Source organism: Sarcophilus harrisii, chromosome 1 (genome assembly GCF_902635505.1).
Source record: "Sarcophilus harrisii chromosome 1, mSarHar1.11, whole genome shotgun sequence".
Lineage (NCBI taxonomy): Eukaryota > Metazoa > Chordata > Mammalia > Dasyuromorphia > Dasyuridae > Sarcophilus > Sarcophilus harrisii.
The window spans coordinates 510,110,216-510,254,394 of NC_045426.1; the positions used below are offsets into that span (position 1 = coordinate 510,110,216).

General features: G+C 33.9%; 1 pseudogene; it reads right to left on the minus strand.

The window, feature by feature from the left end:
* Nucleotides 1-16,200: 16,200 nt before the first annotated feature.
* LOC100915653 lies at nt 16,201-89,003 on the minus strand (annotated as a pseudogene).
* Between the last annotated feature and the right edge of the window lie 55,176 nt (nt 89,004-144,179).

A 144,179-nucleotide genomic window follows, 5' to 3' on the forward strand; every position in this document is an offset into this window, starting at 1 on the left:
TGCAAGTTATCCCATAACTTGGGTGTAACTGTGAGTAAGCTAATAATAATAGCTAGTATTTATGCAGCATTTTAAAGTTTGTGAGGCACTTCACAAATATTATTTCATTTTATTCTTATATTTACCCAGGTGATAATATCCCACAATAATACCCCATTTTATACTTGAGGAAACTAAAGAAAATAGTTTTTAATAACTTTCCTAGTCAGTAAGTCAGTAAGTGTTCAAGGCCACATTGAATTCAGGTCACACTGACTGAAGTACTCTATCCATTATACTATCTAGCTGCCTCTAATAATGACCAAGATTTGAATAATTGTTCCCCAGATGATAGAATTGGGATTAGTAGGTGATAGATAAAGGAATATATATATATATATATATATATAGATATAGATATAAATTTAAAATAAGAAAGAAGGTTGTAACAGAACTGTCCAAAATCAAACTTGGCTATCTTGAGAGATACTGTTTTCTGTGGATAGAGAGCTTTGGATATTTTGAAATGGATATTCCACAGGCTCCTTAAATTCAACACATCCAAGACTGAAATCATTTTCTTTCCCAAATCCATTATATTTTCTAAACTTTCCTTTTATTTCCAAGAGTATTACCATATTTAAATCCAACAACATTTGCAACCTGTGTTACTCTCAATTCCTCCCTTTCATCATTTATGTGTATATATATATATATATATATATATATATATATATATATATTTAAAATTTTGTTTTCAGTTCTAAAATCTCTCTCTTCCTCCCCATCTATTGAGAAAGTAAGAAAAACAAAACCTATTATAAATACGTCATACAAAATAATTTGTAAGTCCATTAGCCATTTCAAAGAAGAAAAAAAGGAAAAAGAAAGGAAAAAGGAAGAAAAAAAAAAAGAAAAAGCAGACAAGCAAACAAGAAAAAGAAAGAAAGAAAATAATATGCATCAATCTGCATTCTAAATTCCTAATTTTTTTCTGAAACAATCTCTGAAACTAAGAAATTATCTTAGTTCCTCTTTGGTTCTTATGGCACAAGAGTATTCATAATATTAATATACCATAACTTGTTTAGTCATTTCTCAATTGATGGGCCTTCTCTTGGTTTGAGATTGCCCCTTCCTCCCACCCCCCCATCATAAAAGGAACAAGTGTTTCATCTTGTTTATGTCTCAACAAAATGTCAACAACAAAGTATATGTTCTTTCCTATTTATTCACACAGCCAATACCTTAGGTCCTTATCACATAGTAAATTATTATAATACTCTCCACTTTGTTTTCAAGATTCATCTGTTTGTAATTTATACTCTACACAGCTACAAATGTAATTTTTCTAAAATGCATGTTTGATCATGTTATTCTCACCATTCAACAAACTCTCATGTTACTATTATGTGTAAGAACAAACATAAACTCCTTTGTTTGATGCTGAAAATTCCTCAAGTCAATTGAACAAGCATTTATTGAGTGCATGTTATAGTCTAATTATTCTGATAGTCACTGAGGATTCAAAACAAGGTAAAAATAGATGTTTTTCTTCAAGGAAGTCACTGACTAATGGGGAAGAAAATATACAAACAACAATACTAGGTACAAAAAAAAAGATGTATATAGGATAAATTGGAGATAATCATGGACAGGGGACATTAGCTTTAAGGAAGACTAGGGAAAGATTCCTGTACGGTGAAATCAAGGTAACCAGAAAAGTCTGGACAAGGAGATGAGGAGGAAGTAATTTCTAGGAGTGAGACATAGCTAATGAAAATTTAGTCAGCAGGTAAAAGTTTCTTGAGCAATGAATAGCAAGGAGGCCTTCACAATTGGACCCATCATCTTTCCAGTCTTTTTATACTTTGCTCTTTATTCTAGCTATTTGTTTTATTCACTATTGAGATCCAATAATGTTCCATTTCCTATACTTCTGTGTTTGAACTGGATATGCCCCTTCTTTGAAGTATAATACCCCCATACCTCTTGGAATACTTATGAATAGAATGAGGAGATCATTATACATAGCAACAAGAAGATTATACGATGACCAGTTCTGATGAACATGGCTCTCTCTTGTCAACAATGAGATGATTCAAACCAGTTCCAATTGTTTAGTGATGAAGAGAGCCACCTACACCCACAGAGAGGACCATAGGAATTAAGGGTGGACCACAACATAGCATTCTCACTCTTTCTACTGATGTTTGCTTGCATTTTGTTTTCCTTCTCAGGTTTTTTTTTTTTTTTCTTTCTAGATCCGATTTTTCTTGTGCAGCAAAATAAGTATATATATATATATATTATATATATATATATATATATATATATATATAAGAGTATAAGTTAAAATATATGTTAAATCCAATATATGTATACATATATTGGATTTAACATATATTTTAACTTATTTAACATGTATTGAACTACTTGCCATCTAGGGGAGGGGGGGGGGGAAGGAGGGAAAAATTTGCAACAAAGTTTTTGCAAGGTTCAATGTTGAAAAATTACAGATGCATATGTTTTGTAAATAAAAAGCTTTAATAAAAAAAAGATTCAGTTCAAAGGTATTTCCTAATTCCACAATTGCTTTTGTCTTTGTCTCCCAACGTTACTTTATATCTTTTTTTACATGTGTTTTATATACCACTATAAGTATATATTGTCTCCTCCATAGAATATAAGCTCTCAGAAAACAGAACTCATTTTATTCTTGCCTTTGTATTTTTCCTATCTTTCAAAATATCTGGTAGGTAGCAAGTGCTTAATAAAGCTTGTAGATTGATTTTCTTATTTGAAATTTTAGGTAATAACAAATTCCAAGTTTTTTTTTTCCCATTCCTTTAGAATCATAATCTTCTTCAGAAAGATCCTTCAATTCTTTCAAAATTGTGTCATTTACATCAAAGACATCTGTATATACTTCATCTCTAACAGCTGCTTTTCTTACTGTTTTCTTCAATATCATTTTTACTTCCTCTGTCAGAATATGTGGAGCTGTCATAGTAAAATCCAAATGGTGTGTCTTCAGTGTCCTTGAGGGTAAAATGAATTTGCTCTAAAATATGTGTGGATATTTTCTATCATTGGTCAATTTGTTGTCCTTGAATTTTTGCTCTTTAATGCTCTTAGTGTTGCTTTGTTTAGTTGCACCTCTGATCAAGTTTTCTTTAAAGTTTTTCCTTTTCTTGCTTGTCTCATCTGTGCAATAATATCTATCATTAGCTTTCATCATCCTACTTCATGAGCATTTATAAGAGAATCTATTTTCAAAACTAAAACTATTCTTGGGTGTTACAACTCTCTCCTTGACAAGAAAATAAAGGATATGTTGACTAAAATTTTAAGGCATTTTTGTTCTTGTTATCATGACAATAGATTTACATGGGCTACATATCTATACAAAATTAGTTTTCATTAATGGTCATATTCTTTCCTCTATTCATTTCCCATGTTTCTTTATTAATAACTTCTTTAAGCAGGTCGTGTCACAGTTATTTTAGTTGTACACTATATTTTTCTTCCTCCTTTTGACTTTCTGAATCAATTTTTCTTTGCTTCAATAAATTTGATCTAACTATATATCTTAAGCAAGTGACTCCTACATCATCAGTATTTTTCCTCTGATGTTAAAACCAGTTTTATTTTACATAAAGTAATTTAGTATTTGCCATGTTCCAAAACTCTAGATATTTTTACTTGATATATACAAATTATTTGGTGGGCTTTTTCCTATCTTACTCAGGATGGATATTTTTCTTCCTCCTCCTCCTTTTTCTTCTCCTTTTTCTTTTTCCTTCTTCTCCTCCTTCCTATTTTGCCTTTTTTCTTTTTCATGTGTATTTTCATTTAATTTAGTGTTTTTTTGTCAGAAGGTTCATAGAATGCTTCCAACTCTTTATGTTTTGCAAGAGATATTCTTTTTTAAAAAAGCCAACATCAAGCTGTCATCTACTCTGAAGTTTCCATTTATTGCTTCAGGTTTTATCTTTTAGTACCAAGCAGAACAAGCTCTATAACTATGTTCTTTCATGTGATTACCAAAAGGCAAGCTAGTGATCTTACTATTCTAGTTGCTCTTAACTGAATATTTTTTTGTTTGCTTGTCCATGCCTTTCCTAAAATGTGATTCCTAGAAGTGAATAAAATATTCCAAGTCAACAGACTAGAGAAGAGTATAGTAAAAGCAGTGTTTTTCTCATCCTAAATACTGAACATTTCAGAGGAAAGAACTCTTCAAGTATGATATAGTGCAGTACTAGATAATGTCAGAAGATTTCTTTTCAAGTCTGCCACTTAAAATCTATTTTTTTACCTTAGCCAAAACATGTTATTTCTGAAAGACTTTAATTTTCTCATCTTTTTTTTTTTTTTTTTTTTTTTGGTAAACTCTTTTTTATTTTTTTATTTAATTAAAGTTTTTTTTATTTTCAAAAAAATGCATAAATAATTTTTCAACACTGACCCTTTTAAAACCTTGTGTTCCAAGTTTTTCCCCCTCCTTCTGCTTCTTTCCTCTCCTAGAAGGCAAATAATTTGATATACGTTAAACATGTGCAATTCTTTTATATATAGTTCTACAATTATTTTACTGCATTGTTAAGGGACAGGTCAATTCCCCAAAAGCCTCCACAGCTGTGGATCATAGCATTTACTGACACAGGTGTTGCTGACTGGGAATGAGATAAATTGGAGGCAGAAGGAAGAGGAGATGGGTCAGAAAATGCAACGGTTTCTCAGTCGGAGAGGTCAGAGAACAGTAACTGCCTCTCAGTCTCCTTGTATCATCCTCTCACACGAGGAGATCCATTCTGCAGGACTGGATTAAATTTCCAGCAGCTATTGTCCTGTATAACAACATTGCACACACACACACACAAAATCAGATCAAAAAGGGAAAAAATGAGAAGAAAGTAAAATGCAAGCAAACAACAACAAAAAGAGTGAAAATGCTATTTTGTGATCCACATTCAATTCCCACAGTCCTCTCTCTGGGTGCAAATGGCTTTCTTCAACGCAAGACCATTGGAAATGGTCTGAATCATCTCATTGTTGAAAAGAGCCACAATCATCAGAATTGATCTATGTATAATATTGTTGTTGCCATGGATCCTGATTATTCTTATTTCATTTACCATAAGTTCATATAAGTCTCTTCAGGCCTCTCCAAAATCATCCTGCTGATATTCTGTTATAGAACAATAATATTATATAATATTTATATGCCATAACTTAGCCATTCTCCAACTGATGGGCATCCACTCAGTTTCCAGTTTCTTGCCATTACATAAAGGGCTGCCACAAAAACATTTTTGCACATGTGGGTCCCTTTCCCTCCTTTATGATCTCTTTTGGATACAAGCCTAACAGAAACACTGCTGGATCAAATGTTATGCACAATTTGATAGCCCTTAGGGCATAGTTCTACATTACTCTACAGAATGGTTGGATCAATTCATAACTCCACCAACAATGCATTAGTGTCCAGTTTTCCCACATTCCCTCCAATATTCATCTTATCTTTTCCTGTCACCTTAACCAACTGACAGGTGAGTAGTGGTACCTTAGAGTTGTCTTAATTTGCATTTCTCTGATCAATAGTGATTTAGAGCACCTGTTCATATGACTAAGATAGTTTCAATTTCTTCATCTGAAGATTGTCTGTTAATATCCTTTGACCATTTATCAATTGGAGAATGGCTTGGATTCTTATACATTTGGGATAGTTCTCTATTTATTTTAGAAATGAGGTGTTTATCAGAACCCTTGAATGTAAAAAATATTTTCCAAATTTATTGCTTCCTTTCTAATCTTGTCTGCATTGGTTGTTGACCTTAATATAATCAAAGTTATCTATTTTGTATTTCATAACAGTTCTTCTTTGGCCACAAATTCCTTCCTTCTCTTCAGATCAGAGAGGTAAACTATCCTTTGTTCTTCCAATTTGCTTATAATATCACTCTTTATGAATAAATCATGAACCCATTTTGACCTTATCTTGGTATATGGTATATTAAGTATGGGTCAATGCCTAGTTTCTGACATACTAGTTTCCAATTTTCCGAGAAGTTTTTGTCAAATAGTTCTTATCATAAAAGCTGATCTTTGGCTTTGTCAAACACAAGATTATTATGGTAATCGACTATTTTGTCCTGTGGAACTAAACTATTCCACTGATTGACTACTTTGTTTCTTAATCAGTACCAAGTGGGTTTTGATGACTGCTATATTATAATATAGCTTTAAAACTGGTACATCTAGGCCACCTTCATTTGCATTTTTTCATTAATTCCCTTGAAATTCTTGACCTTTTGTTTTTCCAGATGAACTTCTTTATGATTTTTCCCAGATCTGTAAACTAATTTCTTGGGAGTTTGACTGGTATCACACTGAATAAGTGAATTAATTTAGGTAGTATTATCATTTTTATTATATTTGCATAGCCTACCCATGAGCACTTGATATTTTTCCAGTTGATTAGATCTGATTTTATTTGTGTGGAAAGTGTTTTATAATTGCATTCATATAATTCCTTACTTTTCCTTGGTAAGTAAACTCTCAAATATTTTATATTATCTACAGTTATTTTAAGCAGAATTTCTCTTTGTGTCTCTTGCTGCTGGACTTAGTTGGTAACATATAAAAATGATGATGATTTATGTGGATTTATTTTGTATCCTGTAACTTTGATAAAGTTGTGAATTGTTTCTAGTAGTATTCTAGTTAATTTTCTAGGGTTATATAAGTGTCAGTGACAATTTGGTTTCCACATTATCTATTCTAATTCCTTTAATCTCTTTTTCTTTCCTTATTGCCAAAGCTAACATTTCTAATACAATATTGAATAGTAATGATGACAGAGGGCAACCTTGTTTCACCCCTGATATTATTGGGAATGGTTCTAGTTTGTGCCCATTACATATGATGCTTGCTGATAGTTTTAAATAGAGAAAACTCTGTTTATTACTATACCTCTGATATTTTTAATAGGAATGGGTTTTGGATTTTGTCAAATATTTTTCTGTCTCTTTTGAACAATTATATGATTTTTGTTAGTTTGGTTATTGATATTGTTAATTATGTTAATAGTTTTCCTAATATTGAACCACTCTGTATTCCTGGTATAAATCCTACTTTGTCATGGTATGTTATACTGGGGATGATTTGCTGTAATTTCTTTGCTAATATCTTATTTAAGATGATTGCATCAATATTCATTTAAAAAACTGGTGTATAATTTTCTTTTTCTGCTTTAACCCTACCTGATTCCTCTATTAGCACCATGTCTGTATCATAAAAATAATTTGGTAGGACTCCTTTCCCTATTTTCCCAAATAGCTTATATAGTATTGGAATTAATCATTCTTTAAATGTTTGGTAGAATTCACATGTAAATCTACCTGGATCTGGAGATATTTTCTTAGGGAATTGATTAACAATTTTTTTTTTCTAAAATGGAACTATTTAAGCAATTTATTTCCTCTTCTGTTAATTTGGGTAATCTATATTTTTGTAAGTATTCCTATATTTCACTTAGATTATCAGATTTATTGATGTATAGTTGGGCAAAATAACTTCTAACTATTGTTCTAATTTCCTCTTCATTGGTGGAAACTTCTTTTTCATTTTTGATTCTAATAATTTGATTTTCTTTTTTATTTTTTCTAATCAAATTAACTAAAGGTTTATCTATCTTGTTAATTCTTTCATAGAACAAACTCTTAGCTTTATTAATTCAATAGTTTTCTTTCAAATTTATTAATCTCCCCTTTTATTTTCAGAATTTCAAATTTGGTATTTAATTGGGGAGTTTTAATTTGTTCTTTTCCTATTTTTTTTAGCTGCAAGCCCAATTCATCGATCTTCTCTTTCTCTATTTCATGCAAGTAAGCATCTAGAAATATTAAATTTCCCCTAATAACTGCTTTGGTCACATTTCATAAATTTTGGTAAGTGGTCTCTTTATTGTCATTCTCTTGAATGAAATTATTGATTGTGTCTATGATTAGTTGTTTTACCCACTCATTATTTAGCATTACATTATTTAGTTTCTGATTAATTTTTGGTCTATTTCCGCCTGGCCTTTTATTGCATGTAATTTTTATTGCAAAGGGATCTGAAAAAATGCATTTTCTGCCTTCTTCCATTTGATTTTGAGGGTTTTTTTGTGCCTTAATATACATTCAGTTTTTGTATATGTCCCATGTACTGCTGGCAAAAAAGTATATTTTTTCTGTCTCCAATTAATTTTCTTTAAAGGTCTATCATACCTACCTTTTAAAAAATTCTATTATTTATTTTATGATTTGATTTATCTAGTTTTGAGAGAGTAAGATTGTGATCCCCCATTCGTATAGTTTTGTTGTCTAATTCTTCTTGAAGCTCTCTTAACTCCTCCTCTAGGAATGTGGATGCTATACCACACAATTTTTTTTTTTTTTACTTCAGCTGAAACATAATAGATTCTACTCCAACCTTTTACCTTTACTGTGAATGTATCACTCTGCTCTGATACCCACTTCCATTTTATGGGAAAGTTCATCTCATTCACATTCACAATTAAAATTACTATTTCCTGCCATCTTGTTTTTCCCCAATTATACTTTTCTCTTTGCTTTTCCCCTTTCCCTACTCTCAAGGATTTTGCTTCTGACCATTTCGTTCCCCAGACAGCTCTCCCCTTTTAAAGCCCCTTCCCCTTTCTTATACCTTTCTCCTTGTACTTCTGTTCTCTCTTCTATTACCTCTCCCTTTTCTTTCCCTTTTCCCCTCCTATTCCCCTCTAGCATGAGACAAGCTTCTTTGTGAAGCTAAATGTGCCTGATTGTCTCTTTGAGCCAAATAAGATGAGAGATAAAGGAATGTTCATCACCCTCCCATCTTTCCTCAATTGTAATAAGTCTTTTTTGCCTTTTCATGAGATGTAATTTACCCCTTTTTAGCACCATTTCCCTCTTCTTCCAGTAGAATCACCTTTCTTCCATTAGTTTCTTTTTTATATCACCATAAAATCAAATTATACCTGCACAGTCTAAGTATAGTCATAACATGGAAGCAGATCTCAGGAGTTAAACATATCATTTTCCCTTATAGGGATATGAGCTTTTTAACTTTTAGAAGTTATTTTTTCTTCCCTTTATATATTTTTATGCTTTTATTGAGTTTTGATTTTGAAGATCAAATTTTCTATCCAGCTCCAGAATAGAAATAAATGAAACTTTTCTTTTTTTCCTACTTAGGCATATGTATTTATACAATTATTTTGCTGCAGAAGAAGAATCAGATCAAAAAGGAAAAAATGACAAAAATAAAATTCAAGCAAACAACAATAAAAGAAGTGAAAATGCTAAGTTGTGACCCACACTCAGTTTCCACAGTCCTCTCTCTGGATGCAGATATTTCTCATCATAACAAGATTATTAGAACTGGCCTGAGTTGTCTCATTGTTGAGAAGATGCACATCAATCAGAATTGGTCATCATATGATCTTGCCACTGTCGTGTACAATGATCTCCTAGTTCTACTCATTTCACTTAGAATCAGTTCATATAACTATCTCCAGATTATATATATATATTTTTTGTCAAATAGTTCTTATCAATAATATTCCATAACTTTCATATACCATAACTTATTCAGCCATTCTCCAACAGATGGGCATCCACTCAATTTCCAGCTTCTTGCTGCCACAAATATTTTTGCACATGTGGGTCCCTTTTCCTTCTTTAAGATTTCTTTGCGATGAAAGCCCAGTAAAGACTGCTGGATGAAATGGTATAGACAGTTTAATAACCTTTTGAGCATAGTTCCAAATTGCTCTCCAGAATGGTTGGATGTATTCATAATTCCACCAACAATGTATCTGTGTCCCAGTTTTCCCACATCCCCTCCAACATTCATCATTATCTCTTCCTGTTGTCTTTGCCAACCTGAGAGGTTTGTAGTAGTACCTCAGAGTTGTTTTAATTTGCAATAAATGAAACTTTTCATCAGAAATAAATGAAATTCACCTGTTTCATTGGATGTCCATCTTTCTCCTAAAAGATAATGCTCAGTTTTGCTGTGTAATTGATTCTTGGCTGCAATCTAAGTTCCTTTGCCTTTCAGACTATCAGATTCCATGACTTTTGATCCTTTAAAGTAGAAGCTGCTAAGCAGCTCTTAGGGCAAAGGGGAGTTTGTCCCCATCTTCTTCTAAAGACAACAGCCACTTTAGTTTGCCCTGGGGCCAGTGCTGCTGGCTTTAAGTGCTGGATAGGCGTGGTCAAGTCCTGTAAGGTTTTTCTGGGGTTCACTATTTGTGTTGGTCTCACAGCTAATCTGGTGATCTACTGGCTTGTAGCCAGGACAGAGAAGCCTGCAAGTCTCCCAGTAGATTCCTTGATCCATACTTCAACAACCTGACTTGCTGCTCTATGTCTGCTTTTGGCCACCTGTCCTGTGCCCAACTGAATCAGACCTTTTCTGAAGTTTTTCCAAAGTATCTTCTGTTGGGAATTTGTTACACTACAAATATTTGTGGGTTCTGTCACTCCAAAACTAGTTCAAGGTCTTGATTTAGTATTGATCTGAGGGACACTAGGAGGAGGAAGATAAACATAGGTCTACTCTGTTATCTTGGCTCACATTTTTCTCCTCTATTAAACCATAGATTTGGAATAAATGATCTCTAATGTTCTATTCAGCTCTAAATGCGTAGTCTTGTGAACTTATTGCCTCTAAAAATTCTTCACAATCCACTTCCCACTCCCTTCCCCACCCAGATTCTTTCTTAGGGATTACTGAGTAGTTTGTGTACCTAGGTGAAGAATATAAGAGCAATAGTGAAAAGCCAGGATAATTCTTTTTTGGTAATCTGAAGGAAAATAGGTAAGGCTTGTGAGAAATCAGTAGGATTAAAAGGAGGGATCTGAGGGAGCTCGCAATAGATAAATCAATTCAATTATTTAGCAAGTTAGGTCATATGATATATATTTCTGGGACAGAATATAGTTGGGGCAAGAGTAGAGAGAAGAATAATGGAGAAACACTGGAATATTAAAGCGTCAAAGATAATAGTAGTCTAAGGATTGTTAAGTGGTCACCAGGTCTTTGGGAGATGTTAGAATGGGAAATATGCTAGATTTATTACCTGTGTAGTCCTCTACTTAACTTTCCTGGCTTCTATTTCCTTCTCTGTATAATTAGAATTTGGGCAAAATGAATTTAAAAAATTTTTAATATCTACATCTATTATTCTATGATCTTATGAGATTCAATACCACAAAATCATCATGATTCCCTGACTTTCTTCAAGGATATTTGATAATCTTGGAAAAAGAATTAAGATGTAGATGGGCTACATGACTTAGTAATGAAGATTAGAAGTCATCAAAACTTCTACCATTTCAATAAAGTGGGAATGTCAGGAGTTTAGGAAATCAACAGATTCTTACCTAATTAGCTTGATAGTAAAGCTACCAAGTAAAGTTGCCAATAAACTTAAGCTAGCCTCTCTTCTGATCTTAGCTTTTCTTCAGGCTAAAAATACAGTTTCAGAATCTGTAAGTTTAGGTTAATGTGCCTTTTGTGATTACTGTTTAGTTGCATTGAAAAGAAGTAGAACAAGAGAAACAAATGAGATCTCAAATTCCCTCCAGAGAATCTGTTGTTTTCTCCATCATTTTCTCTATTGTTGTTTCTCTGTGTGCTTTGTTCTTGGGAAAGTATAATATAACTGTGCTGCATGACTGTTGGCAAAAAGTACACCCAAGATCTAGATGATTTTGACTTTGTCACAAGATCTGTGGTAGCTGGATCCTTGAAAAAAGTTTTCAAGCCCTTTTCTCAGCCATTACTGGTTGTCATAGGTTGCAGAAGTCTTGCAATCAAAGGTCACAGGTCGTGTATAATTGTAATTTTGTATCATTTTGGTTCTGACTTATAAAACTGTGGACCAAGTTCAGCCTGTGGGTTCTTTTAATAATCTCTTTGTCTAACATGTTCCACTTCAGATTTCCCTGCCAATATTAGAATTTGGCTTATTTAATAGAATACATTGAACATCAGAATTTGTTTTATTTTTGAGTTATTAGCTGATGCCCAACCTATAAGAGTTCCAGGGGTCCTCAAACTACGGCCTGTCCGCCAGATGCTGCAGCTGAGGACAATTATCTCCCTCACCCAGGGCTATGAAGTTTCTTTATTTAAAGGCCCACAAAACAAAGTTTTGTTTTTACTATAGTACAGCCCTCTAACTGAGGGATAGTGAACTGGCCCCCTATTTAAAAAATTTGAGGACCCCTGGTACTAATAAGATATTAGTATGATATAGATTCCATATAACTTGGTTCATGAAAATTGTTTTTCTACACATATAACCTAGAAGAGCTTTGTGTGCCTCAAAAGATGGAACCATCATCTAAGGAACACTTTTATTTTTACCAGAGACAGAGAGACAGACACAGAGAGACAGAGACACAGAGACAGAGAAAAATACAGAGACAGAAAGGCAAAAAGAGAGACAGAGAAAGAAAGAGAGAGATAGAAAGGCAAAGAGAGAGACAGAGACAGAGAAAAATACAGAGGCAGAGAGAGAAAAAGAGAGAAAAAGGCAAAGAAATCTAGAGAGACAGAGAGACATAAGAAGGGAGACAGGGAGAGTAAGAAAAAGATAAAGAGAGACACACACACAGAGACAAAGAGAGACAGAGATGGAGGGAGAAAGTTAGAATTAAATATGCTCTCTTAAATATTATTAATTTAGGGAATATGACCAGGTTCAATTTAATGTCTGATTGCTGTATTGTTATTGAGGGAGTAAGGAGAAGGATCCCACCTTTATATCCTAGGCTTGACTCTAAATCTCAAATATCACTTCAAGATGAGCACATATAGTGAATAACAAAGACATCTCTCCAAATCATAGTAAAACAGAAATCAGAGAAGGTATAAACAGGATTATATATCAGTCCATAATAACTAAAGGAAACTCCATGAAGTCTCTAATATAGCAAGCTGGGGATGGGAACATCTTGGAAACTGTCAGCTCTTCTCATGTCTTTCAAGATTTTTTCCTGTAGTTGCTTGAAGTATGCTTGGCCCCTTCTATCTTCCCCCTAAAAACTAGAAGTCAGAAATGACTACAGAGTCCAGAAACATCTTGAAGACTGAAGAAAGCGCTAGCTCTTCTGCTTTTATTACTTCATTTCATCCTTTACGTCAGACAGGACATTTATCTCCAACAAGCAGAGTGTCCCATACAAATGGACTTTGAGACTAAAATTAAACTGACAAAATACTTAATAGGTTTATACATACATCCATAGACCCCACAGAAGCTCTCATCTCTTTTCTAAAGAATGCTTTAATGCAAACCTCTTCTTGGCAGATCTTATCTTTTTACTGAACTTACACAGTATACATAATTCATAATACCAGTGAATATATTGCCCCATATTACACCTCAGTTTATTTAGTTCTCTATTTCATTGATCATTTACAATTCTTTATATTGCATAGATGGTACAATTTATACATGCAGCTGAGAGACTAAGTATCGCTCCTTGTATTTTATATCCTTCGTAATTTTCAAATTCCTTTCCTTCCCTCCCTTTATTCCTCTCCCTTCCTTTCTCCTGTTTCCTCCCTCCCTTTCACTTTCCTTCTCCTTATCTCTGCTCCTCTTATGTTGAAGCTCCATCTCTCTCCTTATTTGTCTCCATGAAACACTACCACCTAGGTATACTGGATTTTCTGTACAGAATACATAGATGGACAAGTTTTTCTATGGGTCTTTGTGACGCCTAACATAAATATTGTGAAATTTCTACACTTTTCATTGAAATTTTAATTTGTATATGCCATCTGTGTTTTTGTATTGTGTGGGTGCCTGTTTCCTTTTTTAAAAAGTTATTTAATATTTTCCTCAGTTACATTCAAAACAATTTTTTTACATTTGTTTTTAAGACTTTTGAGTTCTAGGTTCTTTCCATTACCCCCACCCACAATTAAGAAGCAACTTGTGTTATGTTTTGAAAAATAAGCTTTAATTAAAAAATAATAAAAAAGAAACTACTTGTGAAGTTATGCAAAATATTTCCATAAAAATCATGTTGTGAAAGAAACATCGATGTCCCACTCTAATGAAAATAAAAACCCTTAAGAAAAATTTAAAAAGAGAGAGAGACAGAGAAAGAGAGAATTCTACAATCTGTATTCAGGCACAATCAGTTCTTTCTCTGGGTATGGATAGGATTTTTCATCATGAGTCTTTCAGAGTAGTAATAAATGATTATATTTCTGAGAAGAGCAAAGTCATTTACAGCTGTTCATCCCAGAACATTACTATTACTTTGTATACAATATATTTGTTCAAGGAGGACTTCCCGATTTGTTAGTTTTCTCCAGAAAGTATCCTACTCATCATTTCCCAGAGAACAATAATATTCTATCATAAACACATACCACCATTTATTGAGCCATTCCCCAATCAATGGGCATCCCTTCAATTTGTAATTATTTTTTTTGCCCTGAGAGGAGAACTGCCATGATATGTTTTTGTACATATAGGTTTTTTTCCTTTTCCAAATCTCTTTTGGTATTCATGCCCAGTAGTGGTATTCTTAGGTCAAAAGATATGCTTGAATTTATAGTCCTTTGGGCACAGATCATATCTTTTGATCACTTATTAATTGAGACATGGCTCTTATTTTATTTTATAAATTTGACTCAGTTCTTTCTATGTTTGAAAAATGAGGCCTAATCAGAGAAACTTGCTTTGAAAAAATTTTTTTTACAATTACTATTGCTAAATGTATTCCCCTCTATTTATTATCTCTCTCTTTTCACCCTGTCCCTCATGAAAAGTGTTTTGAAACTGACTACTCCCTCTTTTATCACTTCCCCCTTCCCATATCCCATTCCCCTCCTATTTTCCTGCAAGGTATAATAATTTTTTTATTAAAGCTTTTTATTTTCAAAACATATCCATGGATAAAATTTCAAATTAACCCTTACAAAACCTTGTGTTCCAATTTCCCCCTCCTTCTGCCATCTCTTCCCTAGATGGCAAGTAATCCTTCTGTCATAATAATGAGAAAGTTCTAATGAGTTATAAATATCCTCTCATGTAGGAATATAAGCAGAAAAATCTTATTAAATCCCTTACGATATCACTTTTCTGATTGCCTCTTTATGCTTCTCCAGAGTCCCATATTTGAAAATCAAACTTGCCACTCAGCTCTGGTCTTTTCATTATGAATGCTTGAAAATCCTCTGTTTCACTGAATGACCACCTTTTCCTCTGAAAAATTATATTCAGTTTTTCTGGGTAGGTGATTCTTGGTTACCATCCTAGCTCCATTGCTCTCCAGAATATCATATTCCAAGCCCTCTGGTACTTTAGTATAGAAGCTGCTAAATCTTGTGTTATCCTGACTGCAGTTCCATTTACTTGAATTGTTTCTTTCTGGATGCTTGCACTATTTTCTTTATAACATTCCTTGAAGTTGTCAGGAATTTTTAGTTTTTCATTTTACCCTCTGGTTCCAGAATAACAAGGCAGTTTTCCTTAATAATTTCTTGAAAGATGATGTTCAGACTCTTTTTTGATCATTACTTCCAAGTAGAACAATAATTTAAAATTTTTCTCTACTAGATATCCTGTATGAGATATTTCACTTAACTCCTCTATTTTTTTCATTTTTTTGGTTTTGCTTTTTTGTGTCTTGATTTTTTATGAAGTCATTAACTTCCATTTGCTCAATTCTATTTTTTTAAGGAATTATTTTCCTCAGTGAGCTTTTGCACCTCCTTTCCCAATTGTCCTATAATTCTTTTTAAGGTCTTCCCATTAGCTTTTTTTGTATTTGTTTCAATTCTTTCCCTAACTTTTTCCTCTATCTTTCTTACTTCATTTTCAAAGTCCCTTTTGAGCTTTTCCATGGCCTGAGCCCAATTTTGATTTTTCTTGGATGCTTTGGGTGTAGGAGTTTTGACTTTGTTATCATCTTCTGAGTGTATGTTCTGACCCTTCTAGTCAGCATAATAAGTTTCAATGGTCAGAAGCTTTTTCTGTTGTTTGCTCATTTCCCCATCCTATTACTCTTTGTTAGAGTAGGTCTTTGTTTCCAGGGTGGAGGGTGCACAGTTCCAAGCTTCAGGAGTTTTGTGCAGCTGTTTTTAGAAATCCTTCAACGAATCTGACCACAAGCTCTCTTTTCTGCCATGGAGCTGTTAGGAATGACCTTCCATAGTAGCTGTAAGATCTAGTGCTAAAGCAACATTGCAGGGGTTGGGGCTCAGCAAGCCTGCACCAGGCAGCATACTGGACTCTGACTCTGCTGCCACAGACCCTCTCTGCTGACCCCAAATCCTTCCTGGTGTCCCTGGGCTGAAAGATCCAGAAGCCTCCAGCACTGCAGCTGATTTAGGAGTCCTTTTTGCTGAAGTTGGGGTCTGGGCTGGGCTGGCATAAGGGATGAGATTGTGTTGGCACAGACAACCCTGGTATTGTACACTGGGCTCCCATCCTGGTTCCCCAGATCTTTTCTGATGATTTTCCAGGTGTCTCTGGACTGAGAAATCTGGAAGCCACCAGGACTGCCTTTGATTCCGAGGTCAGGTGGGATCTAGAGGGTTCATGGCTACACAGGCACAGTCTGCACTGGAACTGTATGCTGGCCTCCCACCCTGGTTTTTTGCTGATATTCTAAGTTGCCTTTGGCTGCAAAAGGGTCTACTCTGTCTTTTGGGATATTCTGATGCTCTACAATTTGTTTAGAGTCATTACTTTTTTGTGTTTTTTTGTAACTTTTTAATTGAAGTTTTTTATTTTCAAAACATATGCAATTTTTCAACATTAACCCTTGAAAAACCTTTTGTTCCAATTTTCTCCCCTTTCTCCCACCACCTCCCCTAGATAGTGAGTAATCCAATATATGTTAAACATGGTAAAATATATGTTAAATCCAATATATGTATACATATTTATACAATTATCTTGATGCACCAAGAAAAATCAGAACAAAAAGGGAAAAAATGAGAAAGAAAATAAAATTCAACTAAACCACAGCAAAAAGAGTGAAAAGGCTATGTTGCGATCCACAATCATTTCCCACAGTTCTCTCTCTGCATGTGGATGGCTCTCTTTATCACAAGATCATTGGAACTGGCCTGAATCATCTCATTGTTGAAAAGAGCCACGTTCATCAGAATTAATCATTGTATAATCTTTTTTGGCTGTGTATAATATCTGCTAATTTCACTTAGCATCACTTCATGTTAGTTTCTCCAGGCCTCTCCAAAATTATGCTGCTGATCTTTTCTTATAGAATAATAATATTCCATACCATTCATATACCATAACTTATCCAGCCATTCTTCAACAACTCATGGGCATCCACTCAATTTCCAGTTTCTTGCCACTATAAAAAAGGGCTGCCACAAACATTTTTGTACATGTTGGTCCTTTTTCCTCCTTTATGATCTCTTTGGGATACAAGGCCAGCAGAAACACTATTATTGGATCAAAGGGTATGCACAGTTTGATAGCCCTTAGGGCATAGTTCCAAATTGCTCTCCAGAATGGTTGGATCAGTTCACAACTCCACCAACAATGCTTTAGTGTCTAGTTTTCCCACATTCCCTCCAATATTCATCATTATCTTTTCCTGTCATCTTAACCAATCTGACAGGTGTGTAGTGGTATCTCAGAGTTGTCTTAATTTGCATATTTCTGATCAATAGTGATTTAGAGCACCTTTTCATATGATTAGAGATAGTTTCATTTCTTTATCTGAAAATTGTTCATATTCTTTGACCTTTTATCAATTGGAGAGTGGCTTGAATTCTTATAAATTTGAGTCATTTCTCTATATATTTTAGAAATGAGGCCTTTATCAGAACCCTTGAATATAAAAATATTTTCCCAATTTATTGCTTCCTTTCTAATCTTGTCTGCATTGGTTGTTTAATTTAATATAATCGAAGTTATCTATTTTGTATTTCTTAATGTACTCCAGTTCTTCTTTGGCCACAAATTCCTTCCTTCTCCTCAGATCAGAGAGTTAGACTATTCTTTGTTCTTCCAATTTACTTATAATATCACTCTTTATGAATAAATCATGAACCCATTTTGACCTTATCTAGGTATATGGTATTAGGTATGGGTCAATGTCTAGTTTCTACCACACTAGTTTCCAATTTTCCTGGCAGTTTTTGTCAAATAGTGAGTTTTTGTCCCAAAAACTGTGGTCTTTGGGTTAGAGTCATTATTTCAAGGATTTTGGAGAGGTAGGGTGAGTTCCTGCTTTTACTTGGCCATCTTGGCCCTACCTCCCCACCTGTTTCCAGAGTAAAGCCCTTTAAAGATAAAGCCTGGGGATCAGTTCAAGATTGTAAAGTCAATGTTCTATTGACATCAACTCAATTATAGTCACTTTTTTTTTTAACTAGGAAGATACTATTATTTTAAGTGCCAAAACAAAGACATCATAAATTCAAATCAAATAAGCAACAATTTTCTGATTTAATAACAGACACTAATTATTAGAGATATAGAAAAAAGGCCAAAAATGTTCCTGCTTTCAAGGAGCAAACAGTCTAATGGGAATGCAACATATAAACATGTTCAAATAAGCTTTATAGAAACTCAATTGGAGCTAATCAACAGAAAAGAGTAAAGAGGTCGAGGAAAGGCTTTTTGCAGTAGATAAAATTTTAGTGGAGTCTTGAAAGGATCCAGAGAACCTGGGAGGCTGAAAGGAAGAGGGAGAACAAGTTAGAGTGACTTTTGTAAGCAACAACAAAGAGAATTGTAGAGAACTATTTGTGTATTTGTAGAGATTTGTGTATTTGTAATTGTAGAGAGTGACTTGTATAAGTAACAACAAGGAGAATTGATCACAAAATATATAGAAGGGAGTTAGGAATAAGAAGATTGGAATGATATGAAAGAACTAGATTATGAATTCACAAGTCAAACAGGATTTTATATTTGATCCTGGAGGTTACAGAGGTCTACTAGTTTATTGAATAAGATAGTGACATAGTCAGACCTGTGCTTTAGGAAGATTAATTTTACAGCTGAATGGAGGGTGGACTTTAGTGCAAAGAGGCTTGGGCAAGGAGACAGAGAATTAAGTTATTGCAATTATCCTCATCATCAAAAGTAGGAAAGTCAAGATACACTCAATATGTTCAAGCAAGGAAAGAAAGTCTTGGGCCATTTTCTCCCAATCAAAGAGGTAGGCAATTAAGATTTGGAGGCCAGAAGGCAGGAATTCCTACAATGCTATTAAAATGAGACCTTAAATCTATTCTGATACTGAAGCTACTTACATATAAAAATAGGGAGATCAGGAACCTCTTGGTTTGTATCCTCTTAAAATTCTGCGTATTCTATTGGGCATATATTCTCAGGATATATTCCAGCCTGTCAAAAGCTCTTTTAAAAATGTAGTATTCAGAAGTGAACAAAATCCTCTAGATACTCTGACTTATTATTTTATTACATATATGTATATATATATAGTATATTATATTATTATAGCAAGGCTATCATTCCCCTTGCTAAGCAAACTGCCACACAGAGATAGGTACATTATTTATGCACTTACTATAAATGTTTGTTGGTTGATCTTCTGCTATGATAATAGAAATTCCCTTTTGCTTTCTTGCATTTTGGCAACAATTCCTTCCCATTCCTTTTTATATAGTCCCATGCCTGATACATACTGCAGAAGTTAATTTTTTCCTTCTTAAAGCTAAGTAGTATCAGACCAGCCAATTTCTTGTCCTTTGTTGGTTTTCACTTGTATTTTCCCATATGAATTTTCTATGGTAACATCTAGAAACATGAGAACTAAAATATTTAAAAAGAAAACACTATAATATCCAGTTGTTGAGCTTATGGTTCTCAAAAATGCCAATAACCAATTTTGCAACTGGATAAACCAATCACATTTTAAAATGCCTTGAACACTACCTCAGTATAGTAACTTAGGATCTCATAATTGTCCTAGATTTTCATAACTACCATAGCTCTCCATTTTAAAATTCAGCACAATTTATTTTCTTTCTTCTGAGTTTGTTATGGTTTCTTGATTCCTTTCTGCTCACTTTGGGGATAATTGTTTGCATTTGTAATACGTGCAAGCACAACATCTGCTTCTGAGTGAGTTCCTGTGTTCACTCTTCAATGAAGCAATGAAGCATTTGAAATGCAAGAACATTTCTCCAAACGTTGCTCGTTAATGATTCTTCATGCTCTGAATGTTGCATCCTTTGCATCCTGAGTATATTAATTTTGAAAACAACATAAGTTATATGCTTATGGTTATAATAACGAAAAAAGGCAGAAAGATTGGAAAATTATCAAAACTCTTTTATTGTGCTTTTGGGGGGGAGGTAGACAAATTCCCTGAAATTAATGAACTAATACTAAGAATACTAAATCTTAATACTTTAAAACTGATTCTATTCAACTAACCAACTTTTCTCTCAATCTGCTTCTTTAAACATAAGTTCATCTTGTTGCTTGTTGCTTGAATTTTAAACTGATCATATTATAAGCAAAGACCATTCAATTAAATAGTTTAAAGCCACACATATACATGGAAAATAAGGATTTGAAATTATTTTTTTCTTCTTTGTGCAGTATCCAAACAACTTTTTGTTTTTTCACTGTATATAAGAGAAACATTATTTTGAACAGATTGAATGACTGAGCAGATGTGGAGAGAAAGTCTGTAATAAAATCCATGTGCAGGAACCATGGAGCAAATCTATAATAGTATATTGGACAATTCAAGATCCAATTAACAGAAAATTTGCAATCTGGTCAAAACAAAGGTTCAAATAAAATGGCAATATGTCTTGTCCTGCGTAATGTGGTAAAAAACATTAACAATCTCCTTAAAAACATAATGAGAAAGAATTTTAAAAATCATACCTATACTAAGTTTCTTCCAAATCTCAGAATTTTGCAGGGCACCTATCCCAGCTATAAAATAAATCATCCTAAGTCAGTTACAAAGGTAAACTGTATTCTTATAGAAGAGGACCAAGAGGAAGTCAGTTTGGAATGAAGCATTCATTGATTCACTTATTCATTTATTCAAGTATTTGTTCAATGATTAATATATTTATACCATTGGGATAGTATCATGAGAAGTACCAAAGAAATAAAAATTACATTCTCTAGTAATTTATAACATGATTGGAAGGTAAGCTATATGTCAGTCCATCATTCATTCAGTCAACCATATTTATTATTGCTTACTAGCCAGTCAGTCAAAAAAGCATTCATTAAAGACCACTACGTGTCAGGTACTATGATAATCTCCAGGGATACAAAGGCAAAAGGCAGGCCCTGAAGAACTCACAGTGGATGATATAAATGAAATGACTCAGTAACATTTTCTGGAGTTGTGTTCACATAAGTATAGGAAGAAAAGAAGATATAGTTTAAAGATACTCTAGAAGGCCAGAAAACTCACAGAGCAGCTCAGATTTTAAAAACAAAAATAAGAAAGATGAGAGCAAGAATACAGGATAAATGCATAAAAGTGACCTGGTTCTCTTTGGACAAATGTCAAAAGATATAACATTAAGAATAAGTTAAAACCATTGAAGAATGCTAAATATAGTAAAGAGAAGATACCAATATCTATCTATCTAAACCTAAATTGAAATCTATGTCTCTATATTAATTTCTATCTCTAATCTATATCTGCATCTATATATATTTTCATATATACATCTATTCATATGTGCATATGCAGGCATGTGTAAATGCAGGTATATATGTACATACATGCTTAAACATATAAATATATGTGTACATATACATTCATTTATATATACATACTAGGCATAGAACAGGGCAACACATTTTATAGTTAGCAAAATTCTTTTCTACTATCATGAAAAATAACCAATGCAGAGTTCAAGTGGAAGATGGATTCTATATGGACGTTGATTGGTGCTTGGTCTGTTATATTTATCCTGTTTTGGCTTTTTTTTGCCATCAAAATATAGCTGATTCATTGTCTATTATTGCGTCATTTGTTTTAAATTTAGTCAATTCATTATACTCTGAAATAATTTAATTGCATGTAATAGAAAACTAATCTGAAAAAGAAATGAATAATGTTTTATTTATCAAAAAATATCATGCTATAATACCAATTGGGAAGGGAAAAAGAATAAGAGGAATAACATATGGCTAAAATGCCTAAGTACAAATACTTCCTATAAATAAGATATATGATAGTTTGCTTAACTATATTTCAAACCTAGAAGTACAGTCATTTCACTGTGATACATACAAAGAGAGCTCTACTTTTTCTAGCCCTAAAAAGAGTATAGAGAAAACAGTTCTAGAGATATAAACAGCCTCTTAGTAGTTATTAACATCACATTTCTATGAAGAGGAGAGAACTTCAACATATGACTCAGAAGCAATCTAAATGTGATTATTAGGGAAAAAATATTCTCTGCTAGAGGAAGTTCTCAGTATCAAAAATAGATTCCACTAATCAAAAATACTCCAGGATTTTAAATTTTTCTAAAGCCCAATTTAGTATCTAATGTTATTCCAGGTTTTAGGGAATCTCATAAGTCTTTGAACTTTCTAACTAACCTATAAGTGGCAACTTCAATATACAAAATAAGGAAAAATAATAAAGGAAGACTTCCAAATGATTTCCCATAATATATAGCTATAAAGCTTAAGGGAATTACTTGTATTACAGTGTATAATTGGACTTCAAAGAAAGAAAAAAAATTCTAATTAACATTGCATCATTAAAACATATCTACCCACACAAAACAACATGCTCTATTATCTTCTTATACATCTTTATAATCCTACAAAATATTTTTGGGAGAAATGTTATAGGCCCTAGCCATGTGCATCATTCATTAATTCAGCTTCCTTCCTTCCTTTCGCTGAATCTTATGTGTATTTTGATCAAGATAATTCAATAGCAAAAGTGGCACCCAAAACATGCTTAGATTCCCATCTTGTCATCCAACAGGAATGATGCTTTATATTTCTAATTGGCTGCCTAATAAGATACTTAAAAGGCTTCACTAATTAATGATATTTAGAATAAACACAAATGCCTGTCTTTCATTTTTATCAGCAAATATACTTCACAAAGACCAAAATGGCCATAAGGAAAAACAAAACAAAACAAAAAAGCTATGCAAACAAAATCACCAAACCACATGTATGACCTTAATTCTCAAACTTAATTTTTTCATTGCTGACAAGAGGGAAAGGGTAAGTAGGGTGGGGAAGGTAAGGTGCTTCAATAAGCCATAAAATTCTCATCTGACCCAATATGTCATTAAGGGACTATTCTACTATTCCAAATGAAACTTAATAAAATTAATTTCTTTCCTTCCTTTATTTCCCCACTAAAAAATGGACATATACATGCTTTTATTTTAGATACATTTGATCACTGTTATTCATCACAGAAGAAGAAAAGACTCCACAAAAGAAGCAGACATCATCTTAGATTAGCCCAACGTTGCAAATGAAAGAAAGCAAGCTGAAAATTGGTAGAAGAGTTGATTTCACTCCATGTTTATGTTAATAGGGTATTTGACTTTTGAATGCTTCATAAACCTTGTTATGCTCAGTGCTATTTGAGGTCGTAAAACAGCTGGAACATTGCCAGAAGCCTTAATTGGAATCAGCTTAGCAGGGGCTGACAAGGTTTCCTAGTGTTTAGTTTCAAACTTATTATAAAAATGCAAAATTATGTGCTATTTATTTTCTATTCCTCTTTAGTACATGCCCATAAAGGTAAGACATAGCTGTGCTAGAAAATAAAAAAATACAAAAAAACATTTTTTTCCTTGTATGCCTCAGGCCAGTGCTTTGAGTAGAGCAATATGGGTATTGTCTTTTCTAATTAGCTGTAGCCTCACTTCCAATGCAGCCGAGAATGTCAGAAGGTCTTTCCCCCATGCATCCTGATTATTGTTTATATGATTGCTCAAACAGCCAGCCCACGTTGAAGCTACTCAGCCATGGTCAAGCAGTCATCAATTCTATGAAATGCTGCTCAGATTACATATCAACGTTCTTGGTAGTTGAGTAAAATTGTTTCTCCCATCAAATGGACATGACTTGCTGCAGGTGAAATGCCACAAGCAAACTGTCAATTTTAGCTCATCAATTGCTTTGATTTGAACAGAAATTTTGCTCTTTTGCTGTTTTGAGATAGGTCTGACCAGGTCAGTCGCTCAGGAGTTAAATGGGATACTCAAAGGTCATTCAACAGTTTTTAAAAGAAGGGCTAATTAGCCATTGGAGAAGGATATTTGAAACATCAGTATTGAAGGCATTTAGAGTTGATAGTAGTACTAGTTAACAGTTATATATAACTTACTGTCAGGCACTGTGCTGAGTTTTTTACAATATTATTTCATATGATCTTTGGGAGGTTGGTGCAGTTATTATTTTAATGGTATACTTGGGAAAACTGAGACAGTGGTTAAATGACTTGCCCAAGATCACACATAATAAACATAGGAGGTTAAAATTGAACTCCTTTTCCTTATTCTACAACAAGAACCCTATCCACTGTACTACTTACCAGACTCAACTGGGGAATATTCCCATTTCCTATGATAATCAAGCATATGAGGGATCCTCCACTTCCTTGTGGTTGCTTTTTACTGAGACAACGAGAAAATGACATTAATGAAGTATCCAGGAACATAGCAATACTTTTGAAAGAAAAACTAGCCTAACCTTCATGAGGTTAGGGGTTAGATATTGCTCCTACCAGACTTCCTAACTTCCAGTAAGCTCGGGAGAAATCTATTTAACGTTTAGCTTTTCTGTCCTTGGAGTCTCAGCTTGTCTACATGATTCATTAGAATGCTGTACTTGGCAGATCCAGGTCATGAGGTAAATATAATTATGATTACCTTACTTCTCCCTTGCCCCAAAGGATTCTTTCCCATAATTAATAAGGAAAGGATCATAAGACTAAGGACAAATTTAAATTTTCTAAATGAGAAAGTTGTCTAAGTGAAAAATGTGTTTTAAAATCCCAAATTTAAAAGACCATCTTTATATTTTTATTTTGAAACATTTTTCTGTAAAACTATGACGTGACTATTTCAGTTCACATGTTTATATCTATAACACAGTATTAAACAAATAGCTACCAAATGCCTGTTATGTACGAAGCACTGTCCTAGACACTGAGGATAATGGATAGGCCTTATTCTCAAATCTAATGCATAAGAGAGTAAAGACAGGGAGAAAGTGTGTTTAAATAACTAGGATTAAAATAGAATGTGATAAATTAAAGGAAAAGTATAGTTAAAGTTATTTGAGAAATTTGAAGATATGCAAAGATGCATATATAATATAGTGTCTTATAATATACTATACCATAATAATATAGTATATATATATTAGATAATTATTATATATTATACACATTATATTTTGTTTTATTTATATATAACATTTTATTTATATTTTATAATCATTTTATCACATATTTACAAAAATATATTATATTTATGTATATAATGTATAATATTTTATTATATATATAATTATATAATATAATAACATAGTATAGACCAACAGTAATTAATATGCTATGATGTATATATTTCTGACAGAATCATTCAAAATGACAGAGCCTGATTTGGCCTGTAAAACCGTAGAGTTCAATTCCTACCTGAATAGAAAAGTTCTCTGTACCAGATGTGTCAAATATAGCTGATTGAGCTTACAACACTCACAAGTGTTACCTGAATCATATAAAAATGTGATTGGGAAATATTTAACAAAACAAATTTAAAAAATATAAAAGTAAAGTATAGCTAACATTACACTTTAAAAACCAAGTTGATATTTAGGCTGCAGGGATCCTTATATACATGAATTTGAAACCCTATTATATATTTTGGCTTGAAATTTCTGCCCTCCAATAATTCAGTTATAGTTATGTCAAAACTGTTGGTTTGTTTCTGATTTTAACAACATCTTTGTCATGCTCTGTCCAGGATAAACTCATCACCAGATATATTAATTCATCAGTAGGAAGCTCAGCATCAATTTTGCTAGTCATACGTCATCATTATTCTCACTTTCTTTTGTCTTCTCTAATTGGATTACAGAGTAGAACAAAAAAATACAAACAACAAAATCCCAAACCTCTTCTCTTAGTCTTCATTTAGAGAGGACTCAAAGTGTCAGCTATCTATTCAATAACTCCTCTGCTTAGTTTTAACTCCACCAACATTTAATCCATCAAAAATTCTTTCCCCTGCTACTTTCCATTACTCCTCCCAGGCTTCTACTTCTTTTTGGTTATTTTCTTCCTCATTAGATTGTCAGTTCCTTATGGGCAGGAACTATATTTCCTTTTAAAAAAAATCTGTATCCCAGTGCTTAGCACAACACATAGTAGTGCTGAATAAATACTATTTATAAAAGAGTAGTCCACCCTCATTAAGCAAATCTTGATTTTCCCATAGCTATTTCATTTGGAAAGGCTCACTTTTAAATTGACCATTGGGTGGAAGAGTTGGCTTTTTCTCAATTAAAAAGTAACAGAGATGACAGACATACAGGTATTCATAACCAAACTTCTACAATATCTGCTTTGTGGGGTTCCTCTTCCTTAAGCATAGAATCTCATCTCTATCACTTCCCAGTTCTTGCTTATTTCATTTTTACACATTCTAAGTGATCTGTATTGAGATGATAAAGAAGTTAGATCTTCTGAATTCCTTGGCAATGATATGAGATCTGCTGACTTCCTATATTATTAATAACACTAACCTTGGCAATCTTAAGAGAAAATACTGTTTTATATTCACTGATACTATCTTTTCCATAAAAGAAGCATAGTGTTCTTGGAAGATGATAGTGTCACTATACTTTTTTCCTGTTGTCTTCATTTGAGTACTTTTATTTATATATTCTGACCATTTATCCATTGAATGTGGTCTTTGACTTTATATTTATTTGAATCTTCTACATATGTATACACATTAATAATCAAATACTGACCAAATGCCACTGATATCAATAGTTTTTCTGCATAAATGGGCTATTTCCTTTCTCATATTAGATGTGCTATTTTTTTTTTTTAATAAAAAAGCCTTTTCAGTTACATGTAATTAAAATCATCTATTTTATCTTTTTAATTGCCTCTATCTTTTGTTTGGTTAAGAATTCATTTCCTCCCCATAGCTACAAAAACTTTTTTATCTGTGTCTTTTTAAAATTTTTTATGTTATGGTCTTTAATATTCAAGTCACTTACATTTTAAATTTATTGAGGAATACCATGCAAGATACCAGTCTAAGCTTAGTTTCTCTCAGATTGATTTCCAGTTTTCCAACAATTCTTATAAGATAATTTGTGTTTTGGGATTTAACAAACATTGATTTCTGATTCTTCCTGGATTTATTCTAATGGAAGCAGCAGTGGATAGAATACTGGGCCTGGGCTGGGAGTTAGGAAGACCTAAGTTGAAACAAGATGTCACAGACTTATCATCTGTGTGGCCTTGTATGTGTGACTTAACCTGCCTTTATTTTTCTCACTATAAAATTGAAATAGTAATACCCTTAACTTCCCAGGTTTGTACAGATCAAATGAGATATTTTTAAAGTATCTGGTAAAAAAGTTATTTAATAAATGCCTGTTTTGTTTTTTATGAAGTCTGTTTACTATATTTGTTAAAACCATCTCTAAATCAGTTTTATAATTTATCTTTTTTTTTTTTTTTTTTTATTAAAGTGAATGGTCTGGCCCCAAGTATTGAATATTTCTCCAGCTATTTATGTTGTTCTTTATTTTTTAAAGAAATATTTCATAAATAAACCTAATCACTATTTAGTATTCTTTGATAAATGGACTCCCAAATATTTTATGTATTTGATAATTATTTGGAATTTGTTTTGTTAAATATTTCCCAATCACATTTTTATATGATTCAGGTAACACTTGTGAGTGTGGTAAGCTCAATCAGCTATATTTGACACATCTGGTACAGAGAACTTTCCTATTCAGGTAGGAATTATTTTCTACTACTACTTCTTGGATATTTTTAATAATTATATAAAAATGCTATTGATTGTTGTGGTGATATCAAATCAAAAAGCTTAAGCAAAAATGTTGAATTGAGTACAGCATTTTGTTTAAAAAAAAAAAACAATTATGACCAAGTTGTAGTTCTAATAGGGATGCAAGGATGTTTTGACCTTAGGAAAATAATCAATATGATTATATTAGAAAAAAGTTCCAAATCACATAATTATCTTAATAGATGAACAGTCTTTACCAAAGTCGCATTTTTTTAGTAAAAATATATTACAGCTTATAGAACAAGATTTTCTTATGGACTTTTAATCTTTTTATCTAGGTAGATAAAAAGTATCTACCTAAAAACTTTATATATGTGTATATATATATATGTATATTGTGTGAATATGTATATATATATATTCTTATTTCTACATTTATTCTATACATTATGGATAGACTAGAAGCTTTTCCAATAAACAGCAGTAAAATCAAGAATCTGTGGATAGGGAGTATAAGTTACTTAATGGACTCCTGAAGTTTAGAAGACATATCTTTCTGAGTTCATATTTAGCCTCATACAGTTAATAGTTGTGGGAACCTGAACAAATAATTTTGACTTGATATTCATGAATGATATTGTTCTTTTTTTTTTTACTTATTGTTCCTTGTTTTGGTAATTAATATATATTTGTCTCATAAATAACAGTTTTATAGTGCATTTATTTTTTTCTTTTTTGCATAATAATTTGTGTGGTATTGGTTTCAAATGTTCTTAAAAGTTTGATAAATTCTGAAACTTTATCAAGAGTAGAAATTTTATTACCTTCATTTTGGTATTTCCCTTTTTGCTAAATCTATTTCCTTTTTTGAGATTGGATTCTTTAAGGTCTCTTTTTAGTGTTTTTAGAATATTAATACTTTGAATGTAAACCTTTTTTTTTCCTTTTGTGTTCTCAGTTCTTTTTTTCTGGTTTTGTACATGATTTAACCTAGTTCATTTAAAACATTTATATTGTTGATTTGATTCTGTTTTCTTCCTTTTAACTTAGTTGGCTGACTTCTTAATTTTGCTAATCTTTTAAAAAGAATTGGTTTTTTTTCATTGGAGATTTTACATATATAACTATATTCTGGGGATTTTGTAACATCACTAAGATAAAGGTTGGATTAAATGGCCTAGGAAGTCCCTAGTAGCTCTGAGATTTGGGGATTTTAGCTTCTGAGATCATCACTGATTGCTGTAGCTAAATTTTGAATAAATGAGCCATATATATAACATATTGATTAGATCTCTGGCAAAATGAAGAATAACTAAATCAGCATGACATGAGAAGGAGGAAAAAAATTCCCAAATCATGCCAACAAAAAACATTGAGAACAAAGAGAGAACTAACTGACCAGAAAATAGAAAACTAAGTTGGGCTCCTGCCATGCTATTCTGTTTTTTTCCCCTTTCAAATAACACAAAGGCCTTCTTACCAAGACCTCTGCCTGACTTTGCCATTAAAGAAATGGATTATAAAAAACGAGAAATCACTAGCCCTGAAGGTTCTATAAGAGCACTGGTCAGTGAAAGTAGTGATTGGAAAGCAAAGGCTGTTTAGCCTGAATTTATCTTCTCTGGGTCGAAAGCTTTTTGCCTCCATTCCACCTCAAACCCAGAAGGAGAAGCTATGAAACTTACTGATATAACTGGGCCAGTAGCTTTTTACTTCAAGTACACTGCAAGGGATACTTGAAAGCAATCATCTGTGTTCCATAATTGACTGATAAAGTTCAAAATCTTCCACAATTACAGTTGGTGTTCATTCAGAAAATCCTCCACACATCACTGAAAGCAACAAAAAATAATTGTGAAATATTATGACACTAACCAGGGCAATTCTGGTAGAACATATTGTTTTCAATTAAGGGACTAGGAATTAGAAGGCAAATGCAAATTCTGGTCAGAGAAAGCCAAGGTAATTTTATACCAAGAGGACTCTGGAAAATGCATTACAAAGCAGGGAAAAATAAGGCATGATCAGGACTTTTTGTCAATCAAATTGCTGCATTGGTCCATTTTCTTCACATAGAAAAGCTAATATTACAAGGGGAAATTCAGGGCAAATTTGAAAGATAATAAATGGGACCAATGATGTGAGATATTAACAGTAATAGGGACCTTATTGAAATGTGATTGATAATGCCACAATGACATCTGTAGAATTGATTGATTGATGAGATCTCTTGATTTTTAATCAGAACATCTGAGTCTGAGTTTTGCCTTGCCACTGATTATTTGCCTAATTGAAGAAAAAGGATTTTTACCTCTCTGACCCTCAATTTCCTCATATATGAAATGAGTTTGGAGTGTGGATATTCATTTTCTGAGAGAGGCAGGGTGTCATTATGTAAAATAAATCAGCTTTGAAAACAGGATCTGAGTTCAGATCTTATCTCTGATCTATAGTAACCATGTGGCCCTGTGCAAGTTCTTTACATCTTCAGAGATCTAAGGCTTTGACATTTTTTAAGACTACATATTGTTTTTAGAGAGGGAGTTTTCTCACTTGGAAGTTTTCTATTTAGTCATTCAATAAGCATGGATCAAGTATATCCATCCCCATGTTCTGGTCATTATGTTAAATACTGGGGATATAAAGAAAGACATAAAATAATCCCTGCTCTTAAGGAGCTCACAGTTTAATGGGAGGAACAGCAATAATGTGGAAACAGGATATATATATATATATATATGTGTAGGTTTGAATTGGAGATGATCAAAAGAGACAAGGCTATTGGGAGAGGTTTCTTATAGAACATAGCATTTTAGCTGGGAAGAAAAGAAAGGAAACCAGGAGTCAGAGAAGAGGAGGGAGAGAGTATCAGGTATGGAGCAAAGTCAGTGAAAATGTCTGAGTTATTAAACAAAGTTTTATGTGTAAAAAATAACAAGAAGTCCAGTGTCACCAGATGGCAGAGTATATGAAAGGGAATAAAGTATAAGAGACTAAAATGTGTCCATGTGTGGAGTGGTGAAGTTAGGAAGGGTTTTAAATACCAAAGAACTTTTTATTTGATGCTGGAGGTGACAGAAACCACTGTTATACGGACATGTGTATGCAATTGTACACATGTATGAGTGCACATATAATGATCTTTATTTTAGGGAGATTTTTATATCTGAGTGAAGGATGGACTTTAATAGTTAAAGATTTGAGCCACAGAGACTAACCAGTAGGCTTATTTGGCTCAACTAGTCCAGGAATGAGGTATCTGTCCATATCTGGGAAGTATCAGTATTAGAAGAGAAAATAATATATTAGAAAAGTTACAAAGATAAATTGACAGGACCTGGCAATAAATTGGATATGGGGAGGGATGAGAGTGAGGAATTTAGGATGATACCTAAGTTATAAACTTTCAAGGAAGGTGGTGGTCCTTAACAATAATTAGGGAGATAGTAAGGAGAGGTTTTGAGAGAAATTGAGTTCTGGGTAGGTCGATTTTAAGATATCTGTTTGACATCTATTTTGAGAAATCTAAAAGATAGTTGGTGATTCAAGATTGAAAGTCAGCAGAGAGATTAGCTCTGGATAAATAAGATTTGAGAATCATCAACATAGAGATAACAATGGAACCCAAAGGTACCGATGAGATTACCAAGTTAAATTATAGGAGAAAAAAAGGGAGGCTAGCACAGAGCCCTGTGGAACACTTAAGATTAAAGGGAGTAATATGTACAAATATCCAGTAAAATATGCTGAGTAGAAGCAGTCAGAAAGATAGGAAAAGAACCAAGAGAGGCCAGTGTCTTTAGATCCCAATTAAAAAAATGAGAGAGAAGATAACAAGGATAACAGGTGATTAACAGTTCCAAAAACTGAAGAAAGATCAAGAATGATGAGGTTGATAAAAGGCCACTAGATTTTGAAATCAAAGTATTATTTGCAATTTTGGAGGGATCAGTTTTACTTGAAAGATGAGGGCAGAGGCTGGTGTCGAATTAATAAGAAAGTGAAAGGAAGGGAAGTGGAGACATCTATTACAGATAACCTCAAATAGTTCAGCTACAAAATGAAGAAGAGACTTGGGATGAAAATGGGAATGAATGGATTAAGTAAGGATTTTCAGAGGATGTGAGAAACAGGGACATGTTTATAGGCAGAAGGGATACAGCCAGTAGAAACAAAGAATGAAAATAAGTAAAAGAGAGAGGATGATAGAGGGGGCAAATGAAAATAAGTGAAAGAGAGAGGATAATGGAGGGGACAATCTTCTGGACAATAAGAATAGATTACTGGTGCATGTAAAGATGTTTTCCTTGGCCAGGAAGACCATCTCTTCACATGAGACAGGTTTGTTGGCAGAGATAGTGGATGCAGGCATCTGAGTAATATGAGATTTGGGGAGGCAAAATGAATTAATAAATCCAATCCTTTCCCCTATACCCTATGTATGATATAATAATAGCTGTCATGCTTTTCAGGGTATAAGAGCCTAGTTGAAAATGTTTTATAACATATTATGGAGACAAAAGAAATGATGTAAGAAACAAGAAAGCTAATGTGGCATATTGGTTGACTTGTTGGAATTGTAGACAGAATCAGAATTCATATTCTGCTTTAGATAATTTTTAGCTCTGTGACATTCACTAATTCGCTTGACCTCTCTAAGTCTTCTATGAAATGGGTGTATTAATACTGGAAATATCTTTCTCACAGGATTAGTGGAAGGTTAAATGAAAAAAACCTGTAAAGTGCTCTGGAAACCTCAAAGTAGTACATAAATGTCCATTATTACTGTTCTGGTTGAATGGGATAATTGGACAGTAGTTATTTAAAACAGAAATATCAGATAACTAGATGAACATGAAATGATTCAAAGTACCATATAGGACAGTGTGGGCCAATTAGGTAGACACTGGCTCTTCTGGCACAGAAAGTCCATGTAGTAATGTGATCCTGGAGTTAATTTATATATTGCTACCACCTCTTTAGGATTGATTTGAGAATGCCAATTAGGAGATAATTTTAAAAATCGCAATTCTGCTGTGCATTGGCAATCTTGGCGTGTGACCCTAAAATTTCCATAAAGATGTTCATTGGAAGGAATTAAGGAGCATATATTAAGTGATTGCTATATGCCAAGAATTGTACTTAAATGCTGGCGATACAAAGGAAAGAAAATAAAACAAACAAAAAAAGAAATAACAATAGCAATAGACAGCTATTGCACCTGAGTACTTCATATCCTAAAGGGTATATACAACACATATTTCTATTCAACATGTCCAAAGATGAGTTAATTTTCTTCCTCCTAATATTTACTCCTCCTAACTTCACTATTTCAGTTAATGTTACTGTTTCATATCTTTTATATTTGAAAGGTTAGGGTTATCTCTGGCCCTTCTCTTTCCCTTATCTCATACCTATATTTGCCATGTTTCATTTTTTCCCCCCATGTCCTCCTTCTCCTCTCTATTCCCATTGGCACCACACACGTACAAAACTTCAGTTATACCATCCCAAAGAACCTGAAAAGTAATCTTGCCACCTATCTCTATGCTCAGCCCTCTCTAACCCATTCTTTCCAATGTGGTCTATCTTCTCTGGTCATGTCACTCTAACTCAGCTATCTTCAGTGGCTCACTGTTACCCACAAAGTAAAAGCAAAACTCATAAACCTTCAAGAACCTCCATAATATGGTGCTACCCCCAAAATACAACCTAGATATGACCAGAAATTCCCTTTTCAACAGTCCTTACAGATCCAACAGTCTCCATTTGAAGATATGTATATAAAACATATATATACATATGTGTATAAGTCACTTGTTCCTGGAAAAGGATGATTCCAATTCTTAGAATGTTTTTCTTTATATTAAGAAAATCTATCTTTGTTGGCAGTTTTCATTTTAGTTTTGACTTCTGGGGATCAAGCAGAAAAAAAAATAATGCTATTTAAATAGCTGATTGTACTGTGGTGATAAATAGATACAAACATGTATACATACATACATAGATGGATGAGTATCCAATAAGTACCAAGTATTTTTTTTTATTTAATAGCCTTTTATTTACAGGTTATATGCATGGGTAACTTTACAGCATTAACAATTGCTAAACCTCTTGTTCCAATTTTTCACCCCTTACCTCCCCACCCCCTCCCCAAGATGGCAGGATGACTAGTAGATGTTAAATACATTAAAATATAAATTAGATACACAATAAGTATATATGACCAAAACGTTATTTTGCTGTAAGTACCAAGTATTGTATAAAAAGTTGTTTCTATTCTTAAGGAACTTATATTTGACAAAATATAAAGGACCTGGAAAGGCAGGAGAGTGAGGAAAAAAAGACTACTCGCATAGGGGACTGAGGAATTGGTGGGTAGCAGAGCAGACCATTATGGAAGCAGAGGTGAGTAAAAAGTGGACAGTTTGTAGCATAATAGTGCCTTTGTGTAATTTGGTGATTCCAGGCAGGGACTTACCCAATTATTGAGTTGTCCTGAAGGGGGAGTAATCCCCAATAGGCCAGAAACCTGTATTGGGATAGAATCAATTCAAATAAATAACATCAGGTATTGTAAGTTCTGCTCATACCTTTCCTCTTTTCTTTATCCTATATCAAGACCTAAGGGTATATAGACATCTCTTATCCATGCGATATGTGTTTAGTTCCTTTAACTAGATCTCATATAATAAGATTTGCTTACAATTTTACGTACCTAATATAGAATTATACACATATATATAATTTTAAAAATATTTTATATATATATATATATATATATATATATATATATATATATATACTGTGTAGGTGGTGCAGTGTATAGAGCACCAGCTCTGAAGTCAGGAGGACCTAATTCAAACTGGCCTCAGACACTTAACACTTCCTGGCTGCATGACCCTGGGCAAGTGGACCCTCAGTGCTGATTTTGCAGTAGCTGTAATAGGTACACAATGGAATAGTTCCTCCCGCCTCCTCCCACCTTATTGTTGTTCAATTGTGTCGACTCTTCACGACCCCATGCACATCAGTGCTATCCATGTAATTTTCTTGGCAAAGATATTAGAATGATTTGCCATTTCCTTTTTTGGCGGATCGAGGCAAACACAAGTTAAATCACTTATTCAGTCTCTCACTTGAGCCTGAATTTGAACTTCCTCACTTGTTTCAGTTCTTTAAGCACTAAAATACCTAGCAGCCTCCATCCCCATAGCTTGTCTACACCCAGTCCCTCACATAGTCATGGTTGTTGTGGCAGGTACCACCCAAGCACAATGCTTTAAGCCCCAGGTCAATGATTGGCCATTTAACTTCCTATCATAATCTGTATAATAGACACACTTCATCCACTTGCTTTTTCTTATGTGGATGACTAGGCAACATGCTGATGAATGACTATAAATCTTGCTCAGGAGACTGCATTATTCTAGTGATTGATGCGACTGGTACAAAATCAAAATGTAAACAGAAATATATGTGATTTTCTCTGCTCCCCCAAAATAGTATCTTTCTCTCCTTCAAATACTTTGTGAATAGATCCTACAAAGCATTTTTATAATTGTCACATCTGTGACTTTCCTTACAATGAGATAATTCTTCTACTAGTTATCTAATTATAGAAATGTTTGGCATTGCATACTGCATTCCACAACTATGTTTCTCTGTTTTTTCTAAGGATGTCTTCCTATCTTGCCCTTCTTATTCACATAGTTTAATTTCTGGATTTTGTTATTCATAATGATCTAGAATTAACCTGGCAGGACTTTTATCAGCCAAAATATAAAGCAGCCAAAATATAAAGCATTATGAATGGATTTGTACAGTTCTTTGATTTTACTGAGTAGTAAATGAATTCAAACACCTTCAAAATATCATGACATTAGTCATTTTCTGATACATTATATTTCTTGCTTAGCTAAGGTATAGTAATTTACAAAGAAAAGCTAATAATTTCAATAATAATGTTTTCTTTCTCTTATTCAGTAAACTTCAGTGACTCCTTCTTAACTCTAAAACAAAATCCTCTGACATTCAAAGCCCTTCAAAATCTATGGCCTCCCTATTCCCTGTCATATTATCTTCAGTCCAGTGACACTGACCATGCTACTTTTCTCAAAAGAAGCTCTTACAATTTTTCTATCTCTGCCTCATGATTACCTTTGCCTTTTGTCTTCACTGGCTTTCTTTAAATCCCAGATAAATTCCACCTTTTATGTCTTTCCTAATCTGGCTTAATTCCAATGCTTACCCAATGATACCCATTTCCTGTTTTCCCTACATCCATCTATCTACCTACATTTATATTTATATGTGACATATAAATATGTATATATCTATATCTCATTTGTATATGTTTTTGCATATTTTGGCCCTATTAGATTATGTGCTCTTCAAAAGCAGGTATTGTTATTTTTTTTCCCTTTGTATCCTCAATATTTAACACAGTGCCTGACACAAAGCAAGCCCTTGATAGTTGTTTATTGATGGACTGACTGCCTTGACTAAATTCAACAATTTAATTAGCAAAATATTAAAGAGTTATTATATGTAGGGCAATGATTATTTGTTTTCTGTTATTCCCAGTGTTAGAATTTAAAATCTACTTGTTTTTGATGTGATGAGTGATCAGAATAGATTGGACAAGACCATTTCCACTTTGATCTAAGATTCTTTAGCAATAAATTAAAGGATTTAATTAGCTATGAATAAGAATTCCTTGCTGCTTAAAGTTTATTATCTATTTTTCTCAGTTCTTTATAAAACAGGATAGATTTTTGGATGTTTAGAAAGTTTAGATCAAATCAGACTGAAGACTGGGAGTAGGATGGAGTCATCTCTTAAATTCAATTCTAAGATGGGAGTTCTACATGATAGCTGCCCAGGAAAGTGGTATGTATTGTTCCTGCATCAGGGCAAATGGATTGCTTAAAACCCTTTATGTACAGCTGGTGGGTTAATAATAGCAGTTCTCCACAGGGGGTTTAATTTCCACAGATTCTTTCTTTTGGGAACATTCAGTACTTTTGTCCCTTTCCCCCCCTTAACTACCATCCTTTTCAGAGTCTAGACACTTCTACAGGTCCAGCTGCCCTTTTTTTCTCATATAACTGACAACCCTGGCTTTGAACATAAATATGTTATTTTTAAACTTCCTCTCTTTTGCCTTTGCAGAATTTAATAAGGTCTTGACCATTACGACATAGACAGATGCTGCCTTCCCATACTTCCATCTTAAGCTTCTATTGAAGTTTCTTCTTTTCTTAGAACCTTCTTGCCTATTTTAGACCCAGGCAACTATTTTTCCCCAATGAAATAATTAGGAAACTTTCATGCTGGCAAACCCCATAGTAAGGTACAGGAAGGGAAGGGAATACACATTTATTGTGTATACTTTGTATCAGGAACTGTGCTAAGCACTTTTTATAAATTTTATCTCATTTTTTTGTCTTATCAACTCTAAAATATAGGTGCTATAATCATCCCCATTTTACAGCTGAGATTTTTAAAGCAGACAAATATTAAGTGAATTGTCCAGAGTCATACAGCTAATAATTGTTTGAGATTGGATTTGAACTCCTTTTCCTTCCTCCAGGGCCAGCATTCTATCCATTGCAATATCTAGCTGCCTGGAAAGAGCCAAATTTGGCTCACTTTATATTTATATGAATATTTAATCAAGTCTATGATTTCTATAATCACTGCTTTCCAACTACTCCTCTGCAATGCATTTTACTATCATGCAAAATTTCCTTCTTAAAAAATCATAGAAGGAACATGATGTAGTAAAAAGATCTTTCAGTGAATTTACAGTCAAAAAGTCTAGATTTCAGGACTAGATCTAAATTTTAATGGCTTTGTGGTCGTGGGAAATGAGTGCTAAGGACAACAATACAAACATGTATGTATATACATAAGATATATATTTAATTTCTTTGCCATATTGAAGACAAGAAAAAGGATCAAAGAAGTGATAGGAAAGATGGGATGATGGTCAACAATTTGGCAGAAGTTAGAATCAATGTTTTTTGCTCTTTTATTTTTTTCTTTCAAGGACCTCATTGACCTTGAAGAAAAGTATGAAAAATAATTGCTTTTAATGACAATTGAAAAAAAAGTCAGTATAAATAAGGAAATAAGAAGAGAGCACTCACATGCCTTCAATGAATTTTAAATCATATGCATATCAACAAATTAGGACACTGTAAAGATTTGGGTACAAAATCACTACAGCAGTCAATGATCTTTGTAAGAAAGTACATACTAGGAGAGGTGCTGAAGATCTGCACAATAAAAAGGAAAGAGTTTATAAATCATAAATTTGTGAGTTTGGCATTAATTCCTATAAAATTCTAGCACATCTTCCTTTTCAGGGGAGGGTAGAAGATGGGAAGAGGAAAAATAAATGCTTGATAGAAAAAATAAATTAAGGAATAGTTTCTGAACTATTCTAGAAAGAATAATGATAATGATTAAGAGTTACAAGAGTTTCAAGAATAGGTTATCCCGAATTAATCTCATTTTAATTTTTATCAAGGTTTCTAAATTGGTTGATTCAAGAAAAATATTTCATCAGAGACATTTGATAATCTCAATCATGCTGCCTTTGAGAACAAGAAGAGATGTTACTTAAAATGGGGTACGGCTCAGCAGAATGACCAGAACCAAACAATAATGATTAATGATAAAAGTTAAACAGGAAATTAGCCTACAGTAGAGAGAGAAGCCAGGGATATGTCATAGACCTTATGCTCTTAATATTTTTATTAATGATTTAGATGAAGGTAGAGATGATATGACTATAAAATATACAGATGACACAAAGCTGGGAGAGGCAGCTAATGTATTGAGTGACAGTCAAGATCAAATAAAGATCTAGACAAGCTAGGTAGATGAGTTTATTAAAAAAAAAAAAAACCGAGTACAAAAAAACCCTTTTTATTAGGTGGTGCAATGGATAGAGTGCTGGGGTTAAAGTAAGGAAGATTTGACTTTATGATTTCAAATATGGTCTTAGATGTGGTCCTGGAAAAGTCACTAGAGCCTGTTTGCCTCATCTGTCAAATGATCAGGATAAGGAAAGGGCAAACCTTTCCAGTATCTTTGCCAAGAAAATTCCTCTTAAGTCATAAAAAGTCAGACATGATTCAACAATGACATCTCTTTACTGGTGAACTTCTAGTAAAGATTAGGTGGCCATTTGTTTGGAATATTACAGATTTTATTCTCCCTCAGGAACAAACAGGACTGTTTCATATGAAAGTCTAAAATCCCTTCCAATGAGTTTCAATGATTCTGTAATTCTTTATCCATAAAATAGGAAGATTACTACTGATACTGCCAAGCCCAAAGGATTGTTTCAAAGAAATATTTTTATAATTTAAGGGAGTTTATTACACTTAATTAAGAAGACAATAAATATTTTAATCTTCCTTTTCTCTCTTATCTTTGAAACCTACCCTTTATGCTATTAACCTATTTTTCTTAGGTAAATACTTATTTCCAATCCCTGAATTATGTTGCAGCCATTTCCTTTGGATCATAAAATATATATTATCTAGAAATATTTTCTGGCTTGCTGATCATGTGATTAAAACTACATTAGTTCGTGGATGTTCTCTCTCTCTTTCTCTTTTTCTGTTTCTTTCTCTCTCTGTCTCTGTCTCTGTCTCTGTCTCTCTGTGTCTCTCTCTTTTTTCTCTCTTCCCTCTCCCCCTGTTCTGTGTGTGTGTGTGTGTGTGTGTGTGTGTGTGTATGTGTGTGTGTATTTGTGTCTCTCTTTTTCTCTCTATTGCTACAGCTACCATACATAGCTCTTTAGTTTTTGTCACTCAGTATGGTTTTAGCCATACAACAAATCAATTTTTTGATCTAAGGTTCTGAAACCCTTAGTCAAACATGACAATCTCAATTTTTTTATTTGGTTGTTTTGTTGTTATTTTTTGCTTGCTTGATTTTTTAGTTCACAAAAATATCATCTTATTTAAGATATTTTTAAAACATTCTTAGTAGATACTAAAGTCCAGGGTTCACTGAACCTGTGTAGTCTAAGGACTAGATACTTTCTGCGTTGAATTTCTAACAGACAAATTTTGCTTGGAAAATTTTCCACCTGAGCCTGATGGTACATGGTTGTAGTTCCTGTTACCTAAAGTTACTAAGTAAAGTTGATTTTGGATCACTCACTGCTGGCTAAATACATACATACACATATACCTTTCCTGCAGAAAAAAAGAAATTTAAACAAGTTTGCTCTTCTCAACTGCTATCCATATAATCCCTCTATGTTATTTGTTGATTGTCAATGAAAGAACATTTAATAAATTCTTACTATGTACTATGTGCCAAATTTATTCATTTCAATTTTACAGAAGAAACTGCTGAAATATCCAAGCTAGACTTTTTGTAGACTAATGGCTGATCTAAATTTTGGGGCTGCTGCATATCTGAAAGTCAACTGTGGGATTAGCATGGGTAACTCCTATAAACACTAATGGGAATTTTGCATGTAAAGCCCATCAGACTAATGGATGAACAAACTGTACAGACTATTAAATAATGTAATGTCTATTAGCGATGGGTGAATTGGTTAATGTAAGGACCAGTTTCTGATTTTACCTGAATCAAATCCCTTAATGGGCTCCTTATTTTATGCAGTGTGCTAGTAGCTGGGGGTTTTTCCTCCTTCTAGGAGTATGCACTCTTGAGCAAAGCAAATTGCCTGTTAATAGTATTTGGGAAAGAATTTGAAATATTTTGTTCAATTTCAGAAAGACACTCTTTTTGTAACAATCTTAAAATAACCCCAAATGAGATTGAGAAACTTTTCTGTATTAATAGAACTGAGAAGCGATTCTGGGAGTAAACCACAATCAGATCAAGGATGTATATTTTACAACTGAGGGCAGTTTATGTAAGAAGAAATCTAGAAGCCATGTACTGGTGATGATTGCTACTCATTTCTTGTGGTTTATGAAGCTTGCTGTTAATTATTTATTTCCTATCCAGTGAAGCCCAATAATGTTCATGTAAGCTACTTTGTACAACACTTACATTGAGAGAGAAATACCTCACCTGGAAAGACTACCTTTGCCAGCAAAGTCAAATAAAACATTCTGAACTTTGAGGAGGAATAAAAGAATGAAGCAATAGCAAAAACTTTTCTTTTGCTTTCTTCTGAAGGCGTTATCATGATCTAAATAATCAGGAGTTGAGTGTAAGTGACAATACAAAGGATACCTTTAATTTCCCATTGAGATATTCCTCTATGTTCCTTAGAAAGATAAATACATAATCTCAGGGGTCATATTGTTCAACAGATGCTGAAGCATGGATGTCTTCTATAACATATCTATTAAGAAGTCCTCCTGCTTTTTGCATAAACAACTTCAATATTAAGAAATTCATACTTCATTATCACTATCTCAAAAAGTAACCCATCTCATTTAATAAAAATAGGTAATAATAGTTTACATTTATGTACCTATATATTCAAACAGTATGCTACATATACACACAGAGAAAGAAAGAGACAGAGACAGAGAGATAAAAGAGAGAGAATTTAAAGTTTGAAAAATTTTAGATGTTATCTACTTAGATACTGATAACAACCTTGAAAGTTAGATGCTAAGAAATTGGAAACTGAGTGAATGCCCATCAATTGGAAAATGGCTGAATAAATTATGGTATATGAATGTTATGGAATATTATTGTTTTGTAAGAAAGACCAGCAGAATAATTTCAGTGAGGGTTGGAGAGACCTACATAAACTGATGCTAATAGAAATGAGCAGAACCAGGAGATAATTATACACAGCAACAACAAGATTATACAATGATCAATTCTGATGGATATGGCTCTCTTCAACAATGAGATGATTCAAATCAGTTCCACTTGTTCAGTGATGAAGAGAGCCATCTACACCCAGAGAGAGAACCGTGGGAACAGTGTGTGGAACACAATAGCATTCTCACTCTGTTGTTATTTGCTTGCATTATGTTTTCTTTCTCAGTTTTTCTTTTTCTTCCTGTTTGATCTGATTTTTCTTGTGCAACAAGTTAATTGTATAAATATGTATACATCTATTGGATCTAACATGTATTTCAACATATTTAAAATGTATTGGACAACCTGCCAGCTAGGGGAGGGGATGGAGGGAAGGAGGAGAAAAACAAAAAGTTTTGCAAGGGTCAATGTTGGAAAAATTATCCATGCATATTCTTTGTAAATAAAAAGATTTAATGAAAAAAAAAAGTTAGGTGCTATCATTATCTCATTTTACAGGTAAAAATACTGAAGCTAACAGAGGCTCCATGATTTATAAAGGGTCTTACAGCCAATAACTAGCTGAGATAAAGTTTGAACTCAAACCCTCATGATGCCAAGTCCCATTCTCTATCCAATGTTGCTCCTGGCTGCCTCCAATATATAAAAAAAATTTTAAAAATTGAAAAAAAAATAGTTCTAATTATTTTTTCTTTCATCAAGTTAAAACCTGTGAGGACAAGTAGGACAAATTCAGTTTTTATTCTACTTGATAGACATTCAGATATTTAAGAGTGAATATATGCTTTATTTTTCTTTCTCTTTTCAAGGCTAAAAATCCTCATTTGCTTTAACAAATTCCATACCATCCTAACAAACTTCCTGCAGGTGAATTCTAGATGATCAGTTATCTTGCTAAAGTGTATCACAAAAACTAAACAGTACTTACCTCCTATATTCTGCCCACCATCCCCCTCTTAATGGGGCATAAAATTACTTTAGCTTTTTTTTTTTGTCTGTCATGTCAGACTGTTTAACTGTCCACTAAATTATCCAAATATTCTTCATGTGAGCTGTTCTCTAATGTAGGTCTCCTACCTTGACCTTGTGCCCAGTTAATTTTTTTAAACTTGAGTATGAATTTATACCTACACCTACCAAATTTCAACTTATATGTACCTTATAAATGAATGTACATCTATATCCATATTTCCTTCCATCTTAGAATGTAATATCTTTTTTCTTTTTTATTAGCATTTTAATATTTTTTTATTTTTCCAAATACATATAAAGATAATAATTAATATTCATCTATGCAAAACCATGTGTTCCAAATTTTTCTTCCTCCCTCCACTATCTCCCCCCACCCCAACAGCAAGCAATCCAATCCAATCCAATCTGGTTAAACATGTGCAATTCTTATAAACATATTTCCATACTTGTCATGCTGCACAAGAAAAATCAGATTAAAAGGGGAAAAAACACAAACAATAAAAAAAGAACAAGCAAATAAACAACAACAAATGTTTGAATGCTTGAATCCACATTCAGTCTCAATACTTCTCTCTCTGGATGCAGATGGCACTTTCCATCACAAGTTTATTGGAATTCCTTTGAATCATTGTTGTAAAAAGCCAAGTCCATCACAGTTGATCATCACATAGTATTGTTGCTGTGTAAAATACTCCCTTTATTCTACTCACTTCACTTAGCTTCAGTTGATGTAAGTCTTTCTAAGTTATTATGAAATCAGCTTGATCATCCTATAAAGTCCAGGCTAGCTTTCTGGAGGACCTCCAGGGACAGGCCTTGGTCTCAGCAGGATAGTCACCACAAGAATTGACAATAATAGAGTCTAAAGTCTTTATTGTCTCCATCATAGTCTGTTCACTCTGTGTCCCTGGTTCTCTCAGCCCTCAAATACCCTATTACAATTACATCATTACAGCATACTGAGTATATACCAACTAGAGTGATTATATATTTATATCAAACTAAAGTGATTATATCATTATATCATACTAGATATATGTGAATTAGAGTACCATTATCTCATCAACTCCACTGAGTAAACACCTTGTAGTAATTATCCTTGTTTCAAGTATACTTCTCCATAGTTCTGGCCCTCTATACATCATTTCTTATAGAACAATAATAGAAGGTAATATCCTTGAAAGCAAGAATTAATTCTGTTTTCTTTGTATTTGGAATGCCTGAGACTGTAATGTTGGTTGATTGACAAATTCTAGCTCATAGAAATCCTTTGAACCCTTCCTCTATTAGTTAATATTTAACTATCACAACAAAATTTATTTTTATAAACATTTCATCTATGAATTTGTCAATGTCCTAGATGAAAAATTTCAAACAGAAGACTAAGAATAGTTCCTTTGAACATCTCACTAGAAATTTCTCTCCAAAATAAAATCAAGCCATCAATAAATTCAAAATTCTGCTTTAAAAAATGATGTCTTGTATTTTTGTGTATATATATATATATATATATATATATATATATATGTGTGTGTGTGTGTGTATTAATGTTTGTATGTATACATATACTGTCCCCCAAATAAAATATAAACTTATTGAAGACAAATATGATTTCATTTTTGTCCTTATGACCCAGATCCATCTCAATCCTGGAATATAATAGGTATTTAATATTTTTTGATTAACTAATACAATATTACCTCTGTTTCTTCCTTATTTTTCATCTCTGACCTTGATGCCAACAATTCTGATGCCTAGATTAACTATATTATTTTATTTTGTATATATAATGGCCCTTCCCCTTTATATATACTATCTCTTTTGAATGTCATTACTTCCAGAACCATATTTTAGGCATGGTCCTGATATCACTAATACTCAATAATACCTTGTGTGCCTAAATTTATCTCTTCACATTTAATTCTTTTGCTCATCTTGATTTCTCATAATCTACGCTTTTGTAAATATTTATCTAATAATAGGGATTTTATTCCTTGGTCTCTTCTTGATTATTGTCTTTTGTGAATTAATCTTCCTCTATATTATTTTCCTTCCTATGTGTTCCTGTTATTCTCTGTACATGGGGTTTAGCAGATGTAAACTATTTTCTGTCTCATATCCATTTTTCAGTTTAAAGTTCTCTTGATAAGACACGTTAGGCTCTAATTTAGTAAATCTTTTTTTATATATATTAACTATATGCCTAGCCAAGAGTTAATGATTTTTATATTTTCAGAGAATGTTAAAAAATACAAATCTTGGATCACTTTTTGTCAGAATTGTCCCTTTTGACTTGTCTGTGTTGGATAATCATGCAAGGGATAGTTCATAGTTTCATTAAGCTACACAAGCCCCTCCACCATGAAGGTTTTGTTCATGAAATAATAGGCCACACAGAAATGTGGTATATGTAACATTTCCATTATTAGCATCACATAGAAGTGAATCTCCCAGACAAATGAATACTAACTGCATAGCTTCATAAGACTATTTTGGAATTATCTTCTTATAATCCTTTCAAATATAGTGTCAACCCTCACAATTTGGTCCTTTCAAATGTTGTACTTTATTCCATCAAAGGTCAGAATTCCAGACTTCATGGGAAGATTTGGGCATGAGATAAAGGGCACCAGTGTGCCCCTTAACAAGGAACTAAATAATAAAGCATGCACACTCACAATAGAATGTGAGGTCTGACTGTAATGTTATATAAAATATTTATTGGCATCCCACAGCTAAACTTTAGACTTTAGCTATTGATATAATGAAAAACTGAAAGAATGAAAAGTCTTTTATTTAACACCTACTGTGTGTCAGATACTATTCTAGGCTTTGTATAATAATACAAAAATAAAACAAAACCTTGGTTCAAGGAGCAAGTATTCTAACTAAAGAGACAACCTATAAAGCAGAATAATATCCAATGAAGGGAATTTTTGTCTGGAGCATCACAGAAATGGTGAGTAGATCCATAGGAAAGTCCACTATTAGAACTTTTCCAAAAGTAATGACAACTCATTTTTTAAAATTATTTCCAAAGAAAGAGGTATAAGTATAAATATATATATATATATATGAGGGGGAGAGGAGAAGGAAGAGTAGAAGAATATTAAATGGAAGAAGGCATTTAACTATAGCACAAATGGAAAGATGCCTAAGTGGATGATATATGGATCATGGACTAGACTGGCTACATATTGTGGGAATTGGGAGTTTGTACACATTGACCAATCTATACAACTTGATCTTAGGACAGGCAAATGGATTTACTCCTTTGGGGAGAGACAATGGAAGCACACTGTTTGGAGAAAATGAGGAATAGCAACAAAATGCATAGTAAGATATTGTTGAATGATTGGATGGGGATCTTTATACACTCTCTATATATACACACTCTAAATTCATACTACATAATTGTAGTTTATTGGTACACCCACCTTGTCTAAGGAAGTTCCCATGTCCAATTTCCAATATATCACAGAAAACTTAACCTTTACTCTCAGGGCAGCTTGTAGATTTATAGTCACCAAGTGACATAATCACTATTCTGAGATTTCCAATGATGGCCTCACAGAAAAATCAGATAAGTTAGTCAAATGAAAAACAAGTTATTATTCAGTTGTTCAGTTATGTCTAATTATTTGTGACTCCAGAGCATGCAAAGCCCTTCTGTCCTCACAAGATTTTTGAAGACTGTCAAGTTTGTCCATGGGATTTTCTTGGCAAAATTACTGGTTTGCCATTTCCTTTTCCAATGGATCACTTTTTGTCAGAATTGTCCCTTATGACTTGTCTCTGTTGGATAATCATGCAAGGGATAGTTCATAGTTTCATTAAGCTATATAAGCCCTTCCACCATAACAAAGCAGTGATTCAAAAGACCCATTTAATTTTTCATGTTTAAAGAGAGAAATGTTGGTTAGTTGGAAATAATCAAGGTAGCACAGTAGACCAGATAAAAGTTGCAGAAGAAGATTTTTAGTATATATCCACAAAACAAAGTACCAATTGACAGCTTCAATAGTATAATAGTATCCAATCTCAAAACCATAAATCTAATTGACATGTGTATTGTAAAATGTAATATGTATTGTTGATATTATCTAAACTATTAAATTGGCACAAGTCATAATTTGCTCTGTATTATAAGAAAAAGATGATCACCTGAAATCTCATCATGGAATATTACAGAGGGAATTTATCTATTCATTGGCAAGTTGACTGAATATTCTCTAGTATCTATGATTTTTGTGGCATTGGGAATTACACAATGGAGGAAACCATTTTGTTTTTTCTAAAGAGAGTTCTTCCTACTTAAAGTTTAGAGGTCTTTAAGCAGAGGTCAAGTAGCTACATATCAGGGATATTAGAATGGATATATCTTTAATATATATACGTATATACATATAATATATATGTTAGAACAGATGGCCATTCAGGTCACTTCCAACTTTCAAATTCTGTGATTTTATGAATTAAGAAAAGCTTTTAAATGGATGTACAAGTACAGAAACTCTTTCAATGATGGGAAAGCAAAAAAGAAATATTTTTCAAATGGCGAGCTTAGAGGAAGAAGGACATTCCAGGTATCATTTAAAACATTATTTTTAAAATGAAGATAAGAACAGATCTGTTTAAGATAAAAATTGCAAAAATCTAAAATATCCAAAGAGACCCTTATTGACAACTTTCAGACTCCATAATAATTTAGCCCCATCATTTGTAGTTTGCAACACTGACTGATGAATATTTTTGTTGGCTACAATAATTCATGTTTTCATCTTAAGAAATTTCAAGTGGAAATACTGTATTCTATGATGCAAGGAATATAAAATTTGAGAATGCATATTAAGGAAAATACATCCTTTTACTTAAGAAAGTAGCAAATCACAGTTTCTTAGCTAACACTGGTACTAAAAGTCAGTGGTGCAAGAAAATCAAACCTGAAATTTTCATTTTCATCTTATAGCCTCTCCTCATCAAAGAGGAATCTACTAAATAATTTGGGTGGGTGGTAATTACCTCAGAAGAGCAAGTAGTTTTTAAAAGATTTATTTTTTTCAAGTTATTGGGAAGGAAATTATACCTATTTTCACACTGACAAATAAATCTGTTTCCTTATCTGTGTGGCTAGTTTCCTTTCTAGTGTAGATCCTACTCCATTCAGTGTAACTTAATTTTATGTCCTACAAATCTTCCATAGCAGACCTGCAAAAATCAATTAGCAAATTAATAATCATTTATTAATTACCTGGTATTTGCCAGACACTGTGCTGCATGATGGGATTGCAAAAATAAAAATTAAATAATCTCTGCCTTCAAGGGCCTTATATTTTCCTGTGGAAAACATTATATACAAATGTAAATACACATATGTAAACATACATTTTCATATGTTAAATGTATAACTAATAAGTGATATGTGTTATATATATACTACCTCCTACCTTCCTCCCAAATCCTTATATATATGTACACATCTTATATTTATTTCCTATTCAGGCAAGGGCAGAGAGAAATTGAGAAAGCAGTTATTAATAGATCCATAAAAGATCATACCAATCTTTTAATATTTGGAGGATAACGGTTACTCTAACTCATTCTAGTACCTGACTGGCCTATCTCTTTTTCTGATATATACCCAAAGTGTTATTTCTCATATAACTCATATAACATATAGGTTAAAATCATTACTGTTCTTTTATTGCAGTCTATTTCCAATGCTTTCCTGTTTACTTTGCTCTTTGGATCACTTACAATGTCTAAAACTCATGTATTCCATGAATTAAAGCCATGTAGCAGAATATTATCATTAGAGAAATATGCTTTTATTGAATTAAATAGTTCACAGGTTCTCCTTGAAGAGGCAAGTATAAAAGTGGGTGGAATTGATTTTATTCCATATCAAGTGGTAAGGAAAAAAAAATTCATAGACCAAACCATCAATTTCAAAATAAAAAACTATTAAATTAATGTTTATTGATGGTTTAGGAACTAAGTCATTTTGGTACTCCCTGCATCTTTCCTATCACTCCATTAATTCCCTATCACTAGAGAAGTAGAAAAAAAGACATTTAATTTTTCCCCATTTTTTTTAGTTGCTATAGAATAATAATTATAATAATAACATTAATAATAATACCATTACCTTATCAGCTAACTTAGAATTTGTAAGTATCATAGTGTAATGGAATGTGGAAATAGCATTAATTGGTCTTGAAATCAATGTCAGTATAATGTATTAGCCATGATACCATGTACAAGTCATTTAATTTCATTGAACCTCAGTGTTCTCAAATACAAGTGGTTCTTGGGATAATTGTGAGTTGAGGAAACTATAAAGTTCTAAAGAAATATGAGCTATTAATATTATATTAATATCTCAAAGTGTAGTTACAGGTTAAATTTAAAACTTAAATATAGTTTCAAGAATTTTTAGATTATACTACTATAGTAATAGGCAAAAGATACATGCATATTATTTTTAATTTTTGCCCCCCATTTGGAGGGCAGAGACATGAACTCCAAATCCTCCATTTAAGGAAAGGGCTGAGCACAAATATTGACTCATTTCCTATCTGGCTGCCCTACTTTGGGATTTCTCTGATATCTTCATATTCCCTGCCTCCATAATCAAATCTCTCATTTTCCCCCAGCTTTTCAGCCTCTTTTTGTGTGTTCTTTAACTAACAGATAATAAATTGCTTGATGATGCAGCTTTTCCCCCCCCATATTTATACCCCAACTGCATAGTCCAATGCCTGAAAATAGTACATGCTTAATAAAGATTTTTTTGACTAATTAATGAAAACTCTTAACAACCTCAGCTTTACTTTCAATACTCCATTTCACTAAAACACTGGTATGTTCCTTCCTTAGACTTCATCATCTCAAACAATTGTACTACCTTAAAAATTTGATGTTTCAAAAGGAATGAAAAGTCTGAGAGTAGTTTCTGGGTTATTGATAATCAATTTATTAATTAGGCAAGTATACAATTAATAAATTGAGGTCAGTGATCTCTCTCTAAACCAAATATCCCTAATGCAGACACAATGTCTTAAATACCTTTGGAAAAGTGGGTGTTCCTGACAGGCAGAGATCAACCCTAATTGATTAACAATTAATGAGGAATGAATATTATAATGAAAGAGCTGGGAAAGTGCCTTTGATCATGTCAGCACTCTCAGATTATTTCACTTTAGCAATCTATACAAAAGAATCTACTATCTACATAGTTCTATTTTGGTTGAAAAATGATGGAGTTACACTAAGAATTACACTAAATAAGGTAGTCTAGGAAGGGTGAATTGTGGGGCAAGGTCAGAAATGTCCTTGAAAGACTGGGCTTTGAATGAGCAAGAAAAAAAGAGTATCTTTACGTTCCATATATAAAATTGGTTATTACTATAATAAGAAAATAATCATTTTTCTCAGTTGGTATTCTATTCTCTATCCTAAAATTTTTATATTTCCATACTTGCAACTTTATTGTTTATATAAATCTTCCTCTTCAATGATATATTGGTCTTAGGGTAATCAGTCTGTCCCCGTTTTCTATTTCATTCCTTGCACCATCTTATCATCTTCTTCACTCTCCTCAATATTTAGCCTTCACTCCACAGTAGGATACTTTGCTGTTTCATTAACTACTTACTACATTAGCTTCCTGATTCCCTTGAAGTCTCAGCTAATATCACACCTTCAGCAAGAAGCCTTTCCCATTCCTTCTTAATCTTAATGCTTTCCTTAGAGACTTCTCCCAATACGTGCATTTATATATACACATATATGTATATACTCTCTCTGCTATCAGAGGAAAGAATTTCAGAATTCTGGATCATTGAGGCAGAAGACAAAAGAATGATGATGGAATCAATGGCATAGGTACCACAAATAAATTTTTTCCTAAGAAATTAAATTGGACTTATTTTTCAAATTAAACAAAACTACAATATGAAATGGAAAATAACAATGCATTGAGACATTTTGGTTATATCTTATCTATGCAAAGATAGGCATTATCCAAATAATACAATAAAGATTTTTGAGAATTTCCTATGTGACAATCACTGCATTAAATCCTGGGAATAAAAATAAGAAAAAGAAAGATAGTATTTGCCTTGAAGGAGTTTATAATCTAATTGAGAGAGATATAGTTAGAGACAGAGAGACCCACACAGAGAGATAAAAAGACAGAGAATGAGACAGAGAGAAAGAGACAGAGAGAGAGACAGAGACAGAGAGAAAGAGACAGAGAGACAGAGACAGACACACACATACACACACAGAGAAAGAGACACAAAGAGAAGCAACTGAAGTAGTAATGAGGTATGAAGAATAATACTGAAACAGTCTCTAGGATCATGAATTTTTGGGGAGTGAGTTTATCCTAGGCAATGGAGGTTATGATGATGAAAGAGTTGAAACTAAGTAGTTCATTATTGTCTGTGGCTGAGGTATACTCAGGATGCTGATAGAAATCTGAGTAGTGAATGAACCTGGAGAGAATAGTGTTTGAAATGACATATTGGCGACAACGTTTGAAGCTGAAAGACTATGATTTAGGCATTAAACTTCTGAGAACAAAGAGGGAATAATCTGATACCAGGTAGATGACAGTAATGAGGGTTTGAATGATAAGTTGAGACAGTCAAACATAGCAAACCTCAAAAAATAGTAGTGGCACCTAAGGTAAGGCCTAGAAAGGGTAGGGAGTAAAGTAGAATATTCCTACTCTTCTTGTTGCCCCAGAGTAGCTGGGACCATGAAAGAAATTTCCATGCTCTGAATGGAGTAATATTTCTGTGAGTATAGAACACAGAAAGAATATAAGGGGGACAAAAAAGCACAATGAAATGATTCCTGCTGATTGAATGACCCTATCTATTACCACAATAAGTAGAGAAATACTCTAGGAGTCTGATATAATGAGTATGATAATATGAGTACCAGGGGAGCAGGACCAGAAACCTTTTCCTATGTTCTTTTAAGACATCAAATGAACTAGCTATTCCAGTAACATTTAGTCCCTATGGTTTATATTTAAACTTTTCAAAATGTAGTTGTAGTGGAGGATTAGGTAGTAGCCTTAAACCTTCAATGAATAATTCTTCCTTGCCAGCGCTAAGGAAAAACCTCTTAGGAAAAGACTGGAAGAAAAAGTCAAGCTCTGCTTCAAAAAGGTCAGGGTACTTATAGCGTTGTCTGATGTAGATGTATTCTGTGTTCCTACATCTGAGAATTTTTGGGCACAGGTGTAATGTCTACAATACAATATTAAACCTATGGGATGTTCAGTTCTGTACAAGAAGACTTTTCATGCCATCCTCAAACACTGAAAAAGAGAGGTGACAGTGAAATATATGTAAGCGTAGCCTGAGCTATCAGCCTGTGAATCTAATTGATGGCTCTTTTAGAGGAAAAATAGCTAGATCACATTACTAAAGAGCTTTAAAAATTCTTGATAAATTTCCAGCTACTTATTGGGTGAGGAGCCCAAAGATAATTCATCGCCCCCATTTTACAGATGAAGCAACCGAAGTTCTGAGAAGTGATACCATCCATATAAGGTCACACAAGTAAGAAGGGGATAAAGCAAGGATCTAAATACAAGAGGACTATATTTAACATGAAAATCCAGAAAGCCAAAAATTCCCTGTACTATCCATATTAAAATTAAATTCTACTCTCTCTCTGGCAGACAATAGAAAGAATATTGAACTTAGAACAGGGCCTTGGTCTCAGTTTTGGCACTGGTGTTAACCAATGGACATAAGCTTAGAGAGTCTTCAGGAGATAGTGGATGGTAGAAAGTGCTGGTGTGCTATGGTCTCTGAGGTCATGAAGAGTCAGATATAACTGAATGATGGAACAACAAAAATATCCCATACATTGTATTAAGCTCTAAGAATATAAAGAAAGATAAATATAATTCCTGGGCTCAAGGAATTTATATTTCAATAGGAGAGATGACAAGTAAATCTAGATCTTATAGGTGAAGAACATACCAACTTGGGGGGAAATTTGGGGACACATTAGGAAATCTCAGAGAAGGAAGTGTAAAGAAGACAGGAAAACTAAAGATGGGGGAGAGGGGTATTGCATATTAGGTGTAGGGGTTAGAAGACTAAGGACTGTGTGAGAAGAACTACGAAAATAGCTGATTTATAGAGTTAGTAAAGGGGATAAAATGTGAAAGATAGGAAAGGTAAGAAGAGAGAACACTACAAAGACCTTTAAATGGTAAACAGAAAATACATATTTGATGCTAGATGTAATAGGGAATCGTTCAAATTTATTGACTAGTTTATGATATTGGCAGAACTAAACTTTAGAAAAATCACTAACATGGTGATTATGTGAATGTAGAGGAGACATTAATGAAAGTAGAAATGACAAAATTCAGAAATGGATTAGACATGTGGGTTGGACAAGAGGTAGCTGTCATGTGGCTGTGAATCTAGGTGTCTAAGAGGATACTAGTACAGAAATAGGGAAGTTTAGCCTTGGACATTTAAGAGTTTATGATGCTTTAAAGGACATCCAGTTCAAGGTATTTAAATAGCAGTTAGTGATTCATTACTGCAGCTGAGGGGATACCTTATGACTATAAACAAAGATCAGGGAATCATTTGCATAGAGATGATAATTGAAGCCATGCGAGTTAGTGAGATGAAGTGAAATAATATAAAGGGAAAAGAGAAGAGTGTCCAGGATTGAATCTTGAGGGATCCTCAAGTTTAGTCTCTATTAGGTCAAGCACTATTTAAATTTCGCCTTTCTTTTTCCAGTATTGTAAAGGGCTTTGAATGTAGTAGGCATTTGATAATGATTTGTTGAATTAAGTAGATTTATTACAGCCAAGACCTTCAGATATTATTTGTGAATAGTATGTACAATGTGTGTATATATACATATATAAAACATATATGAATATATTTTTATTCAATCAGTCCTTTCACATTTAAAAGTAAGAGGCCTACATAGTTAGCTAGCTCTCTTTTCAAGGTTCCAGAACTCGAGGTTGTGAAACTCAAATGTTCCCAAGCAAAAACAAAACAATTTTTCAATCTGCATCAACTCTTAACAAAGAATTCAGTCTGCCACAATTGTGAATCTCTGCTTTAAAGAGGAGATTCAAAGCCAAATCAGATAAACTGCTAGAAAGCTAAAATTTCCTTTTCATGTATATGGGCTTATTATTTTTGAATAAAGAATAAAGAAAAGAAATAGAGAATTTTTTAATTGAATGGATTTTCCCCATTGTTTCCAAATGGAAAGTTTTCTCAGTATCCTAGTTGTCAGCTGCCATTCATGTTTGGAGGAAAATGATAAATGTCAGTGAAATCTTATTCCTTTGTGGTTTTCTTTGTCTGGTGTATCATAGTACCTTGTAAAATAAAGAAGGTTACACTTTATCAAGGAAAAAAATAACTTTACAGAAGTTTCAGATGCTTGCTTCATCATCTGAAGAAAAAAGGGGAAGAAGACAATTCATAATTGGATGAGGGTGAGGAGGTTTGGTAAGGGCTAATGATTCCGTAAAATTTATTGTTGGTGTATGTAAAAATTCTCCTCTCCCACTCCCACTCTCACTCTCCCACTCTGCAAAAAGAGAGATGTGGTAGCACAGATGGAGATTGAAAAATCAGCAAAGAAGCCCTCCTGGGCTCACTTGGAAAAGCTGCTGAACTCCTTGATGCTTACCTATTGAGCATAGGAGGATGAGAAAAGCACCAGCTGCCAATATTTGTATGTCTCAACACTGATAAGTTGATTATTTTTCATTTGGGGAATTTTTTTGTTTTGTTTTATTTTATTTTTCTGAGTGGCAGACCAGTTCCTCAAAAGTGGTAAACATTGGGAAAGGATGGTGAGGATGATTGTCCAGCATGAAAGTGAGGCAAAACAGTAAAATTTCTGTGCTGTTTTCCCTGGAGATTTCCCACTGACATCCCTTTCACTCCTTTCCCTGCATCCCCCTCCAATTTAATCAGGTTCTCAGTGGATTCATTAACTTGAAGAGTTCCTAGAGAACATGGTGATCTGATAAGTTTTTTTTTTTTTTTCAGGCTCTGAATTGCATGTAGGACTTTATTTTGGTGAAGGATAAGAGGGCTACCTTTTAAAATGAACCATTCTAATTCTTATTCTGGAAAAACAAACAAACAAAAAAATCCTGAATGAAATTAAAGGTCCTGCTAATTGACTTCTCCATTTTTTTTTTAATAAGACTCATCTTCATCTAAACCAGACCTAATTCTAACTTCCTTGTCATCTTCATACCAACCTACCATTTCTATCTCCATATCATCCTCCTGCCCTTCTGGATCCTCGTAAATGCTCTTTTACTTCATTAGAATGTAAGTTTCTTGAGTTGAGGAACTGTTTTATTTGCTAGTGTTTGTATTCCTGGTGCCTAATCCAAAACTTGTGTAAAACTGAGGCAGTTAATGATTTTTATTAACCAACTTGATTTGCTTGATCTCTATTACTATTCTGAGGACACCAGACTGTCCTCGAAATCAGAAGCAGGAGATAAACTGGGAATTCTTTAAACTGGGCATATCAGAAATTCCTTGTAGCTGAATTTCTGAACCAGAAACTCCCCAGCTCACCATAGAACCAACTCAATGGCTCATGATGACCACCCAGCCCAGTGGCCAAACCTCAAAGGCCACAATATGCCTTCTGAAAAACAGCCCAGCCCAGAGATAACCTGATATGTTACATAGAAAACACTATGGGATTATCCATTCCCCCTAACCTATCTGTAATCTGATCAAACCACTCTATGATTACACCCACCCTTGTGATTTTTATTTTTATAATCCTAGCTGACTCTACCCACCCAGAATTCATTTCTAACTGTGCTCCCATGTCTACATGTCTGCTTTCTTGGGAGGAATAAAAACACAGATCCAACCTAATTCTATCTTTCTTAGACCAAAGTCTAGAAAAGGATGACACCTGACACATAGTAAGCACTTATATTTCCTTAGAAATATTCAGCTCTGGTGGACACCAGACCAAACTCTTCTGACTCCTCACCTCCTTACCTTTAGCTTTCTGACAAGGTCAAATACTATTCAACTTTTCTTTTCAAATATTAATTTCTTAAAGTAAAGTTGGAGACTGGTTTCTCCAGGGCTACTTGTCTACTCCCCAGTGTGATAGCTAACTTCCAAGTTATATAAATTATATATCTATCCATTCATCTTTCTCTCTCTCTCTCCCTCTCTCCCTCTCTCCCTCTCTCCCTCCTCTCTGTGTCTCTCTGTTTTTCTGTATCTGTCTGTGTGTCTCTCTCTCCAAAATAAGGAAATATTTTTAGCTGGGAGAACATTGCCAAAAAGGAAAGGAAAAGACAAGAATAGAAGAATTTTTTTTTAAAATCCTAATCCTGTGGAAAGCTGATTGACCTTATCTTATGACCCACAAAGAGAATCAGTTTTGGGGAAAATTGCTTTGCACCTCAAGCCATGTAGAAATTAGAATCTGATTTCAAATTCTGATTTAGGCATTTAACTCTCTATTTTACACGTCAGGAAACTGAGACAGCCTAAGTATAAACGATTTGCCCAGGAACAAATAGCTGTGTTTGTAAGAGATGATAAGATCAGAGTATGACCATCTTTGTGTGTAACTGAGAGAGTGGAGAAGTAGCTATGGGTAAATGAGTAGATAAGAAAGTAAAAGGTTAGGGTATTTGAAGGAGAGTCAATAAAATGAAGGCAGGGAAAAATGCATATATCAAGCTCATCAAGGAAGGAAAGTGACCTGGGGAAGTTAGTTATACACAAGAGCTACCAGTATTTTGATTTGGTTATATAAATGTATGGCGTGTACCTTAAAGGAAGAGGGGTTCCTGAGTGCTGAAGGGGGCAATGGAGATCAAAAAGTGTACCAAATCCCCCTACTCAAACAGTGAGCAAAGTGTTAAAGTGGCCAGTACTGAAAGGAAGGCCAGGTAAAGCTGGGTTATTTAAGCAAAGCCAGATCTCAGTAATAGCCAGGAGACAGAATAATTGAGAGAGGAACAGATATAGGATGAAGGGAAATTTGTTCCCTGAACAACAGGCATTCTGTGAGATTCTTTGGAAGGTTTGGATAGTGTTAGGTTGAAACTTTGGAGTGGAAAGGTTGAAGTGGAATCAGAAGTAGAAGGTGGGCAAACTTGAGGCAATAATTTTAAGCTAGCTTCTTTCAAAGGAATCAATTGAAAGGAGCACTAATTTTAAACTCCTTTTGAAAAGAAAAGATATTGAAAATGAAAATGAAGCAGGCTAATGTGCAAACAGAAGGAACTGTTCTACAATTTGACCAATGCTCCCTGCTAACATGTATGTGCTAATGAGCCATCTGAGGAGTACTGAGTCCTTGATACTATTACCAAATGGGCTTGAAAGCAGGTTGGCTGACCCTTGCAAATGAGTTTCACTTGCTTTTTTCATATGGATAGAAACTGTCATGGGGAAGCTCAGAACTTATTTCTTTAAACTGGAACTGCCTGTCATCTCAGCTGGCCTTGAATAACTCTCCATGCTTTATATGTCAAGTAATGTTTTTCTCTTCTCTTATTTCACAGAACTTTGTAGAAGACCTTTTTATTTCCTTAGAAATATTCAGCTCTGATGGACACCAGACCAAACTCTTCTGACTCCTCACCCTCTCGCCTTTACTCTCTGCCAAGGTCAGATACTATTCAACTTTTCCTTTCAAATAGCTTTAATTTCTTAAAGTAAGTCTGGAGACTGGTGTCTCCAGTACTACTTTTCTACTCCCCAGTGTGATAGCTAACCTCCAAGTCTGCAGGCCACCAGGGATGGGGAAAGAGAAACAATGGCTCATTCAAATCCAAGACATAGAAATGCTAAAGGAAGGACACACTCCTGACATAAGTCACAAGGGAATGGGGGAAGCCGGTGACTGGGATGCAGAAGCCATTGACATAAGGAACAATCATTCTTTTTCCCTACCCAGGAGTGTAGTATAATTCAATATTCCCCTTTGACAGTTTTCTCTCAATGGAACATCTAGGCTGTCACAGTAGGAGGTGCTTAAAGTTAGGGGCTACATTAGCTCCAGGGGCATTGATAGAACAGACAATGAATGCACACTGCATGCTTGCTATTATACCTAGATTTTGGAGGGCATCACCCTAAAGGGAAATGGTATTTTCTTTGAAAACTAATGAAAGTCCTTTCTAAGGTGATATAATCTGATATCTTAGAAAATCTACACTTTTGAACATTCTAAGTCACAACTATAAGGAGATCATACTACCTGGAAGAAGAGGGAAGAAAATTGATATTTTCAAATACAAGGGCCAATAATTACAGTCATTTTCTATTCCCTAGATCTCTGATTTGCCAATATCTTCCGATGGCTTCAAATGTCATTTTATAGCTTTAGATATAGCCTAGTGGCTGCTGTTGAACATTCTAGTAAGTATTGACTATTTATCTTCGAATAGCTGACAGTGTTATAGTTTTATTCAAATGGGAGCAAACAGGAGTCTTTTTATATTGCCTTTCTAGAGAGAGATGAATATTGCATGCAAACAGAGTGAAATGTGCACTAGAGAGATTATTGTATCCACCATGGAATAAAGTACAAACAGTTTTTTTCCCTGGGAAGGTCTCCTGCATAAAATACAAAAGCAATTAAACCTTGGAGGTATTCATAATCTTCAGAGACTCAGGAGAAAATAGGAGAAGGCATCACTGACTAGAAAGAGAATAGAGAGAAGTAATAGGGACTGGAGTAAAGGGAAAAGGAACATTGAAGGCTATCTACTGCCCTCAATCACTTTGAGAGAGTCATGTATGACCTCAAACTCAGATTGAGGGCATCTCCAACTTTACAATTCTCCAGTCAGCTTGTCTGAGTGACCCCATCCCATTCAGCAGTCAAGTGAACTCCCTGCATGCATTCTTTTCCTGTCTGTTTGCTTGGTTGGTCTCTTATTAGAATGAAGAAACCCTTTCCTCTCACTTTCTCCCTACTCTGAAGGTTTAGTTCTAAATATGTACCTTTTCTCTGGGGAATGACTGACCTTTCTTTACCAAACTGCTACAGTTCAGCTCTCAGTGATCTTAAGTATTTCTTTTCTAAATGATATTGTTTGAGGTTAGCGGTCATGTTCCTGGCAATGACGTTCATAAGTTTTAAAGCTGATAGAAATCTTAGAGATCATTTTTGTGGTTGCAGGAAGAAGTCTTGGAGAAATTAAATGACTTGACCAAATATTTGAACCCATTTCCTTTTACTCAAAATTGAGCTCTTCCACAATAACATACTGCTATTACTATTACTAATATTATTATTAAGAAATTATTTACATTATTGTATTATATTCACTACCTATTGTATTATATTTCACTACCTATGCTGCTAATTTCTGACCCATTTCCACACACTCTCTCTTGTCTTTGACCTTTCTTAACAGGGAATATATCAAAGCCAAAAAAAACCTAAAACCTTCCCTGCAGCCCTTTGGAGTGTTTTGTATAAAATTAGTTTAACCCCCAGGTGTGATTTGAAAAAGAGATTGACTTCTCTTTAGCAAATCCGGAAAATCCTTCAATTTAGAGACAAGCTTACATACAGTGGGGGTAGTCTTCTGGTTTCTTCTTTCTTTTCCTCACAATTGCCAATTCATTTTTAGGATATATTTGCATGAGAACAGAATATCTATTTATCTAGAGTTCATCTACTCATTTTGTTTATTTCCCACAGAAGCCTTAATCCTCTGGCTGTGACAACATAATCATTTCTACAGCTACCAATTGTGATGTAAAAAGAAAGGATTAGGGCTTCAGGTGAGACTAAGCAGCCTGGGGCTAGTGAACTCTTTTGGAATAAAGAGTGAATTTACATACAAATCTCCTTCTTAGTGGTGAAAGGGATGGGCCTAGGACAGACAGAAATGACAGATAAAGAAATAATATTGTTTTAAAATAGATTTGAAAAGACATTTTCTCTAGAAATTCATCTGGTTTTTTCCTGCAGCTGCTTGTAATTTAGTTCTATAGTGTATCAAATTTGTTTGCATTCACATTCAGAGTATCTAATATAACAAGTAAAAAAAAATATTTAAAAAGTAATATTAGAGTTAAGGTACATATGCATTTGTTGATAGGTAGAAAAATAGGGTCATGACTGAAGAAGCAGAAAAGCTTTTTTTTTTTTTTTTTGAAAAGAGAGTTGCATTGATGGTGAGAAGACCTGAATTCATATCTCAGTTCTTCTCCATATACTTGTCTAATAATTTCTCTGGGAAATGACTTGAGCTCTGGAAATCAATTTCTTGATCTGTATAATGAATATGTGAACAGATAGCAAACAGAAATCAGAGAATTTATATAGATTATGATATTTCAGAAAAATACAGAAAGTGAATTAATTTATTGATGGGGTGAATAAGTATCCAGTAAAAAGCCAAGTCCCTGCCAGAGATCAGTGCCTAGAAGAGTGATAGGGAGAGGATTGACAATTATCTTGCCCCTAAGTGAGTTTCAGTGGGTCCTAGTTGAATTCTGAAAGCTACTCCTTGAAGCAGCAGGGAGGAGCTCTGACAATATTATTTCGGCTTTAATGTTCTCAAGCAGGCCTTTTGTTCTTTGCATTGACAAAATTACTCCATATCCAATCAGAAGGCCAAGTTATGAAGACAATCCTTGAGGTTATTTTTTCTCCTATAAAAGAGACTATCTGTACTACTCTTTCTTGTTAATTCCTTTTAGGGTTAGTCTCCCAGTCAAGGGTGTATTCTTCCACTAAACTCATTGTTGGGAATTTAGCCTACCTTATGTCTTAGGAGCTACATTAGGAATCACCCACCTTATGGCAGTAAGTTCTCTAGGGACTTTCTTGGTTTATGGTATCTTTCTCGTTATAATTAACTTTTAGGAGGCTAATTTCTTTTAAGGTTAGGCCACCAATCAGTGGTACAATCCCCTCCAACTTCTTTAGGAATTTAGCTTGCCTTATGGTGTTGCTAGTTTTCCAAGAACTTAGCTATATCTAATAGTATCTTCCTCTTGTTAATGCTAAGTTTTACTAGGTAGCTTAGCCCACATCTTTCTCCTTGCTAATGACTGAAAATCACTTTTGGAAGTTGACTTGCTGTCAATAGTTTAATAATAAAATCTTTGCCTCTTGATTTGAAAATGGTCTAAGCTTACACATTTTTTTGAGACACATTACTGCAAACCCGAATATATTTTGGGGGGTTAGCACTTCTGTTTACCCCTATCCTATTACCACCTATTGGATGCTTAATGTCTCAACCAAAAAAAAGATCTTAACCAAGAATAAATTATCCACAGTTTCTAGAAAGGAAAACTGGAAACAATACTATGAGCAAAGCACTGACTTGTCTATATAATGGCTTTTTTTCTGAATTTTCTCTCTCAGGTAATCTCCCTTTAGTGAGAACATGTATCTTCTTTTGAACTCAGAACCTAGAAGAACTAGAATCTCTCCTTTTCAAACTTTTGCCTATGTCTCCCCTTGTATAGTACTGGAAAACCAAATAATCATTTTCCATCAATGAGGAAAGCCTTGTATAAAACACCTTGAATGCTAGGTTACACCATCATTCAATGTTTTAGTAAACTCCTCTCTGTCAGCTAATATTTTATCAGTATGGAATTATGCCTTACTCGAGTCATTGATAAAAATGTTAAGAAGTTGAGAGTTCAGCACAGATGCTTAGGGCATTCCATTGAAACTTTCTTTTAAATTTCCATAAAATAATTAATTACTATTCTTTGCATCTTATCATTCAACCAGTTCCAAAGACACTTAATTATATCATTTTCTTGGCCTAATTTCTGTCTTTTTTCTGCAACAAGGTAAAATAATTTGTTAAATACTTAATGAAAATCTAAGTAAATTACATTTATATCATTACCTTGATGTACATCTAGGAAATCTGTAATAAAAAGGGAAAAAAAAGAGGTATGAAAAGACCTATTCTTGATGAAGTCAGTTTGATTATTTGATGTGAAAACTGAATTAGTACCCTGGATGCCTTAGAATCAGCCAGAGTCAGGATAAGCAGAAGTCCTTAGTCTTTATTCTTGGTCTTTAGAGGTAGAAGTGAAGGGAATGGACACAAGCTCTCCACGACCTCCCTTCTCCTACTTTACTGCCAAAGTGACTCTGGCTTGTCTTACTACACCCCCCTATTCCCTCCTACAGTTCTCTGTATACACCAAAAGATGGAGCCAGCACAGAATAGTGGGGGCCATTTTCCAAGCATATGCTAATAGAGTATTGTCCAATAAGTAATTAGCCTTAAGTGCTCAGTTGCCTGATTCCAGTGTATTTACTCAGAGTTTCAGCCCTTTACAATTTGAGATCTTTGATCTTTTTTCTACATGTTGACTAGCTAGGCTCTTAATTCTTATACCTTACAAAGTTTTCCCAGAAAGTTTGTCAAACTTACTGGCCTATCATTTTCATTTCCTATTCTATTCTTTTTTTGGAAAATTAGAATGATATCTGTCCTTCTCCAAAACTACAATACATTTACCATCTCCCATTATGTTTTAAAGAAATCTGAGAGGGTTGCTAAGCAATTATACCCATCAGTTCTTTCAATATCATTTTAAATATAATTCAAAGACAATTTTCTCAATTTTGATACTTTCTATATTTTAAACTTTCTGATGATTTTTATTCTCCTTTCTCCTTTGAAGGATTCCTTGAGATTATAGTTTTGAAGTTTTGCAACAATGTTCCTTGGGGTTCTCTTTGTGGAATCTCTTTCTGGAGGTGCTTAGTGGACTCTTTCAATGGCCATTTCCCCCTCTGGTTCTACTTTATCAATGCATTTTTCCTTGATGATCTCTTGAAGAATGCTATTCAGGCCTTTTTTTTTTTTTTTTTTTTTTTTTTTTTTTTTTTTTTTTTTTTTTTTTTTTTTTTTTTTTTTTTGGCGCTCATGGCCTTCAGGTAGACCAATAATTTTTAAAATATTCTTTCCTGGATTTATTTTCCACGTTGGCTGTTTTTCCAATGAGGTATTTTACATTTTATTCTATTGTTTCATTCTTTTTAATTTGACTGATTCTTGATGTTTTATAGCGTCATTAGCTTCCATTTGCACTACTTTGGTTTTTAATGTGTGATTTTCTTCATTTTGCTTTTATATCTCCTTTTCCATTTGATTAATTCTACTTGTCAAGATATTTTTGTTCCGTGGATTTTTTTTCTTTTTTGCATTTGACCAATTACATTTTTTAAGAAATTATTTTTTCAGTCAATTTTTTCCTTCCTTTTCTAAGCTGTTGACTCTCACTTGCTACATCTTGTTTCTTTATTCATTTTTTTCTTTGACCTCTCTTATTTTTCTTCTAAAATCTTTTATGAGTACATCCAAGAAACCCTTTGTGCTTGAGACCAATTCATATCACTCTTTAAGATCTCTTCTGTGGATGTTTTGTCCTTGTCTGAATTGGTATTGTGGGCTTCCCTGTTAACATAGTAGTTTTCTATGGTTAAGACTTTTTTCTGTTTCTTGCTCATTTTCTTTCTCTCTCTTTTTGTATTTCTCCTTTTGTGACTTTTGTGGTCAATCTCTCTGTTCCTGGGGGAAGGAGGATGCTGTCATAAGCTTCTTGTCTAGCTCTGAGCTTTGATTCTGAACATAGTGGGTATTTGCAAGAGGTAGCTTTGCCTGTTCTTTCCAGGAAATACCTGGTTTCCCAGAATTTCCCTTCTGAGTTGGGACTGGAGGCTGCCCATTGGTCTATTCTGTAACTGAGACAGGAAAGAGGGTTTCAGTTGCTGATCTGAGGCAATTAAGACCCTCTCACTGGCTTTCCCAAAGACTTGGTCTGAATACCCTTTTCACCCCTATGAAACTGAGCTTTTTTGAAGTTTTTCCTTTCTATCTTGAGCTGGAGAGGGCTTTCATTCCATCAGACTCAGTTCAGAGATTTGGTTTCATGTGATTTTGGAGGGAAACTGAGAAAACTTGAGCAGCTTCCTGGCTTCGCTCCATTATCTTGGCTCTAAGATTAGAAGTTCTCTTGAAGGATTAAATAGCAACAACATAAAAATTGATCATCCCTGCTTTTCTTCCTTGACTATTGTTATCATTTTAGCTATTCCAAGAAATAAGCTTATTCTTTCTTTTTCTTCTTTTCACAATATAGGGGGGGAAAATCCATCCTTACCATGTCAAACAATCAATCAATAAACATTTATTGCCTATTATGTATCAGTCAATGTTAAGTTGTAGGGATACAAAAAGAGGAAAAAAATAGTCCCTGTCTTCAATTTGTGCTAGGTAGCACGATGGATAGAGCACTAGCCCTGAAATCAGGAGGATCCGAGTTCAAATCTGGTCACAGACACTTAACACTTCCTAAGTGTGTGACCCTGGGCAAGTCATTTAACCCCAACTGCCTCAGAACAAAAAAAATAATGAGAGAGACTACAAGCAAATAAATATATACATAGCAAGCTAAATATAGGATAAAGTAAAAGAGAGAAGACAGTAGAATTCAAAGTGGTTGGGAAAAGCTTCAATAAAAGGGATTTTAGTTGGGACTTAAAAGAAAATCGCAATTTCAGTAGACAGAGTACAGGAGGGAAAGTTGAAGACATGAGGGAGGGCCAGAGAAAATGAATGCTGTGGATGGAATATTTGTAGAATGTCTTCTCTTTTTGTAGAATGACCAATAGGTCAGCGTTATTGGATTAAAGAATGGGGATATAGAGAGGTCTAAAAAGACTAGAAAGGTAAGATGTATCTGGGTTACAAAGGGATAACATGCTGTATATGATCCTGGAAGAAATAGACCCTGAGGAGCAGCTAGATGGCTCAGTGGGTAGAGCACCAGCCCTGAAGTCAGGAAAACCCAAGTTCAAATATGACCTCAGACATTTAACACTTCCTAGCTATGTGTCCCTGAGCAAGTCACTTAAAGCCAATTGCCTCAGAAGAAAGAAAGAAAGAAGGAAAGAAAGAGCCATTGGAATTTATTCAGTAGAGATGGAGGATGGCACATGTGCCTCCCTCTCTGATTCTCTCCCCAAACTTTTTATGAAAGAAAGAAAGAAAGAAAGAAAGAAAGAAAGAAAGAAAGAAAGAAAGAAAGAAAGAAAGAAAGAAAGAAAGAAAGAAAGAAAGAAAGAAGAAAGAAAGAAAGAAGGATGGAAGGAAGGAAGAAAGGAAAGAAAGAAAGAAAGAAAGAAAGAAAGAAAGAAAGAAAGAAAGAAAGAAAGAGCCATTGGAATTTATTCAGTGGAGATGGAGAGTAACACACCTCCCTCTCTGATTCTCTCCCCACATTTTTTTATCTAAGAAAGAAAGAAAGAAAGAAAGAAATAGTCATTGGAATTTATTCAGTGGAGATGGAGGGAGACATACCTCCCTCTCTGATTCTTTCCCCCAATTTTTTATCAATCCAACTATTCTTTCTTAGGTTGTCTATAACATACACCAATAACAGTATTGCTTCTGTTTTTGCCTATTCTTATTTTTAACTAAATATTTTCACTAGGTTTTACCATTTTGGCATGACCAATAAGTTCAGTGCAATTATTATGTGGATTCATAAGAATCTACAAAGAAGATACCATAACAGATACACACTCACACACTCATCATGAGCCATGGCTGCATATCAATCTGTAGTTCAGAGTCTTGAAAAAAAAGATTTGGCTGCATTATTATTGAAGGATACCTAAAAATCTTATATGGCCTCATCTTACAACCTTTCATATTTCCAGAAAGAAAGGATAATGATTTTGTTTTAATCTGCATATAGAATCTTCTCCATCTCCAACATATTTTTTCTTGTCCTATTGACATTTTTGGTATTTTTCCCCAGCTTTCAATATCTGAAACTTCCTGAACTTTGTTGAAAAGAAACAGACTGTAAACACTGCCAATTAATAATTACTAAAATACATCTCTATCAATGATCCATAGAAATAATTCTTTGTTGAACTGATTCAAACAAGTTCTAGCATAAGAAACATACTGTACAATACTTTATGATCTCCATGTGGTACAGTGAATAGAGAGCTGAAACAGGAAGATATGAGTTCAAATATGGTCTCAAATGCTTCCTAAATATGTGGTCCTGGATAAGTTACTCATATATAAATTGAGGATATTAATGGCATCTGGGGCAACTAGGTGGCTCAGTGGATAGAGCAAGAAGGATCTGAGTTCAAATTTAGCCTCAGGGTCTTACTTGCTGTAGGATTCTAGGCAAGTCACCTAACTCTATTTGCCTGAATTTCTTATCTATTCAATGAGCTGGAAAAGGAAAGAGCTAACCAGTATGTTTGTCAAGAAAAACCCAAATGAGGTCATGAAGAGTTAGACAGGACTCAACAACAACAATTGCATCTATATCCCAGTATAAAATGAGATAACATTTGTAAGGCAGTTTGTAAATTTGCAAATCTTAAATCCCTATAGAAATGGTAGTTATCATTTTGGGGGGTTTGGATGGGAGGGGTAGACTAAAATACAATTATCCTCTATAACAAAGTATCTCTACTGTGTCTAGTCTATATTAAAGAAGACAAGAGCAGTGTATCTTTCTCAGTCTCAAACTTCATCCTTATTTCTTATAGCCTCAGACTAAGAATTTGAACATCTTTTCCAATGATTCATATAATTATATTTTCCTTTTTGCTGATATTTTGATTTTAAATTGGGAAAAATAATTGTGTCTTTTGAGAGTGCTAGTCCATATCAAATTCATAGAATCAGAAATCTAGAGTCACAAGGAATTTCTGATACTTAATCATTGTGGAACTGAGACTGTTAATAATTTTTTATTAGCCATCTTCATTTGTTCAAGTTCTTCTGCTATACAAAAGAAGCTGGACTGCCTTTGGAATCAGAATCAGCCAAGTAAGGAGGAAACTGAGCTTTCCTTAAGCTAGACGTGTCATGAAGAGCAGTTCAGCTCAATGAATAAACCTGATAAAGCCATGATATGTCGTCTAAGAAATATCCAAGTCCAGAAGGACAATGGCCAAACCTAGTATGAAAACTATGTGATTACTACTCCCCACTCCCTAATTTGTGATTTTTATCTTTATAACTCCTGATACCTATGCCCTGAATGCAATTCTAATTGTGCTCTTATACATGTCTGCTTCTTAGGAAAAAAACAAAAACAAAAACAAAAACATGGATATAACCTGTTTGTCATTTTTGGATTAAACTCTGGAGAAAGGGTAATACTGTAATGCCGAAGAAACTGAGCAAGACGAGATTAGAGACCAATTCAATAGTTTATTAAATGGAGAGAAATACTGGGACCAATGGATCCATGGTTGATCCCAAGGCTAGACAAGACCATCATCTCAAAGAGTCTAGCTCCCAGTATCGGGACAGTGAGCTTTTTATAGAATAAGAAGAACAATGACATAATGGAGGCACCTAGGTGGGGATAACCTAATGGAGGGAGGTTACTGATATTCTAATGACATCTAAAATGGATAAACTTTTATCTTGTCAAACATTAAGAAGGAATGTCTATAAAACCTTTATCTCAAACATTAAGAGGGAAAGGTTATAACCTAAGGCAGAACAAGGAAATAGGACAATTGGAGAAACTGGATCACGACATTAAAAGGGAACTTTGGCATAACAATACTATCTTTTTTTTTTTTGATGAGGCAGTTGAGGTTAAGTGACTTGTCCAGGGTCACACAGCTAATAAATATTAAATATCTGAGGCCAGATTTAAACTCAGGTCCTCCTGACTTCAGGCTAGTGCTCTATCCATTTAAAGTCTGGCTGCCCTATTATCTCCTTTTTAAAATAAGGATACTGAGGCCCAAAAAGGTTAAGTGATTTGCAAATTATTACATTATAGGTGATACATATCAAAGTCAAGTTTTGAACCTAGGTCATCTGACATCAAAGAAGAGACTATTTCATTTCTTGTACTTGTATCCCCAGAGCCTCACCAGGTTCCTGGCACATAACAAGCACTTAATAAATGTTGATTGTTTAATTGAGAATGGATGGACTATAGTAATGAAAACCATACAGCTGAGGTGTTGCTCCTTTTATTTATTTTGGGCAGGAAAATGTAATTTCATGCAAAAAGTGTTATCTTTGCTTCCAGCTGTGAAATAGATACATGTTCTTCAAGAATGAGGGTCTCTTCTGGAAACCTCTCTGGTTGTTATTTAAGAGCAAGAGAAAATGAAAACAAACAAGAAAACAACAATCTAAGATAGAAGAAATAATTTTCTTAATTTTCTTCTCTCAGTGAAAACATTATAAGATCAAACTTTGAAGCTAAATATGAATTAAAAAAATAAATTATAAAGAAAACATTTGCATGCTCAGTGGAGGTCATTATAAAGAAATTTTATTTAAGACTCACCAAATAATAAGAAAATAGATAGGTCATTATCTTCACAGATAAAGGGAATAACCAGATAAATGAGATCCTAGATCAACTGAAATATTGACATATTATATATTATTTTATGTCATTATTGTCTTTTGTGAACAGAACCATAAATAGGAATTCTGTCATCTAGATCAACCATAGAAGGAAGAGAGAAAACCGTAAGGAACTTCAAAGAGTCTCAAATCCTCTGCCAAGATACCATCATGACTTGGAGCAGGGTGAGGCTAGATAGGAAATGAGCTACATGATTCATGAGAAGGCCTTGGGGCTCCATCTACAACACATGCTGACTTTCTTCTTCATTGCTTCATGGATAGTTTTCAGGTGAGTTCTTTGTAATTGTGTATAGCTTATAACCTCTGACCTCAAAACATAGCAAGGAGAAGCAACAAATATTTGGAAAAGTCAATGTATTAATACCAGGAGAAAGTAAAAATGTGCAAAAGATAAGGTAATGGGCTACTAGGTTCCTGGAAATTGGAGGACAGCTCAGGCCTAGGTAAAAAATCTGGAGTGGTCATTTGGCAGATCTGAGAGTCTATAGTGAAAGATCAGTGGAGATTTATGAGGTTCAAGGATGGCAGACTAGATGATTTCTGGAATAGAAAATTTTGTCCATTACCTTTCCACATCAATCTATGTAATTTATGCACTTTCTGTAGGAAACACATTTTTATTTCCTGTCTATTCAATTTCTCTCTCCCAGACTTCTATATTACTTGGAATGACTCTCACTTTTACCTATTCCTTTCCATATCTCTTCTTTTTCAAATTTCTAACTCCTGCCCATACTTCAGTATTCATCACATGTCTCACCTCCTTAAGCCTTCCCTGGAGATCAATAAATACTTTTCCTGACCTCTTAAGGGAATTCAGAAATCTTTATGTAGAACTAGGTCTAAGGCTGAAAATTTCATTCCTCCTAATCTCTGAAAGCTACAAGACAGCACCAGCAACTATCTTATTAAGTGACTCAGAATGATAAATAAGAACACATACCTACTATAGATGGAATAAATCATGTCTTACACATATACACATTGCTATTTTTCAAATGCATGCAGATACTCTTGGTTGATACAATACAAATTCATTAAAATGTCATTGAATTCATAATATTTGTCATTATGAATTTTCTGAATAAATGCATAAAATATTATAACTGCTAGAATGTGGGTGTCTAAAAATGTTTAAATGTGATAAAAGGTTTGCATGTTTGAAAAAGTTGGGAACTAAATGTCATATAGGAGGCAACCAAATGCTGTCTTACCAAACCTTTTATTGAATTAAAATATTATTTTGCCTTTTATTGTTAATGTTTCTCATATTTATTAATTTTTTGTGACTAGATTATAAGTTCCTAGAGAGAAAGAACTATGCTTTATATATCTTTCCATGTCCTGCCCTTGTACCCTCTTCCAAGTGATACTACAATGTCTTGCTTAATAAATATTTGTATATTTGATTTCAACTCACAATCATCTTATTTTTTCATTTTTTCAAGCAGATATTATTTATTATACTAATATCACAAATGAGACCACTGAGAGTTATAGAGGTCAAATGAATTTCCTAAGATTCCATAATAAATTGTGATAAAGTCTGTTATAGATTAAAGTTCAGGCTTCCATATATGCTTCCTTTGTGGGTGTGCTGTATGTATGATACAAACAAACACAGGAATTGCAAGAAAATCTCCATCATTCAGAGACAAAATTCATTGACTGAATAACATCCTCAATTTCAAATGTCAAAACTAAGTGGCAAGAAAACTGCATGGGAAGATTTCTTACAAATCAATATTTGAGCTAGAGTTGCTATAGGGGACTTAGTCCTTATTGAAAAGAAAACATATCTACTCTTCAAGGTGACCAACAAACCTCCCATGTAAGAAAGAGGCAGTTTGTATACCCTGACCACTTCTTCATTTTTAATAAAGCATGAATTATGTAAGTTGTTTCTAGTACAAATAGCATAGCAACTCTAAACCTAACATTGTGAGAGAAATTAATTTGAGGCAAATATCTTCTTGGACAGCTGGCATATAACAGAATAAACATTTACTTCAAAGTATCATAAACATCTTGATTTTTATTTAGTTAGCTTTCTGATGATTGCCTTAGAAATAAAAGTTCCCCATGTAAGTCAATAAGAAAATGAAATTTGACCATAGGAGCAGCTGAATATATCCTCAATAGCAATAAATGGTACTAAAATGGAAGTCAGGACCAGAGTTCTCTGTGACTAGCTAATGATATAATGTCAGATAGTAGCTAGCATTTATATAGTGCTCTAATTTTTGCAAAGAGCTTTATACATGTTACCTCATTTGATCTTCACAATAACCCTAAGGTTGGTGCTTTTATCATTATTCCAATTTTATAGATAAGCAAATTGAAACTGAGAAAGGGTAGGTAAATTGTTCAGGATCACACAATAAGTATCTAAGGCAAATTTAGATCTTTCTGATTTTAAATATGACAACTTATCTGCTATTATCAACTAGAGAAGTTACTCATATTTCATCAACCATAGTCTTTGCATCTGTAATTTCAAAAAATGGAACTAATATTAATAGTGGATATTTATAGAGTATTCTATGTACTCCCTGAACTATTTATAATATATATGCTATTTTACACCATTGCTAATTCCTGATATTAAGTTCTGGTTATGGGATATGGAGGGGCAGGTCATTTATAATACTGGGCGAGTATGCTTAAAGTTCATATAGGGTCTAATAGCCCAGAGAAATCTAGAGGAGGTACACAAGAAAAATTGACATACTTCTAAGGGTCATGGATCTGAGTCAACAATACTTTAAGTGGTTGTATCAATATACCAAGTGGGAATTATTAGAAAAGGACTTTCTATTGTCAGGCTAATTTTTTTGGATTGTGTGGCTTTACTCCATGAATTCACTAATTATATTTGACTGTTACTGCTCTGTCTGTAGGAGTGATGATCATCCTGCATCACTTGCATACTCTGTTTCATTTGAACCTTGTAACATATATCCACAAAGTCCTACTGTGATGCCTTTCTTTGTGGTGGAGAAATGAGTGACCCTGAATTCTATAAGGTTATATGAGTTAGACCACAAACTCTACAAGGTCCTGCCATACTAGAAAGACTTCCAGTAAGATATAGAAAACAAATCAAGTTAGTTTTTCAATCATTTAACTAATTATGTAAGAAAAGGACATTACTAATAGGCTGGCCAAATGATTAAAATATTTTTTTCCATAGCAACCACAAAGTAGAGAAACTTTTAAAAAATGATGCTTAGTCCTGTATAGTGCCTTCTGCTCCTATAGTGATGGTGACAAAATGGTGGGATGTGGGCACTGGGTGCTAATACTCCTACAGCTGTTAGATCATCAATAAACTTATTTGACTATAGATTTATTGTGAAATTCTTTCCAGTGACCAACAGGGTTATATAGTTATCCCTTCACATGGTGACTTTTCCCATCACTATTTTGATATATTATAGGTCAGCATAAGAAATTAAATGGGACTTTTTTGAGAGTTTTTTAGAAGCTGCAGATGGTATGAACAAATAACCCAAATTTTACATTAAGTTGACTGCAAACACTCCATAAAAGGAAAAGAAAATATTCAGACTTTTTTCATATGAAGAGAATGCCAAATTTTTTTGCAAGCATATTTCAGATAGTGGGGGCACTGTGTCTCTAACTCCTACTATGTAGAAGGGATAATTGTATTGCTCAGCAACTGAATCATAGGCAATTTGACTTTTTTGTTATATAAACAAGACCAGAAGAAAGAAGGAATTGATATCTAAATAGTGTAGGTTCATTTGGAGAGGTAAAAACAAGAAGAACATTAGCTAACACATATAACTGTTTTGGAGCCCAGCATCATAATCCTTGAGGAAGTTACAGAAGAAGTAGAAGGTCACTAAATGTTTCAAACTGAAGCAAACTTATATGCTCAAAAGTTTTATTTATTATTTCTCTCATCACTTACTTTTTATCTCATCATTTTTTCTTTCATTTCTAAACTTACTTATTTCTGTTGAGAATATCCATATACCTCTAGCCTCTTAGTTTTGTAATCTCACTCCTTACTTTCCCTCATTTTACATAGACTACCAGTAACTAAATCTTCTAGTTTTAATTTTTGTGACATCTCTTCATTCACATATCCTAGTTCAGATCCTTCTCACCTCTCAACTGAACTACTATCTGGTCTTAAGTTTGTCCTTACTCTAATCTACATTTCACATAACTGCCAAAGGAATATCTATCCATTTCACTATATAGATCTTTAAAACCCAATGGTTATCTATTATATCTAGGATTTTAAGTCAAGTTAAATTAACCAGCAATTATTAGGCATATGTTTTGTGCCAGGAACTATATACTGCACATTGGATAAAAAATCAACTATTTTGTTTAGCTTTTAAAGCTCTTTACTTCCTGGTCCCAGATTCCCTTTACCACCTTTTTTACATAGTATTACTTCTATGTACTTTGGTATCAAGCTACATTGGACTTTATAGTCTTCCTTAAGCAAGATATTTCATCTTTCTCCAAATCTTTGGACTGATGACCTTCTATGTTTAGAATTGTAGTGCCGGAGAAACTGAGGCAAGATAGAGATTAGAGAGTTTTTAATATTTTATTTGGATTTCTAAGAGGGAGAGATAGTCTGGAGGCAGAGTGAATCCATTCGGCCTCCAGGACTGAATTGGACTTTCGTCTCAAAGAATCCAGCATCGTATATGAGATTCCAATGATTTTTATAGGACTTCAGTGAGAAGAGAAACAAAGGCAGAAGGTTGAGAGCAGGAATTTTCAGGGACTGACCATAAATTTGGTTCTGACAGGTTGGGGGTGAGAACTATAAATTCTTACAAATTGAGAGGTAAGGAGGTAGTCAAACTAGAGCCAGAAAGTCTGGAGAGATAGAGGTAGGGGATGTTAATTAGGTATCTGAGATAGGACATCTGGAGTCTTATCTTTTGGAATGGCAGAGTGGCCAGATCTCTACAGCCCTAATTATCTCAGTCCAGGTGGTCAGGAAAGGGAGTTTGCAACCAGGGGGATTGAGGCAGAACAATTCAAAGAACTGAGGCAGAAAAATTTAGGGAAACTGAGGCAGGGCAAGAAAAGGAATCTAAGGCACAACAGAATGTACTCCCTTTTTAGCTCTGGCTTATAGAGTACATTACTTCTTTCTATGCTCAATATATGCCTATTTTCTACATGAAGTCTTTAGTGATTCCTCCAGTTTCTAATACCTTGTTACCCTATGTATTTATTCTAGATATATATCTATACTATGTATAGTTTTGTTCCTTTGATAGAACATAAGGTCCTTTAGAGCATTAGCTGTTTCATAGTTATCTTTGTATAGGTATTTGATAAATGCTTGCTAAATGATTGTTTATATTTATTAGATTTCTCCTGCTTGACACCAAAGAAAAGAATTAGGAATCATTGGAGGAAGTTACAAAGAGGCAGATTTAGGTTTTGATGTAAGGAAAACCCTTCTTAACAATCTGAGGTATCCAAAAGTGAAAATTATAGCCTCCAAAGGTAATCTCTTCTCTCTTCTTAAGTATTTCAAAAGTAAATAAAGATTAAAAGTGTAGCAGGTTATCCAATATTTTGGTCATCAGTCCTATGGCTTACAATTAAGGTAAAGTAAAACATAAAAGAGGAAAAATTATAGCAGTATTTTTTTCTAGGTTTGAAGGAAAGATTGTAATATTTTTATGTTAAAATATGTTTTTATATAAGTATAAAAATAGAACATCACAAGTTTAGGAGCTTTCTGGCTGTATGGTCCAGAGGGGTTAGGATAATTACTTCAAGGTATTTGGTAAACGCCTAGGAAGGCAGTTTTGAGACAATCCTGGACTTTCAGCTTGCTTGAATATAATTGCTTTCCCAAGTGACAAGGAGTATGCTAAACACTGGGATGCAAATAGAAAGTCAAAGATCTTTTCCCTCAAGGAGCTTACATTCTATTAGAAAGAGATAGATAACTCACCCTGGGGAATGTTGGGAAGGAAAACTTTGATGTGATATCGTGAATGAAGCAATAAGATGCTCCTTCCAGGAGCAATAGAAGAATTGTTTTGAACATGATTAAAAAAATGAGAAACTGGAAAGAAAAGTCTGACAATGAGAGAAATAGTAAAGGTACAGGTGGACTAAGGCAAGGCAACTGACAGAATGATGGTCAGGAAGTATGGAGTGACTGAAGCATGGCTAGAACTGGACTGAAATAGTGGACCAGGTGAGGCACTCACCAATCAGGACAATGGGGCTCACAGTACAGAAGTTCCTGGAAACCAAACTAAACCAAATGGCCTTACTTTTTCAAATAGGAGGAGAAATTATCAAGAACTTGCCTACATTGGGAATAGAAATAGTAAGGAAAGATGAAAAGCAGACTTAATTAAGCAATGACTTTTATAGACTATGTGATCTTTAATATCAGTATTATAAGTTCAGGCTAGAAGTATAGGGGACAGAGATAAGCCATTGATATAGGGGACTCAGGTTATGAAAGTCCTTTTTGTAAAAGGCAAATTGGTGCCTTTTTCTGTAATTTATACCCTTATGAGAGATGCCTAGAGAAATGGAAAATTAGATGACCTATCTGGGGTCACATAGCCAGTAAATGTCAAAGGTTGGGCTTGAAATCAGATTATTTCTGGCTTGCAGGCCAGCCCCCTCTACTAATCCAGGAAAGAAAGGTAAAACTTTTGCATTTATTCTCTTTCCAAGTTATGAGGGATCAGGACTTCAATGTGAAAGCAAGTTAGAAAGAATGTAAAAGGCTAAGGGAAATTCTGATTCCTTCTGAAAATTGGGAGGTTAGAATATGCTACAGAAGAGAGGTAAGAAGGACCATAAAATAAGTAACAAATATGAGGAGGAGGGCTGTTGTCATCCAAGGAAAACTGTTGGGGAACTTTTGTTATCTTTGTGCTTGCTTAGTGCCTGCTTAACAGTTTCTGACACAAAGTAGGCACTTAAAAATGTGTGTTGAATAATAACTGGTACTTCCAGACAAAGTAATACCCAGAGGAATAAACTATCAGTGGTAATTGGTGACTCCCTACTGGGAGTCTGTAGGACTCCTACCCTTGTAGGAGACTTGTCTGCTATGTTCCTGAGGCAGAATGTCACAGATCCTCTTGTGTCTTGCTAAGCCTGATGACTAAAACCTACTTCTGATGATTCATGCAGGGACAAAGCATCTTGCCAGAAGTAATTTAGAGACCATTGCTAAGTATTCTGAAAAGCAAGAAATTGAAGACCTTGAGAGCACAGGTAGTGATTTGATCACAGTTGATGATGGAAGTCAAGGACTTCCGAAAAGAAAGGCATATTCAGGAATTGAATAGGTAGTTAAGAAAATGGTGTTTGAGAATAGCAGTTGGATTTTTGGCCACAGCTTAAAATAGAGGAATGAGGTGATTCTGATCAGAGAGGAAATGCACATAACAAGGGGTGGTAAGATTTTATTTATTTGCCTAGATATTTAGAGTCTTAGAGTAAAAATATAAACATAGAAAAAACAGTAAAAGTATAAACATAGAAGATTAAACAGGATAGGAAGAAAACAGAAGAGGGTAAGCCATGATGTAAATCATTGGGGTAATAATCAACAAAGGCTAAAATAGATGTGGTATTGTCATCAGAATATATTTTAGATCACTAGACTGAAAGGAAATAATAGATGATACTATAAGGAATTAATCAGAAGTTTGATATTAATAAAGTGGTAAAGGGCGATTTCAGTTATTTGGACAATTATATACATTATATATAATTATTATATGTAATACATGATAAATATTTATAATATATGTATATACACATATATGTACAGATATATGTAAATGTTATTTTCACATCCCTTAATAATAATTTCATTCTTCAGATCCATTAAATTTACTAAGTGACTGATATGTTGATTTTAGACAACTCTTAAAGTTTCAGCTGAGGAGTAGATATCTATGTATATAAATAGAAAGAGTTTTGTCATTGGTAGTTTCCTATATCAATGAAATCCCAAGTTTCATCCAAAATAAACAAAAAGTTGCAGGTATAAGGCTTGTGTGAGGGAATATAAAAATTAAAAAAAAAAACATGCCATACTTGGGTTTGAATCTCCACTGAGCTACTCATTATCTGTGTGATACTAGTTAAGTCACTTAAACTTTCTGGCTTCTACTTCTTTTGTAAAATGAGAAATTTATTTTAAATGCTATATAAGGTCCTTTCTGACTCTGTGTGTATACTTTCATGAAACTTTGTGCTCTCCCTTGGGATTATGTTTTACTGGGCAAGGGAAAGAAGAGTATGAACACAGAAAAGTAAATGCAAATATGCTATTTTCAGAAGCTAGGTGGCCCAGTGAATAGAGCAGCAAATCTGAGGTCAGAAAGACTCCTTTCCCTGAGTTGAAATCTGGCTTCAGACACTTAGTGCTATATGATCCCAAGCAAGTCGCTTAACCCTGTTGGCTTCAGTTTCCTCATCTATAAAATTAGTTGGACAAGGAAATGGTAAACCATTCCAATATCTTTGCCAAGAAAACTCCCAATAGGATCATGAACATTTTGGACATGACTAAAAACAACTAAACACCAAATAATTTCATCAGCACCGGGGAAAGTATTAATAACTGAAGAAGCAGGAATAGCCTGATGTAGGAGTGTAATGCTGGAGAAACTGAGGCAAGATAAAGACTAGAGAGTTTTTAATATTTTATTTGAAAGGGAGAGATTTACTGGGACCAAATGGATCCATGCTTGGTCCCAGGGCTGAATGAGACTATTGTCTCCAAGAATCCAGCATCCAGCAGAGAATGTGAGTTCTCAATGATATATTTAATCGTAGTAGCTAAACAAATGCAGGGATGAGGTTGGGTTGGATGGGGGGTGGGGGTATGGAGTCCAAACTCTGGTGAGCAGGAGTCTCCAGGCAGGAATCATTAATCTGGTTCTGATAGGTTGCGGGGTAGGACCATAAATTCTAACAAACTGGGAGTTAAGGAGGTGTCCAATTTAGAGCCAGGAAGTCTGAAACTTAGATTTATAAACAATATCAATTAGATATTTGAAATAGGACATATGGAGTCTTATTTTCTGGAATTTCATATCTCCACAGTCCTAATGGGCAGAAAAGGAGGGTTGCAACCAGGGAAACTGAGGCAGAACAATTTAGGAAAACTGAGGTGGGACAATTTGGGGAAAATGAGGCAGGACAATTAGGGGGACTGAGGCAGAACAATAAAAGGGAACTGTGGTACAACAGGAGATGATGCTTTAAGAAATACTTTGAGTCTTGAAATGAACTAGCTAGGGGTGAAGTGGAAAAGAGGGAAGAGGAAAGGGAATAACCATTTATTAAGGGCCTACTATGTGCCTAAGATACTGTTCTAAATACTTTCCAAATATCTCATTTAATCCTTTCAATAACCCACAGAGGCAGGTGCTATTATTAGCTCCATTGTAAAATTAAAAAAAAAAAAAAAAAAACAACTGAGGCACATGGAGACTAATTGACTTGACCAGGATCACACAGCTAGTAAAAACCTAAGGCTCATCACATAAATTGTTAATATCAAATGTAATATTACCTGCCACTCCCTCATAATGATCCCAATGAAATAAAAATGCCAATATTATATTATATATTATGTATTATATATAATATATATAAAATAAAAATTCCAAAATTCCAAAAAAAAAATCCCAATACAAAATAAAAAATCCCTTATTTACCTACTACTCTAGATTAAACTGAGCTGAACCTCACAACAAGTCTACACTCTGGATCCTTTCCTTGTAAACAAAGCCAGCTGGAGCCAGACTAGTTTCCAAAGTAGCTTTTGATGTCCTTACCCTATCTGTTGGGTTTCGTAGTGTGAAGGGTAAAACAGTCAGAATGAAGTGGTTTTCCTTATTTTGATAGCTGAGGGCAACTGGCGTCTTATGATCAATTTCTAACTCACACAAGCTTCTCTCTCTTTTTGTTTCTAAAAATCTAAACTCTCCTAATCTCTAAAAATCTAAATCTCCTAATGGCACATCCTTTGGGGAGGCTAGTTTGCTATTGTTTTATCTTAATTAAAGTTGTCTTATTCATCCACTTATTTCAGAACTTGATAGGCTGAATTTGAATTTAGGTCTTTCTGACTCAAGTTTCTTCATACTGCAATGCCAAAGAAACTGAGGCAGGATAGAGATTAGAGAGTTACAATAATTAATATATTGGAGAGTTTAATTAATTGACTGGATTGGATTCTCATCTCTAAGAATTTAGTCCTGAATGTGGGGTCCCAGAGATTCTCTTTTTTTTTTCCATGACCAAACCATTATTTTGCTGTACAAATAGAATCAGACTCTGAAATATTGTACAATTAGCTTGTGAAGGAAATAAAAAATGCAGGTGGGCAAAAATATAGGGATTGGGAATTCAATGTAATGGTTTTTAGTCATCTCCCAGAGTTCAGAGATTCTCTATAGGGTTTAGTGATTAGGAAGAACAATGACAGGATGAGGGAGGCAGAGTGAGCACCGGATATTCTGATAAATTTGGAAGGTCTGGAGTCATGATGTCTAAGACAGAATGTCTTTCTCCTTATTTGGATTAAACATTCACAGTTTATAACCTTAGAGTAGCTAGCCCTAAATTATATCAGTATTAATGGTTAGGAGGGGGAATGTTGTAACCAGGCAGATCAATTCAGGGAAATTGAGGTAGAACAATTAGGGAAACTGAGATAGAATAATCAAAGGAAACTGTAGAATAACAATACCCAGTAACCTAAATTAAAGAGAAGGTGGATAATATAGCAAAAATTAAGATTTTTATCCAAGGGAAGGAAGCTGTATGTGTTCTATCATGTGGCAGCAAATGCTGTGGAATCTAAAGAGGGGGCAGGACATTGGGTTCTTATAATTTATTTGAGCAGAGAGTGAGGGATAGTCTCAGCTTTTACAAATTAAATTGTTTCCCATAACAACTGAAAGTTCAAGCTTGGAAATCCCTGAAGAGGGAGTTTAGGACATTTAGAAATAGAGACTGGGAGCTCTAATATCTGGTCAATCTCAATCATTTTTGGTTCTGGGAACTGTGATAGGGTCAACGTAAGTCAGTTGATAATCAATTGCTTTTCTAATCTATAATAGATATTTGTAAAATTCCTTACATAGCATTTGGTTTTCCAACTCCTTAATAGACAACATAGAATTTTGTGTCTTTTTGTCTCAACTCCTCCCTGAACTGTAAGTTACATGAAAGCAGCAGCTATGGTTTGCCTAAAGTTTGTCTATCTCTCATGCTTACCTCAGTATTCTACACATAAAATATGACATAATGTTTGTGGCATGAATAATTCAACAAATATCCAAATAAAGAATGACTATTTTGGCTAAACTTCAGATACCTGGAATTGTTTAACTTAAATATGATTTTCTTTAATTTAATGTAGAGGGAGTGATGTGTATGGGGTGCAGCACTAAATGTTGAGATTATTGTAGACACCAAATGTTGTGGTTCAGTCACGTGAAGAATTTGCAATGGCCAATCTCTTTGGTAAATGGTAGTATTTTGTATTTTAGTATTTTAGGAGAAGAGGTTATAGACAAAATGAAGAGATACAATAGACAGTATGAATGATAAATATGAAAAAAGATTTGGGAAGGCAATAGGGTTACCAAAGAAAGAGGTTTTAACAAATGACAATGGAAAAGACAAGTTCCCTAGTAGAACTCACAATTAACAAAAAGAAAAGAAATACTTAATGAGGTGGGAGTATACCATTGAATGGCAGGCTAAATCCATGGAGGAATTTAGCACCCTAAAAGAGTTTAGCTATAAGAAGGAGAAAGACACCATGAAGCAGAATGCAGTGGTGGGTTTAACCCCAAAGGAATTCAGCAAAGATGATTTGAGATTTATAGGGGAAATGTAGTTTAGAGGTAAGACATAATTTGGATTTCTGACAGGACATAGCAAAGTGGAGTTATCCGTGACCTCCACAGAGGGTGAAATTATAAGGTTGAACTGATTCCTATCAGGGATCTTCCCTGCTTCCCTAAAAAAAGTAATTTTATCAGTACTTCAGGCTTTCTTTGCCAACCCCAGTAACCCAGGACCTCATCAGAAGTAAGCCATCTTAATCCTCCATCTTTTCTTAGTGTCTGAGGCTTCCTGAATCTGCCTCTCTCCCTTGCAGTGGGCTGTCTATGGTTTGGATTTCACAGGCTTCTGACTCTTCTTAGAGTCAAGTTTGCTGCTTCTGGCTGTCCCTGGTCCTGCCTTCTTTCAGAAGACTAAAATCTTTAATTACCTGCTTCTTCTAATTGCCCTGGCATAGTACTTTCTCTGAGTGACAGAATGAATTTGCCACCTTAGCACTCCCAATCAGCTCTGAAGCCCTTCTCTTCTGAATACCTATTCAGTTCTTCCAAATAAAACTCCCCATTTCTCACTGCACTTGAGTTGTTGCTTTTTGCAATTTCCCTCTTCAAAGTCTCTTAGCATTTTAGGTTTGGTCTTAGCTTCTTGGCCACAAAGAAAAAAAGGGAAAAAAAGTTGCTAAGTCACTCATTGTGTAGTTTTAGTCCATGTCTCTGAAGTTCAGAGGTATTGCAAAAATTACTTTTCATAGACTACTAAAGATATTTATAATTGTAGAGTAATTTGAATTGAACTCCAAACAGTCTTCTTAAATGGGATATTTCTTTTTATTTTTTTAATTTTTATTATTTTTTTAATTGTAACTTTTTATTGACAGAACATATGCCTGGGTAATTTTTTACAACATTATCACTTGTACTCACTTCTGTTTCGACTTTTCCCTTCCCTCCCTCCACCCCCTCCCCTAGTCTTATACTTGGCGAGTAGTCTTATACATGTTAAATATGTTATAGTATACAGTATAGATAAAAAAAAAAAAGAACTGGGGAACTTTCAGGCAGGGTTGAAACAGAGCAGGGAAGATTGTCAAGAGATCTTTGCTTTTTGAAATTTTAGATTTTCTGTGATCTTGAGTCGAAATCCAAATAGCCAAATGTGTATACCAAAGTTCCCCAAATAATTCCAGGAGAACATATATACATTCCATGATGATAATTATGAACTATGTGAAAACCTTTGTCAATTGCAATAGCTGAAGCTTCTTAGGAACACTCTTTTTTTCCCCATTAAGGATTCTTTCCTTCTCTTTTTCGTTTTTTTTTCTAGAAGCAAATACACCAATCTTTCTTATCTTTTCTTTGAAATTATCCCATAATCAACAATGCACCCTATCTGAGTTGTATTTGGAGAGACATATTTAGCATCATCGTTTAGTTAAGAAAATATTTTCTCTTCTTTCTTGCAAAATATCTTCCATTTCTTTTTCAAATCTTCTTTTTCTTGGGTCCATTTTCAGTCTGTTTGTAGCAAGTACCTGCTTGCTTTTTTTTTTTAAATCATATTAGTGTTTTAAGTCTCAACATGAAGCTTATTTCCTATCATCACTGACCTGTATTCTTCCCCATCTCCCTTTCCCTCTGGACCCAGAAACAAGACTTCCAAATGATTAAGGTGATTCCTTCTAAGTTTGCCAACTCCCAGAAGAAGAGTTGAAAAGCTTTTCAAAGAACTGTAGTAAATACACTCATTTAATTTATTTTTTGAGTTTATTAGAACTATATCTAAGTGGGCAAAATGCTCATCTTACTGAAACTTCAAAGTGAAGGCACTCCCCTGCCTATAGATAAAAACATCAATCTATATATTTGAACTCATTTCTGCTTCAGTGAACTAGAAATTACACATACTCTGTTGAAGCACATTCAAAGAGTTGAATAATTTGCTCAACATCAATAAATCCTCAAAGAAACTGGTGCTGAAACAAAAATCAGAGATGTGAAAGTCATTAAATTTCAATCAACAATTTATGACACAAATTTTGAAGGAAGAAAGAAATTATTACTTTTTTTTTCTTAGAATTCAGTTTGACTAGGAAAATACAAGTGATCAAACACTACCATGTGGTCTTTAAGAAAAGGAAAAGTATTCATACTTAGCCAAGGCTACTTTGTCAACCACCAAATGTTTTATCAAATACACTTCACAGCTTGTCTGCAGACACACTATTATTATACATAACTTTGTTTTTGAACATTTTCAATAAATAAATAAATATAAAGGATTCCCTACTTGAAAAATAGGGAAAACTTTACCAGTTTTTTTCGTCTTTTCCATTTAGCCCAATTTCCATTATTTTCATGGAATCTGAGGGCATAAAGGGAGAGCAGAGATGAGTAGTGATGAATGAGAAAAATCTTCTTAAAACATTTTAACCTAGTTCCTTTCAAGTTTTTAAGTTGAGAGCATCTGTGAATGATTTGTTCAGTTCAGGGGAATAAAGGAATTTTCTGTCCATAACTCTGATAAGAATTAAACTTGAGTGATAGGGGAGAAAAATAAAGTTCAAAAGAAAGTCTTGAGGTCTTTTTAACTTATTTATTGGATGTGGCTAGGTTACATTTATATAACAAAAGGGCCTGAGAACGCCTTTTTCTATGGGAAAGAAACTGTACAGAAGTCAAAAACCTAGCAGATTTTAGCAGAGATCCATGGAGACAGCAGCAGTAGAATTCCTGGAATTTAGAGAGTAGCTAAAATACAGTTCAGTAAATGAGTCCAGGACTAAGTAGAAGATAGGACAGAGCAACATATGGAGTACCACCAGAGTCCATTGGAACTCTTTAGTGTCAAACGCTGGAGTTGCCTTGGATACTTATTTTCCCACTTCACGTGTTAGAATCTGTCCTCTTTTCCACTGGGTGTATGATAACCTGTGGAATATAGTATTTTTGTGGGAATGGGGGAATTCTTTCTTATGCCCTATGCTATTTAATGAAATATACTTTCATTTAACTAATGTATCCTCTAATGAATAAATCCAAACACATATTCATCCATTAGAAGGGGCTCCTGAGTTACAATTGTCAGCAGATGTTCTGTCTCTATACAACAAGCCTAGAAACTGAAAAAAGTATGGTTGGGGAATAAGAGAAATGGGTATAGTAATAGGAACAGATTTTAGGAATCTATATTTGTAAAACAATGTTTTGACCAATTTAGTTTAGTGACATTGTTTTCAAGTTCATTGAAATTTTCTACCTCACTACTAAATTTGAAATATTTTTAAGACCATAGTGGAATAAATAAATTCTTCAGTAGGAAGTCTGTGCTATTATAAACTATAGATGGAGAGATATGAGTGAGTTGCTAGGTTGTAGGTGAAGCTTTTTACTTAAAATTTGAAAGAAATTACATGAGAAGAGTTCATTAAGGTCCCCATTGTGCTGTGGTCAATCAGATTTAGATGTCAGTCAAAATCAACAAAACTAAATAAAGAGTTTTAGGTATTGGGCTGTAGCAGCAGCAACAACAACAACAAAGGCTAATTTCAAATGGAAACAGTATATTCTTGAAAAGCCAATGAAAAAGAAATCTAGACCCCTGAGGTTGAATGTAAGCTCTATTATTTTGAATTATGCCATGAACTTAACTACTTTACAATTCTGAATTCCATCTGTTAAAATGAGAACAAATGTTATAAGGAAAAAAAATGAATGAAAGGAAAGAGCTATGTATGAACATGAAAGGTCTGTTCTCAGGATAAGAAACAATTAAGTAGGACATTGTAAAAGGTTAAAATAAAAAAAACAAAATTAAAAAATTAAGTTCTAGGGTATAGAGAGAAGCAGCTAACACAGTTGTGGTGAATATTGAATTTAAATGTCTAAAGGATATTAAAACAAGGCTGAGAAGTAGAGCAAATGATGGAAACAGAATTATGATGATTATCCTTTTAAAGTCATATTTCACTTACAAAATAGCAAGACAAATATGCCCAGAAAAATAACTTGGGTTTTTTAACAATATTTTTGCAGTAACAATATGATAGACACTTCCTATCTGAATGAAGATTCATTTTTATTTTATTTGCATTTTTGGCCAGAAGCTAGCACTTCATTATTTACATGCCTGATGTGGTTATGTTTCATTACAAAATATAGCAATATGAGATAACCAAACGGAGAAAGTCCCTGGTGAATATTTAAAATGGTATCCTTCTCAGGACTGTGGTAACTGGGGCAAATTACAAATGCATGAATGAGTGAATATGACCAATTTAGAGATATGTGAATAATTCATCTTAATAATGTGTTTTTCAGCAAGGACATGGGCAATAGGGCGATGATTTTCTTTTGGATTAAGGTTAATAAAATCATCAAGCTGAATAGACATTTGTTTAAATTTTTTTTAAATGTCATATGAGAGAGAAATGGCAAAGTATAGAAAAAATTCAAATTTATCTTTCCCTTTCAATTTAAACAACAGAGAGGAGAAGAGTATTATTTTAAGGATGTTTTTATTTAAATGTAGGATGTTGTGACAAGTGACCACAAACAGAAGTTAAAAGGACACTAACTACTGGTCTATGTTCCAAAAATCTCTCTATCCTCAAATTATTTCAAATCCAACTGAGAGTATTTATCAGGTGGCCACTGTTTTTAAATGCCTCACCTACAATCAGAGAGTAGCTTGGGTAGTCAGTTATGGTTTCTTAGGATTTTATCTAATTATTTTGATTCAAAGTTTTTTTTTTTCTTTTAACAAACATTAATTTTATTAGAATTTTACTGGATGATATAATAAAACAAAATTATAAATAACATGGAAATATAGTGTATAACACAAACCAAAAAATTTACTAGAGATATGTGAGAAAAGAAATAGAAAATGTGCCTTGGGAATCTATGTCAGTACAAGAGGTTTATGACTATAACCTCAACAGATTAAATTCATACCAGAAAAGAATCAAAGGAAATTGAAATGTTTCTGTTATCCTGACTATATACATACTTTCCTGTTCACATTTACAATATTTTACAGAGCAGAACTTTATTATTTTCATTTCTAATTTCTTATGAAAGCAATATTTGCTTATGCAACAATATCTCACATATAACAAATCCAGTATAGGCACTGAGAAATGAGAATAATTATACTATTTTAAATGATGGGCAAAGAAAGAGTTGATTGTTTTTCAGCTGTATGATATTTCCAATTGCAATAAAGGCCCAATTCAGCAAAAACAATTCTAAACTGTTTCAGAACTCCTTTCCAATGGCTGAGGAATGCTTCTACCCAGCCTGATTGAGATACATGGAAATAAAGAATTTAGTAATAACATAGCCTATTTGGGATCCTACTTAGTAAAGGGAATAAAAAAGGACACATTAATGCTTCAGAATTTATAGATGTAAAGATGGCAAATTACCACTACTGCAAGATATCAAATGCCAGAAATTATGTCCTCTCCTCCCTTCACCAAAATTAGAGCAAATGGGTCACTATCATTCCATTTTAATATTCTCAAATGCTGATCCATTCATTCATGTAGTTATCAACCACATCAAGTCAATAACAGTCTACAGAAAACTGAAAACTAATAAAATACTTTAAATATGCTGTTCATGGTATATTTTCTTAATACTACTTCATTTCTATCAAAAATATTCTACACATTTCCTGTTATGGGAAACTTTATAGAAACTCTCTGGTAGTGTTTTCAAAGGTGAGTAAGAATAGCTTAAGATGTATTTATATAGCTAATCTTATGAAAACATCTTATGAAGACAACATACTATTAATGATATATAAAGATCACCCTTAGAACATACAGGGCCATTTTTTGACCAAAGTTAAAAAAAACAGAACACTCCAGGAAGGAGCGTTAGTTAATATGAATGAGTTAAATCCTTTGAATATTTAAATTTTTTGCATTTGATTTTCTTAATTCACAAACCTAAAATGTGATCTGCGTTCCCTATCTCTCTTCATTTAATCTTAGTCCAAATAGTCTGAGAAGGAATATACCCAGCTTTCTTAAAATCCTATCAAAAATCTAGCAAAATTGAAGAAAATCCATAGTCAAAGATTTTTATGCATTCAACTTTAATGATTTTATTTTAACTTGTTACTATATTTCCATGAAGTTTAGTGTTATTTATATAGGAAGATATAGTTTTGATTTCTGTGTGACTCTTACAAATACACTAAAATTAACTTTTAGATATTTTAAAGATACAACAAATGTTTCAATCACACTGTTTTACGTCTTTCTAAACTATATATTCCAGGTCAGCTTTGTGTCAACAATTATAAAAGGAAGGTACTAAGAAGAAGAGTGCCACAGAGCTTTTATGAAATTACTAAAATAGCTTAATAATTTTTAAATTCTAAAATATATACTGCAAACTTAATTGTTTCAGTTTTTGAATGTAAAAGGTCACACTTGCAGAAAAGAAGTTCAAAATCATTTGTTCAGGATCTTGTTAGTGTGTTAAACTTTTAAAAAATTGTGATTTATAATGTTTATATATTAAAAATACTAATTCTAAATGTCTATTCAACATAAATATTAACAGTATAAGTTAGGAAAAAACTATACTCTCTAGCTTCAAAAGTTTCAAATATTAAGGCAAATTATTTCTTCCAACTAAATTGTATTTATTTCATAAAAAAGTCATTTCCAAACATTCTATGCATAGTTGCAGAAGATTTTGCTAGACATCTTTTTGTGCATTAATAAAGTATCATATATTACATAGAGATGATAGTAGGTATGATTATATGTGCACAAAAGGAGTAACTATCATTTAAAGTACAAGTTTCATGACTGAGCATAGTGATCATCTTTTTTTTTTTTTTTTTTTTTTGGTGAGTTCGTGTATTACACACATATATGATAATGGAATAGTTTCTTCCCTTTTCTCTACAATGTTATAATTACATTTCTTCAAGTGGTAAGATAAGGATATGAACATATTTACATTCATTCACAGAACAAAATGTTGTCTTGAACTGCCATACTTTTCCCCCTATCTGTCATGATAAATGTCCATTAGGGTGTTTCCTTTATTCCCACACAAATATGACCAAATATGCTGTTCATGGTATATTTTCTTAATACTACTTCATTTCTATCAAAAAATATTCTACACATTTCCTGTTATGGGAAACTTTATAGAAACTCTCTGGTAGTGTTTTCAAAGGTGAGTAAGAATGGCTTAAGATGTATTTATGTAGCTAATCTTATGAAAACATCTTATGAAGACAACATACTATTAATGATATATAAAGATCACCCTTAGAACATACAGGGCCATTTTTTGGCTGCTACCCGCATACCTCATTAGCCATGATATATTTGAAAACTGACATAATTAAAGCCATCTAAAAATTCAGTAACATGTTGTAGGACCTTAAAAGGAAAACTACTTAGATGGTCATTATGTAAGGCAAAGCAAGTCGTTTTTAGCAGATTCTACCCAAATCATCTCTGATGGTGATTATGCACAATCTTTGCCCCTGGAGTCAAAGAACAAAATCTAAACCTCTAGTATTTATAACAATAATAAGCTAAAGGACACCTCTGTTCCATCTAGCCTTTGAGTTCAGCATAAATGTTACCATGAACATTCTTAGAATGAGAAGAAAATTATTTTCTTCTAAATAATTGTTCACAAACAAATGTAAACCTTGAATATTGCTTGATTTGGTATCTTGTCACACATTGTAATACTGAATCCAGTCCAAGTGTCTGAAAAGAATGTGGATTTGAAAAGTGTGGGATTACAACCTGAAGCAGAAGCTATTTTTCTTACCATTTTATTTGTGGCTAAAATTGCAGAAGGAAGTAAAAAAGTATGAATGACATACATCAACAAAAACAACTATTGGATACACCTCTTCCACTAAGAGAATCCCCTAGACAAAAAAGCAAAGCAGCTGTGTTTAGATTTAATTCCTCAAGATCCATGGAGTCCTCAGTAGTTTCTAAGTTTGTAATCTCTTCTGCTTTATATTCCTTTGCTTTGAACCAACAGGAACTAGTCAATTTAAATGACTGGGGTAGAATTAAAGAAAGGACATCCATGTTTCTCAATCCTTCTTGTTGTGATTTTCTCCAGTCTAATATTTCCCCTTCATTGCACTCATCTGGTAAGAGCATATGTTGAAACGTTCCATTTGGCAAAGTACTAGATTATTTTCCTTCTCCAAGTTTTGCTGCTACTGAAAATGAATCAGTAGGCAAAGCTCTGTTATAGGATACACATTCACTATTTATTAAATTATATAGATTTGATTCACCACTAAAATCCCCATTATGGTTCTTTACTATTTTATGTATATAATCCAAATAAAAATCATTACAGAATGCAGAAGTGCTATCAAAACTTTCCTTCAAGTCACAGCAAAAATCATTTGAGTCATTTTGTTTAGACTGGGGGTTCTGACCAGAGACATTATGGTCAAATACAACAGCTGCTCTCATCTCATATTTATTTGGATGTTCACAGTCTTCTGAGTCCTTAATCTTCAATCTACAGAATTTTGTTCTTCCATTTCACTTGGAGAAGCACTTGTTTTGTATTTAACATACTGATAGCTCATGTAGCAATGTTCAGGATATCTAATACAGTAGCCAAGCCTCTAGTGATTTCTACTGTAGCTTAATAAAGAGCACCATAAGAGACTCTCCATCAACAGACACTAAACCATTAGAGTATGGTACATTAGAGACACTTAATTTAACTGGAATTTGTTCTTTGGTGTCTGATATTTTATCAGTTGCTTTTGACATCCTAGTGGCAAGTTTAAGAGATTGTAAGAGCATTCTTTGGTCCAGAAGAGCCAATGTCATGCCTACTTGTTCCATTTCATTAAGGTCCCTACTTAGATTTTTATAAGATTTTCAAGTCTGCATGCCATCTATTCCACTCTGTAGTCAGTACACCACACTTGCAGGACATGTTTCTAGATATTCAGCAATTTGACTTCACCTGAGTGTAAAAGGACATCCTAAGCCCTTATTAAAACAGGGCACACATCCAAGTGGACATAATATGGGATGTTCATCAGCTTTGCACAAGTGAAAAACTGCTCCACAAACCAATGGATTGTAAATCAAATCTCAGGAAATCCCAGTTTTTGGTTTAGCCATGCATCAGCTGCTGAAACAATTCACATAGTTTGAATATTGCTTTTGCAATTCTCTTTCCTCAAAGTAAGGGTATGGGCTCATTGGGCACAGCCAGAAAGGACCCCTCTGCCTTAACCTCTTGTCCTTTGATTGCCAACCAAGGTGCCCAACCTCCAATGACATCCGCCCATTCCCCTTCTTCTCTTCTTTCTCTTGCTCAGTCCCTCAGAAACCATAATCCAAAACTTCCTGAGCAATAGCTCTACTGGGAAATACTGATTCTAGCAAAATCAATAGCAAACTAGGAAGTCATGGTCAGCCTGATTCCTTATGTACCAATTAGAATTCCTGTGCTGAGAGGGGAGGAGAAATAGCCAATGGAGATTTATACTCCACCCTTTCCACTGTCATTGAGACTGCATTATAGCCCTTGGTAACCAGTTGAAAAAGGAAAGACAATTCATGCACTTTTGCATCTCAAGTGATGCTTTGGGGCCAAAATGAATGCAAATTTATCATTGAAAGATCACTCCTGGGTCTAGAGAGGGTATTAATTTTCAACTAAATTCGAACCTGGAATAATCTGCCTTAAATTGGAAGATTAGCCTTCCATTTTTCAAAATCTTTTTTGTTCCATAAGCATCCATTCGTGATGTTCTGGTAAAAAAAAAATGTGATTAAGTTTTAGTATACAACTGGTATCTAGGTCTCCCCAAAAGGGAAATAAAACTAAAAGAGATTCTTAATTTACATTATGAAACAGGTAAGGGATGGTAAAGAAATATTGTGCATTGACAGATTTCAGATACTGTAATGTAAAACTACCATTATGATATGCCAAAGATTCATATTTATAACTCAGCAATATATCAGTTTTGCAAGGTGGCTAATTAGGCATTTTATATTTTGAATCAATTTAGCACTGTACTGATAACTTTGCTGTTGATATAGCTAATCTTTCGAAAGCAGAAGAATCCTTTTCTGCCAGCCAGATTCAAACTTCCTCTTTTTCTTTTTTTCCTTATATAAATTTTTTTTGGAATAAGGTCTGGCTGTCTTGGAGCAAAATGGTGAATATGGAAAGGCAGGAAAGCTAGATGGTAGAAGAACAAAAGATATAAATAAAATATTAATTTTTTAGAAGATTGTCAAGAATAGCTAGTAAAATTTTTTATTAAATAGAGCAGCAAAAAAGAAGTTTGAGAAGCTATATGGATTATATCATACACAAGAAATACATAAGAGTAAATGAACTCTTCAACTTGGAGTCAGATAAGCACCCAGCTCAAAACAAAAGAATGATCTCACCAAGGAGAAAGTTCAATCTCAGTAGTTCCTATTCCTGAAGGCACTAAAAGTCAAGGAACATGATGAAGTCTGACTTCTGTGCCGCAGTCCACTATTCAGAGTTTTAATTTTGCCTCTCCCTTGACACATCTCTTGAAGATTCTCTTTTAGAATGTTGAGAAAACTAATGTAGGTTTCTTTAACTCATAGCATTACTGTATACCAGTCTTTTAGCTAATCAGAATTATATTCCCTTGTAGCGCTTTTCAGGGCTACTAGGTGGCAGCAGTTGATAGAATGTGGCTCAAATCAGGAAAACATCTTAGTTCAAATTTGGCTTCAGATGTGTGCTACAAGTGTGACTGGGCAAGTCACTTGTCCCTATTTGCCTCAGTTCCTAATTTGTAAAATGAACTGGAGAGAGAAAGTGTAAACTTCTCTATTATCTTTGCCAAGAAAATTCCAAATGGGGTCACAAAGAATGGAACATGACTGAAACAAAATGAGGTCGACACACACATTGCCAAAATCAGAGTTTTGAAGACTGCAAAAGAAAGTGTGAGTTTGAAGAGCTATTAGGCTGACTACCAAACTGAAGGTCTACAGTGCCAATTTGTTAACCTCATTGTTGTATGCTTGTGAACAGTATTCCAATACCATGCCAGAAAACTGAGTCATTTCCATTAGGAAAATTTTGAAGGTCATCTGGCAGGACAAGATACAGGACACTGAGGGTTTTTCTTAAGCATTCATTCTCTACTGCAGAGAAAGAAACTCCAATGCCAAAGATTCACTTGCCCCAAATATGATTTAATGCAAATCTCGTGCAAAGAAGTCACTCACATGGAAGTCAGAAGAAATGATACAAGAACCCTCCCAAGTTGTCTCTGAACAGTTTTAGAAAATGGATTGGGTGATATGGGAGATGCTGGCAAAGGACTGTTCTCTCCTACGGTGTGCCCACATCAAAGAAAGTGCTGGGCTCTATGAGCAAAGTAGAATTGCAGTAGCTCAAAAGAAATGTGAGATGTGCAAATTTAGAGACATCTCCACCACAAACGTTCATATAGACTATTTGTTACCTATCTGTAAGTGGAGCATTCTGAAATTGAATTGTTCTGATTAGCTAGAGTTGGGACACATTATAACTTGACTCTAACATATTGATGTGATTTTGGTCCTCTTCAAGGACCACAACCAACTAATCTTTAGGAAAGCTTTCCTAAGCTGGACAGAAGCAGAGTTCAATTCACTAGTTGGATATTTGCTCATAGTCATCTCTTCCCCTACTTCTGTTTCAGGAAATAGATTGAAATAGTCCTAACATGTTTTGTAAATGTAAAATAAAGGAGTAGAGGGGGACTGGTTGATTCTTTTTGTACATGCCCTGAATTATAAGTTCTTCTAACTCAACAGATAATAAGGGGACTTTTTCATCTCAAGGGCAATTTTCCTATTGAGCCCCTATATAGCTGAAGTAGACCCTAAAGCTATCTCAGGTAGAACAAAGAGGTATAGCTCTATTTCTTCCTTATAAAGGGAAAAATGTTATTGAATTGCAAATTTTGAGATTTGGAAGTGATTCTACTGGCCATTTAGTCCAGTGTATATCCAAAAGAAAACCTCACTATAAGATACCAGGCAAATGATAATTTAACTTCTGCTTAGAGCCCTTCAAGAAGGGGAAAACCCTTCTCTTAGGTTAATCCATTGTGCTTTTTTATAATTCTAATTATTAGGACACTTTTCACTATATCAAGCTTTTTTTTTTTTCAACTTCAACTCAATGCTCCTGCTTTTACCCTTTGGGGATAAGCAGAATAAATATAAGACCTGTTGGACATAACAGACTTAAATACTAAAACACAGTTATCATCCCTTAGTAATCTTTTCTTCAGGCTAAACTTCTGAAGTTTCCTTCAAAACAATTTCATATGGAATGTACTAAAGACTTTTCACTGTCCTAAAATATGTCCTTGTTGTTATTCTTTCCAGAATATCATTGTCCTGAACCCACATTGACTCATTCTGGGCTTTAGAATTCCTGATACTATATTTTTCCCTTCAGAATCCCTTCCTAATTCTGACTTAATGAAAAAAAAAAGAGCAATTAATGGAAGAGTACAACAAATGGACAAAGCAAACATAGTAAATGCTGTGTATGTATGAATATAAAACAAACAGATCTATTTAGGTACAGATGCTTGAGTTATCTGCTGTCTGATAAAATTCTATTGCACATTAGGGAAATGATATTTGTGAACATTTACCTCTCAAGACACAATAACAATTTTAATAATGTGATGAATAGAAATACTTCTTTAAGACAAATTGGCATGTTATTTCTTACATTTGCTTAACCACAATCCTTGAATATTAGAAATTCAAAATTAGAAGGAATGAATATAAATACCCAGAAAAGACAAGTCAGGAAAGAGTTTAGATGCAGTAGAAATATTTGCAATGACAGATCATTAATCATGGTGATTCCATGATCCTCTTTCTTATCAAAAGCTAAAATAAGAAAAAATCAAGTAATTTGATTTAACAAACCTTTAATAAGTTCCTTTTGTCTAAAAAACCCACTGAGGATATTAAAGACAAAAATAACACAGCCCTTTGTCATCATGAATTTAGATTCTACTAAAGGGGCACCCCATTTATTCACATAAAGATAGAATGAAGGAAACCCACAAATGAATTCCACGTTATTAGTTGTTGTTCATTTTTTGTTTTGAAGAGAATCAAGGAGATTGTGGGGTGGTATCTTGACTTGTAGAAATTGAATTTAAATGAAGCAGCATTGCACAAAGTCATCAGCTTCACTTAAAGAATCATCAAAGTTCAGTAGCAAGAAAAAAGCAAAGATGACTGGCAATGGTGTAGGATGCAATGGATGATCTTAGCATTTTTAATGTCTGACCAAATCCTAAGTACTCCACAACTACTTCCTACTGAAACAAATTGCTCTTCTTCAGTTGATTTGCTAGGGAAATCTTCACATGCTTGGAGTAGATATTCCCTCTAACTCCCTGACAGGCTTGAGGCTTGTCATTTACCCTGAACCCATTTTAAAGCCCATGGGCTGAGATAGCTTTGGCAGTGTGTAGCTGTTATAATGATCCTAAAGTGTGAGACCCTTTGGTCTCAGCCTGATTTAGCCTATCTGCTGAAATGGTTTACCAGAGTGTGGCTACTGAGAATGTTACTGCTTCTTGGAGCCACAGGTGAGAATTAGGTGGGATCAGGTGGAAAGATGGAAAGTTGGCTTGTAAAGGGCTTGGCAGCTTTCACACCAGAGCTACTAGTCTTCTCTGAACACATCTTACACTCAAATTCTATGGTGAATTGGGGGGAGGCGTCTACCCCAGGCATGCAAAGACTTCCCCTGGTGGAATGCGAAGATGAGAACAAATTGCTCCAATGATCAGGAAGGCAAGTAAGCAAATGTTGTGGAGTGCTCAGAGCTTGGTTAAACACTAAGGTCATCCACTGCATCTTGAGTCATAAGTGATCTTGATTTTGTCCTGCTACTGGACAATGATGGCTTTAGAAGAAAAAGTGAGATTGATGATTTGATGCAACTCTATCTTACTTAAATCCAGTTTATGCATGAATCAAAAAAAAAAAAAAAAGCTGCCATACATGAAGAAATACCTGAACTTATGTTTTCCTGTTTCAAAAGATATTTTATATGTAGTTATCCACACCATAATCACCTATATCTTGTCTGTGCAGATGTCTCTGTTAGTTGCATGTAACAGTCCATAACATATATATCATTGCTATCTTTTTAAAACTGGTGTTTGATGGATTTTTTTTTAACTCAGAATTTATTTTTCTATATTCCCTTTATGTAACCAATAAGAACTGAGTAAGTACTTGATTTTTTTGTTGAGGAAGGGGCTTGAAGAAAATGGGGTTTTGAATAAATATATTTTATAACATTATTTTACAAATACATTTCTTGGCTATATCTTGCTTACTTTGCAAGATAAAAGTCTCTAGACTAACAAATGTCTTGGAGTTTTTCTTACAGATATCACAATACAAAAACAATAAACAGGGTAAACAGACGTGGTGTCTGCTGCAGAGATACCAGTTACCAAATCTAAAACCTGCCAGTCTCTTCGCAAATTATTTTGAAAGAAATCTTTCATATTTATGTTTGTGACATTCACAAAGATTTTATGGGGATGAGGAAATAGAAACATGGACTTTGGTTTTCTTGACTGCCTTTCTTACTCAGGGATTTTTCCAATCATTCTAGAACTTTTCCCTCATCAGATCTATTGTACTAAACTAATGTCAATCAACTGTAAGTGGTTCCAATATTAGTTATAAAATAGTATTTCCTTTTTTCATTCTAATTACTTCAGATTTTTATGTATTGAATACTTACCCTTCATAGATTGACATAATGGTTGATAGAACCAAGGATGCCTTTTCTGAAGAAGACATTTAGCTTTTGTTTCCATAGATTTTGGTTCATATCCATCATCTCTCTTTATCTTTGCAATAAATCTGTGAGATAGGTATCATTTATATTTAATATCATTTATATATAACAGATGAGAAAACTGAGATAAAGAGAAGTTGGGGAAGGGAAGGGATCAAGCATTTATTAAGCATCTATATACCTGGCACTGTGTTAACCAGTTTACAACTATTTGATCCAGACAATAACCCTCAAAAGTAAATGCTACAGTTCAGGAAACTGAGGCAGACGAAGGTTAAGTTACTTGAGTAAGGAGTACAGTTAGTAAGAATTTGAGGCCAGATTTGAACTCAAGGTCCCTAGAATCCAAGTGCAGTGCTCTATTAATAGTGTAAGACAATATCTTTCCTTGCCTATTTTCCCACATTATAGTCAAGCTAAATCAGTCCACTTGGATTTTTATACAAAATGTTTCATTTTCTATCTGTGCACCTTTGCACAGGCTGTTCCACAATACAGAATGAATATTCTCCTTTCTCATTTCCATTTCTTAGAATCACCAGCTACTTTGAAAATTCAGCCCTATGTTACTTCCTATATAAATCCTTTCCTGATTCTTCCCTACCCAGAGGTGCTTTTAAATGTATATTTTAGCCAATTTCCTATAGGTAGAGACTGCTATGTTTTCCTTTTTTAAACCTTTTTATCTCCAGCACCTAAGACAGTATCTGGCATTCAATAGATAGTAGATGTTGAATATTTAATTTATTGTATCAAAATCAACATTAGAATTTAATTATCCTCTTTATACTTAATACATAATGTATTGGGAAGATATTATTAGAAAGACAAGGCTACTGACCTCTACATTTTAAGAACATCAGAAAAGTATACAATATATTTTATAGAAGAAAAGTTATTCATTCATGAACGTGGTTCTCTTCAACAATGGGATGATTCAAATCAATGCCACTTGTTCAGTGATGAAGAGAGCCATCTACACCCAGAGAGAGGAATGTGAGATATAAGTGTGTATCACAACACAGCATTCTCACTCTCTCTGTTGTTGTTTGCTTGCATTTTGTTTTCTCAGTTTTTTATCTTCCTTCTTGATCTCATTTTTTTTGTGCAGCAAGATAACTATATAAATATATGTATATATATATTGGATTTAACATATATTTTAACATATTTAACATGTATTGGACTACCTGCCAGCCAGGGGAGAGGGTGGGGGGAAGGAGGAGAAAATTTGGAACAAAAGGTTTTGCAAGAGTCAATGTTGAAAAATTACCCATGCATATGTTTTGTAAATTAAAAGCTTTAATAAAAATAAAATAAAATAAATGGCAAAAAAAGAAAAATTATTCATTCAACAAAAATTTATTAAGCCACTGCTGAATACCAAGCACCATATTAGTCATTAAAGTCAAACTTAATAATGATATATTAGATGAAAATTGGAGGTTTTTGTGAACATCACAATATCAAATTTATTTTTTTATTCCTTAAAAATCACAATAACATATAATTAATTTAACATTTTAAAGTACATCTGCTAAAAATCATGTTTTTTTTCAAAATTAAATTTTCTAAAACTCTATATAGAAAGCATAATAAAAAAGGAAAATGATACTTAAAGTTCAAAAGCTATGCAAATAGTTTTATATGCTTAGTGAAGTAAAATTAAACACTAGAATAATATTAGCTGTCATGGATTACATAAATGCAGAAAAAGATGCAGAAGGGATTGTTTGAAAAACCCAAGTCTTATGAATAGAAAAGGCTCCTAGGCAATGTCAAAAAATAAACAATCCTAGAAAGGAAATGAAACAGATAGAGTGAAAAATATGTAAAAGTGGCCCAAGGCATTTTGTCTTGCAGTAAAAATTACTTTATTTTTAAAACTACCAGAAACAACCCTTTTTCTATGCTTCTGGGTCCTGGGGCTTTTCTGTATTTTTTGCTAATGGTTAAAAAAATAAAAACCTACAATAAAAAAAAAAAAACCAACATCATCAACAGAAAACAAACCCTCAACAAAATTCAAACTTTATATAGCAAATTGAGAGAAGTGTGCACCTCTAACAAATTATACTGGAAAGTCAGCCATTAGTTTTTGTGCCCTGTATGTCTTTGCTAACACAAATAGCAGCAACAAACTGCTAAGGTGAAGAAAAATCTGTCTCAGTGATCACAAATAAAACATGAACAGTAGGAAGTCTCTGTTATTTAAAAAACTTCATGGACTTTAAAAGCCATTTCTTCTGAATCATGCTATTTTTTTCCAAAGATAATATGTATTTTTTTCTTTAAGGTAGGCATATCCAAAATTTCTTCCATAAAACATAATTTAAAATCTATTATATTTTGTTAAGTAACTAATTTTTTTTTTCTGAGAAAACCTAAGAATCTCTCCCAGTAATTTTTACCATATCACCATATAGAAATTGAATGAGAGTCAGTATAATTACTGTATGGTCTAAATTTTTATTTGCACTGCTACTATAACATTACCTTTAATAAGGACACGGGATAACATCTAAAATAGCTCCCAAGACTTGAAGAAGGCTACAACCTAAAACTAAAATACTTTTCTCTAGACTATAGATATAATGGTAGAAGAGAAACAATATCATCCTGTCCATTCCTCCCCTCCCAACTCACTTCACCATGAGAAAGAAAGAGTCAACAACAACAACAAAAAGGTGAAAATAATATGCTTTGATCTGTATTCAGTCTTCAGTCTTCAGTAATTCTCTCTGGATGCAGATAGCATTTTCTATTCCAAATCTATTGGATCACAGCATTGCTGAGAAGATCTAAGAGCTTCATGATTGATCAGCTTATAATCTTGCTCTTACTGGGTATGATGTTCTGCTGGTTTTGCTCGCTTCACTTAACATCAGTCCACATTAAGTCTTTCCAGGCTTTTCTGAAATCAGCTTGCTCATCATTTCTTACAGAACAATAATATTCAATTATATTCATATACTATAACTTATTCACCCATCCCCCAATTGATGAGCATCCATTCAATTTTCATTTCCTTGCAATCACAAGAGAGCTGCTACAAACATTTTTTTCACATGAGTCCTTTTCCTTCTTTTATGATCTCTTTGGGATACAGATCCAGTAATAATACTGATGCATCAAAGAGTATGCACAGTTTTATAGTCCTTTGGGCATAGTTCCAAAATGCTCTCCAGAATGACTGGATATGTTCATAGCTCTACCAATAAATACATTAGTGTCCTACTTTCCCCACATCTCCTCCAACATTTATGATTTTTTTCTTTGCAGTAATTTTTTATTTTAAAACTTTTATTTTCAAAACATGCATAAGATGGTTTTCAACATTCCCCTTTGCAAAAAGCCTATGCTTCAAATTTTTTCTCCTTTCCTTCTTCTCACCCCTCCCCTAGATGCCAAGTAATGCAAAATATGTGGAAATATATATATATATATATATATATATATATATATATATATATATATATTTCCACAAGAATCATGCTGCATAAGAAAAATCAGATTAAAAAGGAAAAAATGAGAAAGAAAACAAAAACCAAGGAAAAAACACCAAAATAAATGAAAATACTAAGTTATGATCCACACTCAGTTCCCATAGTTCTCTCTGAGTGCAGATGGTTCTTCTCCACCACAAAACCATTGGTCATGGCCTGAATCACCTCATTGTTGAAAAGAACCATGACCATCAGAACTGATCATCATATAATCTTGTTGTTATCAATATTCTACGATATTCTCTTGTAGTTCATGTAAGTCTCTCTAGGCCTTTCTGAAATCATCCTGCTGGTTGTTTCTTAGGAAACAATAATATTCCATAACTTATTCAGCCATTTGCCAACTGATGGGCATCCACTTAGTTTCCAGTTCCTTGCCATTACAAAAAGGGCTGCCACAAACATTTTTGCACATGTGGGTCCTTTGCCCTTTTTAATGATCATTTTGGGATGCAGATCCAGTAGAGAAACTGCTAGATCAAAGCATAGTTTGATAGACCTTTGGGCATAGTTCCATATGGTGCTCCAGAATTTAAAAAAAAATGCTATATAACCAGTTACTGTTGAGATTGTTGGAAATACAAAGTTATACATTAAATAGTCCCTACATTTATGGAATCCTTTATTCAATTGGAGATAATAAAGCTTAACTAACTAAATGCAGTGGGGTTCAGCTCTATTCTTTTATGAATAGGTAAAAATTAATTTTCCCTAAGGTTAGAGGGAACATGGAAATTTCTTAATAGGTCTTGACCTTTTCAGTCAATAACCAAAAAACTTCCTTTGACTCCCCTATTCTCCACCTCACTACAATCTGGCAAAGTGGACTTCTTTCTTGTCTAGCCAATCAGTATTTTTCATTTCCCATTCCCATACTGTCCCTCACATCTATAATCACTTTCATCTTTAACTTTCTCAGAAAGTATCTGAGACCATCTTCTTCATGAAGACTCTCTTAATTTTTCCAATTTTTAATACCCTACTTATAAATAACTTTGCATTTAACTACTTAGTACATATCTATCAGTTTCATATTGTTTCTTTTTTGAGTGCAACGTTTTTAAAATAAGAATTGTTTTATCCTTTGTATTTATATTATTAACATTTAGTACAATACCTGGCATAGAGGAGTCACTTTAACATATTTATTGCTTGCTTGAACAGATGATTGATTATTTCCTATGAGCACAATGGCAATTAATATGCAATCATTCTGTTCCCTAAAGAATTACTGGAGAATTCATCTATCCATCCATCCATATATACATACATACATACATTCATTAAATAGCCATTTACTACTAAGTACATCAGAAGATACTTTAGTGGATCTTCAATTTGACTGAGTTGGCTATTGTCTCCAACAATGCAGATAGTAAACCGTTTACAATATTCCCTTGAATCAAGTATAACTTGTTCATGTCCATTCTTAAATCTTTCAGAAGGTTTCCTATTGGATGGGAGGCTTCCTCTACTAGGCTTGACATTGTGTGTTTATATTTAAAGAGGAGGAGAGTGAAAAGATAATTGATATGTTATCCCTGTCCTCCAAATGTTGATCATCAGGATAGGGAGATTTTAGTTCTGAAGTAGAATATGAAAGTATAAGAAAGTTTTAAGTAAAAATCAATGAGAGTACAGTGGAAGAAATATAATTTTTATTTAAGAGAATCTAGGACCAAGATAACATTTGAATTGTATTTTGAATGATGGGTAAGAATGGGGAAGGAAAACTGGAAGAAAATAATATTTTATTTATTTTATTGATAGATCTTTTTGTTTTTGCCTTTAAGTTATATTTATATTTTTATTATTCCCCAGTCACATTTAAACCATTTTTTACGTTAGTTTTTAAAATTTTGAGTTTCAGATTCTTTCCTTTATTCCACTATTAGCCCCCATTAAGAAAGCACATGTGCAGATATGCAGAACATTTCCACAAAAATCATGTGAAAGAAAATATAGATCTCCCCCTTAAAAAAAAACTCAAGAAAAATAGAGAGACAAATACACACATAGGAGAGAGAGAGAGAGAGAGAGAGAGAGAGAGAGAGAGAGAGAGAAAAGAGAGAAGAGAGAAACACACACAGAGAGAAAGTGCATATGCAGATGTACCATTCAACTTTTGGGGAAAAAAATAAATACTTTTTGGTGTTACAAAGCTATATAATTCTACTCAGAAACTTTCAGTGCAATGAAAAGATCTTGAACAATTTGTATCAGAACCTGAATTAAAATTCAATTTTTTTCTCTTACTAATTTGGCCATCTAATTGATCTCTCTGGACCCCAAGTTTATTCAGATATAAAATGAAAATTTTACTTGGTGGCTTTTAAGATCCCTTTTAGATCCATGGATTTTATAATCTTATGACAAATTTGAAAATAATCTGAGGTCATTTTACTCAGTCTCAATCAAAATATGTATACATAAAGCATTTTTGACAAGTAAAACATCCAAGTATTATCTGAACACCTTCAGTGATAGGGAACTCACTACATTTCAAGTCACCTCATTTTCTTATAGATAGGTTTAATTTTTAGGAAGTTTCTTATATTGAATAGTAACCTACTTTCTCACTTCTGCTTATTGATCTTAGCTACTTTCTTCAGCAACAGAGAGTGAATCAAATCTCTCACCTTTGATAATCCTTCAAATACTGGAAGACAAGTCTTTTTTTCCCTGCTCCATATCTTTTTTTTTTTGTTTTGTTTAATCATTTTTTTTGGCACACTTCATAGTCAGTTCCAATAACTAAATGGGAGCTTTGGCCTTGAACTTTCTTCAGGTCCATAGCTCATTTGGCTTCCTGACAGAGCAGTCCTGTGGAGAGCCACTTTCCTCCTGAGGACAAATTTTCTCCCCATCAGTGAATTTGATATCCCAGCCTTTAAGCTACAGATCAGAGAAAAAGGAATTTGAAATTGCCATTGGAAAATCATAGACTCTCTGTGATATGAGTTTGGAAGTTATAAGATTGATTGAAACCAACTGTCTTCTTACTTGTAAAAAACATGAAATACTTGTGGTTTTGATTTCTAAATCATGAGAACTGTGAATAAAATGTGATATTAGAGGGAAAATGACTTTTCAGATATATAGAACATGTACTAGTAGGAATCAGTGTTAAATGGCTCACTTAGAATAAGTGAATCAAAAAATTTGGAAAAATAGAGATGACTATAAAAGTAACACTAAATTATTTAGAATAATAATAATTAATCTCAATGAATAAAATGCATCTAAGATATTAAACATCTTCCATCTGACAGCAAAACTTCCTGAATATCCTTGAGATAATGTAGAACATTGTTTTAAGAAAAATACATTTTCCATTTTTCCTAAATCACATCACTATTCAACATTCAGAATTAGTAAACATAAACTCTTCATAGTGCTGCTTTTCAATTTCAATTCTTCTGTCTTTATATACTCAAGATTTGGTTATCGTACTATCAAAGAGTGCTTTATTAACTTTAAGTTGCAGTCAAATTGATAGACCTTTATTGAGTCCATCAACTTAAACATACACAAGAAAGTTCCTGTCATCTTTAGTATCCTTAAAGAATGAACTCATGAAGAACACAAATGAGCAATTGTTTCTAAGACAGTTTCAGGTTGGCAGTTCCTGTACACAGATCAAAGAAGTATCATATTATTTGCAATCTCCTTCTTAATGGAAAAGAAAATCTTAATTATTATAGTGAAATAACTAATAATCAAACAACACTTAGAATTTTCTCAGGACAGTATATATCAAAGTAAAGATAAAGGGTCAGAATCTGCAGTTGAGCCTCAGTGTGCCAGCTTTTGACTTATAGAATTCTGGTCTCAAAGAGTTTGTCTTCTGAAAAATAATACATTTATATTTTGATATAAATTAGGAAGTAATTTAAATTCAGTTTTTAGTGGTTATACATTCCATCTATCAGTATCTTTCTCTCACACGGCAATTCTCCTAGGCTTGGAATCAGGAAAGATCTGAATCCTAGTCCAACTTCAGACACTTATGAGCTGTATAATCCTGGCAAGACATTTAACCTCTGTTTTCCTCAGTTTTATCATCTGTAAAATGGGGAAAATGAATAGTACTTGTCTCTCAGGGCTGTTGCGAAATACTAATGTAGTAAACAATGCTGTTCAGTCTTTTATCTTGTTCTTTGTGAGTCCATTTGGGGATATTCTCAGCAAAGATCTTGGAGTAATATTCCATTTCCTTCTCTAGCTAATTTGAAATCTATTGACCACTGGCTAAATCTTCACTAGTCTGCATGCTATCTCCCCTTGGATTTTAGGGACCTTGTCTGCTTTTGCCTATACAGAAGATTGTGATGTTCTGTGACCCTTATCTATAATATTCTATTACTTCTCTCTATTCTTGGTAGGTCAGCCTAAAGGAAATTCACCTTGTCGGTATGTTCTAGTGATAAAGTTACATCTTTTGCTTAGCACCTGATTGATTTCGAGTCTGAATCATAGAAGATGGTGAGATTAGGCCATCATCATCATCATTATCTTTCTACTTGAAAACCTATTATTTTCCAATTATATGGTTTTATTTCATATTAACCTCCTAATTTACTTCTGAACCTATGCTAATAGATGTATCTGAGACTGATTAACATTGGACATTTTTCTGAACGCTCCCCTTTTCTCCAAGCTGCCTCTTTCATTTTAGTCCATTACCCACAGAATGGCTATTTATGTGAATTCCAAGTTTCACAATTTAAAAAAATCAACAACATTTAATTTTTTCCAGTTACATATAAAGACTTTTTAAAAATAATCATTTAAAATTTTTTGGGTTTTCAAATTTTCATCTTTACTACCTTTCCCTCTTTCCCCTCCCCCCTCCCTAAAGTGGTAAGTAATTTGAAACAGATTATATATCTGTAGCTTTGTAAAATATATTTCCATATTACTCATGTTGTGAGAAAAAACAGACAAAAATCCCAAAATGAAATAAAGTGAAAATAGTATGCTTAAATCTATATTCAGACATCAGCTCTTTCTCTGGATATGAATAGCATTATCCATCATGAGGTCTTTGGAATTACCCTGGATTATTGTATTGCTGAGAAGTTTAGTTATTCATAGTTGATCATTGCATAAGGTTGCTATATTGTGTATAATGTTCTCCTAATTCTACTCACTTTGCTTTGCATCAATTCATCTAAGTTTGCCTTGTTTTTTTCTGAAGTCTACCTGCTCATCATCTCTTATAGCACAATAGTATTCCATTGTATTCATATACCACAATTTAGTCATTCCCCAATTGGTGGACATATCTTCAATTTCCAATTCTTTGGCACTACAAAAAGGTCTGTTATGAATATTTTTGTGCATGTACACCTTTTTTATGATTTCTTTGGGATACAATCTAGTTTTTGGTGTTGCTGAATAAAAGGTCTTGTATGGTTTGATTCCCCTTTGGACATAGTTTCAAATTGCTCTCCAGAATTGTTGGATCAGTTCACAACTTCCCCAACAGTGCAGGAGTGTCCCGAATTTCCCAAATTCTCTCCAAGATTTATTATTTTCTTTTTTTGTCATATTGGCCCATCCAATAGGTATTACAAGAGTACCTCAAAATTGTTTTAATTTGCATTTCTCTATTGATAGTGATTTAGAACATGTTTATATTATCATAGATAGCTTTGATTTCTTCTTCTGAAAGCTCCTATTCATATCTTTTGATCTGTTATCAACTGGAGAATGACTTGCTTTCTTATAATTTTAACTCAGTTCTCTATATATCTGAGAAATGAAGCCTTTATCAGAGATATTTGCTAATTTTTTTTTTCCTGAGGCAATTGGGGTTAAGTGATTAAGTCACACCTTGTGTGACTTCAGGGTCACACAGCTAGGGAGTGTTAAGTGTCTGAGACCAGATTTGAAAATGAGTTCTCCTGACTTCAGGACTGGTACTCTATCCACTGCACTACCTAGCTGTCCCTTGTACAAAACTTTTAAATTTTAATATAGTCAAAATTATCTACTTTACTTTCTGTGATGCTCTCTGTCTCTTATTTGGCCAAAAATTTTTCCCTTCTCCATAGATCTGACAGATAAACTATTCCTTGCTTTCCTAATTTGCTTATGCTATCATCCTTTATGCCTAAAATTTTCACCCTAATTTTTTAAAAATATGATTAAAATGTGTAGTATATAATATCAATTTCCCTGTTGTCACCTCCAAAAAATGGACAGGGGTACATCACCATAATGAAAGAGGAAAAAATCTTTTATTGAAACACTTCATAAGATCAATAGACTTAAACCTTTCAGCTCCTATGCATATTTAACAATATTAGCACCATAATCCATAGCATCTGTTATTGATGGGGTTTGCATAAGGACAGAGACAGAGAAGAACAATATTTTCCATTAGTATCTGTCTCTTCCACTAAACAACGTATCATAAGGTAAACATATATGGAATTTGGATTGCAACTATACATCATTTCTTCATACCTTTTATCTACTTCATCTTGCACAGATGGCCCTCACCTTTGTAAGTGGTTTAGCACCCCAAGATTGCTGAGTCAAATAGACTTATTGTCCTGGAAGAAACTGTGAATTGACATATTAATCACTATAAATATAGAATCTAGAATGACAAGTTTCCAGATTGGTGAGTATGAGAGGGTTTGCTGTATTCATTTATTCTTTCATTTATTTATCAATCATTTTGTAATTAATTGATTCAGAGCTCACTCTTCCAACCACACTTTGACTAGCAGGTTGCATCTCTAGAAAAAGCAAGGTTTTTCGACAGGGTTCTAGGGATAACTCTGAAAGCCTAGGGATTCTTTAATACTATGAAACATAAGTCCCTGTCTGCTATATTTTTCCTAGTATCAGTACATAATACCTCCTCAATATTAATCTGAGCAGTTGATTTCCCTTAAATGTCAATTAATAAAAATATCAAGTAGCTGCTTTAAGGCATTATTTTTTGAGAAAACATAGCAAGAACTAAAATACAAAAGCCTCTGAAACTTGGAATGCACTCTTCTCAAACCACTAAGATTTCTGTGCAGAGTGTATTTGAACTTAATGTGGCTAAATACTATTAATAAATAATCTCCCTACAATGTTCCCTTTTTGGTGTGGCAGAGCTACTGAATGAATAGCTTCCTTGATTGCAGAATACAGTGTCTCAGCTTCTGGGCCAATTCACTGGTAGGCTGAGTACAGATAAGTTCTTCCTCTGGGCTGGAGTGTCACACAATTCATGTGCTCTTGACTATGACTTTGCTATAGATTCTATCCAGATATTTGGTCTCTCAAACTTTCACAGAACACTAGGTCAAAACTTTAATGACCTGTCTCTGATGCCTTAGGAAAGAATAAATACAACAGAGTGAAACACTTAGTGACATGCCTTCACTACTCCTTAGTGGCTAGCTAAAGAACTAAGGTTCCTCCCTTATCCAAGGGAGGGCAGCTTTTTTTGTCTGGATTACCAGGAAGAGAAATTTTCACTGTTTGATCCTTTTGTATACAAATCAATTCTGGCTCAGTAATCAATTAAAAGGCTCTTTGTTTCCTTAAAGTAACTTGAAAGGAAACAATCAGAATACTTCTAAATGTTCTGAATCTAGCAGGGAAAGAGCTCTAGGCTTTTCATCACACATTTCTGGATGCAGATTCACCAAGTCTCTATATTATTTGGCACTAAGCAGGTGCTCTAAGGATTAAGCCCCTATCAACCAGTTTCCATTACACATTTGTTAGTTCATCTATTCCACAGGCATTTATCAAGTATCTACTGATAAAATTCAAATCAGTATTCACCCCCACCTGGTGGAAAATTAAACACTGCGTTCTTTTATGAAAGAGAGAATTATGGATGTCTGGAGGTCAAGCTTGCAAATCTTAGCAATCCTAGAAAAAACTCTTCATTCAATACCAGAAAAGTGGAACTTCCAGTCTGACAGCTATTGTGGAATGAAAAGATCACTTTGATATTTTTTTTTCTTCTCACATCCTTCCTACAGAATTGACCTTATGTTTTTCTATTGGTGAAAATTCCTTTTCTCACCTTTATATTTAGTCATTTTTCAAAGATGCAGCAATGAATTTTAGAAGAGATCTTTTCACTCTTCTCAAAATTCATGAGGTAGACACAAAAGAAAAGTAAATAAGAGATCTTATGTGTAAAGAGATGAGCTTCCAGAAGTAGAGTAAAGCTTTATGCCTTTAATCATAGTAACCAAATGAATGATTCAATTACTGTGAGTATTGACCACATGAAGAATAATTGTGAGAAGTTGAAGTGATGTGCAAATAAATATTCTCCTCATGGGATACTCAGTTTTGATGACACTTGATTATATTTGTACTTTTCTATTAATCTCACAGGCCTGGTCAGTGCTCAGGAAAGTTAGAATGAAGAGGTTTGTTGTGACTACCTCGCTTTATCTCTCCTTGTCCCAGTTCTTCATTAGCTCCTTCCAGTTTTAGGAATGTCTTTTGCCTTGATAGTTGCATTGTGCTGCTCTACACACCACATTGCAGGATTCCTTTCCCCACCACAAGGCAAAGCTGTTATTACATGTTGGAAATTGTAATAAGTACTGTGGATACAAACACAAGGAAAGATAATTTCTGCTCTCAAGAGAATTTCATTCTAAAGCAAGAAGACAATACACAAAAGGCAGTTGAAAATGGCAGTGGATGAAAGTATTTATAAGAAGATATGGGGCTGAAGTCCAGAAAGTCAAAAGCATGTCCATTCGGTGAGTGAAAGTGGAATGACCTAAGCTTCTCCCCAAAATGAAGGCATTGTTAGAAACTTTCCAAAATGAAAAAGAGGTTAACAAATTGTAAGGATGTTGCTGGGTGAGAAAGCTTAAAAGAATGATAGGTATTTCAGAATGAGGAGACCTCAGGTATTGAAGGAGTTTCTAGAGTGAAACTTTAGTTGACTCCTATTATTTAAGTCCATAAAGAAAGAAGCACAACTAGTAGAGGAATAAATGTTATTGATCTTCCTTTCTTCCTCTCTATCCTATCACTTATTATGGTCGAATTTCATAGTTCATGATGGAGGGACTTCAGAAGTCATCAAATTCTAACCTTCATTTTACAGATGAGAAAAATCAAAGTCTAGGGGAGGGTTAATGATTTTTCGAAGGTCTAATAGTGTCAGATCTGGAATTTAAAATACTGTCATCTGAATCAAAGTCAGATGCTCTTTCCTTTGTTTGCCAGCCCTATGTACCATTTCTTTTAATGCAAGTGACAGCTATATAATATGTCAAACTAATCCATATTGATATTTGAACCTGTACTTTAAGATTAATATATGAACTTCTCCCAAGCCAACACATTTTGGAGACAGTATTTTAACCCAAAGAATAACTTCTAGTTATTCTGTTAGTACTTCTAGACACGGCAATTGATACTTCAGTATACTTAAAATTACTCTAAATATTTGTCTTCCTATTCTGTTTATAATTAGGATTGACTTTGTAGGTATTGTGGGTGTATGCAGAAGATACATTCAAAGTGTGCTGAAGTCATGGATAAGGTAATGAATTTGAAATAGGAAAGATCTGAGTTCAAATATCTACCCAGACATTCATTAGCTGTCTGTCATCAGCAAATCATTTATCTTCCCTGCCTCAGTTTCTTCAACTGAAAAAGTCATAGCAGATCCTTACAGAGTATTGTGAAGGAAAAAATGAGATTATAACTAAAGTTATTTATAATCTTAAAGCTAAATATACATATTTACACAAATACATTCATATATATATATATATACACACACACAGGCAGCAGAGAATTGATCCATCCTTTGCTTCATAGAGCAAAACAACAACAAAAACTAAACCTATATGTGCAAAAATGTTTGAAGCAGCTTTTTTGCATTCCTGCCTTCTATGTGTTTGCAACTTTCCTGACATGTCTGAAATGTACTATCTTCTCATTTCCTTATCTGAGAATAAATTTAAGTCAAGTGGTACTAATAACTACTAATTTATGCTGTTTTATAGAAAGAATCAGGAAGCATCTAGGTGGCACAGTGGATAGAGAAGTGAACTCAGAATCAGGAAGACCTGAATTTAAATGCTGCCTCAGACATGTATAAACTTTGTGATCCTGGGTAAGTCATTTAAACTCTATTAGCCTCAGTTTCCTCATCTTTAAAAGAATGGATTTGCACTTGGCTTCTAAATTCTTCATCACCTAGAAATTTATGATCCTATTAATAATGAAATGATTATCCTCAAGTGCCCCAATTACCATCCAAGAAGTATTGCTTATGCATAACTACCAAGTTCTATAACTCAATGATTGGGCTTCTTTATCTTCTGAATTTTTTTTTTTTTTTTTTGTAAGGTTTTTGCTTAATTTGTTGATAGAGAGTTTAAACTAATATATTCCCTAACTATATATTATGACTCCCATCCCATAAAACTGCTGTAACAATGTAAGTGCTTACTATGTGCTAGCTTCTCTTCCTTTTATTTCCTTTTGTGTTTCTTAATTTTTCTATTTCTATGCAAAGTTATAATAAATTTTCAATCAAAATAATAAACACATACTAATAGTAGTAAAAAATACAAATTTTCTTGATACAAATGAGGATTATTTCTTCATTCCCTCAATGACAATTATAATCTCTAATTCCATATCACCTTGCTCAGACCCAACTCTCAAGCAGCCAGAATTTTGAAGACTCACTTGTCCTGGACATCACTCTTCCTCCCTCCACTTCATAATATACCACATTTGCCTGGTCTGGGAGTTCTTCAGCCTTGTCATAGGAACTAAATTCTGTGATCTGGTTCTGGTTTCTCTATTCAGTGAACCTTGTGCTTCTTATCCACCTGAAATATAGGCTCTAATTCATTCAATTATTGCCTCCACTATAGTCACTGTCCTCCAGGCACATTTCTTTCTTCTTAGTTGGTTTCACTCCATCCCCTATTTGCTTATTCTCCCAAAGGGTAATGTTCAAGCTACTAAAATCTCAGTAAATGTAAGAGGCTTAAGGGCAAGAGTTGGAAGGATTCCTGTCAATTTCCATTTTCATATCCAGCTATATGGACCATTCCCAATGCCTGTGCTGTCTCATCTCCATGTTACCTGTCATTATGTTTTTGCTTGCCTTTCTCTAACTCATAGTGAATCTCAGAATACCAACCACATGAAACCAGGACAGAATGTCAATGTACTGGAAAGTATTTGTTACAAATACTTAGCTCTCTTTAAGGTTCAATTCAGGCACCACCTTCTATGGGAAACCTTCCTAGATTTCTTTTCCTTGCCAATGTTCCCTCTATTCAATTTCTTTTTCATTTGCTTATACATGTAGACTCACCTTTTGAAACTCAGGAGCAATGGGATTGATTTTTCTTTTGTCAGCTGGAAATTTTTTCCAGAGTTCGTCCCAGGTTGCTAATGCTTTCCCCAGTTTTCTACCCCTCTCTCTCTCTCTCTCTCTCTCTCTCTCTCTCTCTCTCTCTCTCTCTTTCTCTGTCTTTCCCTTCCTCCCTCCCTCTCTCCATCTTTCTGTCTCTCTGTGTCTGTGTCTGTCTCTGTCTCTGTTTCTATCTCTCTCTCTCCCCTGTCTGACTGTCTCTCCATTATCATCTCTCTCTATATCTATATCTATGCATCTCTATACCTATCCTATGAACCTATTGCCTTTGTATCTTCCTAGATGAAGAAGTTTGGCATAGTGAATAGAAAACTGACATTAAAGCCATGATAAGTCCAGTTTTTTTTTTTTTTTTTTTTTTTTACACATACTATGAGACCTTGGGTAATTTCAATTCTCTAGACAATTCTCTAAGACTCAGTTTTAAAGCAGGTGCCTAATTGTATTGATTGATTAGTTTTCTCACTATTGTGTGGGAAAACTCCTTTACCCACTTACTATACCAATGAAATCCCAGGCACAGCCAGTCCCTTTCTTCTTAATGGAGAGAATATGAGAGAATATGACCTCCTCCAGGGTAAGGATTGGTTTTACCTTTCTTCTTGTTTCAAGGATATAATTCAGTGTCTGTCCCATAGTAAGCACTTAATCAAAGTTTGTTGATTGTATACCTTTGTGCCTTATATATAGTAGACAATTAAGAACTGCTAGCTTTGAACAGAATTTAATTGTTTTTAAATTTGTTGTATTGAATTGTGCTCATGAATGCTAATTAAAATTTTCAAATAGAAATGGACATTTTTGTGGAATCAAAGTCAGGAACCTTGCCTAAAATATTCATTGTTATAATGTGACTAATACAAGATACAAGACAAGGGAATCACCCACCATTTTTTTATTTTTTTGAATAGGAGTGCTAATGAGCAGTGAAAAGACCAATAGTCAGGCACAGCCGGAGAACCTGCAGGGGATGTGGGCAGTGCACAAACCTCCCAACAGTCACAAAGTGGTTGCATCTCACTTCAATTTTCTTTATTGCTTTATTGAAGAATGGATATTTTTACTGAGAGAGCCACCACATTGGCAGCTAGCAGTTATATATTTTAAACTGTGATAGTTTGATCTTGCCAGGGTGAAATGATAAAGACACAGTTTACAATATTTCCTATATGAGTGCAGAAAGGAGGAACTAAGGGGCAGAGTATTAAGTAGGTGAGGTTTGTCTTCTGTCTTCTTCCTGTCCCTATTTGCCACCTGGGTAGCATTCTTAGCTTCCATGTTCCCCTTATGGCCACTTCCACAACATTTCAGGTACCTAGTTTAACTGAACAGGATGGATACATTACCATCTGTTTTATCACTGTACCCTAAGGACCACATAATCTTTCCGACTTACAGTAAAAGTTTCGTTGTGTGTGGGGTGTTTCCCCACATTTATTTATTTTAGTTTTAACTTATGGAATAAAACAAGCATTTCCATAACACAGTATAACAAAATGGATGATTATACATGAAACTGCAAATCTATTATGTAAAATTTGCTATTCTTTTAAATATATAATAAAGGTATCATATAATTTTTTTCCTTCCCCTTCAGATGAACACCAGTACACACACACACACACACACACAAACCCACATACAATTATTCTATACAAATATCTTTTTATCTGTTCTTCCTCAGTATGCAGATAGTATCTTTTCTCATGTCTTTTATAATTAATTTGAATATTCATAATAGTCAAAATGATAATGCTATTATTGTATACACTGTTCTTTTGGTTCTGCTTATTCCACTCTTCATTATTTTGTGCAAGTCTTTCTACCATTTAAAAATATTTTTTTATTTACAACCAAATACAAAATAAGGGGAAGAAAGAAAAAGAAAGAAAAAAAAGGAAAATGATAAAACAAAACATTGTCATGTGCCAAGCAGAACATCAGAGAGAATGCAAAATATGTAACAAGAAATTTCCATTTAAAGAAAACATTTATATTAAAAGACATTATATTCATGATTCATATTCATGAATATTCCATCATTCCTTCTTTTTTAAAAGATGATTGAGCTCATAATTTCTTTTTAGCACAATCCTATTCCATTACAATTATATTTCATAACTTAGTCATTCTTCAAATGATGAGCATCCCTGCAATTTCATTTACACCCACATATATGTTAACTCCCTTATTATATTACATCCTTTCAGACCAAAAACTGTCTTATTTTTCTATCTCCTTGCACTTAGTGCAGTGCTTTGCACATAAGTGCTTAATAAATGCTTTATTCTTTCATCTATCCATTCAGTGTTCACATGCTCTTTTTTATCAAATCTAATTGGGTTGGGGGGAAGGATGAGATTTATTAAGTTACTTAACACCCAGAAATGAAGAGCATATAAGCCTGCTTCTACAACTTCCTAAAAACCAATTGTTTAATTTTCAGTGTCACAGGTGCCACATCATCATTTGCTTTACAGTTTTTTTGATTGCTTGGAATCTAGACTTAATAAAGTATTGGATAAAATGTTAATGATGCAGATTAAGCTTAAAAATGTGTTCTGCATGATATATTTTTTTTGTAAAACTTGTTAAACCAGTGTCCCTCCTGTCCCCCCACCCCACTTCTGATTATAAGATTATAATAAATGAAAAGACACTAAGCATTGGAACTGCAGTTACAAAAAGTAAGATAGTAGCTGCTGTCAATGTTCTTACTAAAAAAGAAGATTCTACATAGGGAAAAGTAGATGCCAGTAAGGAGCACTTTGGCTTTATAAGGGTGATGTATAGCTTAGGTGATTTCTTTCTTTCTTTCTTTCTTTCTTTCTTTCTTTCTTTCTTTCTTTCTTTCTTTCTTTCTTTCTTTCTTTCTTTCTTTCTTTTTTTCTTTCTTTCTCTCTTTCTTTTTCCTGAGGCAATTGGGGTTAAATGACTTGCCCAGGGTCACACAACTAAGAAGTGTTAAATACTGTCTGAGGTCAGATTTGAACTCAGTCCTCAGTGAAATCTGAGGTCCAAAGAACTTAAAAGATAATAGAGTCAAAATCATGCACTAATGTATTCTCTTAGTTTTTTTCCTCTATTCTACCATGGAGATTCAAATCTTTATTCAAGAATAGCCATTCATTTGGGAGAAGAAAACAAAAGTAAAATGAAGAACAAAGCTGTTATGTGACTACTAAGGAGCCCACTTTGCTATCCTATAATTTAGCTGAGACAAGTATTGGCAAAAGGAGCTGAAAACAATGACTTTATAGGCTTATCTTTTAGATTTTTATGACCTTCAGAGAAGATCAGAAAGTATAACAAGAATAGTAACTGATTGGGGTTGAACTGGCAGCTGCCATAAGACTGTAGCAGTTGACAGAAGATCCACTTCCTTGTTTCGTACTTGCTATATTAAAGATCTAAACCATATATAACCAATTATCTTCCCATGACATTCAAAGAGTGGGAGAAATAAAAGCAAAAAGCAGGGTTTAGTCGGTAATGATACCATGAGGAAGGAAAGAAGTTAATGAAGTATAATACATAATAGAATATAATCATAATAGAACGATGAAATCTCAAATAGTGATGGAGCTATAGAGTCATAGGTATGGTTTTATACTTTTCCAACAATATAAAATAAATTTTCATTTCTCATGCCTCTAGAATACAGAACCATGGACCAAAGACTTCCTTTTTTGCCCAAACCTTTTCTTGCCTAAGCTTTGGTACATTTGGGTAGTTTTCATAAGGGCAAGGCCACTGTCACTTATCAAGCAGCAAGTTAATTAGTTGGACAATTTATTTGTCCCATGCTTGAAGAAATCAAAGATATTAATTTGATGCAGGTAGTTGTTGCTCCAATGACACCTCGAGTGTCACTTGAAATCCATCATATGTGTTCCCCAATACACGCATATGTACATGCTATCTCAAGAGTACTGGCATATTGACAGGGATTTCTTCACCCAAAGGAATGACTCTTTAATAGTGAAACACACATTTCTTTTAGAAATGGCTAGTATCTAAAGGGAGAAATTAGCTTCCTGAAGGCCAGAACTGCATGTTTCTTTTATCTGAAGTACCTAACAGTTTCTTGAACTTAATTGGTTGTTGAACCAAAATAATTGAATTGAATATAGCATATCAGGGGCATGAGGGGAGAGATATCTTAGGAGAAAATCACATTTTCAATGCCCCTCAAATCACTCTACTTACCCTGAAACTGGCTTGAGGCAAATTCCATGTTCACTTGTTTATTTCTGTACTAAAAAGCAAGGCTAGGTAAGGACTAAAACAGATAGAAAAAGAAAGTTATTTTAAAAAATAAAGTCTGTTGTACATATGGTATGATGGAAACTAGTAGCAATGTGGTATAATTCTCCACTTCACACATACATTTCAGAGGTGTAAATGTTTTCAAACCACAGCTCAAGGGCATGTGTGATTAACACAGAATGTACAATCTCTGCTTTCATTAGTGAAAAAAAAGTTGTATGAACTTGTGCTATTATCAGTTTTTTGCATATTATCAAGTAAATTGAAAGATTAAATTATGTAAACTGATTTAAATTCCCTTCTTGTGCACATTTATGTACCTTAGTGTTTATTGATTAATAAATTAGGCAAAAATTATCTCAAAATAAATGCATATTATTCACATATCCACATTATTTATCTATGTAAATTTCCATTTTTAGGAAGTTATATAGAATAAAGCAGAAAAAAAATGCTGTCTTGAACTGTCATTCCTCCCTCCAAACTCACAAACACAGTCTACATCTGAGGAGGGGGAAATATCAGAAACTGAAAACAAAAACGAAAATTATAAAGATAGTTCTGTTATGGTCAATGTCACCCAAGGTACAGCTAATTGGTGCAGGAGATGGAGTGCTAAGGCTGGAGTCAGGAAGAAATGAATTCAAATCTGAACTCAGACATTTACTAGCTGTGTGATTTTGGGCAATTTACTTCATCCTGTTTTCCAAAGTTTCATCATTTGTAAAACAACAACAACAACAAAAAAAAAAACCTGGAGGAGATGGCAAACTACTCCATTATTTTTGTCAAGAGAGCCCCAAATGGAGTCTGGAAGAATCACACATGGATGATACAATTGAACCATGGCAATGTACCCCATTAAAGAACTGATTAGTTGGTGATTTCTCTTGTTAACTATAACAATTCATTTGTTTGTATAGAGGGAGTCTTAAAGTTAACTATAATTTGTATATTTGAATAAAAAGATAATTGAGTCTTATATGTGATATTTAGTAAAGCTTGATTTTCTCAATATTTTAAACAGATAAAAAGGAAACATCCAGTCACAGGACCCTAGACTTATTATTCATAAGATCATGAATCTTGAAGCATTGATCATATGCTTAGTACTAGCATAAGTACTAAGCAAAAGGTAGTTCCAGATCCCAAGTTCCAGATCCCAAGAAATACATATATATATATATATACACAGAGAGAGAGAGAGAGAGAGAGAGAGAGAGAGAGAGAGAGAGAAATATATACTTGTAAATATGAAAAAAAATAACAGAGGAAAGGTACTGGAATTAAGAAGAGTTGGGAAAGGCTTTCTATTAAACATGGAATTTTAATTGGGGCTTAGTGGAAACCAGGAAAGTCAGTAGGCAGAGCAGAAGGAGAGCATTCTAATCATGGGAGACAGCCAATGAAAATATCTAAAACCTAGACATGGAGTGTTGTTTATGAGACATAAGGAGGCCAGAATCATTGGATCAAAGTCTACTTGTTAGGGAGTAAGATGTAAGAAAACTGGAAAGTGGTATGTTAGTGTGTTAGGAAGATAGGACATACAAGGATTTTAATTCCAAAAAACTTATTTTTGATTCTGGAGGAAATAGAAAACTAGTGGAGTTTATTGAGTAAAGGAGTGACATGATTGGACTTGCACTTTAGGAAAATCACTTGGGTGGTGGAATGGAAGACAAATTAGACTAGGGAGAAACTTGAGGTAGACAGATCTATGGGCAGAGTATTGCAATAATACAGGTGTGAGTTGATGAAGACTATAGTACCAAAATGGAGTGGAAAGAAGTATCAAATGATAGATGTTGCAAAGGTGAAATAATAGGCCTTGGCAACAGCTGGTAAATAACTTTAGAGTCACTCTAATTTTCTATTAGTTTTAATTTGTTTATTGATATCAGATCAAACTTGTCTTTACTTAGCACATATATACAAAATAAAGTCTATTCATTTTTTTTCTTTTTCTCAAGACTCATGCATATTTACTTACTCATTAAACTGTTAATGATCATCCCAGTAGGTTATCAGTATGCTTTTGGCTAGGTTTGACCTTAGCTGGCCTGTAGATGACAAAAAATAAGAGAGAGAGAAAAAGGTTTGTTATAATGTGTTTAGGTAAGCCCAAGGTTAATTAAAAAATCCAATTAGTCAAAAGAGGAATATTTTTTAAAGAAAACCTTCAAAAGATTGCTTTATTGCTTGAAGAAATTATTTCAATTATATTTTCAATTATATTTTATATATTTCAATTATATTATATATTTCAATTATATATTTCAATTATATTTTCTTTTCTCTTCCTTTTACTATTTCATCCTCTATGCTTTAAAATAGATCTGTGATCTCACCTATATAAGTGCTCCTTCTAATGGTGCAGATCACAAATTAGTTACATTTTCTCATCCTATGTCCACTCTCACCTGTGTCATTCTCTAAATTCTGCATATCCTTTGGGTTATGGGGTTTTCCTCTAGGACTGACTATTAGATGGGTTCCAATGCAGCTTCCAGGGCATCCATCAGTTCTGGGTCACTTTCTTTATACAACCATAGTAGGTATGGGTAAATACAAAATGCGTGCTGGACACAGAGTATGAGAACTCCTTGCTCTCAAGGAATTGATATTCCAAAGGAGAAGACAAGGAATGCTTTATATAGATATCTATGAAAAACAGATAAAATAGCTACAAGTTAATCTAGGAAAAAAGGTCATTAGCACAAAAAACTTCACATAGAAAGAGAAAGAGATACTTAATCTTATTAAAAGTAAATCAGGTATTCCAAAAAAAGAGGTGAGGAGAGAAAATAGTCAAGTTACAATCTAATCTGTGTCTCTCCATTGCCCTTTTGGTGATGTGTTATTTTGCTTGCTCAGAAATGCTAATATTCTATAATTTATAGTAAAATAACTTTGCTGTACAATATTAGTGTTAAAAAGATGCTTTGGGGAGCATCTTTGGGGGAGTTTCCCAAATGCAATCCAGCTCTCTCTTCCTATGATTCAAATCTGATCTATTTCTATTAACAACGTTTGTCCTGTCCAAAATATTGTTCATATTCATAACAATTCATAACAATATTATGAATCATACAATAGCATATTGTTCAACTGAATAATATACTTTTCCACACACTTGGGACTTTCTATGTGGCTACAGTCTTGATTCATCAAGGATCTCAGTTAAGATGTTTTTAAATTATCTAGGATTTAATTAAATGTATCCATACCACCTTAAATAAGGGCATCTAGAAAACCATACCATCGATAGAAAATTCTTCCATTGGATCTCTCTGGTTATAGGGTATGTTCAGAAAGACTGGCAGACCTGTTGTGAGGACTGCTGAGCTTTTTTCAAGATTTCTTTCTACTTGGCTCCAAGAAGCTTTAGCATATGCAGTGGTTATACCAGGGAAACTATTTTGGCAGGCGGGTTAAACCAGGTTCGGGATGATCCAGTCTTTGATGAGTTAGGTGGGAGTTTAGCCCAAGCATGTGAAAACTTCCCCTAGTGGAATAAACTGGTGAGAATTATTTGTTCTAATTGCTCCAAAAGTGGATGAAGAAGGTATTGTGGAGTGCTTTAGAGCTTGGTTAGACATCAAAGGCACCAAGAGCATCCACTGTATCTCAAACCATCACCAGCTGTCTTGAATCTGTTCTGCCATTGAACAGTGATGGCTCTGGAAGAGAGTGAGGTTTACTTATAACTTTAGATGACTCTGCTTCATTTAAATCCAATTTATGCATGAATCAAAAGTCATGATCCATTCCATTTAACCAATTTTTTTAAACCAATCTAAAAATTCCTTTGGCAACAAGCAAGTGATAAAGCATAAGACTGGATATGCTGACAGTTGTACTTATAATCCTGAACACAGACAACCCAGGCTACTACAAGGAGTAGTGAGATTTGACAATCCCATAGGTATATGGGAAGTCTTTTTAGGACTTCATTGTTCACTTCCTGGTAAAATAAAGGGTCTAGAAAAGATGCCCTAAAATTGTTTTCTTTACTCTGTGGTTGAAACATCAAAACAACAACAACAAAAAAAAAAAAACCTCACATAAAAATCTACAAAGATTATTCTATTCAATATTGGTACATGGCATATATGTACTTTTAAGAACAACATGAAATGGAATAAATGTTAGAAACAAATAGTTCTTGTTGCAAGAGAATTTAGGAGGTATCACATCCAAATGGCAGACTCGACTGAAATCATGAATGGACAACTGAAGAGCATCTTACCAAAGTCAAAGATGAATACATGTATTTCTGAAGTGACCACATTGAGAGGGGACATAGTGAAAATGGCATAGATTTGGCAATAAAATGAATCTAGTCAACAAGCTTGTATGCCTACCAAAAGGCATACAAGAAGCTTTAGCATGTGCAGTGGTTATACCAAGTAAACTATTTTGGCAGGCGGGTTAAACCAGGTTCGGGGTGATCCAGTCTTTGATGAGTTAGGAGGATGTTTAGCCCAAGCACGTGAAAACTTCCCCTAGTAGAATAACCTGGTGAGAATAATTTGTTATTCTTATGACAGGATCATGTCAAGGTGATTGCCACTTGTTGGAAAATACCACACTATCACCATCTGATTTTCATGCCTGTACTCCTACCATGATGAACTCTGATGAGGTCAAAGGAAAAAAAATTATGAAAACCTGGCCATTCTCATCATCAATGTGATAAAAAAGGAGAAATTCTCAGTTACTTTAATCCTAGATTGGTATAGACATGCCAGGGAGTTTTTGAGATATTGAAATCAGAAACTGCAACAGCAATGGCCCGCATTACTGAAAACTTGTGCAACTCATGACCTTCTTATCATCATCTATATAGTCCATTTACCTGAATTCAATATATTTCATAAATGTACCCTTACAGCAAACACTGACATTTAATAGATAATGTCACTATAAAGAGAAGAGACACACTGGATGACTGGAAAGACAAGGTGTGGCACAGAGGGCTGGCTCATTAAAGACTTATCCTTTCCCAACTAATTAGAATTAAACAAAACAAGGACTCCAAGGCAAGAAAACTAGGAGAAGACAATGTAAACAGAAGGAAAAATTGAGCCAACTTATGGCTGGCACTAGTGGAGCTGAAAAGGAATGGGCAGTTTTCAGAAATTTGGTGTACAGCACTGCATTTGCTCATCTGCATGCTGCATCATACTCACAAACATCCCAATTGATTTGATAAAAATGATGGAAATTCAGAAGCTGCTAAATGAAAAGTATTAACGCCACAGGATTTACTAGCAAGATAGTTCATTAGCCTCTAAAAAGGAAACATTTTAATTAACTTCATCAAAAATGAAATGCAAGTGAAGCTTGGAGAAATGCAGGATTCTTGGCTCAGTAAGAAGGCAACTGAAATTCAGTTTTACATTAATAGTATCAATCCAAAGCATTGTTGTAATGACTTGAAGGCTATTTATGGGTCATGTATCATTCACTTCAATTACTCAGTGCCAATAGAGCCACATTGATTTGTGATAAGGACATGATCCTGCAGAGATGGGCTAAGCATTCCCATAATGTTCTCAACAAACCATCATCAATTAATGCTGACGCTATTATCATATAACCCAGGTTGAAGTCTACCCAAATTTCTAACTGAAGAAAAGGTTTGGAATGCCATTAGGTATTCTGTAACAAAACATCTAGTAATGATTCTATTCCATCTGAGATGTACAAGGTAGGGAAGTCCATTGCTCATACGAAAGCTGACTGAAATTTTTTGGATTATATGGCAAGAGGAGGGAAGATAGAGCTCAAGGAGACCTCTATTGTCCATCTCCTATGACAAAAACAGAGAGGGGAGTGGTCTCTCTCTTAGTCATTGCTGGCAAAATTTTTGCCTTAGTAAGCTGATCCTTCACTTGGAAGATAGTCATCTGCTTGAGAGGGCTTCAGAAAGGGCTGAGGAACAGTCAATGACATTTGCAAACAGTTCTAAGAAAATGCCAGGAACTGAACAGAAGTCTGTACGTGGTGATGTTTGTTGATCTGACCAAGACTTTTGATACTGTCAGTCAGGCATTCTTTTGGAAAATTAAATCAAAATTTGATTGGCTTGATGTTCATTGGTATTATATGTCAATTTCATGATGGCATGTTTGCCCAGGTTCTGGATAATGTATGATGTTCTTATGTTTTCTCAGTCACCATTGGAGTGAAGCAAAACCGTGTGCTTACTCCCATGCTTTTTAGCATGATGTTTTCAGCAGTATTGTCAAACATTTTTACATATCTTCAGTGAAGATGAACATGGCATCAAAGTCAGCTATTGCACCAACAGTAAATTATTTAACTTGAAAAGATTATAAGCCAAGACTAACAAAAAGGAAGAGTTGGTGCAAGGTTTTTTGTTTGCAAATGATCGTGCACTCAATGCAGCCTCTCAAACTTATGCTAATTTTAGGCTATCAAGGAGACACTAGGAAAACACAGGTCCTCCAATAGTTAGCACCATTCCATCTGTGGAATATAGGACCATCTGTTATAACAAATGGAGAAATTTAGAATGTTGTGGGTAAGTAAGTTCACTTACCTTGGCAGTATACTTTCCAGGGATGTACACATTAATAATTAGGTTGATACACATATTATCAGAGCTACCTCTTTGTTTAAAAGTCTCCAGAGGAAAGTGTGGGACTTAAAAGGTATCAAAAAGAATCAAACAGAAGAAATACCAAGCTGGTATGCTAACTTTATTGCTGTATAGCTGTTAAATTTGTATAGTATACCAATGCCATGTCAGTCATTGAATTGCTTCCATATGTAATGTCTTAGGAAGATTCAAATCCACTTGGCAAGATAAAGCACTGGACTCTAAGGGCCTTTGTCTGAAGTGCCAAGCTTCAAACTCTCCTGCAAAGAGCACAAGTTCAATGGGCTGGCCATGTTTGAATGCCCAACATTTATTTTTCTAAAAGACTATGTTACAACAAACTCACGCAATGAAGATGTTCACATTGTGGCCAGAAGAAGTGATACATGTACAAGGTCTCTCTGCAGAACTTTGTGTAACATGGAGGATGCTGACAAAGGACTGTCCTGCATGGTATATCCACATTGTGTTTCATGAGCAAATCCAAGTGGCAAAAGCTCAAAAGAAATGTAAGATGTACAAATTTAGAAACATCTCCACACCAAATGTTTATACAGACTATTTGTGCTCAATCTGTAGTAGAACATTCTGACTTTGTATTGGTTTGGTTAGACACAGTTGGATACACCATAACTTGACTCTAACATAGTGATGTCATTTTGGATCTTTTTGAGATGAAGGACAACAACTAACTGTAATACTACATAACTGTGGAAAACACTTTTGACAAGGTGTTTTTTTTTTTTCTATTTATGTCTTCTTTTTTAAAACGTTAGAACATTGCTAAAAATAAAATTTTCACTGTATCTATGAAGAAATCTTTCACAATCTTTTTTTTCCCCTGTTTTCCTGTTTTTTTTTTAATTTAATACTCTTTTATTTACAAGTTATATGCATGGGTAACTTTACAGCATTAACAATTGCCAAACCTCTTGTTCTAATTTTTCACCTCTTACCCCCCCCCTCCCCCAGATGGCAGGATGACCAGTAGATGTTAAATATATTAAAATATAAATTAGATACACAATAAGTATATATGACCAAAACGTTATTTTGCTGTACAAAAAGAATCAGACTCTGAAATATTGTACAATTAGCTTGTGAAGGAAATCAAAAATGCAGGTTGCCATAAATATAGGGATTGGGAATTCAATGTAATGGTTTTTAGTCATCACTCAGAGTTCTTTCTCTGGGCGTAGCTGGTTCAGTTCATTAATGCTCCATTGGAAATGATTTAGTTGATCTCGTTGCTGAGGATGGCCAGGTCCATCAGAACTGGTCATCATATAGTATTGTTGTTGAAGTATATAATGATCTCCTGGTCCTGCTCATTTCACTCAGCATCAGTTCATGTAAGTCTCTCCAGGCCTTTCTGAAATCATCCTGTTGGTCATTTCTTACAGAACAATAATATTCCATAATATTCATATACCACAATTTATTCAGCCATTCTCCAACTGATGGGCATCCATTCAGTTTCCAGTTTCTAGCCACTAAAAAAGGGCTGCCACAAACATTAGTGCACATACAGGTCCCTTTCCCTTCTTTATAATCTCTTTGGGATAGAAGCACAGTAGTAACACTGCTGGATCAAAGGGTATGCACAGTTTGATAACTTTTGAGCATAGTTCCAAACTATTCTCCAGAATGGTTGGATTCGTTCACAACTCCACCAACAATGCATCAATGTCCCAGTTTTCCCGCATCCCCTCCAACAATCATCATTGTTTTTTCCTGTCATCTTAGCTAATCTGACAGGTGTGTAGTGGCATCTTAGAGTTGTCTTAATTTGCATTTCTCTGATTAATGACTTGGAGCATCTTTTCATATGACTAGAAATAGTTTCAATTTCTTCATCTGAGAATTGTCTGTTCATATCCTTTGACCATTTTCAATTGGAGAATGGCTTGATTTTTATAAATTAGAGTTAATTCTCTATATATTTTGGAAATGAGGCCTTTATCAGAACCTTTGACTGTAAAAATATTTTCCCAGTTTATTGCTTCCCTTCTAATCTTGTCTGCATTAGTTTTGTTTGTACAAAAACTTTTCAGTTTGGTATAATTGAAATTTTCTATTTTGTGATCAGTAATGATCTCTAGTTCTTCTTTGGTCATAAAGACCTTCCCCTTCCACAGGTCTGAGAGGCAAACTATCCTGTGTTCCTCTAATTTATTAATAATTTCATTCTTTATGCTTAGGTCATGAACCCATTTTGACCTTATCTTGGTGTACGGTGTTAAGTGTGGATCAATGCCTAGTTTCTGCCATATTAGTTTCCAATTTTCCCAGCAATTTTTATCAAACAGTAAGTTCTTATCCCAAAAGCTGGGGTCTTTGGGTTTGTCAAAGACTAGGTTGCTATATTTGTTGACTGTTTTATCCCTTGAACCTAACCTATTCCACTGATCAACTAATCTATTCCTTAGCCAATACCAAATGGTTTTGGTAACTGCTGCTCTATAATATAATTTTAGATCTGGTACAGCTAAGCCACCTTCATTTGTAAATCTTTCACAATCTTAGTATATGTGTTGGAGAAACCATGCTGGAAATTTCCTATTGTATTTGTTTTAAAATAATTAGATGACTAAAAAAATTTCCCACCCGCTAAGTTTTTTCTCCTGTGTTCAATTTTGTGTTAATATTAATTGCTGCCACCCAAGTGAAAAAATAAAAGATATCTTCCCCCTTCTCCCCACACTTAAGGACCTTCTAATTATAATGATACTTTTTCCTACTTCTATTCTCTGTCAGGAACCATTAACAACCCTAATAATAATAATAATTTACACCATGCTTTATTCCCCAAAATAATCTTATGACATATTGAATATGCTTTATGGGAGAGTTTATTCCATTCACATTTAAGGTTAAAACTATCAATTCTGTATTCCCTGCCATCTTATTACCCCCCAGATTATACTTTTCTTTTTCCTTTCCCCCTTATTCCCCTCCCCAGTATTTAACTTAAGGGTACCATTTGCCTCAAGAAGCCTTCCCACTTTGGAATCCCTCCCCTTTAGAGTCTCTTCTCCTTTCTTATACCATCCCCCTACTATTTCTGTTTTCCCCTTCTATTTAGCCTATTCCTTCTCTTTTTGCTTTTTCTCTCCCACTTTTCAATGAGATGAGAGAAGTTTCTCTGTAAACCAAATATGTCTAATATTTTTCTCTTTGAGCCAAATCTGATGAGAGTCAGTTTCACACAATGTTCATCCCCTCCTTTCTTTCCCTCAGATTCAATAGGTTTCCTTTGCCTCTTAATGACATAATTTCCTTCTTTTTAATTCCACTTTCCCCTTTTTCTAGTACAATACCCTTTTCTCCTCTAATTCCGTTTTATATTATAACAGTAAAATCAAATGATACATGCACTCTCTATGTATGCCCATAACAGAAATACAGTTCTCAAGAGTCCTTTTTACCTTTTTATATTTCTCTTGAGTCCTATATTTAGAGGTCAAATTTTTTTGTTTAGCTCTGTTTTTTTTTTTTTTTTTCATCAGAAATAAATGAAATTCATCTATTTCATTGAATGTCCATCTTCTTCCCTGGGGGAAAAAATGATTAGTTTAGCTGGGTAGTTTATTCTTGGCTGCATTCCAAATTTCTTTGCCTTTCAGATATCAGATTCCAGACTCTTTGATCCTTTAATGTGGAAGCTGCTAAATCTTGAATAATCCTTCTTGTGGCTCCTTGGTATTTGAATTGTTTTTTTTTTTTTTTTTTTTTTTTAATATTTTTTCTTTGGTCTGACAGTTCTGAAATTTAGCCACAATATTCCTTGGAGTTTTAATTTTGGGGTCTCTATTTTACCTTCTGATTCTATGATATCTGCATAGTTCTCTTTGATGATTTCCTGAAAAATAGTGTATAAGCGCTTTTTTTCCATCAGGATTTTTAGGGAGTTCAATAATCCTTAGATTATCTCTCCTAGATCTATTTTCCAGGTCTGTTGTTTTCCCAAGTAGATATTGAACATTTTTTTTTGCCTTTGTTTGGCTGATTCTTGATGTCTCATTGACTCATTCATTTGTTCAGTTCTGATTTTTAATGAATTATTTTCTTCACTTACTTTTTTTTTTTTTTTTACTTCTTTTTATATTTGTCCAATTGAGTTTTTAAATGAGTTGGTTTGTCCTATGGAATTTTTTTCCATTTCACAATTTTTTAAGGAGTTATTTTCTTTTTCCAATTCACAAATCCTGGAAGTTCTTTATCTTTTTCAGTTCACAAATTCTGCTTTCCTGGGGATTCTTTACTTTTTCCATTTCACATTTCAGGGAGTTGTTTTCTTTTTCCATTTTATCAAATCTTTTCTTAACACTCTTTCCAAACCCTTTCCTTACCCCATTTTCCTTCTAGCTCTCTTTTAAGATCTTTTATAACTTCTTCTAGGAGAGTCTTGTGTGGTGGGAATCAGATTATATCACCCTTTGGGTCTTCATCAGGAGACAATCTGCTTTTAGTTTCCTCAGGGTTTTAAATCTGTTTCCTTTCACTATAGAAGCTATCTATAATTGGAGTTTGCTTTGCTTTTTTACTCATTTTAAAAAATGTTGGGGTCTACTTTTAGGGCAAGGAAGTTTCAAGCTATAGCTACAGACTAGGAAGCAACAGCAGCTATGCTGGAATCAGGCTGAGTCAGGTGCTGGGTGGGTGTGACCAGATCCCATGATATTCAGGCACTTTGGGATACCCTCTTTACCTTTTGTGTTTGTTTTGGAAGTTTTATAACTTCTCTGCTGATCTACTGGCTTGCATCCAGGGCAGAGTAGCCAACACTGTGACAGAGCCCTCCCTGTAGCTTCTCTACCCTGTAGTAGGGGTGTAGCAGTAAGACTGCACCCCGCCCCAAGTCTGCTCAGCATACAATTGCCTCCATGCTTTGCCTCCCTGCCTGTGTCTGGCCTCCTCTCGTGCTCATGCTCGATCAAAAGAGACCTTTTCTGGCAATTTTTGAAATTATCTTCTGCTGATAATTTGCTGCACTCCCAATATTTGTGGATTCTTACCAGTCAATCACTATTTCAGAGGGTGAATTATATAATTAATGTGAGCATAGTAGGAGAGCTCAGAAAGAAGCATGTAACCTCTCCACTATTTTGGCTCCGGCCCCTGGAACAATTATTTTTAATCTTTTCTCCAACTAATATTTTTTGAAAGAATGATAAGCCACCAATGTAGTGATGGACAAAGCCAATACTAAAGCATAGGTCTTTTGACTTTTACTGCAGCTTCTTCTTCTTTTTTTTAATTAAAGCTTTTTATTTATAAAACATATACATATGTATGGGTAATTTTTCAACATTGACCCTTGCAAAGCCTTCTGTTCCAAATTATTCCCTCCTTTCCTCCACCCCCTTCATTAGATGGCAGGTAGTCCAATACATGTTAAATATGTTAAAATATATGTTAAATACAATAAATGTATGCATATTTATACAATTATCTTGCTGCACAAGAAAAATCAGATCAAGAAGGAAGAGGGAAAAAAATTGGATAAGAAAATAAAATGCAAGCAAACAACAACAGAAAGAGTTAGAATGCTATGTTGTGGTCCACACTCAGTTACAATGTTCCTCTCTCTGGGTGTAGATGACTCTCTTCATCACCAAACAATTAGAATTGGCTTGAATCATCTCATTGTTGAAGAGAACCACATCCATCAGAATTGATCATCATATAGTCTTCTTATTACCATGTGTAATGATCTCCTGTTTCTCCTGCAGCTTCTTTATAAAACTATTTTTACATTGCATTTGCTATGAAGACTTCAATCCTTAAAAAGTTTCAGTGAACTGAACCCACATCTACATAAGCATTTCTTGAATCTCTGTGCTCTGGTTCTTCTCATTCTATTATTTTTCTCTCTCTTTCTTTGTTCTTTATCTTGGATTCTTCTGACAAGCTTTCCTCTAGCTTCACAACTATGAATCTCGTATTTTTATTCTTAAACTTGGTCTTTATTGTAGAGGTAGTATAGTACTCTTAGTAATCATATATCATTGAAATAGTTCCCTTTATTTCCAAAATTTTTGTGTCACGGACCCCATGTTGTCTCTGTCTCTGTCTCATTTCCCCTGCTTTTTCTAATGTTTCCTTAAATAAATCCAGTTTAATCCAACTGGGTTGTAGAAAGATAAAAATAGAAAGACAAGTGGAGAGAGAGTATAGAGTCCTAAAAATATCTAATTGCAGTACCTTCACTTTATAAAGGAGTTCAGTAATTCCTGTGTATCTGTTTTTAAAGTCAATTACTTTGGCTTTCATGGAATCCATGTACTTTTTCAAAGTGATTTTTTTTCTCTTGCCTCATCAAATTCACATCATTAATTTTTTTTTATTTCTGTTTCTGTTAAAATTGAAATCTCTATTTCCAAACCTCTACCATTTTGGATAGCATTTCTATTTTGCATTTTAAATTGTCCTTCATGGTATACACTTTCTAATCTTTGTCTTCCTTATTTAATTTGACTTTGAGTGTAATGTTTTTTGAGCTAATTTCTATATATTTTCTTTTAAAAACATTAGTTCTTGTTTGAACCAATGTAAAATTTTGTGATATTTTCCTCTAGGAAGTTTCTTTTTTCATCATAGAAATTCTTTCAAAATATAATAAATACTTATCAGTCTTGGACAATTAGGCCTCCAATGCCTAGATCTCTATGTGCTTCAGTGTAACTCCAGGAAAACACAGAAACACCGGAATTGGCTCCAGTACATACCAGACAGCACTAGTAGGGCCTCAACTCAGCACCAGGTAAACTGCCAGATACCTACAGTTCCCATAGCACCAGTTGCTCCTTCACCCCACCCCCTCAGCCAACATCAGACATCAGAGTCCCTCATGGTTTCAGGGCAGCATCAATGCTACACCAGGTAAATAGTCAGGGCCCATAGCCACTGGCACAAGAAGTCTAAGACAGTATTCTTTCCACTTATATAGCAGGCCTCAATTTAATTTTTTTTCTGGTTATACATGTATATTAACTTTTTAAAATACATATTTCTTTGTGAATCATATTGGAAGAGAAAAATCAGAACAAAAGGGAAAAACCACGAGAGAAGAAAAAAAAGGCAGAAAAAAGCAGTGAATATAGCATGTGTTGATTTTCATTCATTCTCTATAGTTTATTTTTCTGGATGCAGATGGTGTTTTTTATCCAAAGTTTATTGGGATTGTTGTGGAACACTGAAGAACTGAAAAGAACCAAGTCTTTCATAGTTGATCATAGCATAATCTTGCTGTTATTGTGTAAAATATATTCCTGGTTCTACTTGTTTCACTCAGCATCAGTTCATGTAAATCTTTCCAGGTCTTTCTAAAATCAGCTTGTTCATCATTTTTATAGAACGAAAATATTCCATTACATTTATATACCACAACTTATTCAGTCATTCTCCATTCCCCATTAAAGCATCTATTCTTTTTCCAATTCTTTGCTACCACAATAAAGAACAGACCTTAATTTTAAAGAGAGACAGAGAGACACACAGAGACAGAGACAGAGAGAAAGATACATAAATAGAGAGAGAAAAGAGAGAGAAGAGAGAGAGAGAAAGAGAGAGAGACACAGAGAGAGAGACAGAGAGAGAGAAAGAGAGAGAGACAGAGAGACAGAGAGACAGAGAGACACACAGAAAGAGGAGCAAATAAAAATAGCAAGAAAAAATAAAGACTGACTACAGAAAGATATTATGGTTACAGGGAAAATACAAAATCAGTCCAAAAGAATTCATGGAAGAGCTCAAATAGGAGTTTAAAAATCACTTAAGGGAGATAGAATAAAGATTGGGGAAGGAAATGAGAGTGTTATGAGAAAATTATGAAAAAAGAGTCAATGGCTTAAAAAACTACTTAAATAATAGAATTGACCAAATGGAAATTGGCCAAAAATCCAGTAAAAAAACAACAACAATTCCTTAAAGAGCATAATTAGGCAAATTGAAAAGAGTACAAAATCTGATTGAGAAAAACACCACCTTAAAAATTAGTGGGTAAATGGAAGTTAATCACTCTGAGACATTGAAAATCAATCAAACAAACTTAAAAGAATGAAAAAAAAGAGAAAGAAATTGTAAAGTACTTTAGAGGAAAAATGGTTGACTTGGAAAATAGATCCAGAAGAGATAATCATTGGACTATCTGAAAGGCATAATTAAAATAAAAAATGCTGGACAACATTTTTCTTTGTTTTTTTTTATTAAAACTTTTTATTTTTCAAAACATATGCATGGATAATTTTTCAGCATTAGCCCTTTGGAAAACCCGTGTTCCAATTTCTCTCTCTTCCCCCATGCCCTCCCCTAGATGGCAAGTAGTCCAATATATATTAAACATGGTAGAAATATATGTTAAATCCAATATATGCATACATATTTATATAATTATGCCACACAAGAAAAAAAGAAAAGCAAAATAAAATGCAAGCAAGCAACACCAAAAAGACTAAAATTGTTATGTTGTGAACCACACTCACTTCCCACAGTCATCTCTCTGGGTGTAAATGGCTTTCTTAATCACCGAACAATTAGAATTGGTTTGAATCTTCTCATTGTTGAAGAGAACCATTGGATAGCATTTTCCAAGAAATTATCAAGGAAAACTGTCTTGATGTCCTGGACAAAGGACAAAGGACAGAGGGCAAAATAGTCAATAAAATAATTCACCATTCATTTCAAGAAATACATCCTAAAATAAAACTTCCATGGAACATAATAGCCAAATTCCAGAGATATTTGGTCAAGAAAAAAACAAGTGCAATACTTATTCACTATTTGATTTTTTTAATTACTCATTTTTCTTTCTGACTTTATGAGTTCTGAAACGGCTTTATCTACTTGGAAATTAAGCTACTGCACAGATATTTTTCCTTAGATTTTTATTCTTTTAGTTGCTATTGTTTTGTTTGGCCTCAGCTTCTTGGAATGGAAAATATGTGTATTGAGAGGGAGTCTTGATTTGAGGGTCAAAATAATCTCTATCAATTGATAAAATGATTATGAATCTTAGTTTGGTTTCTATAAACTTTCTTCTTATTTTAAGAAGAAAATCATTTCCTTTCTAGTTAGCCTTGTATGAATAAATCTTTCATATCCCTCTTTCAGTCTTGTCCCCCTGAAGTTGGGTTCCTTTTGTGCCATCTCTAGTTGGATAAATCAGGGTCCTTCTGCTTCTAGGTGGGATTCGTGTCTGTGTCAGTTCAGGCTTTGTTATTACCAAAGGAGAATTAAATCATGGCTTCCACAATCAGATTTTGAAATACAAGAAGTCTGAGTATCTTGAGACTTGAATGAATTACAGGGTGGGCTAGGGATGGAGAGAGTGAATAGAAGTTTAAAGCATTAAGTTCCCCTATGTTATTTGATGGGAGGTTTGCCTTGTAGGGATTCTTTTTTCTTTTCTTCTGGGTTCATCTTTAATTCCTTCGGATTTGGCTAACATTTCTTCCATTTAGTTTCAGGGTTACTATTTACCGTTTTGCCAATTCCTCCTGTCTCTGTTTCTCTCTGTATTTGTTTCTATCTTTTTCTCTGCTTCTGTCTCTGTGTTTCTTTAGTCTGTCTGTCTCTTTCAGTCTTTGTGTATTTCCATGAGTGCATGTGTACTCTGTCTCTGTATTTCCTCAAATTACCTTATGTTTACTATTCTGCCTACAAGTTTTATCTCAGACTTCCCATTCCTCCTTCCACATAAACTCTATGAGAACAGGACCTGTCTCATTGTTGTCCCAGAGTACTTTGTATAAAAGTGGTTAATGTTTATTGGACTGAATAGAATAATTGTAAAGAAAAATGGGCTTCTCTAAAGTATAGTAATTTTACCTACTAAGAGGAATATTATTATAAAATATTTTACAGAGAAATAGACCTGCCCCCACATCTTTACAATCATGCTATTTATTATTTATTTGAAACTGAATATAAATACTTTATTTTCAAGTCAACTAAACTGACAGTAATATCAATATTAATAATAACTCTAATTACTCTCAGTAATAGCACCTGGCTTGTTTTATATATAATTATTGGTTCTAATGGGAGTGAAGATGAGAAATCAGTTGCCCAGTGCTATAAGCAAAGGACTAGGACACTTGTGGTTCCTCAGCTGGTGCACTGTGCTAAGTGTCCCCTGACAAACTGAAGCAGAGAATCAGGGCAAGCAATTCAGGAAGGAGAAAACCTTTACTTTCATTTGAATTACATGGGTAATTTAGGGAAGAGTCAGGGTTTGGCCTTAATCATCCGAAGAATGGCTGCATTTCTCCATTTCATCTTGGTAGCAAAACCTGTACTGACGGGAGAATGGAAGTCACTTGACCCTCTCAGCATTTCATTCCTCTATCTATGAAAAAGGCAGAATTGTCAGCTAAACTATGGAGAGTCTTAAGTTGGAAACAGGTGGTGCAGGTAAAAATGCTGGTTGTTTTAGTTTGTTCTAATTACTTGCTTGTGGCATATGGAAGGAGATTGTCAATTAGGTAGCTAGGATACAGACCACCAAGATTTTTATAGACTGGGACCTATGTTTAAATCCTGATAGGAAGTAAACAGAAAGCTATTTGTTTAAGGGATACTAAAGTTTTCACTGCCACTGAAATCCAGTCCCTCCTGGGAAGAAATGCAATAGCTGTTTAATTGCCCAAAGCATCTCTAAGCAACAATTAAGGACAGGAAGTGAAAAGTACTGTGTTCAGTTAAAACTGCAATAGCAATAATTAATTAGTGGTAGCAAATACTTTGCATTGGTCTTATCAGGGTTCCAGTGACTGGCATCCCTTGATATGTACATGAAAGTACTTTATGAGAATTAAATAATTTATGTCAATATCCAGATACCACTTTGATATGTTGAAAATATTTTATGATTATTATTCATAAAATTTTATCTAGTAATGAAATAATATGAAATTCCCCATCCATGATAAATTATCTTTTTTAAATGTGAAAATTATAATGTAATATAATCAGAAGGAGATTAAAAATGAAAAAATAAAAGAAGACATACTGAGAGGTAGATTGGTAAAAAATAATAATATATTAGATCAAAAGTTAGAAGAAATGGCTTCTAGTTCCGTAATCATTTGAAAAGAAATTCTTCTTTCTCATCCTTAAAATGGGAATAATACTTGCCTTACCTATCTGACAGAAACGTTGTGAGCCTCAAATTAGATATTGTGTAGAAAAGTGCTTTAACAACTGTAACAAAATGCTTCGCATATAAATACAAGCATTTGTCATTATTAACAGTAAAATGTAATGCCAACCACAAGAATGAAATAGGAAAGAGCAGTACAACAGACTTTCCTGTACAGCAACTCTACAAAGTCCTGGGAAAAAACCAGGCTGGGCCCTGGAAATCCAAGGACAAATCAGTGAATCATTTCTACACCCAGGTCAGTATATGGAAACAGATAAAAGTCTTGGGACACTGTGATAGGAACAAACAGTGGGATATCCATGTAGAATCTTTTCCTTTATGGAATGTAGGAACAGATTCACACGGTGGGACAGGATAGGAACAGGTGCCAAATGGCAGCTCTGTTGTTCATTTATCAGAATTTGGCAGTGTGGCCTGTGGAGATTTCTAAGGGTATGGACCAGGACAAGGATAAGTTTCATAAGTTCAAGGTTGTGTACTTTGTAAGGACCAAGAACAGAAAGTGAGCTCTGACCACAAGAATGGAAGGGGGTCTTCTATCTAGACCTTAGCAAAGGGAAAGTCTGTAGTATGTTAACTAAAGAAGAAAGCTTAGATCAAGAGAGAACCTGCAGTTTGTTAATTTTAAAATACAGAGCTTTCCATCTAACTGACAATGGTCAGGATCAGGAAAAATATATTGGCATTCCAATCATGTGTAAGCTCACAATTATATTATTCAGACCTAAATCTTGACTAGGCACTTGAAAAACTCAAATTGGGAGGGAGGCAATCAGATTTCAATTTGAACAAAATGCTTCTGTTGAACCTGAAATTTCAGGTATCCAGTCTGAGTTGTTTCTGAGACTTTCAAGTTTATTATGCTTATTTCATAAAGTTAGTAGCAGAAGCCAAGAGAGTACAGGAAAAAAAAAGACCAAGTAACTCCTAGACATTTAGTTTCAAAATGCATGATACCTGATCCTAACACAAAGCTTAAATCTGAGAAGCAATTTTAGAAATTTTAAATAACAGAAAGAATAGCATCATAAAGAGCTATTATGGTATCAGGGACAAAAGAAGGAGGGAAATAACCTATCTGTACAAAATATTTACAGCACTTGTTTTTGTGATTGCAAGAAAACCTGTAAACTTAAAAAAAAAATCAGTCAATTGGAGAAATGACTGAAACAATTATAGTATGTTAATATAAGTTAATTATTATTATTCATCCTTCAATTTCAAAAAATGCATCAATAACATTTTCTAATTTAACATTATTGTAATGTAAGAAATGATGATGGGAATAATTTCAGAGAAACCTGGGAAGACTTGTATATGAATTGATACAGAATGAACTGAACAAAACCAGGAAAATGATTTGTACAATAACAACAAACATTTTTGAGATACTTAAAAATTCTGTTCCACAAAATTACAATTCCAAAGGTTTTAGGAGGAAATATTCTACCCTCTTCCATTCCACAGAAGTAAGGGATTTTGTACAAATTGAGACATGACCAATTAAAAAATGTGTTTGACTTGTCTGTAAATATTTGTTACCAGATTGGGTCTTATTTTCTTCTTTATTTCTTTCAAGGGAATATAAAGAAAGGGAGGAGGATAGAAAATGAATTTTTATTAATTTAAAAAAACCTGTAGCAGAGTAGTAAATATTTCAGGAACATTCATTATTGTAACAATACTTTTTCCTTAATTGAACAGTTGTTTTCAAGGCTGTTAACAATCTAATCAGTCTCTCTGTAGCCTGATGCTGAATTCTGGCAGGTAGATATAAAGTAATATGTCCCACCAATCTGGAAAGGTATAGAAGCCCATTTGTCAATGGATTCTGTATCTTTTAACTAAGGATTACTCCAACTAAAGTTTAGAGAAAAATAACTAGAAATCTATAGGTAATATACTTTTTTGCCATAAAATTTTTGAAATTACAAATATTTACAAAATCACAGATCATTTGAACAAACTGCATACAGTGAATTAGAAAGACTACATCTATCCATATTCTGGTGCTCAGACTAGTTCTAAATCATACAGCATGGTAACAATGCAATAGGGGAAGTTTGTGAATTAATGCTAAAGACATACAAATAAGTCTAGATTCTTGCCTCCTATATAAAATGTTTGCCTCTGTTCTAAGTTACAGATAAATCTATGTATGTAGATATACACACATGATATTTATTCATACAAATACTAAAATCCTTCTCACATCACCCTACCCAAATCTAATTTATTTAATATCTAGGCATGACCAAAACTTTCTTTTAATATCTTAGAGTTAGAATAAGTCTTCTTATTGATTGCCTTAATAGCAGCAATGACAGTTTCCAAACTGGATTATACACATGCTTTTAGATCCTGTACTACATAAACTAAGCCAGTATTATGTCAATTTATGCTCTGGGGTGCCACAAAAACAGAGTTGTAGCTCCCTTTTGCTTACACGTTTCTAGTGACTACTTGCTTCCCAAGTCCCTAAGATTTGAAGATCTCTTTTTAAAACCTATCATCTAACTAATCTTCCCATATTCAGGAGGGGATGATTGGGAGAGATGAGGATTGTAAATGAGACCACTGGGATTTCTCCTATCCAATGAACCTGAACACTTCAATGTTTACTGAAAATATCATATTACAAATAGAAGCCTTAAAAGCTACCTGATCCAAACTTCTCATTTAACAGTTCAACAGGAATGAAGCACATTAGCTAAAGTCTCACAGATCATATGTGGTGAAGCCAGCATTCAAATGAAAGTTTTCTATCTCCTACTCTAGTACTTAGCTCCATCTAAGGAACTAAGAAATAAGTTTTTTATTACCCAACTAAGCCTCTTCTTGATTCTTTCTTGGATGAACAAGGGCTTGCCCTTATGGTATCATCATGGTGTCTGCCTTTTGGAGTACTTGGACTTGGTATGTCCCTTGTTCACTTTTTTTCCTAGAAAACTTAAAAGGTCAAGCTTCTTTCTTTCTCTTTAACCAGTCATATGACTGTCACTGCCATTATCAGAGATCAAAAATAATGATAACAATAGTAACTCACATTTCTACTTCATATTAGGATTCCCAAAATGATCCTATAAAGTTGCTTCTCTATTTCAGTGATGTCAAACTCAAATAGAAATGTATAAATAAATTAACATTTTGCTCTTTTGTGTAATATTTGGACTATCTATCTGGCGTCCTCTACAATTTTGTATTATAGTTTATTTATTTATTTTGATTAAGCATGTCACTGTTATGTATAATGCATTTCATGACTTTAGTTTGATACCTCTGCTACTCTATGTCCTAGATTACTATTGAAATTTTAAAATAATTGGCATACATTTAAGTAAGTCAAAAGATTTATGACGTCATGATGTGGAATTTTCCTTTACAGGCTAAACCATTTAGCTTTTGTAATATCTAGTAAATAGTTCTCATAAGTTGGGCCCCAAATAAATCATCATCTTCTGGTAAAAATTTTTCTGAAAATCAGATTCTGCTAGGATGGTTCTCTGACCATAAGCACACAATTTATTAATAGGTCTATATTCAAAGCCTTTTGTGAAAGTGATACCTCTCAGTGCTTATTGCTTTACTTTTCAAGCCTATATAACCCAAGATCTCCTCAATATTCTGATGAAATATTGGAATAGATCATTTATACAGATTTGGCACCTGTTGTATGTAATAAACACATTGCTACTTCTCTCTAATAATCTTGGCTAGGATCTCACACTATGCTCTCCATTAGGAGGGGTAATTAAAACTTAAATGTGATTTAAATTAAATTAAATTAAATGTGTCTATACCAAACCAGTTAATCAGTACTTTCAGGAGTTTTATTTTGTGAGCAACCATATGATTGTACTTCTCTGCATTTATTTCTTATCTCTAGTTGAATGCCCATACCTCCATGAGTGGGTCTCACTGCTTGAGGCTTGAGGTAGAACTCAGAGTTATCTATGTAAGAGGCAGTTAGGAATCAAGGAGAATGGAAAAGCTAAGGGCAAGGTTGGTTTATTAGTGCCTATGTTGATTAATCAAGAACTAAGCTGGCACTTTGTTAAAATGCCTTGAGGTAGAGTTTGAGGCAATCAGCCCCATGGAAACTGCTTGATTGCTACAGAAGTAGCAGCTTGCTTTGGGCTGCTGTATTTGTTCCTGTCAAAACTGTATTGTGACCTTCAGTAAGGACAATGACCCTACTTCCTCCACTGTTTATAAAGCCTATGACTACATACTCAGCAATTCTCCTGTGTAATTCTTCATAAACAAAAAAAGCTAACATCAAGATTCAGAAATAATTTCATATTACCATTTCATAAATGAATCTCTGATATTGTATTAGTTTTTCTTTTGTATTTTGCTAGAAGCAGGAATGCCTACCAAATATGTCAAACACTATTTTCATCTAACTTTTCAGAGCACATATCATGGAAATGAAGTTAGCCTCATCCTTCCTGACACAATAAGCTGCCACACAGCTGTAATAAGGAGATGCTTGAATAATTTATAATTTGCAAACAAAAATTCATCTGATTATGTTGAAATGACATACATTCTACATTACAATGTGCATTATCAAAGAGCTTTTAAAAATTGGCTTCTGATTATTTGCACAAATTGGAGAAACCTAACTGTGAATCATATTACTTTAAAATTATTATTATTTTTCCATTCTAGCTGTGGTAAAGTCTTTACAGAACCAGGCAGCTATTGTGTAATTAGTATCTGCCAGTCACTCACTTATGAAGTTACTTTAAAAAGCATTTCTTTATAGATGAGAAAAGAAGGCCTATAAGATAAAACTGTGGAATTCTTTGTTTCTTGCTCTACAAAACAGCTACTTTCAAAGTGATATAGCATTAAGGATTCACACCCATTTCAAGCTCTTTTTGTATTTGCAATACTGAAGAAGGACATAATACATGGATTTTTCCTTGTTGCTGTGAAAATTTTTTTCCCTCTCATCTTCTGGTACAATGTCAATCATGGTGTTCACAAAACTCTTGCTAATTACAAGAAATTCTTTGACTAAAAATCAATAGTTAGGTTGGATTCACTTTGAGCAGTTTGGTAGAATATATCCTCTATGAAAGAAGAAAGACTAGCAACAAGAAAAATATTATATCTGAAGTAATAAAACATGAGTTTAAATCCTGCCACGTATTAGCTTAATTTTTTTACATACTCTGAATTTCCTCATCTGAAGAAACTTTTAGTATTTAAACATTAGCAATTGTTATAATTTTCTGTGAAATGAGAGAATTGGACTAAATTAGAAGCCCTTAACCTGAAGTCCATGGAAGAATTTTGAATATATTTCAGGGGGTCTGTAAACTTGAAAATGAAAATAATGAAATCTTCATTTCATTATAATTAGTTTTCTTTATAATCTCATTTCTTTTACTGTATCCTTTATTTTGAGAAGGGGCCCACTGATGACTTCAGACTATTTATAACACTTTTGTATCATAAAAACATAGTTTCTCCCTCTCTAAATCCTATGACTATTCTTTTCAAAATGTATTGAAAGGAATCTTAGATACAATATTTATAACTTTAAAGGAATCTAATCTTTCATCTATTTCCATAATCTAGGCCTGGTAACAAGAAGACTTGAAATAAAATTGAGTTTCAGACATTTATCAATTGTGGTATTCTGGGTAAGATACTTAACTTCTATGTGCCTCAGTTGTCTGAACTGTAAAATGGGGATAATAATAATACCTACCTCCCAGGGTTATTATGAGTATCAAATGAGAAAATATTTGTAAAATTATTAGTGTAATTCCTGCCACAATTTAGGTGATTTTAAATACTAATTTCCTTCCATCCTTCCATCACTTTAGAGATGAATATGCTAAAGTCCATAAAGATTAGGGTTACATAGCTTTTGCCTTGGTCACTTGGCTATTGAAAAATAAAGCTGGGGCTTAACCAGGTTGCTTGTCTCCAAATCCAGCACATTTTGCATTATACCATGGCTCTTAGAGTTTATCCCCCCCCCCCCGAATTCTGTTCAATAAATACAACTCATTTCAACAACATTTGACAAATGCCTACTTTATGCAACATATTATACTAAGTATTAGAGATACAGAGAGGAAGTTAAGTCTATTCCATAAGGATGCATCATGAGACTCAGTTGAAATATTTATCAAACATGTGCAAAGACACCATTCCAGGAACTGTGAAGGATAAGTAAATATTTTTAGAAAATACAATTTCTGTTCTCAAGAAGCTTACTTTAAGCATTGAGACACTACATTCACAAAACTGAAGCTTCACCTGTATTATATAAAGTAATGTTCTATGTAATTGCTAAAAGATACCAAGAAATAATGCCAGTTCCTGAGCACTAAATGATACTGACTATGTGGCAGATGCTGATAAACTCTGAGGATAAAAAGAAAGGTTAACACATGATCTCTGCCATCAAAGAGTTCACCTTTTAATGCGTAAGATAAAATATAAATAGCTAGGTTTTCACATGATACAGAAAAGTATAGATGGAAAATATCTTCTTTTTCTATCAGAAATTGTAGTGTGAGATGAGAATTGAAGGAAGCCAGGAAAACTAAGAAATAGAAGTAAGGAGGGAGAATGTGTGAGGAAGAGGGAAGAGCCAGTGTAAAACTACAGAGTCAAAAGATAGAATTTCATAGGCAAGGAAGGGATAGGAAGTAGTCAGATGTAAAATAGAGTTCTATGCCAGAGAGATGAATATGTGTAGAGAATGTTCGGTGGTAGTAGTATAATGAGAAAAGAGTCCTCTTATGAAGAGTTAATATTGAACAAAAGATTTCACATCTGAGTCTGAAGGCAATATGAACTTACCGAAATGTATTGAGTAAGAGGAAGGAAAGAAGGAAGAAGGAAGGAAGGGAGGAAGGAAGAAAAGAAAGAAAGAAAGAAGGAAAGGAGGGAGAATTTATTAAGCATGTGCTAAGTTTTCAGTAGTGTGTGTGTGTATGTGTGTGTGTGCATGTGTGTGTTCATATGCATACATATCTATCTACCTACCTATCTCTTTATTTGATGTTTATAGCAACCCTAGAATGCAGAGGCTATTATTATTTTCAATTGACAGTTGAAACTGAAACAAATAGCTCCTGAAATTTGTTTAGAATCCTTCCTCTCAAGAAGTTTGCAATCTTATGGGGAAAGACAACATAAAACGGAATTAAAAGTTGGGAAGGTGGGAGAATGAAGGTACGTGCATTATAATCATGTAGTCAAATCCAAGGAGAGTAACTAAAAATAAATAGTTGAAAATCACTCTTAAGAAAAGATCTAACACCTGTAAGACACAACCTCCTGCCTCAGAGGCCAAGCCCCTTTTTACTTTCTGGGTCCACCCTACCAGCTGATATACATACATGTTACTTCTCAGAAGGAAAGTCTCTAACAACTTATGGAGCTTAAAAAAAATATTTGTTTAATATTTTCCCCAGTTATATTCAAAACAATTTTTAATATTTGTTTTTAAGATTTTTGAGTTCTAGATTCTTTCTCTTATATCCAACCACAATTAAGAAATTATGCAAAATATTTCCATAAAAGTCAGGTTGTGAAAGAAAACAGATATCCCACCCCAATAAAAATAAAAACCCTCAAGAAAAATTAAGTTAAAAATAAAGAGAGAGATGAGAGAGTAATAGATAATGCCTTAATCTATATTCAGACTTGATCAGTTCCTTCTCTGGGTATGGATGATTGTACTACTGAGAATAGTAAAGTCATTTACAGCTGGGCATCTTAAAACATTGCTATTAATTTGTATACAGTATTTCACTTTGATCATGGAAGTCTTTCCAGGCTTGTTTTTTTTTTTTTTTTCTTCCTCCAAGTGCATCTGGCTCATCATTTTCCAGAGAACAATAATATTCCATAAGAGAAACTTATTTCAATTTTTTTTACAATTACTTTTACTAATTGTATTTCCCTTCACTTATTCTCTCTCCTTTTACCCTGTTTCTCCTGAAAAGTGTTTTACTACTGACCACTCCATCCCCAAATATGCCCTCATTTTTATCACCCTATCCCCCTTCCCACGTCCCATTCTCCTCCTTTTTTCCTGCAGTGCAACAGATTTCTACTCCTCTGTTGAATATGTATGTTATTTCCTATTTGAGTCAATTCTGAGGAGAGTAAGGTTCACTCACTTATTCTCTCCTCCCCCTTTTCTCCTCCATTGTAAAAGCTTTTTCTTGCCTCTTTTTTTAAATGAAAGATAATTTGTACCATTCCACTTCTCCTTTTTTCTTTCTCCCAGTATATTCCTCTCTTACCCCTTAATTTTATCATTTTTTAGAAAAGATATTTTCCTTTCATATTCAACTCACATCTATGCCCTCTGCCTATACATGCTCCTTTTAATTGCCATAATAAGAAGAATGTTTTGAATTTCAAGTATCATCCTCCTATGTAGGAATATAAACAGATAAACATTATTAACTCCCTTATATCATTTTCATAATTACCTCCTTATGCTTCTTTAGAGTTCTATATTTGAAAATCAGATTTTCCATTCAGCTCTGGTCTTTTCATCACAAACACTTGAAAATCCTCTGTTTCATTGAATAACCATTTTTTTCCTCTAAAGGATTACACTCAGTTTTGCTGGGTAGGTGGTTTTTGGCTGTAATGCTAGCTCCACTGCTTTCTGGAATATCATATTCCAAGACCTCTAATCCTTTAATGTAGAAGATGCTAAATCGTGTATTATCCTGATTGTGGCTCCATTATACTTGGATTTTTTCTTTCTATTACTTGCAATATTTTCTCCTTGATCTGGGAATTCCAGAATTTGGCTATAATATTCCTGGAACTTTTCATCTTGGGATCTCTTTCATGAGGCGATTGATGGATTCTTTCAATTTCAATTTTACCCTTTGGTTCTAGAATATCAGGACAGTTTTCCTTGACAATTTCTTGAAAGAGAATGGCCAGGCTCTTTTTAAAATTGTATCATGATTTCTCATAAAATCATTAGATTTAATTTGCTCAATTCTATTTTTTAAGGAATTATTTTCCTCAATGAGGTTTTGTACTTCCTTTCCTAATTGACCAATTTTGCTTTTTAAGGCACTCTTCTCCTTTTTTTTTTCACTAATTTTTCCTCTATCTCTCTTTCTTGATTTTCAAAGTCCTTTTTAAGTTCTTCCATAGCCTGAGCTTAATTCTTAGTTTTCTTGGAGGTTTGGATGTAGACACTTTGACTTTGTTATCATCTGAGTTTTTATCCTCCTTGTCACCATAACTTTCAATGATCAAAAATGTTTTTTTGATTCATTTTCTTAGTCTATTATACAACTTTAAACTTTTTGTTAAAGTAGGATTCTGATTCCAGGATGGAGGGTGCATTGTCCCAAGCTCCAGGGATTTTGTGCAATTGTTTTCACTCTTTCCTGCCCTGGAGTTGTTTGTTGTGTACCTTGCCCCACTGGAGCTGTAAGATCTAGAGTGCTGGTCTGGGCTGAAGCTCTGCTGACCTTGGCTGTGTTGGGACTGCACACCAGACTTCCATTTCATTGCTATAGACCTTCTCCACTGACTTTCTGAGTTCTCCTTGGTGTTCCCAGGCTGAGAGGTACAAAAACCACCAGTACTGCTGCCTGATTCATAGGTCAGGGCTGGACTAGCCTTGGACTGGCTCAGAGGTTGCATAGGCATTCCCTTTCTGGTGTCTTTTTCTGTTGAGCTTCTAAGTTCAAATGCCACTGCCTTGGAGGACCTTTCTGATCTAGCCCTCAGTTGCATAATTTGGTATTTACTATGTAGAGATCTTGCATTTATATGTGTGTATATTTGACTGTATGCATGCTCTTCTTTAGGTTAGGGACTATTTCATTATTGTCTCCCTATCTCCAAAATCTCACATAGTGCCTGGTGCATAATAGGAATGTAAATAAGACATTTGAATTGCATTAAAACAATATTCATTAACTTTAATTCTTCCTTAAGAATAGTTATCACACAATGAGTTTATTCCAGTTCAAATTCTAACTTTAAGCATAGTTTTTGTACAGATTTTAAAGGTGGAAGAGAACTTATTTAATCCAATCCTTTACCTTAAGACAATTGAGGCCCACCAAAGTTAAGTGACCTGTTTAAGGTCTTGCAGACAGTAATAGCAGAGCCAGGGATCAAACGCTCCTGTTGTCCACCAACCCAAATACAATATTCTTGGCTACTATTTATAAAACAGTGTTTCACACTGTGTTAGATGTGCAAATATTAAGACAATTGTAAAATAATTCCTGCTCTTAAAGACCTAATTGTACTCTAGTCTTTCAATTGACCTAAGATTCTACTCAATAGATATGGTCATGGAATCTTCTGTATAAAAACCTTTTGCATACAAAAAAAATCTTATTTTCCCATTAAAGAATGTAACTTTTGTCCCACAGCTCATTAGTATGGGACTCTTTCCTTACTGGTAGACATAAAGGCTTTGCCCTAAATGAGGAATGGAACAGAGTTGATGAGAATTGAGAACTGCAGTTCTTGGCCACCCTCTTAAGAGATTCTTCAAGTGAGAGAACTCTTGGAATTCTTTAAGGGCAATATTCCCTTTGGGACTATTCAAGTTTCAAGTTTTATTTGAATATCAATTAGCTTCTGACTGCTAAAGATCAGACAGAAGAGACCAACCTCACTTCAAATTGTTGAGAGAAAAGATTCTGGCAGTCTCTATTATGTTCCCATATCTAGGTTGCTACTCTAGAGAACTCCCCCTTTGGGGAAGAACCAAGATTTAACTCTTACCTCAATAGTTAAAGGGAAACTTAGTTCTTAGTATTATCTGGTATAGCTTTTTCATTGTATACATTTTCCAATCTCTTATCCAATTAGATAAATGGTTTTTGCTATTTTTAAAATATGTATTCTTTATGAAACTGGTATTTGGTAAAAAAGGGGTGAGGCCTTGGATGCAGAAATTAAGGTATACCTTCTCCCAAATGGTAAATCGATTAGTACTTAGAGAGAGCCTAATCATATCTTTATATGAAGAATTTTGAGGAAGCACATATACTTCTAGCCTACTAGTAACTCTCTCTGAGGAGAGTAAAGTATTGACCTTTAACCCCAACCTCTTACTTTCTCTCCTGGTGGGGATGTGTATGTGTGGGGGAATGGGGTGAAGGGAGATGGGAGTGAAGAAGAGAATAGAGATGTCTATTGTGATTCTCTTTGAGCTCAACTCAGTGAAAGTCCTCTTCACATGTGAATCCCTCTTTGCTACAAATGGGATTCCATACTCCTCTTCCTATAGTTAAGTGATAATTTCAAAAATTCAAATTGATATGATACAGTAAAGCAGATAGCTTGGGTTTCTTCCTTTTAGATTTGAAGAGCACTGTATACTTAAAGAGAGGCAACTCCTTTTTCACATAAGCATTCCAACAGCAAGTATATATTAGAAGCTGAAATATCTATATCCTTAGAAACCTCAATATCATATGTAATCATTTCCATATATTTTTCTAATATATGCTACTCTTAATGGAAAAATAGAGCTGTGGAAAACACAGACACAAAGAAATTTCTCCAGTGAAGAATCATTATTTACTATGAATACTTTGTTGAAAAATAAAGATTTGGGTGTCCCTCATATTTGAAGACCTTATTGGCTTCTATACATTATATAAATATAGTTCTGATAGGTAGAAAACATTTAGAAGAAGAAATAAAAATCAAAGAATTTTGGAGTTATTTGGGTCTACATAGACCATCTAGTTTAAATCCACAACTGAATAGAATTTTTGAAGATCTTAGCCATGTGATACTGAACTTAGAGTGATAGAGATCCAAGTTCAAATCACCTCCATGTAACCCTTTATTCAAATACATCTTTATTCAAATACATCCTCTGAAACATGTGATCTATGTGATCCTGGTCAAGTCACTTAATTTTTCATGATAAATTTTTCAAGTGACTTCAAAAACTTTCAAAGACAGTCATACAATTGCTGATCTGATTTGTTTCCTTTCCAGATTTAAAAAAATAAAAACATAATGGAAACAATATGTCACTATTACATTATCTCCTCATAACACTTTTGTGAACAGTTTATTTTATTTTTCATTAATTTCCTATTTTCTGACTAGGTAGCCTATAGTATAAACCTAGAAGAGTAACTCCTATTTCTTTTTTGTTTACCTTCTCTTGTAGACTTTTTA